At 42.3% G+C, this 144,179-nt stretch overlaps 1 protein-coding gene, 1 long non-coding RNA gene and 1 other non-coding gene across 6 annotated transcripts; 2 read left to right on the top strand and 1 right to left on the bottom strand.

The window, feature by feature from the left end:
• The first annotated feature begins 27,398 nt into the window (after nt 1–27,398).
• Nucleotides 27,399–111,046, top strand: ADAMTS20 (ADAM metallopeptidase with thrombospondin type 1 motif 20). Of its 4 annotated transcripts, none has more exons than XM_077934660.1 (39): nt 27,399–27,988; nt 29,707–30,053; nt 44,442–44,607; nt 49,084–49,343; nt 50,944–51,027; nt 51,622–51,746; nt 52,260–52,300; nt 52,555–52,660; nt 54,439–54,585; nt 55,034–55,175; nt 56,980–57,084; nt 59,635–59,780; nt 61,619–61,800; nt 61,897–62,033; nt 62,895–63,012; nt 63,734–63,829; nt 64,140–64,306; nt 64,415–64,544; nt 66,495–66,621; nt 66,944–67,154; nt 67,444–67,608; nt 68,203–68,367; nt 68,816–68,938; nt 69,051–69,158; nt 73,326–73,490; nt 73,742–74,032; nt 75,097–75,258; nt 76,135–76,311; nt 97,204–97,371; nt 100,734–100,907; nt 101,721–101,891; nt 102,733–102,933; nt 103,043–103,172; nt 103,261–103,355; nt 103,440–103,534; nt 104,222–104,355; nt 105,204–105,295; nt 107,485–107,589; nt 108,020–111,046. In XM_077934660.1, the coding sequence occupies exons 1-39, from the start codon at nt 27,898–27,900 to the stop codon at nt 108,107–108,109; spliced, it is 5,739 nt and encodes a 1,912-aa protein (XP_077790786.1). In that variant the 5' UTR covers nt 27,399–27,897; the 3' UTR covers nt 108,110–111,046. The 4 variants fall into 4 exon arrangements, with proteins under 4 accessions (XP_077790786.1, XP_077790787.1, XP_077790788.1 ...); XM_077934662.1 differs by lacking the exon at nt 27,399–27,988 and adding an exon at nt 35,194–35,298 and having other exon boundaries at nt 29,916–30,053; XM_077934661.1 differs by lacking the exon at nt 105,204–105,295.
• Nucleotides 58,254–58,328, top strand: LOC144329144 (small nucleolar RNA SNORD34). Its single transcript, XR_013394573.1, has one exon. It is a non-coding gene; the product is annotated as a small nucleolar RNA SNORD34 (small nucleolar RNA).
• On the bottom strand, nt 92,439–94,768 carry LOC144328959 (uncharacterized). Its single transcript, XR_013394332.1, has 2 exons — nt 94,453–94,768; nt 92,439–94,318 (listed from the first exon to the last, which is right to left on the bottom strand). It is a non-coding gene; the product is annotated as an uncharacterized LOC144328959 (long non-coding RNA).
• Nucleotides 111,047–144,179: the final 33,133 nt, after the last annotated feature.

Genomic DNA, 144,179 nt, shown 5'->3' with positions numbered 1-144,179 from the left:
GAAACGCCGTTTACCTTCCCGCTGGAGTGGTACCTATTTATCTACTTGCACTTTGACGTGTTTTCGAACTGCTAGGTTGGCAGGAGCAGGGACCAAGCAATGGGAGCTCACCCCATCACGGGGATTCGAACCACTGACCTTCTGATTGGCAAGTCCTAGGCTCTGTGGTTTAACCCACAGCGCCACCCGCGTCCCTTTATCAAGCACTAGACTAGGCCAAGTGGGCCCCCAGCTTCTTTATTTGTCCCTTGGGACTCTCCCCAGGCCATAGAAACTAACTCCTAGGGACCAAGGTCACTTCGGCCCCCTAATAAAATATTTGAGGGCCCCCCCAGTTGATGGGCATTGCCATTCAAATGGTGTATGTGCACTGCATCTTGTGATCGATTATGCAGGCTGGGTCTTACCTGGACCCCCTCAATATTTTGTTCAAATTGGCACCCCTGTCCCACGCCACACAGCCCTCGAGTGTATTTGCTTGGCTGGACCTGTGATCATGACTGCTGGTTGCCTGGAAAGAGGATGGAGAGACGTGGTGTATACAAACCTCTGACTTTTGCATGACTGGAATGAAATCTGTGGTACAAAAGTCACCATTTGCTCCTCCTCTGCCCACTGTTGCATCGGGCCCTGTCCACCTCAGCAGGCCGTCTCAACCATGAGACAGAGTGAGGCAGCCGCCTCAGGCGGCAGGATCTCAATCCTCACTTTCCTTTCATGAAAGGAACAGCACTACTTCTTCATGTTTATGGAGCAGAAGTGGTATGCAGTCAGTGGACCAGGGAAACTAGACTAGTTCCCTAAATGTTCCTGGCAAATTAGAGAAAGTATTAAATAATAATAATAATCATAATAATAGCAATAATAATTTATTTATACCCAGTCCATCTGGCTGGGTTTCTCCAGCCACTCTGGGTGACTCCCAACAGATTATTAAAAACACAATAAAACACCAAACACTAAAAACCTCCTTAAACAGGGATGTCTTCCAAAAGTCAGATAGTTGTTTATTTCCTTGATATCTGATGGGAGGGCGTTCCACAGGGTGAACACCACCACCGAGAAGGCCCTCTGCCTGGTTCCCTGTAACCTCACTTCTCACAGTGAGGGAACTGCCCAAAGGCCCTCAAAGCTGGACCTCAGTGTCCGGGCTGAACAATAAGGGTGGAGACGCTCCTGACAATTCCCTTATGAAAAAATTCACCACACTGCAGAGCAGGCTTTCCTGTACGTACTCCATTACCTCTGCAGCTCCTTTGGGAACTATGAAGGATATAGTGCTATGGGTACAGTGCTACACAGGCAATCACCTAGGTAGGCAAGCAGAGGTGCAACTTCAGTTTTTAGCCATTGTGTCCATTCATGTGGGTGATGGTAATGTCTGGAGTGCTGAATATTTTTATAGGGTAGATGAGCTTCAGCAAGACAGTGTATAACAGTCAGAAGGACCCTCTTCTTTCAATTGCATCTAAATTTTTGCACTCAACAGTAATCAAATAAGGAACGCTGAACAGAAGCTTGTTCACATTACAGAGCAGACGGACTCCAGATCTTCCCCATCAGCCCTTTTTTCCTCCCACTAATCTCAGAGAGTTAATTATAGTTACCAAAGGGCTGTGGAATGAAGTTTATCTCACCATGAAAACAGAGGAGTAGCGGAAGTCCTGGAGGGATTATGAATGTGTAACTGTCAGATGCCAGAGTTTGTGAACAAATACTGAGGGCAACTTGGAGAAAGGGGGCTCTCCGACCCAAAATAAGAGAAGTGGACTTTATTTTTAGTTTAAATTTGACATACAGCAGAGGAGAATTCCAGCCAATTAACCCCCTTTTGACCCCCACCCCCAATGATTGCTTGTGCATAAAATACTAAGGACTAGACTCATGACTGGAGTACTCTGCATAGCTATGTATCCCAATATGCTTGTTTATAAAATTTCTGTTCCACTTTCTAGCCCATCCTATGCCCCTCTGCAGCAGTATATAAGCCAATAAAAATGTATCAACCACAATGCACTTCAATGTAATAGAAAAATGTTATACATTTAAAGCTGTGTTTCCCAAACTTAGGTCTCCAGCTGTTCTTGAACTACAGTTCCCATCGTCTCTGACCACTGGTCATGCTAGCTCGGAATGATGGGAGTTGTAGTCCCATAACAGCTGGAAATCCAAGTTTGGGGAACACTTATTTAAAGCAACCAGGCAAGCATAGCTACTCAAGAGATAAAACAATCTGTGTTTTGATAGAATACCACCCACCAGCAGTTATTGCTGAAAAAGCTTACCTAAACTTGTTGACATTTATTGCTGCCACAAAGGCATTCAATATCTTTTTTCAGTTCAGAACTGTCTGCCTCCCAGTGGCGTAGCGTGGGGGTGCAGGGGGGCCCGGCCGCACCGGGCGCAACATCTGGGGGTTAGGGTTAGGGGGCGCAAATCCACGGGTTAGGGGGCGCAAATTACTTGCCTTGCCCCGGGTGCTGACAACCCACGCTACGCCACTGCTGCCTCCCACTTTAGAATACGATGGAGAAATCTTGAGACAGCATGCATCAGTGTGATGATACTAGGTCATTTTAGTTGTTCTTTAAAAGGCAGAATCCTGTAAGTCACTTGGGGACAGAGCCATAGCTAGATGATCTTGCGCCCCTGGCAGAACCGTCCAGGTTGCACCCCTTAGTCACAGACAAATTACCGTATTTTTCGCTCTATAAGACGCACCAGACCACAAGACGCACCTAGTTTTTGGAGGAGGAAAACAATAAAAAAAAATTCTGAATCTCAGAAGCCAGAACAGCAAGAGGGGTCGCTGCGCAGTGAAAGCAGCAATCCCTCTTGCTGTTCTGGCTTCTGGGATAGCTGTGCAGCCTACATTCGCTCCATAAGACGCACACACATTTCCCGTTACTTTTTAGGAGGGAAAAAGTGAGTCTTATAGAGCAAAAAATATGGTAACTTTTCTTTCCACCTCTCCTCCACCTCTACCCCCTCCATCTATTCAATCCACCCTCTATTTAAAACCATTTCTTATGAGGCAATAATTAATATTTATATTTATGGACATATATTTTAGCCAATTTTGCACCCCCCAGTCGCCTGCGCCCCTAGCTACGGCCCTGCTTGGAGAGCTGCAAATGTGGTGGCGGTGTGAGGAAATGTCCTCATAAATGCTTCTGTATCGTGCAAAGAAAACCAGCACATTTTAAAAAGTCTGGGAATAATTATTTCCAAAGGCTCCAGTGCAAGATGTATAGATGCTTGACTGGCAATGCTAATGCTGACTCTTGTTTTTGGACCTTGTGGTACAACGGTTTTTCAGGATATGGAAATGCCACATTCTCTGATCGATGCTGTTAGACAAAAGCTTGCCATTGTGTGCCTGCTGCCGTCCCCCCGTTCTAAATGCTCTGATTATTAAACCATTCTTAGAATAAGCTGTTTCATGCTATTTGTACTATGCTAGACTACATCCCTGGTGATTAGCTGCCTCTTGCCTTTGAAGATTTAAGTGCAAGGAAACTATACTTCTCTGACCTTTTCATTTATTTTCTGAACTCTCAGAAGATTATTGTTTGGCACAATAGCAGCAACACACACGCTGGCTGGTAAGAATGCAATAGTTTTCTCAAATAGAAGATGCATGGAGGAAAACAGAGCATTTCTCCCCATCGCCAAACTCGCTACCACAATGAAATCTATTTCTGAGACATACAATTTGCCCCTGCATATTTCTTGATTTGAAACGACACTTTTAGTGAAAACCTGGAGTCTTATGGTCGAAGTATTAATTGGGGTTTGCCAGCTGTGTCTTACCGTGAAGTCTTGGCCTTCTCTCCTGAACAGTTCATCAAACATAATGTGGATCTCTTGTGTATTGAGAAGAATAGACTATTGGTGCCAGGTCTCTGCAGTGTCCCTATTTTTGAGATGTGGTCTATCAAGCCCATATCCTTGAGTTTTAATTTAATTCTTTGTCATGTGCCTGTTAAGTTAATTGTTCACACTTCACCCACAGTAATTACTATATTGTTCCATGATTGTAACTCTATCTGCACTATTTCATCACTGTTTAACCTACTCGTATATCAGTATGGAGGTCCAAAATAATCAGACAAATAAGCAGAAATCATGTAAAATGTTCTCTCTCTCATATATATATATATCTCATATATATATATATGGCCTGACTTTAATTAACTAAACTCTAGAATAGTTAGGGAGTGAGGGACAAAGAAGAAACCCAGAATTACCATAGCAAATTATTGTGAGTATTCAGAAGGGAGGTTCAAAACCCATCTTCCTGACAGTACTATACACAGTTTTGCTTTTCCACTCTTCAGGACTCCTTCCAAACTGGACAAAAGTGGTCATGCATGGACTCTTAACCCTTGTCTTTTTTATTAATATGGAGAAAATAATTTGATCTTTAGCACTATGAGCTCTATGCTTTTCTCTAGCAATTAAACGCTTCCTTTTTTTAAAAAAAGTATTTTCTTGTTGGGGGTCCATTAATTGGATGTTGAAAAATGAAGAGGAACTTGGCAGGCCTCTTATCATCGTGTGACTCTTCTCCCCCATCTCTCGGTTCAGTGTTTTGCAGATGGCTTTGCCAGTTTCACAATCCATGCACCCCACTTTGGGCATAAATTGAGTCATGTTTGAATCAATGCTACAAAATAGCAGCTGGCTGTTAGACACAACAAGGGCACAGAAACTCTCTGGTTGTATTAGACTAAGAGCCTGTGGGAGAGTTTATTTAGCAGCAAAGTGAAGTAAACAGTACAGGTGTATGGAATGCTATCAATATTTCATTAAGGGGTTTATGAAATAGAATGTGTCTTCAGGATTAGGACTCACTGGAAATCAGTTCTGGCACCTCTCAGATGGGTTCCAGCACCTCCCAGAAAATTTATGGAGGGGTGTTCAGTGTAGAAGAGCCTGAGCCATTGCAAACAGGAACTGAGCAGGAAGACCAAACCGTCCCTTATGTATCAATAAATCAGCCAATTAAATTTGTATACCACCCTTCACCTGAAGATCACAGGGCGGCTGACAATCTAAAAATACAAAATGAAAACATGAAATAGCTAATAAAACAGAAACAACATAAAGGAGAAGTAGAGCTGTGTGTCATCAGCATATTGCTGTCAGTGTGCACCAAATCTCTGGATAACCCCATTCAGTGGTTTCTTGTAGATGTTAAATGGCATAAGGGATAAAATCAAACCCTGAGGAACCCCACATTGAAGGCTCCATGGGGCTGAAGAATACTCCCCAAGCAACACCCTCTGGAAACATCCATCCAAGTAGGACCAGAACCACCACAAAGTGGGGCTGCCCATGCCCCAACTCGGACATCCGCTCCAGAAGGATATCATGGTTGATGGTATCAAAAGCCACTGAGAGATTGAGGAGAATTAACAGGGACACATTTTCCCTGTCTCTCTCCTGACAGAGCTTGTCATACAGGGCTACCAAAGTAGTGGCTTTTTGAGGGTATATTTATTGAGCTCTTTCATGGGCAATATAGGATGGACTTGTGAATGCACTGGTGTCCAAGGTGACCCCAATGTAAGTTGTTAACATTTAGTTGAGAGCAAGAGACATTATTTAAGTGTTTGTGGCTTACATCTTAAATTGGCCCAATTCAGTCTCTTCAGAAACCTTTCTACTTGCTAATCTAATGTCTACATTCCAATTCCACTGGGGCAATTTTAAGGTGTGTGTTTTTTTAACATGCCAACCTTTTGGGTAGAGCTGTTTTTTAAAGAAAATTATATTGTACCGCATTCGCTTGTACAGCAACCTACTTAATACATTACAACGATTTATTACTTGCAAGAAGGCTCTGTATTGATTGTTTGTTTGAGATGTGTATCCGAGAAGGTTATTAGGAAGATTGAATTTCAAAGAAACCACTTCAAAACACATTGAGGGTAAGATGAGTATGTTATATATGTAGAGATTGATCATTTGATCCATTCACAGGTAAAAATGTGCTGGGTTTTTACCCTGACTGTAGCACAGAATGCTAGGCTCAAACAGCAAGCTTAATTAAAGGAAGCAAGTGCATTCATCACCCAAAGGTTAGTATAATGAGGAAAAGTGTGGCTTGCTTAAAAAAAAAACTGTTTGAAACTAATGCAGTCTTAAGTCTGCAGGGCCTGATTGTAGGCCTAATTTGAACCAAACACAGACCAGTCACATTCTATTTGACAAAGGGCAAAACTTCAGAAACTGATTAACACCAAAACCATGAATTTCATACGCTATTTTTGCATTATCGGCTGACATTGCTTATCACTTCTATCAACTCACAGATTAAAGTTATAATTTGGCCATGTGCCAAGCAACAGAAGTAATGGGAAGAATTAGGTTAAAAACCGAATGATTTGTGCTAATGTCTGTTCATCTTTCACTCGAAGGTAATCCCTACACTTTCAAAAGTAGTTTGCCATGCTGCATGTGCAAGGCTTAGGCTACTGTTTCGGAGGCATAAACCTAAAATGCTATCGAGCACAGAAAATTAGTTGCATTGCCGGCTGGGCCATGGATTAAAACAGGGTGCTAAATATGAGCAAGTTTCCAAAATAGCATGCAGAAGAAATAGAAGATGCATCATTGATGCCTGACATGCATATTTTTGTGTGTGACTGCATTTCTTGTAATTGTTAAAAGCTGTTTTTAAGGATCTTAGGGTGAAGGGCAGGTGATAAATGGAAACCACCACTATTTTCTACATCATGATCTCCCACCTCTTTTAGTATTTAAGTTATCCCAGTTCCCCAGGTCTCTTTATTCCATAGCCTGTTTCATCATAGGAAACTGAAATAGTGGCGTTGCAATTCACAAAGGCTATCCTGAAAGAGGACAGGTGAGAGAGAACCTTGTCTAGCACCAACGAAAAACAAACACACTTCCCAGTTACTTTAGGCCACTCTGCGAAGAGGTGGCACAACAAAAGGTTTCTGTGGAAAGGCCGGCAGGGAAACAAGACCTAATTTCCCACCCAGCAAATACAAATTGTTAGGGTCACAGTACACATACAACTGAGATTTAAACTGAGTTTCAGTTTTAATCAATTGGTTCTGGTTTTATTGTACTGTATTTTAATGGTTTAGGCTGAAATCCTAATCCCTCTCATCCCACCCTCTTACCCCCCCTAAACCCGGCAGGGTTTTGCAGAGCCATCAGTGTAACCATAGATTGGCTGCTCAAGGCAGAAAATGAAGAGTGCATGATGATTTTGTCCCAGTCCCTGTACCAGCCCTGGGTTGCTGCAGAGCTCAAGTCCAGATGAGATCCAGTGCTAGCTGGCAATGATTGTTAAACCATATTGGGATCCAGTGGGTCCTGAGCTGGCTCAACCCCTTCCTACTTTTGGAATGGTCCATTTTGCATCTTCCCCATTTGCTTCCTTTGTGTATGTGTGTGTGTGTGTGTGTGTGTGTGGTTTTACAAATTCATTCATACAACTAACATTCTTGCAAAAAAATTAAGAATAAAACAAGAATCTTCCGAATCTTAGGATGTCCCTCCTCCCCTTCATGGCTTCTTAAAATACCTTTGTCAACTGCATATTAAAAATTCAGCCAAATTTCTATCTTCCATAGTATTCAAAGTCTTTGTCACATTGCAAGAGTTATTTAAAGCATGCCAAAGAGTTCAAGTATTTACAGTGTTCATTTAAATATAATCTCTGTTTGTCCCATTCTCTATTGAAGGTTTGATCCTCCTGATTTTTTTATTTTCCTGGTCAGTCTTGCCATTTCAGCATAATCCAGTATTGCCTGCATGTTTAGGGTCAGCTGGGAAATGTGTGTGTGTGTGTTTTCTTGTTCCAACCCTCCCACAACCCTCAAACACACACACACACAGAGAGAGAGAGAGAGAGAGAGAGAGAGAGAGAGAGAGAGAGAGAGAGACTGGTGTAAGGAGAGTTTGAATTGCTCTGCTACTGTGTTTCATAGAATCATAGAACTGTAGAGTTGGAAGGGACTGCAAGCATGAGTAGACCCATTAAAGTGAATGGACTAATTACTGATCCATCTACAGTGGTAACTTGGGTTAAGAACTTAAATCATTCTGGAGGTCCGTTCTTAACCTGAAACTGTTCTGAACCTGAGTTACCACTTTAGATAATGGGGCCTCCCGCTGCTGCCGCACGATTTCTGTTCTCATCCTGAAGCAAAGTTCTTAACCCGAGGTACTATTTCTGGGTTAGCGGAGTCTGTAACCTGAGGCATCTGTAACCTGAAGCGTCTGTACTCTGAGTACGATATAGTTGGAGATCCCGCCCCCCCAGTTTGCTTCAACCATTAGAATGAAGTGGACCTAAATGGCGAACAAAACCTTCTTCCTCAAAGGGAGATGGTTATTTCACCTTTGTTTCAGTAATTTAGCAGTCCCATCACACAGCCTATTAAAAATGCCCCAGAGAGTACAAATTGTGGCTAGACTCTTAATTTGCAACTTAAGTGGGGGAAAGCATGGGAAATGTTGCAAACATTTTTTATCTGCAGTGCTATTATGAACTAGCAGTTACTGTATACTTATTTTGTTCCAATAAGCTGCCATCTGAGTCCATCTGCTCACATGTGTTATCTAGTGTGTGTTTGATTTAATTGTACCAAACCTCCCATTTCCCTGGGATGTTATCAAATATCTCTTTCATGTCCCCGCACTCCAATGAAAGTTAGAGACTATGTCCGAAGATGTTTCAAATCTTGAAACTCAATTCATTTAGAACAGTGGAGGAGTGGATCTGGAACTGGTCAACCCTCCAGAAGCTACTTTGATAGATTGATGCTAATGAGGGAGATGCTCTCAGTATTGATGCAACCGACATGCATTTTGTAACTGAGCATCTATTCTGTTGAGCAAAATATATATGCTTTATGTGTGGCTATTAAGGGTAGGGTTGGAAAAGCACACAATATCATGAGTGGGGACTGCACCCTCCTGGATGTTACCCCCATGTATAGAAGAAACATGCACATAGCTTGCTTCCTATGACCATTTACACAAACTGTAAATGTGACAGTTGATGTGAAGCCCATCTTTATCAGTGTGTTATCATGGCTGTCATTTGGCAATACAGCAAGCCCTCACCTTCTGCATGGGTTACATTCTGGGGGTTCTACATAAAGCCAAATTGCATATAGTCAAAACACATTGGGTGCAATGGTGGATAGGATTGCCAGAGTCTTTTTCCCTGGATGCCCAGACCCTTTCCACACACACACACACACACACAGACAGATCCATACACGCGCGCGCACACACACACACACACACACACACATTGCCAAGTGTGTAAAGCTGAATGTACACAAGTTAAATTAACGTAAGTTGCGGGCTTACTGTATAGCATTGTTGGAGGAAATTATCTCTTGCATTAACTATCACCCCATTAGCTGCTTTTTGGGAGGAGAAAATGATGGAAAAACTTTCATTCTGAGGAAATCTATGGTTTTTTCTGTGCAAACTTTTTAAAATTCAGTGTGTGCTGCTCTGGACAATACACTGAATTATAAAAAGTGGGGTTGATTCGGTTTTGTCCATTTTGTTTTGTTTTGTTTTGTTTCGTGTTTAAAGCAATTGCATCTCCTTCATGCGTTCTCTTCACCTTTGTCTAAAGTGTTACCTCCAAGTTATGCAAGGTGTCACCGTGACACCCCTAAAACACCTTTCTCACCCAAGACAAAAGAATCAGTTAGAATGGAGCAGTTTAAACCTTCCACAGAGTTGCCCCACAATCTGTCTCCCTCCCATGCGAAGAGATGATGTCTTAGCATAAATGAAGGAAGGACTGGGTCTCCTGACTCACTCAGGCCTCGGCCTTTCTCAAGAGACTGCCAAAAAGTTGCCAATTAGTGCTAATTGTAGTGGATAAGTTTGATGCTGTGGAGTCCAGTACACTGGGAATTGGATTAAGACCATCAGACTCATTTCCTATCCTGCTGATATGTGGAAATTACTGGAGCTTTTATTCAGGTCACCACCACATTTATAGTCTTGCCCCTTTCCAAGGTATTGTCTGCTTGTAGAAAAGGCCAGAGTGGTCTTCCTGCATTTGAGTCCATTCATCCTAAAGCATTTGATGAATTCCAGGATTTTCTATTGGCTGATGATCTATTTTCTCTCTCTCGAGTGTGTGTTAGGGGACATAATATGTACCAAGACCTTTTATTCTTGTAAGTATACTTTAATGTGGAAGATTTCCATCTGTAGATGTCTAACCCTTTAAAGTTGTGTTTGGATCAAGTTCCCTTCGTTAGGCTCCATTATTATGCTCCCCTTTGATCTGGAAGATTCCTTGTCTGTGATCAAATATACAATGAGCTGAGAGTCATCCTCTTTCATCTCTTGTGATCAAGATGTGTGAACCACTTATTTAGCTCAACCCCGCTTTAAGGATGAGTATTGTCTTTTTCACTTCGCCCCGGTGGGGAGGTTTTTTTTTATGAAGAACTGATTCTTTTATACGGGTCTACAAAAGACATTGGCAAAATGTCACTTCACATTTGTCAAGAGCACGCTGGCCAATCTTTTCATCAAGTGACCATTTTACAATGGAAAGGAGGGGATGTTGGTAACTTCCATTAATTAGCCCGGCAGAAGGTGTATGCAATTAAGCTACTCAAATCTACTCTCAGATCATCTGAAGGTGCATATTAAGTTAAGCCTCCCATAGCAAGTATCAAAGAAGGCTGAAACTGCGGGAGATCTTCTTGTGCTAAGGTAGCTTTTGAGATGAAATATTCTACCCTCCCTGGTCTTGTTTAAGCTTAAAAGTTGTCTAAGCTTAAGCCCTAGTCAGTACTAACACTGTTGTTCTGTCTTACTGATCAGTTCTGAAGTCGAGCAGGGCAGAAATAAATGGGAAGCAGATAAACCCAGCAATAAATATGGGTAAGTTGGTTTAAAATCAGCCAAACGGCAGCCCAAGCCACTACTGGTCAAAAAGTAATGCTTGAATTGGAAGACTCTGGTCCTAGCTCAGACTTAATATTTGATAGGCTAAGATGGCATCTTACAGTCCTCTTTGCATCAAAAGGACACATGATAGTTTTTGAGATGAACATCTCTTAGTTTTTGCTATTGATCCTGTGGATACCATTACAGAGATGAAAAACAAACGGCAAAGCCTTAGCACAAAGGGGATCTGTGTATAGCTTTGTAGCACATACTGCATCAGACCCTTTTGAATTCCCAAATGTTAGAGTTCTTAGATAACAGTGTAGCGGCGAATATCAGGCATCAACTGTAGCATTCCAGTCCTCCACAAACATTTATGAGTGCCATTTTTACTTAAGAAATCATGATCTTTTTGGCACTTAGGCAGCTGTTCTGTTATGAGCCAAATGAATCTATGCCATATGGCTATATATCTATAGAGAAGCACGAGTTAAAGGACTGAGAAGGTACCTTTCTCCTAATCTTAATTCCTAGAAGGCTGAGTATTTCAGCCTTTGAGAAAGAGAGAGATATATAAAAATCAAAATAGAAATGAATTCTGCATTTTGATTACTAGCAAAAAAAGAGAACACACAAAGGCCTGTTTGCAGCTGTGGAAAAGACTGCTAATAGATTTGTTCTGCCAATAACTGCCCATTACAAAATTGCAGTGTGTTTCTGGGCATAATCACAGTTACATTACACCATACATAATATGGCCTGCTGAATGAACTTCATCTGAATTAGCAAGGGCTATGTAATTCCATTACATAAATTGGGACTGAAAGAACGATGATCTGGAAATACTGGAATTCTGTTCACAGCTTCTTGAAAAATGTTGTGAGCTCAGGCCTATAGTTTGGGCACTGGCATGGCTTGGATTACAAAGGAGGCCACTGTGGAAGCATCCATTAAGGAGAGACGGCAGAGCAGATTTGTGACAAACAATGGTATTGCTCAAAATGGGTCCGAGTGTGATAAGACGGAAGGGTGTCATGAACTGGCTGAATGCAGTGGCAGGAGGCACCAGCTAGGGAACAAGGCTCAGAGCCAGGGAACTGGTGGTGGGGTGATGCTGAGTGGTCAGAGGAAGAAGAAGGAGAGGAATGGGAGAAGGAGTCACTGGAAGTTGAAAAGGTAACAGTGTTTCGTGAGCAGGAAGAGGCTGTGGCAGAGAGTAGTCCAGAATCCGAGATGGAAAAGGAGGCTGGTGAGGAGAGGGGCTAAGACACAGAGTTGAGGCAGGCTGCTGTAGAAGCAGGGAGTCTCTCCCTCCTGTGGAAACCAGCTCTCCCTGGGTCTCCCAGAACAAGAGGAATGAAGAGGGTGGAACAAAGAGAGACAAGGTGAAGGAGCCTCTGGTCGCTGGGGAAGGACCTGTGGGATAAGGAGCCTTAGAGAGAAGTAGAAGGCAGGGACCTTCAGCCCTCACAACTGCCTCATTGGGGCAAAGACCTGCTGGGAAGCATTGCGGGGATCACTAGTTGTTTTGTTTCTGAGTTGTTTTGTTTCTTTGAACAAAGAGTTAACTTCACGGACACCTTGTGAGTTATTGGAACCCTATATACATTTATTCTATAAGAGGTTGAAACAGTTCTGGTTATAGAAGAGGGTTATTGCTTTAATACCCTACTTGTAGACTTCCCAGAGGCAGTGATGCAATGGGCAAGGGCTCTAGCTCAGTGGTCAAGCATTTGCTTTCGTTCCAAAGCTTCAATCCCTGCAGGTCAAGTCAAGTTGTTTTATTACAGTCAATGGCCAATATAAAGACAAAAACACTGATCACAAAATTTAAAAGCTCAGAACAAAATAAAATCATGTAAAATCACATGTCCATAGAAAAGCAGTTCTAGGTGGTCATTTATCTGTCAGAAAGAAAACCGTTCTGAACTAGGAATGTCCATGTTATGCTAATCCTGAGTGCCAGTCACTGTACAGTGGTACCTCGGGTTACATACGCTTCAGGTTACAGACTCTGCTAACTCAGAAATAGTACCTCAGTTTAAGAACTTTGCTTCAGGATGAGAACATAAATCGTGCTCCAGTGGTGCGGCGGCAGCAGGAGGCCCCATTAGCTAAAGTGGTGCTTCAGGTTGAGAACAAGTTAAGAACGGACCCAAGGTACCACTGTATGTCATATTTTAATTGCTGCTGAACAAAAATTGACCACCTTGTATGTTATATCAGGATTATTATTTAGGAGCAACAGAGTGGCAAGGAACTGTTCAGAACTTCCAGTAGATTTCTGGAGTATTGGTAGAATAAGGTCAGAACGTAAATCTCTATAAAACAAACACCGAGGGGTGGGGAACATGTGTTCTACAGTTTCAATTTGGCCAGAGTCACAGGGACAGCGTCTCTCCAAATATGAGGTTTTTCTATAGCGCCCTTCAAGGACAGCAGAGGCGAGGACACGGCATTGAGCCAGGGTCTCCCTCTGAGGGTTCAATCCGTGGTGTGTCAAGGTAGGCCCCAGCTTAATGCAGCTGACTTCAGTAGAACTAAATTCAAGTAACTTGGTAAAACTGCCTTCTGAACTGGGCTGTTCCTGATTCACACCTTTACCATGCTTCTGATCCAGATATTAATGTTTAAATCTTGTTTATAATTGATCAACTCATTCTGCAAAACATGTTTCCCTCTCTTTTTACATGTAGGGAAATATGTTCAGTGTCTCTTCTCAGTATATATGCTTGATCTCAGATATATTTACCACCGTGACCTTTCGCACTAGAAGCTGAATGATACAGTCCCACCAAATTAGTTCTGAATCAGTAAGTTAAAACAAAACAAACACCTCAGCTAGTGAAATCTGAGACAGGACTGGATTATGAGATGGTGGTTGTTTCTAAACCAAAGCCAGTGAACAGAATACAGAATATAGGAAACTTGGGTTCATGAGGCCACCACAGACTCGTCTAGTTAACTCTGTTTTTTTTGTTCCAAAGACCTCCTTGCACAAACAAGATTCGGAGACTGCCATTTCCAGGTTATAATCCTGTGGCAACATCCTCTGTTTAAGCAAGTAAATGCTTTTAATGTCTTTCAGTCATGCACCCTTGCTGGCTAAATTGGGTTATGCAGCTGTCATTGCATTCATATGAAGCTATGAACTCTGTTCAGCAGGCATAACCCAACAATTATTTACCTACAGCTCATTCTGAAATGAAAGAAGTGAGACAGAAGCCCCAGATCTTGCAGGAATGTTGGCTCCCGCTACCCCCACTAGTTAGAGATGAGGAGAAACTCAGTTTCCCTACCTAGTTCACACTTCTCGAAACAGTACGCAAAATGAAACATGGTCATCTTTCAAAATTCACGTTTCTCTGGATTTTGCAATGCAGTTCTCCAACAAAGTTATGTGTATCATAATGCATAGACTAGGGTAAAATATGAATAAAATTCATATATTGGTGAAGACAATATAAAAATGCACAATATTAGGCAAAATCACTTTGCAAAAATGTGTATATTAGGCAAGATTTTCATGCAAATATGTGCGTATTATGATAAATTTGCCAATGAATTTTGATGCAGCCTTCTTTTTTAAGCAAATTGATATGGAAATGCAATAAACTGAAGGTAAGATTGGGAAATGAGAAATTAAGAGAAAACAAATCTGACAGATCTCCTGATCCATGTTCCTAATCCTATTGCCATTATAAGAGAATTCAATAAAATTTACCTCAGGCTGTAGCTACAATCTTCAGCACATTGACTTGGAAGGTATCTCCCCTAAAATCAAGTATTTAGGACCTGGGATGCCAGACAGCAGGGAGGATGCCTGAGTGCCATGTCAAGTGTCATAAAAATATTTCAGGCTTATGCTGCCTGTTGTAAAAACACAGTAGGGAAGGGAAATGAAAGAAATGACTCACTGCTATCATTTTAGCGGAAGTATCACCACATAGAGAATTACAGCCATCCAAATCACTGTCTCAAATGTTGCCAAGGCATATTCTTGTCCATGTTGCAAGCCTGGCAGAGTTGTTGATGCATTTGAAGATGGGTAGAAGAATTTACTCTCAGACCAGTAGTTTACAACCAACGTAAACTCTAAGGAAATCTAACTTTCCACATCATTTCTGAGACCTATAATAAGTGTCACAACAATGAAGTGCTAATAATGGGTTTAAAGTGGACTGGGACTCATAGGAGAACCATTTAGCCACCATGCCAACTTCAAGAGACATGTGCCTAAATCAGGGTTGGAGAACTTGTGGACTTCCAGATGTTGTTGGACTCAAACTTCCCTTGGCCCCAGTCAGCATGGCCAATGGTCAGGAATGATGGAAGATGGAGTCTAGGAACATCTGGACACCAACAGGCCTAAATTTTTGAGAGTAGCATTTGCTTTCCAAAGCGCCATACTTAGGCTGCCATAAAGAGACGTATTTAGAGATGTTCACTATAGTAATAAGCTCTACACTGTTTCATTCAAACATCCATTCATGGCAGAGCAAAAGCATATTTCAAGCTTGTGTTTTCATATCAAACACTTTGCAGTAATTCGGGGTGTTTTTTTAAAAATAACATAACTATATTTATCGAAGGTCATATGAAAACAAACAGCTTGTAAATAGTTTTATGAATTGCGCCACACTTTATAAGCCTCCCTTGCTAGGCATCAATATTATATATAAACCTCAGTAATAAATAAAACTTGGTGATGTTTCTAATAACGTCTTTGGAGAGAGGTGGGGCAGGGGCCAGAGAGGGGAAAGAGAGAACCTGTCTAGTTATATACACTGACAACTTTTCCAGGGCATGTTTACTTCCTCTTGCCAACGGTTTATTCCACTGAAGTGTAAAAGAAACGATAGCTTATTGTGTTTCTAATGATGGTTTTATATCAAAAACTGACTCTGTGATCTTAAAGGCTTACAAATTGTCCCTAGGCACAAGTTTATACAAGTGCACGGCACCATCTGCATGTAATTTTAGCAAACAGATATCATGGAAACTTGCAGTCTCTCCCAGAATAGTTTAATTAGATGTGAAAAGTGGGCTATGCTCTTCCATTAACTTCAACAGTTATAAAAACAGTGTCAAGTGTTTTGCGATTGAGCTGGCTCCACTGTATGGCTCTTTGAAGGTGTGTCTAAGGATCTGGAAGGCACCCATTGCTTCAAACTGCCCAGTGTTAAGATCAAGCTTCTACTTTGCATTATTTCAGCAGGATTTCATAGGAGCGAAGGAAGCTGCCTTAAACTGAGTTCAGTCCATTGGTAGATCTAGCTCAGTATTGTTTCACTGACTGCCGGATTTCAGGCAGGGATCTCCCCCAGCCCCACCTGAACATGCCAGAGATTGAAACTTAGACTTTGGCCTCCAAAGCAGATGCTCTACCACTGAGCCACACACAGCCCTCTCCCATAACTGAAGATTTCAACTTGCCATGCCACAATCAGTGCCAAACACTCCCTTGACTCCATGGGATGCCAGATTGAGTTACTAGTTTTGTTTTGCTAGCAACCTGGACCATTTAAGTTCAGCGTTGAGTGATGCTGCTGTGAATATATATATGTATGATGACAGTTATGCTGGTGTTACTTGATCCTTTGGCAAATGACTAGGCAAATTCTAGTTCTAGTAATATATCTCTATTCTGGTGAGCCACTGATTCAAACAGAGCGGTGGGACATAAGTGATAGTTTTCCAGATAGAAGGGAACTTGAAGGAGGAAGGATGCAAACATTTAGCTCACTTGTGCCTCTAGCAAACAGATGTTGCATGCTTCTTATTTTTCAAAAAAACCTCCCAGCAAAAGAACACATGAAGCTGCCTCATATCATTGATTTTTGATAAGATCTGTTGGAACAGTCTCCCTCGGGAGGTTGTGGGCTCTCCTTCCTTGGAGGTTTGAAAGCAGAGATTGGATGGCTGAGATTCCTGCATTGCAGGGGGTTGGACTAGATCAGGCATGGCCAAACTTGGCCCTCCAGATGTTTTGGGACTACAATTCCCATCATCCCTGACCACTGGTCCTGTTAGCTAGGGATGATGGGAGTTGTAGTCCCAAAACATCTGGAGGGCCAAGTTTGGCCATGCCTGGACTAGATGATCCTTGGGCCCCTTCCAACTCTACGATTCTATGATTTGTCCATCTAGCCCATTAATGTCCACTCTAAGTGGTGGTGACTCTCTGGGGTCTCAGACAGAGATCCTTCCTATCATCTGATGGAGATGGCTAGGATTGAACCTGGGAGCTTCTGCATGAAAACCATGCACTCAAACCACTGAGCTATAGCCCATCCTCAGTGTGGTGTACACCCGTGTGGTGTAGTGGTTAAGAGCGGTAGTCTCGTAATCTGGTGAACCGGGTTCGCGTCTCCACTCCTCCACATGCAGCTGCTGGGTGACCTTGGGCCAGTCACACTTCTTTGAAGTCTCTCAACCCCACTCACCTCACAGAGTGTTTGTTGTGGGGGAGGAAGGCAAAGGAGATTGTTAGCCGCTTTGAGACTCTTTAGGGTAGTGATAAAGTGGGATATCAAATCCAAACTCTTCTTCTTCTTCTTCTTCTTCTTCTTCTTCTTCTTCTTCTTCTTCTTCTTCTTCTTCTTCTTCATGATGTGCATGCACTCTATGGAAAGTGACCATTCTCTCAGACCACTTTCAACTTCCAAAAAAATTATCGTCCAGTTCCGGTCTCCATAGATCTATATTACTGCTTGCTTTTGATGCTGCTTCTTATTGCTGCCTATAAAAATTAGAATCTGCATATTAAAATTAAAAAGCCACCCCATAAAGGTCTTTGTGGCAATATAGGACACTTCCAGATGACCTGCTTATTGATCATTCATCCTAATTTGTTTGCATGGAGATTAGATGGCGTTGGCTCACGATGTTGCAGCAAAGCAAAGGTTCTTCCACACTTCCCATTTCCTCATCCCTTTCCTTGTGGCAAAAAAGCCTGATCTTTTGGGATTTGTTGTGCAAGAGCTGAAAATCAGCATTAATTGTGCAACCTGAATTTTCTGGTATGCGAATGGATCTGACTCGAAAATAGTGACAGTCTGGAAGTGCCCATGGAGGAAAAATTTCGTTTTACACAAATATTCCACAGCCTGCCAACTCAGGGCATTTTGCATGGAGTTCGCTGGCTTCCACCCCTCCAGTCCAGCTTCAGTTGTGTCTGTATTCCTTCATCTGCTGTTTTGCTAATTCTACAAGAAAGGGAGCACATGCTGTTGCTCAGCAACAGTTGGATGGAAAACAGTCTTTTACCACTTCTGGAGTCTTTTTATGTTTCGATGATATCTTCATAAGCTGCCCTGGGAATTTATTTGAAGAGCAGGATAACAATTCTGTAAATCATATATATTAACAGTGATCTCACTTCTCCAAGTATTGGTACTTACGGTATGTAGCAGCGTCCACGCAATAGATATCGGTAAGCTTGGAGAACCCAAAAAATTGCAGAAGTATAATCTTTAGGTGGAAATTCCTAAACTGGGGAACCCCAAAATGCCATGATGAAATCTGAGTACGCACAGCGGCCATGGGATGCTGACTGATTATTGCGGGGCGGGGGATAGGAGAAGATGGGCAGAAAACTGGGCGGGAAGGAGTATGGAAGGCAGCATCCTGATCAGGAACACTCCACACTACAGCGTTATGCTGCAAGTCCGACTTTGCAACTGACTAATTCTATGATGGGAAGGGTCATAAGGGGAAGAAAGGCGAAGGGCATTTGACTGAAAAGGAGGAAGTGGGAGACTGGAGACGTGGGCCCCTGTCTAAGGCAAGGATCTCACAGAGGTTGCAAACTGTTTTGAAATAGCTTACGATCTTTCACTTTCTCCTGCCTGGTGGTAGCTAAGTTTCCTTCTAATATTGCTTCAGATTTCCAGAGAGGAGATAAAATGCACACTGAATTTAGTGAAGTGAATGCCAAAAATGGGGCTTGGGTTCTAGAGGAAGTGTCGGGGTTATGGCTCCCTCTGGTTTTAGTCAAATTGTGCCCCCCTCCTTGTGTTGTCTTCTAAGAACAGTAGCTAAGGGGAGGCTGAGCCAGTCTGCAACAAAAGGTGAGGTGGTTGATTCCTTCTGTCCTCCCTGTAATGTGAGCATTCTGCAAAACTCTTTGCAAAAATCTTTTTGCTGTACTCTTGCAGCTTTCAGAAGCACAGTAGATAGTAGCATAGCAGATAGGAGCATGTGCTTGGATTGTTGCCATCAGCACGAACTACCAAAAGTTCCTTGCCTCTTCCTCACCCCTGGCCTGCTGCCCTTTCACCTTATTTGGCACAGTTATCAGGTCAATGGGGTAAAGTGTAACAGAAGTTGTTGAATTCAGAATATCCTGATAGATGACTTTCCTGGCATGGACTTTCAGGAGAGGAGCCATGTGGTGCCCTTTGCATTTGGAAAAACAAAAAAGAAAGAAAGAAACACCCTCTCTCTGTATAAGATAGTTACTAACTCTGTCTGGAATTAGCATGCCGTACTTCGAAGGTGGACTGTAACTCATAACAGCACACTGTTTAGCTTTCTTGTAATTGTAGGTCATTTCTTGGTGTGTATGGCAGGCAACACTGGCTCTAGGATTTGAGGGCTCTCATGTTGTGGCAGCCTCAGTCGAGCCCCCTAACCTGGAAAAGTAAAGCCACGTGAACTGATAATTCCCTGAGGCTGCATCTGATCTCCTTTGTTATCCTTTGCAAAATAGAAATGGTATCACTTCTCGAATGATGGGGCATTGATAAATAGGGTAGCCATGTGTCCTCCTTTACGCAGGACGGTCCTCCTGTTTCAGTGATGGGACACCTTTTGTATCCCAAGTGCCATGTTCCCTTTTGGGAAACCTTCTGAGAGTTCCATGTGCCAGTGTTGGTTGGGGCCAGAGGCAAAGGTACATTTTTCTTTTCTACTGTAGGCTAGTTTCTACACACAAACCTTATGATGCATTTCCTCCTCCTTTTTTTGGGTAATAGATCACCCTACTGGCAAATGTCCACCCTGGCAACCTCTAGAGCAGCGATTCCCAGTTAGCCAAGAACTGCAGACTCCGTTTTTCAAAAGCCAAACCATGGCCCCCCACAATTTTGATATCTCTGTAGTAGTTTATTGTTACGTGAATGGTGCCATGGAACACAAGGGTGGGTTATGTGGACCCCTGGGGGTCTGTGGACCACCAATTGGGAACCAGAGCATGATGTAATGCCGTGGTCTTATGAACTTCTGTTCCAGACCTCTAACTTGGCCAGCCGCTCCTCCACTCCCTGCATGGAATAACTGGTTGTACCCAATTCACTACACCACACAGATAGAACAGGCCAAGGGAAGCAACAAAGTTCTCTTCTTATCTCTTGCACAATGTACTGTGGGACTTTTTGGTCTGAGTCCCAGAGCAGTAAGATTTACGGATCTAAATTTAGGTAGTGTGGCAGCTAAATTATTACAATGCCCTGCAGTAAAAACGAATACTGGAACACCAAGTGTCTAGACATAACTTTAAGGCTGAAGCTTTTTGGGGGGGCAGGGACAAAGTTTTTGAGCTATTTTTAGTTCCGCCATACATCCAATTTCCACCCGAACGCTGCTGCCGACTTCAGTACTGTATTCCGAATATGTCCGGGAAAATCTGGATGTATGGCAACCCTACATTACTACATTTCTTAAGACCCATTGACAGCCATGCTCACCTCCCCAGCATTTTTTGTTGATTCATTTGAAGTGTAGTAGAATCAGCAAGATGGAACCAATGGGTGCGGGTATCCAACTGTTGACTTTTAAGGGCCTCGTTGCTGGAAGGGAGAACCTGGGATCAACAGGCCGCTGGTCACTGTTAAAGCCACATGTAGCACAATCCTATGCATGTTTTCTCAGAAGTAATTGTGCATCTCTACTTTCCCCACACCCATAGTCACAAATGGCATCACCTCTGGGGCAGGACAGTATGGTTTGAGGGGAAGGGCCTCAGGTGTCGAAATGAATCCCTGGCTGCAGATTCCCCACCCCTAGTACAGATTGCTTTGTGTGGTTTTGCTAAAACAAATGCTTTGGGTAAAATAATGGTCTCTATAGTGGGTATATTGCATATTTTCATGTGTATCGCTGTTTCTCTTATTTAGCCTTGAATCCACCCGACAATCAGCACCGCCACTGCTTCTGCCTCGTTCATCCTTTCTGCTTTTCTGCCAGTGGTGCATCTGGTTAACTGGCTGTGCTATTTTGACTTAACTGGGGTGCGAATTCAGCTGCCCTTTATTTAAAAATTAGCTGCCCATTATTCAAATAAGTTTATGAAGGTGTGCTTTGAATTTCTCCCCCCTCCCCTCAATTGACATGAAATGTCACTTTTATTTTCTTTTGTGTGATATGCATGAGATGTATGAGACTCTATTTTGAGATGAAAGGCATAGCATAGCATTACCATATTTCTGATAGTATCTTTTTTTCTGTGGTTGGAATATCCCTGCAACCCACCACTGAACGACACAAAGGCAGATTGTTCCATACGGTCAACAATGCATCCTATGTGTCTCAGCTGAAAATTCCAGAAGTACAGTGAGTGTTGTTGGAGAAACTGTCATCTTTTTCATCACAGCATTGGGTCCAGAATTAAGAGCGTCCAGTTCTACAGCTCCCTGGAAACTGTATAAAATGTATGCACGTGGAAATGCTTCCACAATGGTAGTATGCTACACTCGTGTGACTTATAAAGAGAGTGCACAGAATTCATGTCGGCAGCATGCCGGGCTCAAGTGAAAGTTAACTTTCTGACTGTTATTAAAGCCACATTCACAGGGAGGATTTGAAGAGTCAGAGATGTACCAAAAGCACATGGAATTCCTGAAGAAACACACATAAACCAATTTGTTCAGAATAAAGCTAAGGGCCACAGAGTTAGAACCAGTTTCAGATGCATGCCATAGAGACAACTGTATGGGCCTTTGCCCACCTCACTTAGCTTGGTGCCACATCATCCTAGCATGGGGAACAATAAGCCAAGAGTCTGTGAGTGTTGGGTGATGATGGAAGCTGGAGAAACAGACATGTCTGCCCCACATAAGTCCAGCATCTGTTTTGGGGGGCTCTCCTGGAACCCTAATGGGGAAGCAAGATCCATTGGGGTGCTAATGCCTTGAACCCCTCTATCCTGTGATCAGGTGGCATATCTGCGTATATGAAAACATATAATAAACATATCACAGTCTCCAGTAACCTTCATTGCAAGGAATCTGAATCCTGGATAAGTGTGGGAATCCCTGGGGTCTCTTGAGACTGGGGTGCACAGAACAATCAAATTGGCAGGGACATAGTTGATCACCAAGCTCTTTTTTGAGGCAGGACCTTCTATGCACTGACTAAACTTTGACTAACCTTTAAACAAAGGACTCAAGAGGCAACTTGTTTTACTGGAGAACTTTATGTTGAATCTGTGGTTTAGCCAGTTTTGTTGTGCCTATTGCAACTCTCTGATTTTATTATGTCAATAAAATAAAATAAAGTAATTCATGGCCTATAGATTCGGGGGGTGGGGGTGGGAATTATGGAAAGTAAGATTATATAATACTAGTGTTATGAAACCACTGTGGAACTATCATGGCTGTTCCTAGAACATCATGAAGAAAATGGGATATGTCATTAGAAAAAACCTTTATGAGCCAGACTGAACTCTGTAGGAATACTGCTGATGTGAGTGGAGTTATACTAGGATGATTTTGATCTATTCCTTGTGAGAGCTATTTCTCATTCACCAAGATAACAGCTGCAGAATGCTCATGACAACTGTAATCTTTTTTCTTTCTTTTTTTTAAAGGATTAGAAGTAAAAGACTCTCCAGGACAGAATGACAGTCCAAACTTTCTAGCTGTGTAGTAATGGAGTGGAGTAAGCAGTATTTTTTCATGATTGTGTTTAGTGTGAAGCAAGTCTCAATTCTCGTGGAAATTCTTTGCTTTCTACACATGCACACTTAGATATATATGGATTCTGCACTGACCTGTATTTCCATCCCCTCCCCTGTGTGGCTGAAAATTCCCGCCGGCTGACATAACAGCTGTACAGTGCTGAAGGAGATCCAAAAAAAGGCTGAAGTGCCATTCTCTGGTTGCTGTTTCCAGCCCGACAGCATAAACGAAGTAACCATTTGCCAGCTTCTGATTCTCTGCTCTTGGTATCTGCTTACAGTACATGACGATTGCAGGGCATTGCACATCTCACACTGAAGCAGGATATCTGAGTATCGAGAAAACCTTATGTAAGATGTTAAGATGTTGTTACACTGCTGCAGGTACTATTGCAGGTATTAGTGTCTAATGTGCACTCAGAACACTAAGAATCTACATTTCATGGAGTAAATACTTTTTTCATATTTTTCTGTATTATTATTTCTTAATGAGGAACATGCACCTGTTTGTTAAACCAATTTCTTTTTGTGTCATTTGTGAACCTAAAAAAGGACAGTGCATTTTAATAGTCCTAATATCACTATAACAAACTGCCTATATTTGTTTTTTAAATTTTAATAAAAGGAGGCTGGCTTAAAAGGTTAACATCCCTAATAAACTGAAAGGGTGATAAAAAAAATTAGAATGTTAAAAGATTTCTTGAGTTTTTGTAGCATGGGTTGGCAACAGTTTTGCATCTATCATACTGAAATGCCAGACTCAACACCTATCTCTCTTTAGAATTTATAACCTGCCCCTTCATTCACATGGAATGTGAAGTCATATATTTTAAGACTTGCAAAGAAGAGTATGCACCTTTTTTTTAAAAAAAGGTGAGGTGTATGCACACTTTTTCTTTATCTGTTTTAGAGGTGCAACCTCTACTTGAATTGCTCCTATATCCTGTATTTTCGCACTGGTACCTCCTTCAAACTCAGTTGCAGTTTGACTTAATTACCAAACATCAAGCACTGGTTATTCTGACTGTAATTCAACTTGCAGCGTGGACAGAAGCAGGAAGCCGTTTTATTACTTCTCTGCTTGCACAGAGTGAGTTCTTCCCTACTTTCGTCTCTAATCATAGCAACACATTGTGGGCTAACTACGAACCAGTGTTTTCAAAAAGGGGGGGTATAAATCTGGAAGAAACTATGGTGGTATACTCCAAAAGGCCAGAGAAATGTTGACGGAGCCAAAGAAAAGTAGGTACTGCTTTTTATCAATCCAACAGTAGGAGTTTTCTCCTGGTAAAATGGTGAGTATGGGTAGATGTACCTACAATGTATCAGGCTGGGGATATTTTCCCCCCTTCAGAGAACTTTCCCCCCAAAGCTACTAGGGCTAATGGACTGAGTACTAGGATACAATGGTGTCTTTGTAAGATGCAGGGGAATTTTAAGTGGGAATCTCCAGGACATTCATTTCAGCATACATCACCACTGAAAAGGTCTAAAAATCACTGCAATTTTAACTGAAAGGAGAAAGTATGAATAAGCACAGATTTTGTTTTTTGATATACAGGCTTTTGAAGGAACTGGCATAGGCACATCATTCCATACATTTCTACTAGACAATGTAAGTGGATGGATTCATTTCACTGCCGTTGGAACTATTTTCTCAAAGGCAATTCTTTGTTAGCAACAACAATATGCATGCAGATTTGAAGAAACGGAAAACGTTTCCTCACCAGAAGTTATGGTTCCAGGATGTGTAACTTGGCCTATTTCTATTGATTTCATCAGACTAACTCTGTTTATAGTAACAATCAATTTCTACATAGTCAAAGCTATAAATATTTTTGTACTATACTTCTCGCTAGAATAATTACAGAGCAATGGATTTCTCATTCCCACTTACAATGAAAGAATGGGGAATGGGTTTTGTAAAAAAAAAAAAAAAAAGTATTTACGTTTTGATCTATGGAGAAAATTAGTACTGTAATAAGTCTAAATTCTCCTTCCCTTAACTGTGTTGCATATTCTCATCCCTACTGTTGAAGAATAAAGCTGGAAGACAGCCTGGCACTGTTGTAGAGCAGAGCCTCCTTGGTAGCTGCACCGCATCTGTAATTTTCCCTCCCTGGGAAGATCATTTAGTGGGAAAGACCTGGTATTAATCCCTAACACAACAAGGTGGGCAGGGAGGCCATGCGCTGGGAGAGGAATGAAACGTAAAGCTCCCTGCTCCTCAGCTGATTGGCGTGGATCCTTGAAGGTCCAATTTTAATCCCTATTGTGGTGCACTGGGGAAGTTTTACCCTTCCTGTTCAGTGTGCCACAATGGGGATAAACCATCATTCATCACTCATCAGATGATTCACGTAAATATGGGGGGGGGGTGTCTTCCCACTTGTTGTGTGTGAGGCATGGAGGTTAAAACTTCTCCATCCAGCATACCACGATGGAGATGAAAGTCAGACCACCCCTGCCCTTCAGCAGATCAACACTGTTGAAGTGGGTAGGCACAGATTTCATCCTTATCCCAGTCCATGGCAAATTCTGGGAAACAGATGGAGAGACCTAGCAACCAAACTAGGCCCACAGACCAAAGGGTCCTCCATCCCTGACCTAGGCCAATAGTCTGAACCATCTGACAAAAACTTTTTTGTTTCAAGTTTTCTGGAGCACTATAAGAAAAAAGTGTCAATGGTTTTAATGTTAAAGGTTTGAGACTATTAATCCACGTCGTGTGCATAGTTACTTGCCTTAGGTTAATTCTTGGTAAAAGGTGGGATATGCAAATCATGGGCAACCCAAAGATTATATTCTAACAGCTGTGCATCACTGAAGATAACACATTCATCAGATATCTTTTATTTTAGGGTATCAGTTAAAAACCGGTCCCTTCTACCTGGCAGCAAAGGGTTATAATAGAAAGCCCTCATTTCAGAACATTCTTCCATAAAACTCCACTGAACAAGCATCACTAAATGGCAATATATGATAGCCATCTTTGAATACTGAAAGGGCTGTCACATGGAAGATGGAGCAAGCTGTTTTCTCCTGCTCTGGAGGGTAGGACTCAATCCAATGGATTTAAGATACAAGAAAGGAGATTCTGACTAAACAGCAGGAAGAACTTTCTGACAGTGACAGCTGTTCAAGAGTGGAATGGACTCCCTTGCGAGGTGGTGGACTCTCCTTCCTAGGAGGTTTTTAAGCACAGGTTGGGTGGCCATCTTCATGGATGCTTTAGCTGAGATTCCTGCACTGCAGGGGGTTGGACTAGAGGACTCTCAGAGTCCCCGCCAACTCTACAATTTTACGATGATTTATTCTTAATTACAGTATTGGCAGGAAGCACTGTGTATTGTCAGCCTTAACTGGCACTGCTTTTAAATGAAGAAGTCATTGCAGTTGTTTATTTTCCTCCAAAGGTACAGTGGTACCTCGGGTTAAGTACTTAATTCGTTCCGGAGGCCTGTTCTTAACCTGAAACTGTTCTTAACCTGAAGCACCACTTTAGCTAATGGGGCCTCCTGCTTCCGCCGCAGCATGATTTCTGTTCTCATCCTGAAGCAAAGTTCTTAACCCGAGGTACTATTTCTGGGTTAGCGGAGTCTGCAACCTGAAGCGTATGTAACCTGAGGTACCGCTGTATACAAGCTTTGGTGGCATCACCACAGTGGTGATAATTTGGGGGGGGGGGAGAAAGAAAACCTGGATTCAGCCCAAAGTATCCTATCCCATCCCAAGATAATTGATGCCATACTTCCTCTTGGAGGTGTGCAATATTTTGAGGACTATCAGTTTGAGGCATTAAAAAGAAACGAGAGCCAATTAGATAAAAGGCAGAAGATGGCCCTGCATCCTCTTTGTGTGGGCTACACAACTGCTTCCCACAACTCTGCCTTGCAGACTCTTGGATGGATGGCTGTGGCTTCTGAGCCAATGCCACACAACTTGCAGATATCAGGACACCACTGAATCCAGGCCCCAGCAGACAAGCATCAACCTAGAGTGCAGCCCCCTCTCCCCTCTAAGCATCTTTGCCCAGTCCAGTGACACTTACTGCCTGACTTGGGGGGTTTGTTCTGGCTGCCTTCTATGGGTTTAGGACTGACACTACTGGGATTTCAAAGGCGGAATTGACATTGGGGGAGAATTTCCCAAAAGTGGTGCTTTGTCCTGGAGTTCAGAAAAGTCAATCGAAAAATCATGGTTCTTTTCCTCGCCTTTCCCTTTTAAAAAGCTCAACAATTTCCGTGGTTTCCTTAAAAAAAAAAAAAAAGCGTTCACAATTTGGGGGTCTTCCTAAAAACTTTCGGGGTGCCCTGTTTTTTTTTTGTTTTTTTTTACTTTTCGAAATATGGCAACGCTTGAACCCAAGTGGTATTGGATTTCTCGTGCTTTCTTTTCCAGAACTTTTTAGGTGGGTTTTTGCAACGGGTCCCCTTTCTATTGTCCTGAAGCAGGAATCAAGAACCGCACGCCGACTGCCCTTGCTTCCAGGGCCGGCTCCTTTCCGCGACCCGCCTCTGGCAAGCCAGCCGCGCAACCTCCAGCCTGCTCCGTGTGCGAGAGCGAGCCGAGCGCGAGCGAGTCGGTAGCGCCGCCGCCGCCGCGACTCCTCCAATCGCTGGTCAGGTCCCTGCCCCAAGGGGGCGGGCAGAGTCTTTGATGTCGGGGGTCCCGGGGTGGCCGGAGAGTCCGCGAAGCTGGCACCCTTCCCTCCTTGCGCGGCAGGAAAGAGCGAGGCGGCGGCGGCGGCAGCAGCAGCAGCTCTGGAGGGAGCGAACGTGGAGGGGAGGCGGCGGCGGCGGCAGCAAGAGGCAGCGGCAGCAGGGCGCGCCGAGCCGGCAGCGTTGCCTTTCGCGAAGAAGTCCCAGGCGAGCGGGGACGCCGGGGCGGAGAGGAAGAGGCGGCGGCGGAGGAAGAGGAGACGCAGCGGCGACGGGCACAGCGGGAACATGAGGGAGCCGCGCCGTCCGAGGTCGGCCCAGCCGGCGAGCGGCTGCAGCAGTTGCCGCGGCCGCCGCTGAGGCAACAAGGAGCGGCGCCCGAGGCGTTTCCCTCGAGAGGGAGAGGCCGGCGGAACCATGCGGGGTCCGGAGGGGTTGGCGCGGCTGCTGTACCTCGCCGCCCTGCTCGCCGCCAGGACGTGGGAAGCCCGCCTGCACCCCAAGCAAGGTAAAAGAGGCGGCCGGTTCGAAGAGCGCGCCAACCCGGGCTCGGGCACCCGCGCGAAAAGCCCCGGCCGCTCGCCTCACGCCCCTCTCCGCCAGCAAGCCGCTTTCTAGGAACCCGAGGCTTTGGCGCTGCGGTGGCGGAGGAGGAGGAGGAGGGACAGCGGCGTGAGGCGAGCGCGCGTGCGCGTGGGGAAGGAGCCTCGCACGTGCGGGAAGAGCGCGCGGCGCGCGCTGAGGCGAAGGCAGAGCCCGGCTGGGGCTGGGCGCTTGTCTCTTTCAGGTGCATTCCCGCCTGGAAGGCCTTTTTTCTCCCCGTCCTCGTACATGGTTACACTATGGCAGATAGGCCAGAGCAAAAAAACATTTCAGGCACCCATAAGAAAGACATTTGTCCTGGGTTGTGTTTGGAGCTCCTTATTCAGTGGGCAAAGAGGAGCAGTGCCTGTTCCCACTGGCCGCCTGTTATTATTGCATGGACGTTGGAATTAATTCATAAGCCCCTGAAGAAATAACATTTTCTCACTTTTATATCATAGGATGTGTTTTGGAATATGCCAGACTTTCAGTGTTAACTCAGCTAAGTTTTTACTCAGGGTCAGCCCACTGAATTAGCATGATTAACTTAGGCTCGTTAATTTTTAGTATGTGTACTCTGAGCAAATCAGTTAGCACCCAATGAATGCTAGAAAGAGCCCTGAGATTTTGGACTGGTTTTAGTCATCTGGTGACTTAACATCATCATCATTCAAGTTTTAAAATGGTGCGTAGGAGTGCAGCCAGAAAATAGCCTGTATTGTATTGTTAGGAAGGTCAGGTATGAGTGAAGCAAAAGCCATTGTTTTTGCCCTTTGTATATTGATGATGAAGGGACGCGGGTGGCGCTGTGGGTAAAAGCCTCAGCGCCTAGGGCTTGCCGATCGAAAGGTCGGCGGTTTGAATCCCCGCGGCGGGGTGCGCTCCCGTTGTTCGGTCCCAGCGCCTGCCAACCTAGCAGTTCGAAAGCACTCCCGGGTGCAAGTAGATAAATAGGGACCGCTTACTAGCGGGAAGGTTTCCGTGTGCGGCTCTGGCTCGCCAGATGCAGCTTTGTCACGCTGGCCACATGACCCGGAAGTGTCTGCGGACAGCGCTGGCCCCCGGCCTCTTGAGTGAGATGGGCGCACAACCCTAGAGTCTGTCAAGACTGGCCCGTACGGGCAGGGGTACCTTTACCTTTACCTTACTATATTGATGATGCATATATTGCGCCATTGTTAGTTTGTACATCTTTTTCAAACCATGATGACCGAAAGATTGAGTCAGAGAATTGGGCCGACTTAGCTTATTGCTGTCTGCACCAGGCATGGCCAAACTTGGCCCTCCAGCTGTTTTGGGACTACAACTACCATCATCCCTAGCTAACAGGACCAGTGGTCACGGATGATGGGAATTGTAGTCCCAAAACAGCTGGAGGGCCAAGTTTGGCCATGCCTGGTTTACACTGACCGGCAATGAATTGCCAGGGCTTTTGCCCCAATCCTATCTGGAGTTGGTGCATGTGCAGATTATTTGTGCAACCTCTCTGCTTTCAAAAGGGCAGATCGTATTGCACTGGTTTCCCCAAAGAATAGAAAGTCTAGCCTTGTCTCCTTTGGTAAGCAGTAGACTGTGATGGATCCCATGCCTGTATCAGGAATCTGCACCATATTCAAAGTGTGTACCTTTGCTGTTTTGTTGCAGAGACTTTGGTGAAACATCTGCCGTCCTATGAAATAGTGACACCCACGCGGGTGAATGAATTTGGAGAAACTTTTCCTCATACTCACCACTTCAAAAGGAGGAAAAGGAGCATGGAGACAGGTGTGGAACCCATCCCTTTCAGGACTCACTACCGCCTCAGTGCCTATGGACAGGTATTCCAGCTGAATCTGAGTGCTGACACCAGCTTCATCGCTCCTCGCTATATTGAAGTACATGTGGGGGCCACTGAAAGGCAGCCCCCCTCAGATTTGCGCCACTGCTTCTATCGTGGGCATGTTAATGCACAGGAAATGCACACAGCAATCTTCAGCATTTGTGGTGGCTTGGTAAGTACTGTGTTTCTTTCATTCAGGTTTGTTCTGTCTGAATGGGAGAGCTAACTTGTTGGAGAGCTGGCTGCTGAAGTGGAGGTTTTATGGGTTGCTGACCATAAAGGAAAGAGATTCTGAAGCGCTGTTGGCTTCAAATAGAGATGATATTCTTTGGGATACATATATGGCGTTTATATATAATATCTACATTTACCGTAATGGCATTCTGTCTGATATCATGAACTTTGTAAAATGCAACAAAACTGTGTAGCGGTTTGGGATTCTGGCAGTCTTTTCTCTGTCCAAAGTACAGTATGATGCTGGAATTCAGTAGAGTATACCTTTTCCAATGGCACTATATGGGATTGCCATATGGCCTCTTTAAACAGCGTCTGGGCGGAAATTGGTTAAATCTTGGAAATCGCATAAATGTAGGAAGTGTAGATTTTTGTTAATTTCATTAAAAATAGCTGAAAAACTCGTGTTTTGTTTTCTGAGATTTTGCAGACTCAGAAGGGGTTATAAAGAACCGTTGCAGCATACACAGTGTGTCACTTCAATTCAAGTTTCGTCTGTCCTACTCACTAGGGAAAGTGCTCCCCACCACTAGCAAATTGCAAGGCTTTCTTCACATTTTTTTTTTACAGATTGGAAATTAAGGCTGAGAAGTGATGTATCCAAAACCATGCAACAGCCTGTGCTAGGGCTTGGAAGCAGAACTCTCAGGTCCCATGTGCTATCTGCTTTCTAAAAAGTTACTGTGTCGCCTATGCGTGTGATATCTGAGCACTTTCTACAGCCAGCTAGCCCTTCTGAGCCTAGATTCGTGTAAAAAAAAGTGGATTCAGCATCTGCTGCTGAATAACTCAGGTCTTTTGAATTTCAGCCCGTGTTTCATATTTCCAGCTATGACTTAATTTATGTCCAGATCTACTTTTAGCAATGTCAACAGATTAACTAAAATTTTAAGTCCTTTTAAAGGAAGTTTATTTGAGATCTAAGCTATGGAAAACTGAAACTCTTTGAGTGCTGGAATCTTGAAAAGAATGGGGGAATCCAACTATTACACTTTTTGACATAAGGCTTTACTGGGACATGGATGAATGGAGTTAAATAGACTATATTTTGCAAGCCATTTAAACCTACAAAGGCATTTCCACTGTGAGTTCCAGCTGTGTTTTGCTGCGATGGTACTTAAGGCAAACAGAGGGTTATGGAAAGGTCCCTTCAGCATGTGTCCATTGAGGTCCATTGAGCATATGCCATTGAGCATGTGTAAATGTCCTGTGAGTGCAGTTTTTGGCCACAGGAGGGCTGCTGAGAGGGGATGGGTCAGTGGCAAGAAATCCCCATGCATGAAAAGTGATGGGGTAAATGGACTGTATCCTGTGTAATTTCTGTTGAAATGATTGGCTTTCTAGTGTTTTAACTGTTTCCTGAGAACCATTTGACTCTTTTATGGAAAGCTATTTATATTATTTCAGGGACGCGGGTGGCGCTGTGGTCCAAACCACAGAGCCTAGGGCTTGCTGATCGGAAGGTCGGCAGTTCAAATCCCCGCTACAGGGTGTGCTTCCGTTGTTCAGCCCCAGCTCCTGCCCACCTAGTAGTTCGAAAGCACGTCAAGTGCAAGTAGATAAATAGGTACTGCTCTGGCGGGAAGGTAAACGGCATTTCCGTGCATTGCTCTGGTTCGCCAGAAGTGGCTTAGTCATGCTGGCCACATGACCCAGAAGCTGTCTGCAGACGAACACCGGCTCCCTCGGCCTATAGAGCGAGATGAGCGCGCAGCCCCAGAGTCATCCGCAACAGGACCTAACGGTCAGGGGTACATTTACCTTTACCTTTGTTTATATTATTTCCAAAAAAATCCTTTATTTATTATTGGTATTAATCACATTAGGATTTCATTTTATTTACTATTATTTCCTAGGAAGTAGAATTGACGGTGCAATTGGTGCTTAATCTATACACACGTTTCAGTAGTTGTTCTAGTATCTCTTCCTGCCCTTTGCTGAAGTGCATTTATGGCTCAAAGTGTGTTGAGATTCATGATCTAGAGTTATGCGTACTTAAGACGTGAAAGTTTGTGGCTTGCCACTTTGGCTTGTTTCCTGAGAACTATCGCAGCCCCCATTTCTCAATTTTGTTTTGGCAAACCTCCATACTAAGAGATACATTATGAGCATACAGTAACTTCAAAATAGGATATTGCTGTTGTGGTTTCAGTTTGTCTTATTTGCTATAATTTAACAATGTTGTATCTTCTAGCTTCACTGTTGCCTCTTATCAGTAAACAAAAAGAGATTTCATAGAATCGTAGACTTAATAGAGTTGGAGGGGACTTGGAGAGTCATCTAGTCCAATCCTGTGCAGTGCAGGAATCTCAACTAAAGAATCCATTACTTCCAGCACATTTCTGAGCACAATCCAAAGTGTTGCTGCTGACCTTTAAAGCCCCAAAGGGCTTCGGCCCTGTATACCTGAAGGAGCATCCCCACCCCCCATCATTCAGCCTGGACACTGAGATCCAGCTCCGGGGGCTTTCTGGCAGTTTCCTCATTGTGAAAAGTGAGATTACAGGGAACCAGGCAGAGGACCTTCTCGGTAGTTTTGCCCACTCTGGAACACCCTCCTGTCAGATGTCAAGGAAATAAACAACTATCTGACTTCTAGAAAACATCTGAAAGCAGCCCTGTATAGGGAAGTTTTTAATGTTTGATGTTTTCTGTAGTTTTATAATTTGTTGTAAGCCTCCCAGAGTGGCTGGGACAACTCAGCCAGATGGGTGGCATATAAATAACATAATCATTACCATTATCATTACATTTTGGGTGAAGAGAGAGGCAGCTCCCCCTTCTCTCTGTCACCCAAAAGCATTTCTCCATCTTCTTCACTCAAGGGACCTATTGCTTGCTTGTTCTTCCTCTTGGTTTGAACGTAGCCAAAGAAACTCTTTTTATCTGACAAACCTGAGTCTGCTTCACAGAAAATCTGTAATTATCAACCCACTTGTAACCTGCCTTCCATGCTTCTTAATACAGAAGTTGAGAAATTGGGGTGGGAGAAATGCTAAAGGGCTGGTAATGGTCTCTACCCATGACAGACACCCCCTCCCCTCACCCTTGTTCTTCTTTTACAAGGCAGCAGAAAGCTTCTCAGCATACTTTCAAGCTGCAAGAAAAACCTAGGACACAGGTGTGGTCCTTGGCAGCCAGGACTCTAACTCTGGCTATGAGGAATCAAACTGTATCTTTATTGCCTATTCCCACCCCAGGGTTAGAGGTGATGTGAGTTGTAGTCTAGCCACACATTTCCCATATTTGCTCTAAAGGCCTCTCAGTCTACTGGTACCCTCCAGGCAAAGGTAGTCTTGAATAGGCTCAGCAATTAACACCCAATGTTTAGCGGAAATTGTCCAAGCTTTTGAAGGATCTTCTAACTTTGGGGCGGGGAATATGTATCTTTTTCTACCCTATCTCTCTTCCCATGAGTTCCCCGTGAGTACCCATGTTTATGCCTTTGTTACCTAATGAGTGTTCTGCATTCTGTTTTCATTCTACACCATATGAGGAAGTATTTCCAAACCAGACAAACCAGGATTGCAAGAGCGCCAAACCATAGTTTGATATTAAATCCAAACCAACCCATGTCTTCAGCATTTGTAAATCCTTCAAAATATCAGTAACCAAGTTGTGTCATTATCAAGTGGCATCATTTTTTTGGAGTTATGGGCATGCAATCTTATTTTGTAGAAGGCTAGTTATATTAATATCAATAATTATATAATTAGCAGTGTGAAAATGATTCCAGATGAAAAAATCTTTCCTCGTTTTGTGCCAAACCCTGATACATTAGAGAACAGTTCCTTTCATTATTGCAATTGAAGTATGAGAAGCTCCTTTGATTGATTTGATGACAATTATGTCACACACTTTCACATATTTGTGAGGAACTGCAATGGATCATTGCTGTAAATGTCAGAGGAAGAAAAAAAGCCTACAAGACATTTACAAGCTAAGATTTCAAACATATACTGAATGTGCATGCAAATTGCCTGAATATAATCAGATATATAGTTACTTGAGTAGAGTATATTATCAGAATTCTGCATTTGTCCAAGCCTGTTTAAATAATCAGAGTTTATAACAGTGGCAGGACTGAAGGTCTAGGCACCGTGACTGCAGTCCTTCACTCAAATATACGTACTCAACACTGAAATAAATGAGATACATTCATTACTGTTCACTGCGGGTTCCAGTGTGCAATATTACATGTACTTATCTGGGAATGAGCCCCTTTTAACAAAAAGTTATTTACTTCTGAGTAGTCATGTTTAGGGGTGTACTGTTAAGAGGGCAGTTCTACAAGCACTGCTTCAGGTATGACAAAATTCCTCTGTGGAAAGCACATCTAATGAAAATCTATGTGTAGTTTGCCAGGTGTAAACATACCGTAGTATATAACATTTTCTTCATAGAATTGTAGAGTTGCAAGGGACCCCAAGGGTCATCAAGTCCAACCCTCTGTATTGCAGGAGTCTCAGCTACAGCATCCATAGCAGATGGCCATCCTACCTTAAGGTTACCAGATGTCCCCGTTTCCCAGGGACAGTCCCCGGATTTACAAATCAGTCCCCATACAAAATCCATTGAAGTTGAAAAGTGTCCCCAGATTCATTGAAAAAATCTGGTAACATTATCCTACCTTTGCTTAAAGATCTCCAAGGAAGGAGAGTCCACAACCTCCTGAAGGAGACCATTCCACTGTCAAACAGTTTACATGGAAGTGTTTTTGCTGTGTGCACACATACACACAAACACACTGAAGGGGTCCTAAGCATATGACAAGTACTTCTTGAATAAATGCTGTGGGCTAACTAGAAACATTTCTTAAAGATGTGATTCAGTCATGCAATGTGCATACGTTCTGGCATGCAGATGTTAGAAGGGAATGACTGAGAAGGGAGCTAAGGGAAAAAATGGAAATATGTATCAGTGCTGTAACCAAAGGACACGGCAGTTATGTGCAATGGCACGAGTTTCTGATCATTTGCAGGCAGGCAGACATAATTTAGAATTCATTCTAGACGCCACAAGCTAACTACTTTTTTCTAAGTTCTATATTTTTCTTTTACTTTCACTTCATTGGTCAGTTTTAGCTTCCTACAGAAATGGGCAACCAGATCTGCTGAGGATTTCAGTGCCTGCAGGTGGATCAAAATGGCCTCTTAAACATAGTCCAGAGAGGAAACAAAGAGGTAAAATATATTAATTCTTATTAAACTTAGTTGTCACCAAAGTCTGTTAAGAAATGCAGGGTGAGATATACAATTGACCACAATGCAGTCTTTCTTCAATAGGACAGTCACTATTTAAAGGGGGGGGGGGGGGAAGAGTCCTTTCCTAATGTAAAAGGCCTGGCTTCTTGGAGAATCTGGTGTTACTCTTGGCAGACACAATAAATTTCGTGAATCATCTTACCTGCAATTAAACCAGTTTTATGGTCACATATTACCTCACTTTTCCATAGTTCCAGATGTTGTAGATCTAATTCTGCTATATGTGGTTAAGATATCTAAATGGTCCCAGGATATTGCTAGTTGCTTGAAAGATACAGGGCACAGACCCGTAGACACAAATCTGCATAATATCTGCATATGCCAAGTTATATCTGTGTATGCAAATGTATAATTTAAATGTTACAGAAGGCAAATTCAATAATTTTCGATCAGGATAACCCCTATAAATTCAGTTAATTCAGAGTAAGTTCATTTGCATCCCCCCCTAGATCACCTGAAATCCATTCAACTTTTAATTCATTTACCCAAAACTAATTTCTTCACAGGTCCTGCTCCAAATAACTCTTAATTCCATTTGACTAATGCTTCTCCATCACTCCCAAATCATCTAGGAAAAGCCATCTTAAATTTATTCTCCGCAATTTATATTCTCCAAAATTCATTATCCACCCAGAAACACTTGGTTCACTCAGAAAAATACATGGGCCTTATGCATTATGGGTCCACCCTTACTTGATCTGTATAGGTCTGGGTCTCAGTTGTGTCCTCATGATATACTCTGCGAACCTTAAGGAAGGGTTACTGCATGGCGAATGATCCATTTTGTTATATAGGGTCAAAATGACTGTAGTGCTGCTGCTACCACCGCTGCTGCTGCTAAATAATTATTTGATACTCATAGTCTGCTAGATGCCTGTGGTCTGTAAGATCATGTTCTAAGCATAGAAATGACTCAGCCCTACTGAAAATGCCTTCAGACAATCTAGTAGGTGGAAAATGTGGTATTAGAATCAGGTGGCATAGTATTTGTGGCGTGTCCGAGTCGAAAGTTGGATATTTCTCCTGCAGGAGCTGATATTCTGTCCAGTTTTGACAAAACAGTATGAGTTATTTCTTTATTTCTTTATTAAACAACCTTCATGAAAAGCAGTGAGCATACAATCTTCAGCATTGATGAGAGTCTGATGACTGAGTTACTTTACTACAAGAAAACACATTTCTAGTGATGTGGCTTCATAATTTAAAATCTAGGAGGTGCCACTTTAGTAAAAGATGCAATATTTATTGTTTGCGAGGTCTGCTAGGAGGTTTGGCTCTGTGGTGTCTTTGTAGTTCTCCATTACAGAAAATGTTAGGGCTCAAGATTTATGTCTAAATGGTGTTTGTGATACCATAGGTCAGGATCACATTGTTAGTAATCATTGCAATTTTTCGTTGAGTCCATAATTTTGAATTAGAAAATTTTCCTAAGTAAATTTGCATAAAGTAATTTGTATTGTATATTTTCAGTTTTCATTGGAAAAAGTTCTGAGACCCTAGAAGGTTATTTACTTCAGCATGTTTGTTTTATTTGTACTGTATTTCGTAAACAAAGCTAACTACTTTGTAACTAACCGTATTGCATAATATTTATTTGCAATTCGTACCCATTCATTGTTACTGAGGAACTTCAAAAATGGAGAATTTACCTTGGAAAAATAAAGCATTGGGAAATTTTCTGCTACACATGACTGGCTGCAACTGAGTGTTGTTCTCCCCCCTCCCCAAGTATTAGCAGTTATTTTATAAAATAATAAGCATAAAGGCACTGGTGAAGTTGCTTTCAACCTCACAACTTTCGTTGTTGAAGCTGTTAGCCGCAATAGTATTAGAAAATGCACACCATAACGTAACAAGCTACATATTTTCACTTTATACAGTAGAATTAGTGTTAGAGTTATGTGAGACTTCATTAAAGTAGTAGTAGTTGTAGACAGAAAGCTGTTGTAACAAACTAGTTGATGTAAGAATTTTACATGAATATATGTGGGTAACAACTTGCTTGTGATTTAGTATTTGAGTTAGTGATTGCGCCTAACTGGTGCTTACATATAGAACCAATTACAGTGGTACCTCTGTACAGTGGTACACTTCAGGTTACATACGCTTCAGGTTACAGACTCTGCTAACCCAGAAATAGTGCTTCAGGTTAAGAACTTTGCTTCAGGATGAGAACAGAAATCGTGCTCCGGCGGCACGGCAGCAGCAAGAGGCCCCATTAGCTAAAGTGGTGCTTCAGGTTAAGAACAGTTTCAGGTTAAGAACGGACCTCTGGAATTAATTAATTAATTACTTAACCCGAGGTACCACTGTATATAGTAATAGTTTAGGGATATACTCAGTAAATAGTGTAATTATATGTCCCTAGGTGGCACTGAACTTTGCAGTATCTGAGCGGACTCAGGAATTTCCTGTTGCTGTTTTGATATTGTTGAGGAGATATGATACATTTCTTATGTAGCTTATTGACTGGATTAAGCCTTCCATGACATGCATTGCAAGGCAGTAAGAATACCAGTATTACTGGGCATACTGGGAACTAGTTTAACCAGTGAAGCTCTTGGCAATAAGTTGTGAAGTGTCTGGGGATGGGGCTTCTCTGTGTGACCTGGCAATATATGCAAGGCGTGATATGTACCATTTGACTGATGTGAGTATATGTCATCAAGAAAGCAAGAAGTGGAAGAAAGACTTATCGAATAAATTTAGTAATTTATTTAAGAGTTTTGTGTACCACCCTTTGGCAGTAGCCCCAGTGCGGTAAATGGTGTCAAAAGTCACCAAGATGTCAAAGAGGATCAACATTTTTATTTCCTGTTCCTCTCCCAGCACAGGTCACCAAGCAGTTTGAGTACCCCAAACCAGACTTGAAACCAGATTGAAAATCATTTTTGTCCAAGCTGAAGCTGCCCCATCATCATCTTTTGGGTGTAGGTGAAAGTGGCTTTGGGAAAATGACCTCATGGGTCTATAAGGGTCCCATGCCCAGCTACATTTGGCTCATAGACAAGAAGTTCGCCACCCATTCCCTAGGCAAACAAGTAAAACTGTCCTGAAATGTGACATACTTCTTCCAAGGGGTGTTGTTCTGCCATTTTGTATTCTCCTGTTTTAAGTCTTGTTTATTTAAGATAGCCTTCAGCAACTGTTCCTCTTTTGGTAATATTTAAAGAGCTCACATTCATTCCAAAGGATCTATTCAGTCTTTTCATTCATAGAATTTTGAACTGATTATATTAACAGATAGTAAAGTTAGAAGGGTAAAAGTTCTATTGCACATTGCATACATGAGTTCACGCACAAAAGTTCACACTCATTTCGCAAAGGCATAATGGCTTGGCACCAGAAAGTCCTGCACTCGTGTATATATGTGTTAATCCTATTATGTGACCCGGTTAGTAAAACTGGCTTTGCTGTCCAATGCTAAATGTTTCTTAACCCAAATTTTAGGCTAGTGGCTAGGTTCAAAACATGATCCAGGCTAAAATCTACACATTGTTCTTTTTGTGCTTGACAGGTTTCAGTTGATTACCTCCATGTTTCCTTTAATATTGTTTTTGTTAAGCGTGAGCACAGGTTATTGTTTTCAGAGTCAGCACACCTTATTGCCAAACTGTAAAATGTTGTCAACACATCATTTTTCTATCTCTTTAACTTGGAGACTGAGAAGATCCTTCCAGCATGCATTCTATCATTTAGTATGCACAAATGAAAGGGCTTTTGTCCTCTTCATGCATGTACAATTCCTATTGAAGTAAAAGAGGTTTAAACTTGTAGATGGAAAGGCAGAATTTGACCTCATGGCTATGTAGTGGGCTTTAAAGCAGCCTTTGATAGAGTTGTGGTCTGTTGCTCTACAAAGGAGTATTTGACTTGATTCAACTGATGATTTATCCTGGAGTGCTAAGCTTGTTTGTTATGTGCTTTTGTTTACAGCACACTGCACTCACCGTTTTATCACATAGTGCAGTGATATTAAAATTCTACTTGAAGTGAATGCATTTAGAAACACAGCCTCCCTGCCCCATCATGTATAATTCTTTATAAACAGCAGGGGTAAGAAACCCTTGGTCCTCTCTCAATAGGCAAATTGAGACCTTCGCTCACTTGCCATGTGGGTTCTTGCAAGGTCACCATAGCCTTTATTAATCTGATCCTGCCTTTTCTCTCTCCGCTGATTCCCATGCATGTCCTGGTAGGCTGTGTCAGTCAGGAATGGGAGTTTCTGGGGGACATGAACAAAGCTTGGTTTATTAATGTTTTCTGATGAGAGAACCTGGCTGCATAAGCAGCTGTGTGGGCCAGAGTGTATTGAGTCATAATTCACCAAAATCCAGAACCTATTTAAAAGAGTTGCTGCTAAAAACAGATAGAAAAAAGATATCTCTTGCTTGTATGGGGAAGAGGAATGCAGGAGTCTTTGTTTTGCCTCATTCTGGGAAGAAAAAGAGGCAACTTGTCTATTTTGTCCATTCTTAAATTATGACTTACAGATTGATCAGTCAGTAAAGTAGGCATCTCCACCTTGCCTTTGTGCATACCTGGGATATTTATTTTGAAAATAGCAAGATAGTTTGTGCAAGTGTATATTTATTTGTGTGTGTGCTAGGGCAGAAGTGTGTAACCATATTTCTACAAGTGGTCTTTAGCCATTTGAAGATGTTTTTCCTGTCTTCATATAATCCATAATACTGTAAAGCCATTTCAAAATTAGTGTCAGGTTTTTTTGGTCATTATGTCTGAATTGGGATGTCATAGTTCCCCTGCTGCAGACTTGCCAGTTGTGTGTCTGTGTGTGTGTATGCCATCTTGAGCAAATGCTCTTTGCCTGTGTAGATGACGACAAAACACTTATCTGAAATAGCTGTTCATGTCTTCATCATGTTTAGAGTTACATGGCCTTGGAACTTGTTTATGTTCATTGGTAATAATAATAATAATAATAATAATAATAATAATAATAATAATAATTTATTTATTTGTACCCCGCTCATCTGGCTGGGTTTCCCCAGCCACTCTGGGCGGCTTCCAACAAAGATGAAAAATACACAAAAATATCACATATTAAAAACTTCCCTGAACAGGGCTGCCTTCAGATGTCTTCTGAATGTCAGGTAGTTGTTTATCTCTCTGACATCTGATGGGAGGGCGTTCCACAGGGCGGGCGCCACTACCGAGAAGGCCCTCTGCCTGGTTCCCTACAATGTTTTAATTGTAGAAATGTCATGCTGAAGATACTGGATGGCCAAAACTAACGTATTATTTATTGCAAGCATTTATAGTCTGTTCTTCACCCAATGTTTCCAGGGCGGAAAATACAAATACAATAATACAACAACAAGATAAACAAAAATCAACATCATCAAGAAACAATTGATAGTAAACATCTGCGATAAAACCGCAGCAACAAAATCAGAAATCAGGACAGTGCGATAGAAGGTGCTATCGGTACCTAATGCACTTCATCCCTCCTGAAAGGCCTGAATGAGTAGGTGTATTTTCACCTGTCAGCAAAAGTCAGAGCATGATGCACCTCAGAGGGGTGACCTCATTCTATCAGCACCGAACCATCATCTCAGACTCAGCTACATTAGTTGAAAAACAGCATTTCAAATGTGTTATAAGCATGCAACACCAGTTGACACTGTAGAGCACAAAACTTTTCTATGTAATTTTACATAGTGGGTTTTTTTCTTTTGTTATAACGATTTAAATTATAGCTCATTTATAGTGGTTTCCGCCCCTGTGTATAGATCCATCTCTCATTGAAGTACATATTTTTAAAGGAAAACCTTTACCCATAAGTTCATACAATTGGATTTATAACCTTCAAAAATGCTTCCTGATTCTCTGAATGCATTAATTTTCCAGTTCTTGGTTCCAGAATAATATTTCATTTACTGGACAACCCTTTATTCAGCTTTATATTTTTGTTCAATAATCCTGATCAGAGACCACCAGACTCTCTAACATCCTCTTCAAGCTTGCTCTGGCTGAAGATTTGTTATTGTTAATCAGCCCCATCTTCCTCTCACCTGGGGCTCATTATACAGTGACTGACAATTCCCCAAGAGCCATCTTTCAATTACTTGCAGCTGTCCTTGGAGGCCCAAGTCTACCAAAACCCATGGCAGCCTGCCATAGCTACTTTTCTGAGTTTTGTTTCACATAAATCTCACAGTATTACAAAATGAGCAGCCAGCAATTGCTGTTACATAAACTGCAGTTTTCCAAGTTCTTGGAAGAATTAAGGCTGAAGAATTGGACTCAGTGGGATATCCTCTTGCTTGGGAAAATAACAGGCAAGTCAAAAAGTGGAAGCAGCAAGAAGGCAAGAGAAGAAGCCTTGCTGGATATAAGCAAAGAAGTAAACAGGATGCTTCCATACCATCAACTGAAATAGTTTTCTCTGCTGATGAAAATAAAAGAACAAATACCTGATGCCCAAGATGGAAATGATGGAAGTTATGAATTGACTTTAGGAAAACCAAGTAAACCTTCCACTTCTAATAAAAAGGCAGAGTACAACATCATTAGAAATACATAATGTTGCTATGCAGAGCATCGGATAGGGTGTTAGCCTGCGTGCCACAGCTGCTATCACCACAACCCCCTTTATGGATGCTGGCTTGGTCATTGAGAGGACAAGAGACTTGGAGTTCATCACAATAAAGTCAAGGAACCCCAATAAGAAGTTATGTAGTCTCTGGATCAGGAATTGGATCATCTTTGTCAGAAGGGTGAAACTGACTGCATCTCCTCTAATGGTCATGAAGATACTACTAAAGTGATGCTGAAAGCAGACGGTTCACATCAGCAGTTCCCCAGTTCCCCAGCATCAGAACAGCATTATTCTGTGTGCAGTGAGCCAGGTGAAATATATGTCTACTACTTCACTCTGGAAAAAGGCTCAAAGAGAGAAAAAACAGCTGACATTACTGCGAATGATCTTGTAGATGTCATGAAGACAAAGGGCATTAGTTAGACCCTTCAGGCCATTGAAAGTGATTATACAAATGCTAACTGGCTGGGAGCATGTTACCATGTAGTGGGGTACAGGTCAAGATTGGTCGTAAGCTTGATCTGGTTGGTTTGTGCTCTCCACACCAATGACTTACCCTTAAGACACTTGATCACAGCACTTGATGGGAAGACCTTATCTAACAACAAGTGGACAGGTAACATTGGCAAGATACTAGACACTTCTGCATAACTTGAAATTCGCCAAACTCTCAATTGGAGAGCCTCTTACTTCACTGATTGACAATGTTGTAAAGGATCTGTCTACTGATCAAGCATCAGATCACACATGCAATAAGGATAGGAAAACTTCCCACAGATCTGGCCCTTCTTGAAATTGGTTGAGTGAGCCATTCAAGGTGGTTAACAAGAGCAAACAAGCTTTCTTGCATATGAGTTTCAAAACAAGGCCTTAAAGGCAAAACCCTCAACAACTTAAGACTGATAGGGGAATACGTGGTTTGTGTGTACTATCCTTGCTGGTTCAACATCAAAGTAAAATATTATTGGGTGGAAGGCCCACACCACGTTGTGTTTCAGCTGCTGCAATTTAGGCTGCAAAAGCAGGCTATAGTGGATGCTGTTTTGCCAACCATCCAGAGCTCAGCATTGTGTGCATTCAGTATAATAATAAATCAGACACTCTTGTGCTCAGATGACATGAATTCTCACTGACCACAGTTTCTAGAGAAAATGAAAAGGTCCATAAAACTAAACTATAATACCGTAATACACATTTCAGTGCTGTTATAAAACAAGAATGTAGACCTGTAATTGTACTACTACAGATTTCTAGGCAGGAATAAATTGTGCAACTGTTTCTAGAATTTCATGCTTGGTACATCAGAAACATTTTGTTCAGTTCCAAAAAATGCTATAAATGAGAGCGATTAATTTAATATACATTTGTAGTATACAATAATTAATTTTAAAAGTTAGCTATGACACTCAGATAAAGGCTCTTGTAGATGACTGATGTAACTATCTGCAGTACAGTCACTTGTATATTAGTAGAATTTGCAACTCACTTATTCTGATGATAATTTAACTTGTTAATTGATTTGTTTAACCCAGATTCCACTAAATATGCAATACTTTTTCTAGAAATAATTTCATTAGAATTGTAAGCTTTGGTTTCTAATCTACATTTATCCTTTGCTTTCTTGAAACGACATACAAGTATAATAATGAAATCCTGGGCATGTCTTCTGCCTGCCATGTATTTGGAAGTTCCTGGACATAGATGGGATTCGTCCATCAAAGAGATTTCCACCCCCCCCCCCAAAAAAAGCTCAACAACTACTTTGCAAGCAAAAAGAAAAGAAAAAGCGTTCGACAACTTTTGTGTCTGGATTTTCACTTTTTGAAATACAACAGTCCTATAATATGTTTGTTGGCATGTATTAGCTCTAGAATTACTACAGTTATCCAAGGAACGGTGGGAGTGAACAAAGGAACCATAACTGATTACCTGTGGTCACCATGGTAGGCACAGAAAGTACCATCAAAAGTTGATAGGGCAAACATTTTAATGTGTTGCCACCGCCACAGTGTGTGTGTGTGTGTGTGTGTGTGTGTGTGTGTGTGTGTGTGAGAGAGAGAGAGAGAGAGAGAGAGAGATTGACCCAATGTTATCTGGAATCATCAAAGCAGCTGGGCAAGCCAGGGTTGATTTTGGTCTGATAAATGCACATATCCCTGGAGCTCAGCATGAATTTTCCCCAAAATAGCTCAAAAACACCTCCTTTTTTATTTAGATTTTGCCCCCCCCCCCGCCTTTTGTGTCCAGCTTTTCACTTTTTGAAATACGGCAACCCTATATTGTTCATTCCAACATACTCCCAGGTAAGTGCATATAGGATTGCAACATCAGTGTTTCAGCATCATCAAAAAGCTTGAAATCCCAGTTTTGCCTGTAAGGTTTAAGGACTATTAATTCATATAATAAATAATGCAACTGTGATTACTTTTAAAAAGGCATTAACCTGCTCACATTTGGGTTGCTGCAGCTTCTCCAGTGACACCTTCTTTTTCGTTTTCAGATGGGCACATTTAAGTCCCATGACGGTGAATACTTTTTGGAACCTTTGATGACAGCAGCTGAAGATGAACAAGAAGATGACCATAATAAACCACATCTAATATATAAACATGAAGAATTTAAGAAAGATTCTTATCAGAATTCCTATAAACCTTGTGAAACTTCAGGTACAACTAAATCTTAAACAGTGATGGACAATATATTTATTATCTTGTTAGAATCACCAGTGGTTTGTTGATATTATCCCATGGTGATATTAGTCTTCATCAGGATATGCTTGTGTTTCTCTATCATGTTGGTGGTGTTGGGTAAGATGCTGTAAGTCAGGTGTGGGGAACCTTTAGCCCTCAGATGCTGGTCATTGGTCATGCTTACAGGGGCTGATGGGAGTTGTAGTTCAGCAACAACTGGAGCGTCCCTATACCTGCTGTACATGATTGTTGAAGATGAAGGGTGTATCTAAGCAATGAATTCACATTTAACAGACTTGTTACCACATAGAATTCTGGGAATTGGTGTCAGACTGAGAATTATGTTAGAGAGCCTCAGCTTTTTTCACAAAACTGCATTTCCCATTTCCTGTGGGCAGGGAAAGACTGTTAAACTAGTTGAAGTCTGCAGTGTAGCTGTCCCCTCAGTATCTGTGCTGAAGTGACATGATCTGCTACTGCTGGCATCTAAGAAAGGTTGGCAGGTTAGTAAAATACGGATGCCCTGATCTGTACTCAAGAGACCTGGCCAGCATTTTCTTCCATGTTCTTTATTAGATGCTCCATCTTAAAGGCTGCAGTGTCCTTTGGTATGATTGGACTAGAGCTGTTTTTTAAAATTGTGTTGTGTATTTTAGTTCCAGAGGAGAATGACGCTTGTATGGAGAATACCAAGCAGGGTTTAATTGCAGAATCAGGTTGGATAAAGTTCTTGTTTAGCTTTAGAAATTTAATTGGAAGATGTGAACAGGCCATTTTCTTCCTTCATTTAGTCTTACATGGCTTCCTTTCATTAAAAGGCTTTGCAGTCTGGAGGTGTGTCGTGACACTTGGCTGATCAGGCATCAGATAATGCCAAAATACTCTCAAACCTCCCCCCCACCCCCGCCATGTTTGGTTGGCTACTGAACAGTGTCCATTCCTTTTCCAGGAATTGGACATAGCATTTCCAGTAATTCCTGTGTAGTGGAAATTTGTATGATTTTCAATTAGATAACCTGGGACTGTTATTAAAAATGGATAAGCGTGCGTTTGCTTTTTGAAGGAAAAGGCTTATGTTTATAAGTTTGGAAACAGCAAAAATGGTAGATACGTGCTGTTGTTTTAACATATGCTCTCTGAACAGCATTTCTCTTAACTAGATCACATGCGTTTTTGAGAGTTGGCACCATTGCCAAGCGCTCAGCCTAGGGCTTGCATACAGATTAAGAATATTCTGACAATTGTGAATAATGCAGAATGCCCCTTAAACAGTATTTTGTGAAGTAGGGCGGTAGAGAGAAATGAAGGCAGCATGCCTTAGGATATACTTTAGCCTTTCAATTCTGGTTTGATGAAGCAAGATTGGCAATTTTCTGCCAATTCCTCATGTGCGGAATTGTTTCTTAATTTGATACATAGGAAATAATTGTGAGGATCTTGCTGTTCAGTGCATTTTGTTTAAAAAGGCATTTCTTGTATACCGCGATTCCTCTTATGGTTAGGGAAAGAGGCAGCACTGTACAGGGAGTGGTTTCTGTGTCTAACATAACTATACGCCAACGCTACCTTCCAACATCACCTGCGAACCAGACTTTTCCATTGCTTCCTCAAATTACTTCTGCATTTTTTACTCACCCTGCTGCTAGAAAATTGGAAAAATACAAATCCCACAAAATCACAACTATTGAGTTCAAAATAAAGCATAATAAATTCTGGGCATTTATGCAGACCTAAGCCTAAGATTTGGCTTAATGTTGCATCTTAATTCATGGTCTTGGTTTATCTCTCTCCAGACAAAGCAGGAGTCGTACAAGGGCTTAGGAGGGTTTACAAGGGCTGTGCATTATGTAGCCTATTGAGATTTTTGGTGGTTATGTCATATTTGTGACTAATCAAACTTAGATTGCATTAAAATAAATCTATGGCACCCCCTTCTATTTGTGGTGTCACTCTTCTCCACCTGCATCAAAGCAACATCTGCTTCTCTATCCTTTACATTTGTCACCCCCTGGTGTCCACCCTGCAGTATAGCTGTTTAAAAAATGATGGCTGCAATCCGATACACATTTACGGTAACTGGAAATCTGTTCCTTTGAACTTTGTGGGATTTAGACAGTGCGAGTAGAAATCTATTGGAATTTTTATTGTGTATATAATGGTATCATAGGTGGTCAAGACATATAATACCAGTTTTGCAAAGTGAGTCTTCAGATTTAACGTGTTCATTCATGGAAAACTAGGTGGGGAAATGTATGTTTAGCAAGAAGATTGTGTCCCCTTAGGAAGGTCTGTGTGGTGCAATCCCATGTGTATTTTTTGAAGTATTTATGTGTGGATTAGGCAGTGTTGTTAGTTCTTCACTGTTTCATATGAGAGCAACTGTTTCTTCTTATAAGAGTAATTATTTATTCTTGTGGAGTTTTTTCAACATCTTAATTTCCAAGCCATGTTCATCACTGTGCATTACTGCCATTTCTTTACAAAAGTCTCTCCCCTCCATATAGTTAGGTAGGAAGGCAGTTTTATAAGTACGTAATACTTGTAGTTTATGACTTTATAATTCACAGTTTATCAATCTGCCATTTTTGTGTCTCATTCCTGTATTTTAAATTTTGTGTATCTTTAATTTCACTGGCCAGTTATTTTTATATCACTGCATCTCAACCATTTTTTTTTGTTCCCTAATGCTGTGATTGATAACTCCACATTGTGTATAAATGGGTTGTATCTTCTCAACCTCTTGTTCTGTGAAAAGAAACCTTTTTGCTAAGCCATTGAACTAAGCAGAAAAAGATTCACAGTACATAAAACATTGGTAGCGGGTACAATAGCACCAAGAGGGGTACTCTTGTTAAAGTTTGTTTTGAGGGAAATTGAAACTTGGGAAAAAGAAAGGTGGTAGACAATATTCCATAAGCATTACACACTTGAAGAAGCACACTATGTACTGGATAACAGCCAGCAGTGAAGAGGCCTCTTTAAGGGTTGCTGTCTCCACGCACAGGTGTTGCCATATGGTGTCTGGATTTCTAACCAATGGGTTTTGGAATAACACTTTTGTTCTTATTGTGCATGTGTTATATAGCAAATGCCAAGTTTCAGAGTTGCTTTATCCACCGAGAACAACAGAAGTAGAGTGTTATAGGAAAGCCTTCAGGCAAACTAGCAAGTTTAGGACATCTTTTCTTTTGGTATTCAGCATCCCCATCTTTGTTTGGAATGGGATGAAGAATATGAGCAAGACTGATTCAGGCTTCTTTTTCAGTGCTGGGGATTGTTGGACTTGTTCCCATGAGTCCTGGGTCTTTATAAGGTGCCTGTAGGCAATTATTGACTGGCAGAGAAAGAGCTTGTGTTGCCCAAATAGCCCAAGCAGAAATTTTAGCTATTGAATGTAGTAATGACATTGAATGTAAACGAATTTCTATGCTAGCCTGACTCTGCTTATTGGCAAGTGAGCATAGATTAGTTTCTGTTCTCTTTTGGGCAGATTGGTAGCATTCCAATCTTCTTTTCTATCTGTTCCCTTGTTTGTACAATGGTGCCCAAAGCAAGAAAAGCAAAAAGGGCAGAATTGAGTTCCTGTGGGTGCAAAGAGTCCTCTTAAGTATGCAAGCAAATCCCATTGCTGGTATATATATATATATATATGCAGGTTTTGGTGTCCTCGGGTGTATATATATATGCTTTCGTAGATTTTCACGGGTACAGGAATGCAGGTTTTGGTGTCCTCGGGTGTCTTCCCGTGTAAAAGTTGGGGTGTCTAGGCGACGTTTCGACGAGGTCTCACTCGTCATCTTCAGGCTGGTGCTTTCGGCTTCTTGTTACTGGAACAGAGCAGGATCTCAGTGTTTGAGTTCCTATAAATACTGTTGAAGGTGTGGTGTATAGCCTCTCTGCCCAAAACATTGGAGGCTATACACCACACCTTCAACAGTATTTATAGGAACTCAAACACTGAGATCCTGCTCTGTTCCAGTAACAAGAAGCCGAAAGCACCAGCCTGAAGATGACGAGTGAGACCTCGTCGAAACGTCGCCTAGACACCCCAACTTTTACACGGGAAGACACCCGAGGACACCAAAACCTGCATATATATATATATATATATATATATAAACTATCTTCCCAAATGACCTGAAAGAGGTCATAGGGACTGAGAAGTGTGCATGTGAACCAACAAAGAACTCAGGTGTGAGCCCGCACATGCCAGAATTCGGAGTTAACACCTAAACAAAGCAAGTAACTTGTTTCTTCAGCCTAGCATAAAGGGCAGAGGGAGGAATTGAAATCCAAACAGACAAAAACTTATGTTCATTCTTCAAGCCAATTCCCCCACTTTCTGTGTGATCCTTTAAGCTGCAAGGGGACTGCAAGAAAAATATGTTTAGCATTAGGGTGTTAGCCTTGCAAATTGTATGTGCAATAGTAATTGTTCGTTTTGTTTTGCAGAAGAGCCAAAGAAAAGCACTTTACTATTTCCATATGAGAGCAGCTTAATGAAAGACATAAATGTACTTCAGGAGCACACTGTTGTAGAATATGCTTCTAAAAACCTTTCTGTAGAGAGTGATAGAAACAACCCACATTCCCGGAGGAAACGTTTCCTTTCCTATCCAAGATACGTAGAGGTGATGGTTACGGCTGATGCCAGAATGGTTCAGCACCATGGACGGAACTTGCAGCATTATGTATTAACGCTAATGTCAATAGTAAGTAAGCCTATATTATTAAAGATGTATTCCAACAGGTACTTGAGGAGAATTAATGTTGTATCCCTGTCAGCCTGGAGGGACCACAGTAGAGCCCAGACAACTGTTCCTGGCTTCCCTGTCATTGTTTTAAGCAACGTACCATTTAGACTGCAACCTCCAGAATTGTGATCAAAGGCTTTTTGTGTCCCCCCCCCCCATGGCAACCTTTCCCTACCTGATGACATGTTGCGGTGTTTCCATGAGCCGATGAGTGCAATTTCCCTGGTCTTCCTCCAGGCCAGAAGGAGAGTTGGAGAATTAGCCAAACATGCTCCCCGGCTTGAACAGCCTTGTGAGATAGGGGATTTCACAGTTACAGAGCAGAAGATTTGCACCTGCACTCCAGCCTCTTGCTGCCAGGATTCCATAATGCAAATATTTTTAATTTGGAGAAAAAATGACTCTCTTTTGCAGGAAGGGGTTATAGAAAGGAAAGAAGTAGGCTTCTGTATACCTCAGGGTTCCTCTGTGTATGCAGAAAATACCTTGTTTGTGAATGTCCAGTTTTGCTTCCAAGCTGATTGGCATAGGGTCACTCATTTTGCTTTTAGAAGGAATGATACGGCTATTCAAGGGGGGGAAGAACATTAATTTGGGCTAGCATAGTAACCTGGCACAAACCCAGGCAGCTCTTTGGATCCAGGCCCATATTACTTGGTTGGCTGTATCCAGTGACAAATTCTTTTTGACAGTAAATTTGGTTTTAAAAATGATGTCAGGGGAATGTTGAGCCCCAGATATCCACAAATAATGCCGTGAATACATATAATGCCAGATTTGCTTCTACTAATCTGTTATGTACAGTTCAGACCAGTATGGATTAAAATAAACCTATTTCATTTCATTTAAATTAAAGAACTTTGGCTTAACTGGGTTGTGGATGAGGTTTAAATCTAAGACAGCTATGGAACTTGTGTGTGGTGTGTGTGTGTGTGTGTGTGTGTGTGTCGTGTGTGTGTGTGTGTGTATAAGCATATATATTGTCTCATAAGAATTATCATTGCCTTTATTAAATAGAAAAATAGGAACTTAACCCAGTGTACAGGCTTATTAAAATACTTGTTGCACCTAGAAAATAACTAGAATTTTTGGAAGGGGAGAGATTTGAATACCATGCCAGAAGTTTGCCATAATACATGACCTTTTCCTGGTATGGCAAGAATGTACCAGTAGTTTCTCAAGTTTGATGGGTTTGTCCCATTGATGACAACAGGACAATTAGCTAATTTTCATATTACATTTGCCCTAAATAACTGTTTTGCTGATTCTGACTGGGAATTGGCATTCAAGTGGCATTTGTTAGTTTCTCTGCTTGTGTATATATTGCAGTTAGAGAAAATGTAACATGAAAATTGGTTCAGACAGTGCAATCCTATGCTTCATTATTCCTAAGTAAGATCCACAGTATTCAGTGGGGTTTGCTGCCTGGAAAATATGGATAGGATTGCATGCTAAATCAAATAGGGCAGAGGAGTTGAATGAATGCTCAATGCAATGTTGGATTCCACTGAATGTACAGTACCATAGAATTTTAACACTCTGGCTTTTATTTATCTAGGTTGCTACAATCTACAAAGATCCAAGTATAGGAAATCAAATAAATATTATGATTGTAAAATTAATTGTAGTTCACAATGAACAGGTAAGAAAATGCATTCATTTCACGATTCAGAGTAACTTGCTGCAATTTTCAGTTTTAACGTATACTTGCAGAAGTTAATGCTTTTAAAAGTATTGAAATGAAATGCTTGAAATGAGATTTGCTAGCTGCTCTTCCAAGTATTTTGTACATACATACATTGCAGGCAGACAGGCTGGTGCAAATGTTTAGAATTGGGATCAAGCTATTAATACTGATTAACATGGCCAGGCTTATTATTTATCGGGGAGGGGGGGGGGCTATTGGGTTGTTGATTTTATTTTGATTATATATTTTGTGGTTTTATATTTTGATGTTATTCTGTGAACCGCCCTGAGACCTCCAGGTATAGGGTGGTATATTAATAATAATAATAATAATAATAATAATAATAATAATAATAATATGGTAATATTTTAATGCTGACCAGGTTCAGCCTTGACCCTGCCAACTAGTCTTTCTGGTCATCTACTTGCTCAAAATTCATACAGATATGTACCATTGAGATATCTTTTCCAGAGCTGGTCTTACATTATGATATAACTGCAATGGATTTAAACTTGCCATCCTTGTTTTGTCTTGGCAACTTATGTACAGGAAGGACCAGCTATCAGTTTTAACGCAGCTACCACCCTTCGCAACTTCTGTTTATGGCAGCAAACACAAAACATTATGGATGATGCTCATCCTTCTCACCACGATACTGCAGTTCTTATCACTAGGTACAGTATCTGAGAAAACTCATTTTTCGTTACTATCCCTGTTCCATAAAATTACTGCATAGAAGTACCATTGGGCCTTCTTAAGCTTTGTGTGAACAATCAGGATTAAGAAGAGGAGGAGGAGGAATTTGCAAATAAGAGGGAAGGGATATTGAGAAGGAATGCATAAACCCCTGATCTGCTTCCAGTCTTAGTCTAGTTGAGGATTGGCTGATATTACACCTGTAACCATGTGGGGCATGTTCTTTTGGAATTTAGTGCCATTGATCTTAATAAAAAATATGTATGCTTAGGGTCACAACTAGGCCCCTTGATCCCAAGGTGCTGCTTTACTGCAAGTACATCTTTGAGAACCAGTCAAATGGGGCACTTGCTCATTAAAACCATTGGAATTTTAATGAAAGAATTCCAATTGGGAGGGGGATTCAGAAAAGTATGTATAGGTATCTGCAATATGTTTTCCCTGTTGTTTTTAAGACCGAAATTTTCATAGAAAACCTTTGTTTCTTTAAGGGAAGATATCTGCAGAGCTAGAGAAAAATGTGACACCTTAGGTAAGTTAAAGCAAAAAGATGATCATGCCATTTTTCTGCAAATAAGAAAAATTGTTGTCTTAAATTGTAAATGAGTATTTAATGTAATTTATCTTGTTTTGTAAACTTTTTGAACATATTTTGAACTTTTGTAAGCATATGGTTACATGATGATAAATATTTGGATCAGAGTCCTAGGCCTGCATTTATCTGTGAAGACAACACTGCTGCTATATAACCTGTTTCGCATTCAGGTAACAAATTCCATTTTATAGGTTTAGCTGAACTGGGTACAATGTGTGACCCACTGCGTAGCTGTTCCATCAGTGAGGAAAATGGATTAAGTGCTGCGTTCACAATAGCGCATGAACTTGGACATGTGTAAGTCTGTCTTTTCTACCAAGTAAATCTTGCATTTGCCTTACATAGGGGACACGGTATTTGTATTCTGCAGGGAAGCCTCTGCATGATTGGCTGAAAAAGCATGAGCTTGCAAGGAAGTGCTGTATTTACATACTAATACTTAGCATCCATATAGCAGTTTAGACTCTAAAGTTGGGGAGTGTTCATAGTGGTTCATATGCAGTACATTATCTTACTGATTTCCAACAAGAACACTGTAAGATATCTCAGTGCCGTTACAAGTGGGGTTGCTGAGAATAGCTTGAATCTTGGCCTTCTGATGCAACTCAGTATCATATCTTGGCTGCTGTGCTACTCCAGGTTAACATCGAAACCTGGCATACAGTGGTACCTCGGGTTACATACGCTTCAGGTTACATACGCTTCAGGTTACAGACTCCGCTAACCCAGAAATAGTGCTTCAGGTTAAGAACTTTGCTTCAGGATGAGAACAGAAATCATGCTCCGGCAGCGCAGTGGCAGCAGGAGGCCCCGTTAGCTAAAGTGGTGCTTCAGGTTAATAACAGTTTCAGGTTAAGTACGGACCTCCGGAACGAATTAAGTACTTAACCTGAGGTACCACTGTATTTTGAAATGAATTTAAGTAGCAGACAGCAGTGAGAGATTTTACTTTCTTGGGCTCCATGATCACTGCAGATGGTGACAGCAGCCACGAAATTAAAAGACGCCTGCTTCTTGGGAGAAGGGCAGTGACAGGCCTAGACAGCATCTTGAGAAGTAGAGACGTCACCTTGCCAACAAAGGTCCATATAGTTAAAGCCATGGTTTTCCCAGTAGTGATGTATGGAAGTGAGAGCTGGACCATAAAGAAGGCTGATCGCCGAAGAATTGATGCTTTTGAATTATGGTGCTGGAGAAGACTCTTGAGAGTCCCATGGACTGCAAGAAGATCAAACGCATCCATTCTTAAGGAAATCAGCCCTGAGTGCTCACTGGAAGGACAGATCGTGAAGCTGAGGCTCCAGTACTTTGGCCACCTCATGAGAAGAGAAGACTCCTTGGAGAAGACACTGATGCTGGGAAAGATTGAGGGCACAAGGAGAAGGGGGCGACAGAGAACGAGATGGTTGGATAGTGTTTGCGAGGTTACCAGCATGAGTTTGACCAAACTGCGGGAGGTAGTGGAGGACAGAGGTGCCTGGCGTGCTCTGGTCCATGGGGTCACGAAGAGTCGGACACGACTAAACGACTAAACAACAACAGCAGACAGCAGTGCTCATCTGACCATTGGTTGCATTGCTGCTGCTTACCAGGAAGTAGGGTGGGAGGGGCAAGGCTAGTGAGATGTAAAAGCACTGGTGGGAGCAGTAGAGTGGCTCTGCCAGTGTGTTTGTACTATGCCAATCTTACCATTGCCTCCTCCCCACTTTTACCTCCTGATAAGCAGCAGCAATGTGACTGGCCAGAGGTCAGGTGAGCTCTGCTGCCCCACCATGCTAGGAATTTGCCAGAATATTATTGTGTTGAGACTCGCCTGTGTCTTTTCACTTTCTGCCCCCAAATATGCACAGCTCTTACTCCGCAATATCTTAATTCCCAGTTTCTAAAAACATTGCTGAGATTCAAATTATATATTTCCATAGGTGAGTTGTTAGAAAGGCAAATAACCCCTAAAACACCGTTATATTATTCAAGTGCTGTCATAATCAATGAGGCAATGCATCGGTTTAATGTTTGCTTGTATCGTTATTGAAAAGTAAGAGGCTCTTTCTTAATTTGTTTTGTATTTGTATTAGGTTTAATGTGCCCCATGATGATAGCTTTAAATGTAAAGAAGTTGGGATTAAACATCAATATCATGTAATGGCCCCGACTTTAAACTACCATTCAAACCCGTGGACTTGGTCAAAATGCAGTGAGAAGTACATTACTGAATTTCTTGAGTAAGTATGGTTCCAGTCCATCCACCTTCTGCATATGTTTAGCACATGGACGCTGTAGTGGTGGGCATTTTTGTGATTTCTCTGTCATGCAGAATTTCAACCTTTAACTTTATTAAAATAGGTGTTAAATGAGGGGCAGGGAGAGAAAGAGAAAAGCTTCAAATAAATTAACATTTTGGGGTTTCCTTACAAAAGGTAAAAACAATTCATCATAGTTTAGAACACAACTATATTACATTTGAACATGTGCTTATTTTGTGTCAGAAAATAGGTTATGCATCAATGCACAAACCCAGAGTTGATTTCTTGTAATAGCACTGCATTAAGTTGAATTCTTTAATAGCAGTGTGCCATAGCAAATCAACCCCAGTCCTAAAATTTATTTACAAAGTATGTTTGAGTCAAAAGCAATGGGTCGTTTAAGAGAAGTTCTGTTTGTTTATTATAGCACTGGTTATGGGGAATGCCTTCTTGACAAACCAAATGGAAGAATCTATGACTTTCAGTCTCAGTTGCCTGGTTCCCTGTATGATGTGAACAAGCAGTGTGAGCTTATGTTTGGACCTGGGTCACAAGTATGTCCTTACATGGTAAGTTACGTAATGCAAAACACAATTTATAATACTTGCATAACACTTTAATATTTTGCTGAAATTATCTTGAAATCATGAGAAGATGGTTGAAAATGTTTTTGGCACCCCCCTTTAATTTGTAATTCCTTGTTGCCTTTGCTATCCTTGGAAACACATGTATCCTGCATTTAGTGCCATACCACAGGATTTCTATTAGCTTTTAATTGTTTCTTTTGTTAGTGACCCAGGTAATGGAGGAGCTAGAAATAAATATTTAACAACATTTAATGAATACTTTTAATGGAAACATAATACATCAACTCTGTTAACTCAGTAATCAGTAATAAAGGAAGGTTAGCAGGAAGATAAAAGAATGAAAAAATAAATAAAATGATAAAGTAGCATCTTTTAAAAAATGTTGCCAAGGTAGAGGTGTTCATTCCTCTGCTATGGGCAATATTCAGAAGAAGTAAGATATTGCTTGAAATGCAGTATCGAAATAGAGTTTGATAGTAAAGGGGCAGCAAAGCCACAAAAGCTAATCTAAACATAATCAAAATGTATTTTGTGAATACTTCTTAATCACTCTGAGCTAAGAAAGAGACGTATTATCAGATACATAGATTTGTCCCTTCCTTCCTCTTCCCCCTCTTTTGATTCCAAAATGAAATTTAAAGTTTACCTAGTGTAGTTCTTTGGATCTTAGCTCAAGACCAAACATTTATAATGTAAACTTAATTAATGACAGACCAATCCTACCAGATTGGGGGACTGAGTGGTTACTGTCATATCCAAATTCTTTTTTTTTTTTTTTTAAAAGGACTCACTTTGCCTGACAGAATGTAGAAGGAGCGTATTTCATCCCCTGCTTCTTCTGTTGAAACTCCTGCTGGTCCCACTGGGGAAGGGAAATAAGTATCCCAATCCCAAAGTGGAGTACTTCATTATTTGAGGGCATGTTAGAAATGGGAGGGCTTTGGATTAAATCCATTTACTCTCAGCACATCCCTGATATGCCCATTCTCCCTCCAACCACCATTGGAACAGAGACAGCTGTTGTGGTTTCTGCAGCTGCAACAAACAGGCTTCTGCAGCTGAACCACCTGCTTTGGCCATGGAGAGGAAGATTCCCCCAAACTCCTATGCACTTTAGGATAGCCATAGGATTGTACCTTTCGTGGGCAGAGTACCTTCTAACATGACCATTTAGAGATTTCTTAGCCTCACTCACCACAAGATTGTATTTGGCATGCAGATATCTAAGTACAAAATACATGTGGATCATGTTCAAGATAAATGGTCCATGTTTCAAACAGGGCTTTTCGCTTTAAAATGTAAACAGGACCACAATCTTTTCCTGGTTGCTCCTTGAAAGTATTTGAAGACACATTTAAGAATGCATGCACGCTTTGTTTTTAATTCAGTATATTAGAATATTGGTGTTCGAACTCAGGACACGTGGGTGGTATCTAATGATATAGTTTTGCTAGTGCAAGGACTTCTGGCTGTGGAATGGTTCTGGCTCCAATCCCTTCTCTCCCACAACTGTTCTGAGAGTTCTCACAACCCTCCAGAGCAAATTTTGGGGACAGCGCCATGTGCTAAGGGATCTACTTTGTTGCATACCACCCAATATCCTCTAAAACATCCTTCTCCTTAGGTTGCATTCTTCCTGACACCCCTGGGGTTGTTCCCAGTTGACAACTAGGCCTGCCCTGTAGCTTAAAACCAAAACATAGTTTAAGTTGGGGGTGTTGCATCTATAGATTGATGAGAAATAAGTGTTACTCATGTAACAAAGTAAATCCTGTTTGTTTGGTAGAAACAATGCAAACGTTTGTGGTGTACAAGTGCAGAAGGCATTCATAAGGGTTGCCGTACGCAGCACATGCCTTTGGCCGATGGAACAGAATGTGGCCATGGAATGGTAAGATTTCTTTTCCACATCTACCATTTCCCTTTCCTTAAATCACTGGCTTTCTGTCCACATCTAGATCTATCCTTATCTTCAAATGTCTTCATGCCCTCCCTTATCTCTCTGCTGTTACATCCATATATATATCAATATCAATAATACTGAAAGAAATCAATCTTGATTTTTCATTAGTGGAGTGCATTGCTGGAGGTCTCCTCTGAATGAAAACTGTGATGTAGAAGGCAATTCTGAATTAACACTTCAGAACGTATCTGTGCTTCCACTGGAGGGAAACAGTATCTTCTTTCCTGCTGTAATCCATTTTTCCACTAGAAGGCAGCCATTAAACCCATCAGCGGTTTAGATGTAGTGCAAAGTAATCTGGTCTAGTGTTTCCCTGTACCCAGTCCAGACAATGGCAGAGACATGAGACATAAGAGTCCTTACACTGGGTAATCAGACAAAGACCTATTTCGTCCACCATCTTCTTTCTCACAGTGGCCTACCAGGTGCCAATGGGAAGCCCACAATAGCCCTCTCATTCTTTTGTTGTCCCAGTGAATGAATGCCGTGTCTCTGAACACCAGTGAACTTTGGTATTTGGTGGCATCAACTAGATTTCAGAGACATCCTATTCCTATAGCATCCTGAAGGTAGTCTACAGCCCTCACGAGTGGCAGTCATTAGCAGCGTTATATTCCAGGGACAAGTACAGGGGTTACTCTCCAGCTGATCTCCTCAGCAACAAAAATGGTTGGAGTGACTGGAAATATTTTTTCTAAGCTCAGGCTGTCCCTATAGCTTGCTGTGTTCGGAGGTGCATGGCTAGAATAGAGGGATGGTTTCTCTAAGGAGTTGCAGCAGTTGGCAGAGCGGGAAAGCAATTGCTGTGTTAAAGCCACTGACCTAATCGCCAAGGGGGGGAAATCCCATTGCCCTTTCCTTGTTTCCAGAACAGACAGCAGCTGATTTATGACTGGAATTTACTGTGGGAAGTGCATAGTTGTTCTCACAGTAGTTAACATTTCATAAAGTATTTTCCTGTGAAATACACTGAACAAACCTAAAATCGGGGTTCTTACCACAGTAATACCCTGTGGCAAAAGGCCTTACTATCACAGCTTTAATTATCAGTGGAGATGGCTCTTCTTACCCTTTAATTTGGACTCCTATCTTTGCATTTGTGCTCATGGATTACAAGTCTTGCGTGCATTGCTTGATATATAAATAATAAAATAAGTATATCTGAAGCACAAGCACTGCTAGGCTGAAGAAAAACTGCATGACACGAACATCTGGGATAGGTCTGGTGTGTAATTTTTCTACTGTGACTTCATCTTGTTTCTTCTGTAGAGATGCTGCACAGCATAAAAAACTGATACATCTTTATCGAATAAGCTATTAAATCCCAGATGTTAACATGGGCTTATTCCAGTTCTATGGAAGTGGCCATATTAGTAAAATATTTCTAGGTATAACTTCAAACATTCCAGAATCGTCTTTCCAGGCAAATATAAAACTAACTCCACTTTTATTTCATGTGCTACACAGTTCTCTCTCAGGTATCATGCCATATTATCCTGTCCACATTCTTAAGATCAGAAGGTGAGGCCCCTCTCTGTGTCCTATTGGTTTCTACAGCCACAGCAGGCGCTGTAACTTTCTAAAGGTTTGACTTTACCCCCAATAGCACACTCTTGCATTGCCTCTCAAGACAACTTGATGCCAACAACCAAGAGTTGAAACAAGTTTGTCTGGAGTAAGGGGGGAATAGTCTCAGTGGCTGCAGCTAGACTATTAGTTGGGGCCATACCAGTTGTAGTCCAGCTATAGCTGGAGGTCACCATGTTGGCACCCCTGATTAAAGGTACCTTATTTTCCCTCTGCCTGGACTGGCATGGTTGCATAAGGCCTCCATCGTCTACTTACATGCTGTGGTTAGATTGTGTGGCTGCACACCATACTGAAAATAAACCCCTTGATTTGAAATGAAAGCAGGAAATCTATCCTGTCTGAGTGGAAAATGAAAAAGTTTCTACAAGTGCTATGAAAACAGCTGGTTTTCTTATTGTCCCATGTTTCATAGGAACAAATCCATTGTGCATAAACACTAGTTTTACACACATAAACTCCTTTAGTCTGTTGCATATTGGAGGCCCATCTTATTGCACATGTTTTAGGTTTGCTTTCTATTCTGATCAGCATAAATTGGGGTTCATGCTTATTTCATTGCACAGTGTATGTGTAAAAATATCAGCTGCCAGATTTTCTGATGTTCTGAATGAAAGATACTAGGAGCAGATTGCTTTTGAATTGCTAGACATCTCATTTAAATGCATAAATGAAAGCTTAGGTGCTGAACTTTCCAGATTCCTGAATTGTTAATAGTATTTTGAAAGTAAAGTTCGTTAAATAGTGTTTAAATGACACAGTAATCTTCTAACACCAATTCAATTTTCTTTGATATCAATTCCTGTTCTCCTATTTGCTTATCAGAGTCTGTGCACACGGAATTGGTTTTTTCTAATTTTGATGATTTTGTTATGTTTGTTAATTGATCAGCATTGCCGGCATGGGATTTGTGTAAGCAAAGAAAAGGAAAAGCTCCCTGTAGATGGAGAATGGGGATCCTGGGGACCCTACAGCTCATGTACCAGAACATGTGGAGGTGGCATCAAAAGCACAACCAGACTGTGTAATCGGCCAGAGTATGTGTTTTGTTCTTCATTTTAAATATATGTCCATTGAGACTATGTTTACTCTGCCTAGTCCTCTGAAAGCAATAATAAATTAATAGCAGGTTTCCATAGCGGATCAGATAATGACATACTGTTTAGCCTTTCCATTATTACTTACTTAAAACCACCTACTTTACCTGGAAGGAATTGCTACTTGCCCCATGTGAACAGTTGAGTGGTGGACCACAAAGCTTGTTTTCAACCCCTTAGGGCTTAGGCCACACAACAGATGCTATTAATCTGGAACCCAATTTTATTGTTCTGTTTAGTCAGATGCAGGCAGGCATGGCTGTTTGCCTCTGAGTTCTTAAAAACACATGACTATACTTTGGTAAAAGGTAAAGGTGACTATGGGATGAGGCGCTCATCTCACTTTGGCGGAGGGGGCCAGCATTTGTTCGCAGACAGCTTTTCAGGTCATGTGACCAGCATGCCTAAGCCGCTTCTGGCACAGCGGGACACCGTGACGAGTGCCAGAGCGTACGAAAACGCTGTTTACCTTCCCACCACAGCGGTACCTGTTTATCTACTCGCACTGGTATGCTTTCGAACTGCTATACTTTGAATGATCTATCAAGAGTAGCATGCCTGTTCAAGTTCTTAAAGACACATTACCATACTTGGATCATAATTTCAATGTATCTTTTGAAATTTAAAGGCAGAAATTATGAATAGTGCATTATTCAAAGCCAAATGAAACATAAGCTATCTTTATTGTATATATTGTCATAGTTGGTTTGTTTAATCCTGGCATTTTGGCAGTGGATAGTGAAGCCTTAGAATAATGTGGTGGGGTTTGTAAAAATGCATGCTTATGCAATGATGACGCTTATGCAATGATGACGCGGGTGGCGCTGTGGGTAAAAGCCTCAGCGCCTAGGGCTTGCCAATCGAAAGGTTGGCGGTTCGAATCCCCGCTGCAGGGTGCGCTCCCGTTGCTCGGTCCCAGCGCCTGCCAACCTAGCAGTTCGAAAGCACCCCCGGGTGCAAGTAGATAAATAGGGACCGCTTACTAGCGGGAAGGTAAACGGCGTTTCCATGTGTGGCTCTGGCTCGCCAGATGCAGCTTTGTCATGCTGGCCACGTGACCCGGAAGTGTCTCCGGACAGCGCTGGCCCCCGGCCTCTTGAGTGAGATGGGCGCACAACCCTGGAGTCTGTCAAGACTGGCCCGTACGGGCAGGGGTACCTTTATGCAATGATGACATTTTATATTTAATTCCCATTCACTTTGCAATTGTATTCCCACCATGATGCACATTACAGCTGTTAAATTGTGTTAAATATTCATGCTTGCAATGTGTTTTATTAGCTATTGAAAGCTGCTCTGGAAATTTTTAATTGAAAGGCTGTGTGTGTGTATATTCAAATAAACGAAAACCACACCAGTGTAGTTTAGTTCTGAAAATATTGTTTATAGTGTTGTGATAGAAGTCTGTTAAAGCTATGCAGTGGTGGCCATCACCTTAAGAACTTAAGAAGATCCTGCTGAGTCAGGCCAATGGCCCATCTGGTCCAGCATCCTGCTCTCACAGTGGCCAACCAGATGCCTGTAGGAAACACACAAGGAGGACCTGAGCACAAGAGCACTCTTCCTTCCTGTCATTTCAAGCAACTGGTATTCAGATCATTACTACCTCTGCAGGCAAAGCCTAGCCATTGATAGCCTTTTCCTTCATGATTTTTTCCAATCGTCTTTTAAAGCCATCCATGTTATTTAGATTAAATCAGTAAGATCTCTTTGGAAAGTTTGTTTTGAATATGACTGTCTGTCTCTGCTTAACATGCTTGCAATGCAATTTTCATTAGGCCAAAACATGGAGGACAATACTGCGTTGGCCGCAGGATGAAATTTCGATCCTGTAATACTGATTCATGTCCCAAAGGCAGAAAAGATTTTCGGGAGCAGCAGTGCTCCGAGTTTGATGGTAAACATTTCAACATCAACGGGCTAACATCTACCGTGCGCTGGCTTCCAAAATACAGTGGCAGTAAGTAATGAGAAACTTCCTCTTTAAACTAAATATTCATTTGCGTATAATTTCTCAAGTGACAAAAAACATACTTGGCTTTTTTTGTCCCAACAGTTTCTACAAAGGATCGCTGTAAGCTTTTTTGCCGTGTTTCTGGCACAACGTCCTACTATCAGCTGAAAGACAGGGTCATTGATGGTACTCCATGTGGAACGGACACCCATGATATATGTGTGCAAGGCTTATGCAGGGTAATTGAGTTCACTAAAACAACACAAATCTTTTTGGAAACTGTTTGAGAGCAGCAAAGGGTTTTGTGGTGCCTTAAAGTCCTAACATATTTCTTATGGCATAAGCTTTCATGAACTACAGCAGATGTCATATGCATGCATTGTTGGGAGGTAGAATTGTAAACAGCGAAAGGTCAGAGGGACATAAAAGATAGAGAAGTACAAATACCGGTAGTGCTAAAAACAGTGGTCATTAGAAAACAAACACCCAACCTAGTTGGAGTTGATAAAACTGACATCCTGGAATTGGTATTAAGTGAACCATCGCCCACCAAATCAAGTTCATAGGGAGCTTCCAATCACACACACAAACATACATGTACAGCAATGTCCATATGATGTTGTCATCATAAAAATGCCAGTCCACACACTTGAATTTTCCCTGAGCATGGAAAATCTAATTAATAAACAAAAAACCATTTGCAGACAGATGATGTGTGTGATGACACGTTGGTGGGTGTTTTTTATTGCCACACCCCCTTTTCTGATTGTTCCTCCCCTGAGCACAACCTCTCCATTTGTTTCGAACATGCTCCTAGACACAATCCAGTACACCTATGCTTTTGATATTTTGTTGTCATAACACACTTGAATTAGAAGTATGGTTTTGGTGTGCTCGTTCATTTGGAAATTTCTTTTATAGACTAGTAAAGCTAATCATTGTTGCAACACAGCACCAAATGCATTATTGATTATGAGAATTGTTGAATGAATTATTACTTGCAAGGTGTGAGGAATGAGAGGTTAAAATGAGCAATTTGAATTACCTGTAAATTGAATGCTGTTGCATGTACTTAAAAACATTTTGACATGTTTCCATAGCAAGCAGGCTGTGATCATGTGTTAAACTCTAAGGCAAGGCGAGATAAATGTGGAATCTGTGGTGGTGATGATTCTTCATGTAGAACTCTTGCAGGAACTTTCAATAGCGCTCATTATGGTATGTTTCTTGATATCCATCTATCTATTTACATATTTAATTGCATATGACACTGGCTTTCATATGCCAAACAGATTCTCAAGTTTGATTTTGTGTGTGTGCAGTCAGCTGTGTTTTTCTAGTAGCGAATTCGAACAATTCAAAATTAAAATAATAAATATTGGCATTAAATCGTTTTTTTCTACATTCCACAATGCTGTCCAGTATGCCAGACACATTTTCCTTTCAAAAAAGGCTGTATTTTCAAACCCCTATATTATAATCTTATTTATTTCTAACATCATTTTCATTTCATTCCCAAACCCGGCTACAGAAAGGAAAGCTGTTGGAGTGTTATGAGCAAGTTTAGTATAGTGCCACATATTTTAATGGTTTAAATCAGTAGTTCTAAACTTTTTTCAGACCTGGGGCCCACCTTTAACCCAATGTTGTATTTTTACTTGGGAGATACATAATTTTCATTTTCTTATTTTGTCTTTGTTGTTATGGCCTGTGATTAAGAGAATTAATAAACAAAGCAATATTATATCGGGAATAAATTGTTTTCGTTGCTCCTTGGAAGTGATTATCTAGCGGTAACTTGTTATTCTGGCAGGGGACAAAAACAAACAAACCAAAAAGCTGCTTTAATTTCTCTTCAGGTTTATCACTTCTCTTGGGAAGTTTATTGTTTGCAAGCATAATCTTTCATAGGATTAATTTAAGTTTAATTATATTCTAGGCTATAACATTGTAGTAAAAATTCCCATAGGAGCAACAAACCTTGACATACATCAGCACAGCTATTCAGGGAAGCCAGAAGACGACAACTATCTTGGTAAGTGTTTCAGATAATCCCTTACTGGCTTTATTCCCTATGAGAAATCCAACAGCCCCAAGACGCTCTTGAACACCTTTGCATAATATCACTAAATGAGCTGACTCAGAGGTATTTTACCATATTCAGTGGTATTTTACCACTGCGGGGTTGAGATTAATTCTTACAATTAATTGAACCTTGGAATTTATTTTAATGTTCCATATCGTAATTCCCTAGCAATAATTAAATCATTACAAATGTGCAAGATGCATGTAAGTATGAAGTAAAGATGCACTAATGGTGATTGTTTCTGTTAATGTTGTTATAGCATTATCCAACACTCAGGGGCATTTTTTCCTGAATGGAAATTTTGTTGTGAGCTTGTCTAAAAAAGAAATCAGTATGTACGGAACTAATTTTGAGTACAGTGGGTCAAACAACACAGTGGAGCGAATAAACAGCACTGGCCGGCTTGAAGAGGAGATTCTTTTGCAGGTGAATCTTTAATATGTTAATTAACAGTATGCATTTGCATTTTTTTATACACCAGGAGTGAGGAAAAATTCATTGAAAAACAGTTTTTTTAAAAAAATCTTTGTTTAGGTGTTGTGCGTAGGGAATTTATACAACCCCGACATTCGCTATTCATTCAATGTTCCTGTAGAAGAAGGCCAGGATCTGTTTATATGGGACCCCTATGGGCTTTGGCAGGACTGCAGCAAAATGTGTCAAGGTATTGTCGTTTCCTTGGTTGATGTGATTTTAAAGATATTTCAAAATTTCTTGTCGTAACCTGCTGTCAATTATATTTATTTCTCTTTCACCTTGCTGTGGTTTGATTATGGAAATGTGTGCGAAACATAGTTTTGTGTAGGTCGCAACTTGGTAGACCATCTTCATAATTTTCATAAGATTAAGATAAGATAAGATAAGATAAAGGTTTTAACCTTTAAAGCCCTATACAGCTTAGGACCCTCGTACCTACGGGACCGCCTCTCCTGGTATGTCCCACAGAGGAACTTACAGTCTTCAAATAAAAACATCCTGAAGGTCCCAGGCCACAGAGAGGTTAGGCTGGCCTCAACTAGAGCCAGGGCTTTTTCGGCTGCAGCTCCAATCTGGTGGAACGTTCTGTCACAAGAGACTAGGGCCCTGCGGGACTTGACATCTTTCCGCAGGGCCTGCAAGACAGAGCTGTTCCACCAGGCCTTTGGCCAGGGCGCAACCTGACTCCCTCCTTTGGCAATCTTCACAGAACTTTAGCTTAATGGTTGCCATCAATTTGATTTTAATTAATTTTTATAATGAAATGTTTTTAGAATGTTGCACTATTTTATTGTTGTTAGCCGCCCTGAGACCGGCTTCGGCTGGGGAGGGCGGGATATAAATAAAATTTATTATTATTATTATTCACTGTTTAAAAGCAAGGTAATTCTGACTTTAAAAACTTTGGAACAATGAAAACATGATCGGAAATGATGCTTCTACTAGAATGGGGACAAGTAAAAGAGGATGCCTTCACCCTTGCGTGGCTTCCCTTTATTACATATACAAGACAGCAACACAACCCCCCTGACAGCATGCAGACTGATATGGCTAAATTGACCCAATACCCACCACCCCCTCTCATACACAAACAAAACTCTTTGTGATCCACTGAATGCAACCAACTGTGCTCTGGGTTTCCCAACCTCTCCACCACCAACCAAAACTAACAAACAGACAGACAGACAGACAGACAGACAGACAGACAAATAAAAGAACCTCCAGACACAAAAGATTGAAATAACATTATCCCCCCCCCTTCTTTCTCCTCCTCTCACTCACTGATTCTTTCCTCCCAACCTCACAATGCTTAACACAACAATGTCTCACCCCAAATGTAACTCGCTTGTTGAAAAGATCTTATGAATTGAAAACAGAGATGTTGTATGTACCCTTGTTATCATGAGAATCTTTCAATAAAAACAAATTTAAAATAAAAATGACGTTTCTAGTTCAGTATACCAAGAAGCTTAGGGAAAAGTTCCCATCTTTATGAAATGTCCATGCAAGAGAAATCTCTTGGGAAATTTGCATTTTGTGAATGTTGTCCTGCTCATAACTAAGTTGCAAATTATATATACGATGCCTGTGTTTTGATGTTGTGCTAAACTACTAGTGTGGCAGGAATAGACCCAAGTTGAGCCTCTCACTTTCACACTTCTCCCTTCCTCCTCAAGGCAAGACTGCAAAGCGATGGGCAGCTTTCACTGGTTTTAATTAACTGCAGTTTAGTAAGTAATTCAGTCCTAAAATGTGGTTGATGTTAACCAATATTTGTTTAAACACAACAGCTTCATAACTCACAGGTTGGTGTCTGTTTCAAACAAAGCATAGGTAAGATTAGCCACATATTGGGTTCAAATAATATAACAGGCTGTGTTTAATTCAAATGGAGGTGAAAGCTACTGAATCGAACTCCTCATGGCGACCTCAATTTTACCGGTGTTGAGTCTCCTCCCTGATGTTGGAGACTGTCAGCTCTCTGAAGTGAACAAGGAAGGTAGATGGGGAGGGGAACTGAAACGTTTATTGCAAATTTTGCTGAGAGTAAGCTTTGATGAGATTAAAGCCTGAAATAAAATCTCCTTTCATCCTGTTTAAATCTCATCTTTAACTTTTTCTAAACCTTTTATTTAAGGTCTTCACAGGAGGAAGGTTACATGCATACGAAGGAGTGATCACTTGGTGGTCTCTGACCAAAGATGTGAGCATATAACCCGTCCCACAGCCGTAACAGAACAGTGTAATACAGAATGTGAATTAAGGTATAAACATTTATCAAATTGTATGACTAGATTAACGTTTACTCAAACTGTTACATATTCTGGACTTCCTTTTGTAATTTTGAAGTGTGTGTTCCACACTCATTTAATTCACTGTGTTTGGATTTTTTTTTATATATGATTTCCTTAAGTGGTATAAAAATTCCTTGAGTTGGTGTTTCTTGCATTGAACGATTATAAATAATAAAAAAGTAAGCTTAATGTTTGTTTGTTTGCTCCCCATTCTATTTGAACACCTTCATAATTTAGGTTACCTTTACACACTAAAACATATTTAGTTTTATATAATAGTTTATACTTATAGGTGGCATAACACTGGCAAAAGTGAGTGTTCAACTCGGTGTGGCCCGGGGTTTCGATCTTTAGACATCCACTGTATGAAGTACTCTGTTTCAAAGGGACTGAGTGTTCCAGTGGATGATAAATACTGTGCTGATCAACAGAAACCACCAATCCGAGAACCCTGTCATGGAGACTGTCTTCTAACAAGCTGGCATTACACAGATTGGTCCGAGGTACAGATCTAGAACCTTCCTATGATTTGTTTTTGCATTAACAAGTGTGCTGTAGCCTTACTGTATTTTCTGATAAGCAACAGAAAGCTCTGTTCGTGTGTAAACCACTGGCCGTTTTCAAGCATAATAAATTTTTTAAGCATTCAACAATTTATAACAACCACAGAACAAGATGCTAAATCCCTTTCAGCCCAAAGCATGCATTGATGCACATCTGTGCTTCTATTCCTTAACACGCACTTGTTTATTTTATAATGATACATTTCTTGTCTTTTCTCGATTAAACCAGTGTTCGAGGAGTTGTGGACGAGGTGCGAGAACCAGAGAAGCTTTTTGTATGAACAACTTTGGCCGCCGGCTGGCAGATAGAGAGTGCCACGAACTTCCAAAGATTATTACGGAGAGCTGCAATGAGTTCTTGTGCCCCAGCTGGACCACTAGTGATTGGAGTGAGGTAATGTGTGCAGATTGATTTCACTGTTGTGAAGCCATTAAGCCCTTTCCATCTGGTGCTAAGGATCCTCAGAATGCCAAGGGGTCTCTTCTCACCAGAGATTCCTGGTTCTTATCATCCTAGGATCCCTTCTTAACTTAAATTCCTTTTGCCCAATCTCATTACTTAGCCCTGCTCCCACTCTTCACTTAAAATCAATATATTCCATAATTCTGTGGGCTGGACAGTACATTTTGGGCCGCCATGGATGGGAGCAAAGCTTGACTCCCATTTAAAAGTGGTAGTGGCAGGCACCCACCTCTAAAACAGCTGCCAGATACCTGGCAGGGAGTGGCATCACAGAGGTGTTGCTTTGAGACCACAGGTTTGCTGATTTTTGTGCTTTTAACATAGGTTTAACATGCTGTTAGTGTGAGGAACTTATAGCGGGTGATAAAAAAAGTCAGGATTTTTATTTTTACTTATGCAGATTTTATTACTTGATTTGTATACTTCTAAGAGCCTTGTTGGAGGAGGAGCTGTAATATAAAAGCTGCATGACTCAATCAACAAATAACACTCAAATCCTTTTACCATCTCTGATACTCTGCGTAGTGTCCTGTGACTTGTGGGAAGGGAATGAGGCATCGACAAGTATGGTGTCAACTGAATGACGAACAACTGGAAAACGTTTTCTGCAATCCAAACTCTATGCCAAATTCAATGACAGCATGTGAACTTAATGAATGTGCAGCTTGGCAAGTGGGACCCTGGGGAGCAGTGAGTACATAGAAGTCCTTACATAATATTATTTTCAAGCATTTCACCACTAAAAAGCCTCTTCTTAAACCATTTCTGTGAAGACAGGGGGGACAGGTACACTGAGGTTAACAATGCTCCCAAAAATCTTTGTTACGGCCTAAGAAGTCTTTGTACAAGGCCTAAGAATACTTGATGAAAGACTTTGAGGATTAGGTGGAGAACTTGACAAACAGGCAATGGAGAAACTTATGGGAAAAGAGAATATATATATATAGCCAGGAGATAGAGAGCTCTAAAGGCAAGAACTAGAACCTTCAAATTCATTCAAAGGAGGATAGGAATCCATTGTAGAAATCTAAGAAGAGGAATACATGGTTAACAACAGTTGGAACTGAAGAATTTTCCATTTATCTCTGTGTATCCTAAGTCTAATCTGTTCTATCTTTACGGAATTGTTTGTGTTTAGTGCTCTGTTACATGTGGGCATGGATATCAAGTGCGTGCAGTCAAATGTGTTGCTGGCATTTATGGAACTATTTTGGACGATAACAGAGAGTGCAGCGCTGCAACTCGTCCAAGGGACAGCCAAGTAAGCAAAACAAGTATTTAGAGAAAGTGCTGTGAAAAAATAACAATTAAGTGAGTTTTATTCTACCCTTCCAGCCATCTCATGTTTCCAAAATGTACTTTGTCACCTTTAGGAATGTGAAATGGCTTCTTGTCCAGAGACCATCAAGCTGTGGCCAACATCACTTCCTGTGATCCAGACTGATAAAGCAGCTCAGTGGAGATACGGATCATGGACTCCAGTGAGTGATATTGCAATGGTGCAATCAAACATGCATTTTCCTTCTTTATTTCACAATTACTTAAACTTCTCCATTTCAAAATGTTATTCTAGAAGTAAACTGGGATAAGGATAAGATCTTAAGAATTGTCTTCTCTTGATATGAAAAAGAGATAAAAAAACTCCTGCATCGCTTTTCGGCAAATTAATTTAGCCCATTTGTTTTGCAATGTTTATAGTACAACATTATGCATTTGTTCGCTGCTCTTATCTCTTGTTTCAAATTGTGCACCATGCATAGGACGCCTTGTCCCCAGGAGCAGAATAATGAGTAGGCAGACCAGTTGTGGGTTAAAAAAAATAATAATAACAGGCTGCAATTTACAGGAAGAACATGGGGTTGACTTGGCATGGGGCAAGTTTCAGTACAACAACAACAACAAATGTTTATTCGGCTATTACGCCCATCATGAAGCACAACACAACAAAACAAATCAAATAAAACAGCGGACTCATACAAACCACAAGTAGTATAACACAGTTCACACTCACAAGGACGGATATTAGCCATTCATAAAAAAGTTTAAGATTAAGATTAAAAAATTTGGCACTACACTAAAAACAATATCTGATGTCATTATAGAAAATTCTTGTGACTATCAATAACATTCTTGTGCGAGAGGACGGCTGTTAGGAATTTAGCAACCTGTAGGGTAATATAAGGATCCACATCTTGAAGTACCCAGGCAAGCTGTAAGTCTACTGGTTTGTCAGCCATAGGCTGGATTATGGGGTTTAGAATACTAGCACGGGCTGAACTGTACAAAGGGCAGATAAACATAACATGATGTAGAGATTCAGATGTTTTCATTTCACAAGCACACATTGAAGGGACTTGGCCCTTAGTGAATCTATGTCTCAGCACGTTTGTTGGAAAAACATTGAACCTAGCTCTAATGAAGGCATAACGGTGAGACACAGCCATAAGCGATGTTAAGTAGGACGGAGCGCGGTAGATAGGGGTTATGCCGAAATTTAACGGCGAGCAGGCTCCACCACCAGCTACGAAATTTTGGTATAGCTCCACATCATCCAGCCTTTGATTTATACACCTTTTTGCCACATTTAGATCCAGTTTGAGCAATTCAGTGGGCGAGATCTCATAGGACAGCAATTTGGCATGGATTTTTCCTGACCACAAATTTGTGAAGTCATCCCGCCACATGCATTGAATTAGATAGTGGTTCGGGAGTTTATGCCATAGGGATATCCAATAGATCAAAACTCTCCTCCATATGACTAACTCCACTGAGGGGATCTTCATTTCTAAGCGAATGGCCGCATTACTTACGCATGTTGGTAGTTTTAAAAGTCGGCGTAAGAATTGGCTTTGAAGTGTCTCTAAAGGTGAGAGGTTTGCAAAGGCAGCCCATAAAGGTGCAGCATAGGCCATTGTGGCCATCACTTTGATGCTATACACTTTCAAGGCCGCAGGGATGAATAAGGCCCCCTCAGAGTAGAAAAAACGGAGGAGGGAGTGTGATAGGGCTTTTGTCTTGTTTTGAAGATATTCAATGTGCGCTTTCCACCCTAAATTATATTGAAAATAAATTCCTAAGTATTTAAATTTATGTACTTGTTCGATTTTCGTGCCCTCCAGCTTCCAAGAATAAAGTTTTCGACTCCTTGAAAATATCAGTACTTTAGACTTGGTGTGGTTGATAGACAGATGATTAGAAAGGCAATATGTCGCAAAAATCTTTAATGCCCTCCTTAAACCCACTCTAGAGTAAGAGAGTAGTACCGCATCATCTGCGTAGAGAAGTAAAGGACAACGGTAATCAGCTATGCGAGGGGTGTGGATAATTTTTTGTGCGACGGCTAATGGGTTCCTCATATCACTGATAAATAAGTTAAAAAGAAGCGGCGCTAAAATACAACCCTGGCGTACACCCTTATTTACTGGCACTGGGTTAGTCAGGTCTCCAGCAGGGGATAATCTCACCCTGGCCACGGACCCGGCATGAAGTTGGGAGATAAGCCACAGGAGCCTTCTATCTATTCCCCAGCAGGCAAGTTTATCCCATAGCAATTTCCTCGGAATACTATCAAATGCAGCTTTCAAATCTATGAAAGCTGCGCAAAGTTGGCCCCGTCGAGGTGTCGAGTATTTCCGGGCTAAGTGATAAAGAATAATTGCCTGGTCTGTTGTGGATCGGTTTGATCTAAATCCAGCTTGCTCATGTCCAATCAGGTCAGCCTCAACTGACCACTTCATCAGCCTTTTCAGCAAGAAACGGGCATATATTTTCCCAATGGACGATAGCAGACTGATATTCTGATAATTCCCTGGGTCACCGGGAGGGCCTTTTTTGTAGATAGGAATTATAATGGCCTCCTTCCACGTTCCTGGTATTAAGCCCGTGGCATTTATTGCGTCAAACGTTTTAGCTAAGATCCCTGCCCACCATGCAGAATGAAGCTTTATGGCCTCAACTGGGACCAAATCTGGCCCAGGGGCCTTACCAGTTTTCAGCTCAGCTATCAATTCTAGGATTTCAGCAGGGTCGGTATTGGGCCAGACGGGAAGGGGATTAGAAGGTCTCCAATGAGTGGCCGGAGCTTCTGCCACTGAGAAATATTTTCTCAGGAACTGCTCCCATGTTGGGGCCGGGATCACCGTTAAGGGATATTTCGTGTTTCTTCCCTTTATTAAGGACCAAAATTTCCGGGAGTTATGAGATTTCGAGGCAGAAATTATAGTCTGCCAACGATTTGAATGCCATTCCCGTTTGGCCGATTTCTGGGCCTGTTTGTATGCTTTTTTAGCCAGGGAATAAGATGGAGGTAAAGCTGGAGCACCGGAAAGTTTATAGTCATTGTATATTGTGTGAAGATGGAGTCTGGCTAGTTTGCAAGCCGAGTTGAACCAAGGGGCGCCAAATTTAAAATAGTCTTTTTTAAGTCCATAGGTAGGAGAAGTAAAAAAGCGAGTTAAAACTTCTATCAGGCAAGAAAAAGAGTTCAAACAGGTAATAGGATCACGTGGGACTATTCCTACGTCCGGCTGATCACCAGAAAACTTTTCTCTGATAAAATCCATATATCTATGAGCGAGGGCAGGGGACCATCTAGTCCCCTTTACTTTAGTGGATGACTCCACAGTCACCGGGATTGGGTGGAAGCGGTCGAGCAACTGCCAGTCAACACATAACTTGGTTGTCAGGGGAAGATGGTCACTAAATTGGGCATTATCAATTTTAAAGGAGGTGACATTCAAAAATAGATCCCGGGAAACCAAAACATAGTCGAGAACACTGTTGGATTTTAACCCCAGGTGGGTGAACTCTCCTGGTATGTCTGGAGGACACCTGCCGTTTAATATTATTAAATTGAGGCGTAGAGTCATCTGATAAAGCATCACTCCCGCCTTGTTGACTTTTACATCCTTTGATATTCTAGTGGGGGTGTATGCTAGATCGTAAGTTTGAGCGCCAGGGTCAGTCCACCACTTAGACTTTTTAAGAGCCTCCCAATTTGAGGCTATCCGAGCGTTAAAATCGCCTCCAGTAATGGAGGGGACATTGGGATATTTAAGAAAGCAAGAAAGTAAAAAATCCTCTAGGGATTCCCATCTAGAAGTAAGATCCGCTGCTAACCCTCCCGGAGGGAAATAGACATTTGTAACCAATAAAGAGAAGTTACCACCAGAGATCAGTCCGGTAATAGCATAAGGCGGAAATGCATGCACTAGTGAAAGTTTAGCCCGAAGTTTAAGGAAGTTTCAGTAATAGAACAGCCCACCTGCAGTCCGATTAAGATGGGTCGTCCTGGTCAGGGTCCTTTGTTCCGGTTGGGGTTCAAGCAAGGCCAGTATAAGAAGTCTTGTTGTGCAGGATGACTTACCTTGACAGCTGCAGGGCTAGGGAGTCAAGTGCTAACAAATAGCACCATAATGAAAAGAATCTAGGTAAACTGCTAATTACACAGTGGCATTCTTGACTTCATTGAATATTTGGCAGTGTTTGTCCATAGGCACCCTAGCTGACTAGCATGCCATCCCTAACCAAGGAACATACCCTAGCTACACTTAATATCTTAGGAAAGGAGAGGTTTCTTGACTCTGGGTCCTGAGTATGTGACTGTTTGGTTAGAATAGTACAATTCTGGTTTTGGTCTGTCTTTGCAGTGTTCCGCATCTTGTGGGAAGGGGAACCGCGCTCGTTACGTAAGCTGCCGGGATGGTCACGGCAGAGTAGCAGAAGAATCATTTTGTGCGCATTTGCCACGACCCGAAGAACTTTCAAGCTGCTTTAGTCCCTGTGGTGTTTGGCAATCTGGAAGCTGGTCACCTGTAAATATTACTCTTTTTTCCATTTTGTTTTTTATTTTCCTATTTTATATTAGAACGCCAGTGTACACCTAGGTAGAAAGACTTCCTATGTTTAATTTATGATGCGGCATGCGTAGAGCTGCTTTGGCCCTTGTTCCACAAATGTAGATAATTTTTAATTGCATTTTTTTTAAAAAATAATTGTTAATCATTGGTTATCACTTTTTCCTGTTACGTTGTGTCACATAAATGTTGGGTTAATTTTTGGTCAGTGCACAGTTACATGTGGTAATGGAATAGTAACAAGGCAAGTTGTCTGTGTCAACCACCATCAACAAATTGATGAGAATTACTGTGATCCCGAAGGCCACCCTGCAAAAGAACAAGAATGTAACATGCCACCCTGCCAGCCAGTTTATCACCACAATCCGGATACACGTGAGCATCCAAACCACCAGGATTATCCTCCAATACACAAGGTCCATCATTCACATGACAATGTAAACTCAAGGAATCACCACTCTCCTCAAGGAAACCAGTGGAGAACAGGACCATGGGGAGCAGTAAGTAAATCATTGTGTGTACATCTTTCTGCAAACATTTGTATGATGATGATGATGATGATGTTTACCCCACCCATCTGGCTGGGTTTCCCCAGCCACTCTGGGCGGCTCCCAACAGAATAAAAAAGTGATAAAATATCAAACATTAAAAACTTCCCTAAACAGGGCTGCCTTCATATATCTTCTAACAGTCAGATAGTTGTTTATTTCCTTGACATCTGATGGGAGGGTGTTCCACAGGGCGGGCACCACTACCAAGAAGGCCCTCTGCCTGGTTCCCTGTAACCTCACTTCTTACAGTGAGGAAACCGCAAGAAGGCCCACGGAGCTGGACCTCAGTGTCCAGGCTGAATGATGGGGGTGAAGACGCTATTTCAGCTATACTGGGCCAAGGCCATTTAGGGCTTTAAAGGTGAACAGATCTTGCTGCTATTCACTTCTTCCATACTGTAGGTCCCTGATCCAGAGGTGTCCATATGCAAACTGTCAACACATATACTTTAATCTCCCTTACATGTTTCTCTACTCTCACTGAACACCACAACTATATATAACCCTGATGTTATATTTTAGGCGCAAACAAGGTTCTCCTTCCTTGCTCTAAACTGAAGGATGGTGTAGTGTGAAAATACAGTCTTCCAGAGAGGAGATTGCAGCCACTTTGCTCCTCCTCTAGACCTGCTGCTGTGGTGCAGCTGTGAGCTAAGCCATGGTTTTACTTTGTGTGCTGTTTGAACCCAAGCTTTTACTCATGCCTGAATTCAGGTGGCACACTAAGCCAATAATAATAATAATAATAATAATAATAATAATAATAATAATAATAATAATAATAAATTTTTATTTGTATCCCGCCCTCCCCTGCCGGAGCTGGGCTCAAAGCAGCTCACAGCCACCACAGCAGATGCAGGACCAAAGATGGAGCAAAGGGACTGTGAGCTCCTCTCCTCGACCCAACACATCTCTGTGTATGCACTGAGTTTTGTGCTAAGTGTGAACTGGATCATTGTATTCTTTTGGTATTCATACAACTAGGGCAGCATGTTGTGTTTATTGCCTCCTAGTGCTCAAGTACTTGTGCTGGTGGATTTCACCGCCGGGTCGTGGTGTGCCAAGATGAGGAAGGAAGAAGTGCCAGCTTCTGTGACGAAGCACTGAAACCACCTGACTCCAGCCATTGCGATTCTGGTCCCTGTCCAAGATGGAACTATGGGGACTGGGGAGAAGTAAGATGATTAGACTCCATTTGGTTAAAAAAAGAGTATTTATTTCTATTAATGCTTTCTAACTTACAGTTTCATGTTAGACAAATTCCACGCAGCATTATGAACCCAGCAATATAACATTTGTTACCAATTTAGTCCGTTTTCTAGACAAACCCAGCCCTGGTTCACAAGTAGAGAATGAGGCTGACTTGCAGATGTTTTAGCATAGTAAAGAAACTTTAATTTCACTGCTGTCTGTTGTATTTTTAACAGTGGATATTCCACCTCATTTTTAAGAATCCACCCCCCCTAATCTTCTTCTGTTTTCACCTATCATTTTGTGTCATGCTTCTCAAATATCTATGTCTTCTTTACTGTAAGCCTTTTCTATAGGTATATAAAACAGGCTGCAACCCACTACACTTGCTGGGAATAAACCCATTAGACCCATATAGGTTTCCTCTTTTAGCTAGTTCTTCTTTGAAAAAGCATTCTATGGTAATAATAGTAGTAGTTGTTGTTCTTAGACTGTTGGGCTAGGACCTGGGGAACCAGGGTTTACATTTCCACTCATCCGTAAAGTGACCTTGGATCAATCACCTTGTATCAGCTGAACCAACGTAAATATATAAGAACAACACTAATATATCTGTTTTCCTTACAAAAAAAAACACCAGTTCTAGATAACCAGACAGTATACATACTTATGTAAAAGAAATGGCTACACCAGTTTTGTTTTCCTCATATGGAAAGGATAAGCCCAATGAATGCCACACACAGCTGATTGGAATAAGGAATACAGATGTCTTTGATAATTAAAATTATGAGCAATAAACGACGGGCTCTTCTTGATAACAGTACCATTCATGGAAATGCTGATCTGTATTTAACTTGCAGTGTACTCAGACATGTGGCGATGGAATAAAGACACGACTGGTGATCTGTCAGCTTGCAAATGGCCAAGCGCTGAATGATCAAAACTGTGAACTGCTAGAGAAACCGCCTGAAAGAGCACAGTGCGATATACATGCATGTCCTGTTGAAGTTTCATGGCATCGCGGACCATGGAAATCGGTACGGTAGTATTCACTATCATATCTATTTTACTTGCTTCCTTTCTCCTTTGCCTTTTTGTTTATTAAGTAGAAGTTTTGTTTAAATACAAGAAAAACAGTGCATTCAGTATGCATTTTGTATATGCAGTTTGCTACTTGGTGTTGTATCCTAACCCCTGTAACTGCTGCATTGCTTCAAGCCTTGGAAGTGGCTAGTCAATGGCGGCAATTTCAGTGACTCTAATAGAAGTCAAATTGATGCTTTGTACACTCTAGGGTGAGGGAACAAACATGTAGGTTTCTGATCATCGAGAGTGACTAAGCTTTTTGTTACTAACTGGTTTTGAAGACAACGAAAAGGGGGACTTGTTTAAAAGTCAGCGTAAAAGTCTATAATGTTTTCTACATATTTATTTTTGTACATAGAAAATAATGAACACTCTAAAGTCTCTTCGTTGTGTATATAGCTGGCTTGCCTTATATTCAGTAATGTATACCATGCCATCCATACAGTGTGTGATAAAGACTCATATTTGCTGGCTACAGAAATATGTATAATACTGCATTGTGTATAAAATACAACAGTTTTCATTTTATGGTTCAGATAGATTTTGATTTGAAGTTATAAGCACTGGCCTGCACATGTCTAGGGATTGTGTGTTCCCCCCGTCTCATTGGTGTGTGAGTAAGGATATTTAAAGTATCTATTATTGGTTTGTACAGACTGCAGTTGCCTGAGTTCAGATGAAAGGGGGGGGGGAGGTTTAGAACAAACCAAGGATATTTAAGTCTCCTCCCTTCACACACAAAGGGGAGAGCAACAAGTCATGTTTTATTGTTGTGTTTGAACAAGATCACACCTTGGTTATACCAAAAACATCTTGTTCAAACACAACAATAAAACATGACTTGTTGCTCTCCCCTTTGTGTGTGAAGGGAGGAGACTTAAATATCCTTGGTTTGACTTAAATATCACACCTTGGTTATACCAAAAACATAGCTATTGCCATTGATGCTTTCACAAGTGCAATCCCCCCCCCCAAAAAAATGTGAATTATCTAGCCAAAGTTAAGCAGTTTATGGGCATATAGCGCAAGTGCTATTTTCCCTCAGGAAAATCCAGTCTTTACCACTGAATTGGAGCAAACAGCAATTCAGGTTTTCTGCAGAATGCCATTTGCTCCGATTCAATGGTAAAGAGCTGGTTTTCATGGAGAAAGTACTGGGGCAAGAAACAGAAGCGCTCAGACACAGACTTGGAAAGTTCAGACCTGTGCGGAGCTAAGGTAAACATGAATGAGCCCTAAATGTGTTGTAGTTAAAGATGCTTGAGTCATGTTCTTAGTATAATCACAGTATTATTATTTTGGCAGTAGAATTGGATAGTGGGAGTTACTGGATAACAGAATAACACTGATTAGCCTAGCTAAGCAGATCATGCTGGAAAACTCACTGCATTTATTAGAAGCCTCTGGTTTTATTAAGAATGATTTTGCAAGCAAAATTGTTCAGCGTTCTCCTTAACTATGTCACTATCTATCAGGTTAATACTATAATATCCATTTGCAGTGATTTTTCTTCCGCTGTTTTGAAGTCAATTTTATAATCAAACGTTTTATATGCCGAAAAATATTTAAGTAATTCTTAAAACCTTTTCATGCTGCAAATAGAACTTTCAATCTAGAGCATACTGAACATTCAGAACCAGAATATTTTGTGAAGCATTTCCATGCTTAAATTGCACTCATTACAATGGTAAAATTGTAAAATTAAACTCTGGCTGAATTCTCTCCATTTGAATTCAGTGGTGCTAAAGAAGTGTCTGGATCATACCTCATAATATTTATTTTCCTTAATGACTCTCTGAAATGATAAACACTAATGATGTTGGAACTAATTCATTAATATGCCAGTCACCCAATTAGTGAGGCATGGATTCTAGAACATAAATGAAAATAAGATCAAGACATGGCAAAGCTGCCAGTACTGGAAAGAATAATAGTTTTACTCAGTTAAAAGTGTGGGAATACTTGGGAATGCAATAGAAAATGATTTAGGCTCTAAGTTTATTAGAATATGTGAAGCTACTTTTGTCTTCATTTGTAGCTCCAATACCCTCTCATGTGAATGGAAGTAACCAACCAACTTGGTGAAGCTGTGAAATTCTATATTTACTCCTAGATGGGTTTCTGTTCTCTCTCATAAAGCTTTATAAGTGAACTGACATCTTTATCCTAAATGCATTAATTCAGCAGTACATTGGGCTGGATCCAGAGCAAGTTCATTGCACTTGGGCTCCATTGAAATCAGTGGGAAGTTAGTCATGATTGCTGAGAGCCAGTGAGGTGTAGTGGTTAAGAGCAGTAGTCTCTTAATCTGGTGAACCGGGTTCGCTTCCCCGCTCCTCCACATGCAGCAGCTGAGTGACCTTAGGCCAGTTACACTTCTCTGAAGTCTCTCAGCCTCACTCACCTCACAGAGTGTTTGTTGTGGGGAAGAAAGGGAAAGGAGGATGTTAGCCGCTTTGAGACTCCCTAGGGTAGTGATAAAGCGGGATATCAAATCCAAACTCCTCCTCCTCCTGATATTTCTCATTGTTGTCAGTGGGGTCCAAGTGCAACTAACTTGCTCAGGATGCAACTAATTCTGTTTATTGAAATTATGTACAAATATGATATGCAGTAGATATTATCAATCCTCTTCTGTGTTTATATATTTCAACCTCTTTCACCATTAAGTCATTGGCCACCATCTGTTCTTGGCTTCAGTAGTCCTTGGAGTCAGATGAAGTATATATAAGTAAAAGAGTATTTATTTGACCCGTGTTAATGTAAAGTTGTAATTGTCATAAAAGTGCCTCCACTCACTTATTATAGTGCCTGAAAGTATTTATATTTTTAATAGTCTTTTATATTAAAAGGGAAGTCAGGATCTTGCTTTCAAAACCAACAACATACTTCTTCCTCTGCTGCTGAATATTGTCAAGCGTCAGAATACCTCATTACTGATATTTGTCCAATGCTTTGTTTACTAACTTCAGTCTTACTATATGCTGATTTTTTTTTTAATGCTTTGGGAGAAAAGAATGATCTGCCAATGTCTGACATAATTCATACAATGAAATCAAAAGACTCTAAACACTTGACACTCCATCCAGCGCATAATTGTGTTGAAAAAGGAGAACAAAATAGACATTTCTAAAATTCTCAAACAAGTTTAATGTGTTGATTGTATTGTTGTTGTTGTTATTGTTTTAAAAAGTCCATGTTAATGTTCTATTACCTTGTAGTTAACAGAATAAAATAATAAATAATAATTTATGTCTGATAATTTAATTTAATTATATGGATACTACTTGGTGTCTATGCAAAATAATAATTGCTTTTTGATTTAATTGTTGTGTCATCTGTCTTTTGTGGCTTCATAATTGTTAATAATTAAATGTGCTTTTATTAATTCATCCTTTGTTTTTGGATTGTGTTTGGAATTAACCATTGATGTGGAAGTGTTTTATATGACAATAAATGTGCTATTCTTCAGTGCCAATGCTTTCATAGGGGAATAATTTTTACAACACCCTTAAATAATTAAAGATTGAACTACTGCAGAGTTTGTCATGGCCTTTATGTGTGGATTTATATTATCTATTATCAAAAATATTCTGAACCAGGAAGACACTTAGTGGCACATTCCTTTCCGTGTCAGAAAGAAAAATACCTCAGGTAGGAGGAAATCATTCCATAACTACTAAAGTTTCATGGCAGTTTGAATCCTTTAACCAATGTGATCTAGAACAAATACTATTTCAATATGACTGTGACACCATCAGGGCTGGTTCTACCATTAGGTGGAGTACAGTAGACGCAGGTGGCGCTGTGGTCTAAACCACTGAGCCTCTTGGGCTTGCTGATCGGAAGGTTGGCGGTTCAAATCCTCGCAACGGAGTGAGCTCCCGTTGCTCTGTCCCAGCTCCTGCCAACCTAGTAGTTCAAAAGCACACCAGCGCAAGTAGATAAACAGGTACCGCTGTGGCGGGAAGGTAAACAGCGTTTCCGTGTGCTCTGGTTTCCGTCGCGGTCTTCCATTGTGCCAGAAGCGGTTAAGTCATGCTGGCCACATGACCCAGAAAGCTGTCTGTGGACAAATGCCGGCTCCCTTGGCCTAAAGCAAGATGAGCGCCGCACCCCATAGTCACCTTTGACTGGACTTAAACATCCAGGGGTCCTTTACCGTTTAACATTTCAAGTAGTAGATTTTGGGTGTCATGAAACAGAAAAAAAACAGTTAGCTATTTAATATGCAATTAATGTCATTGACCACAAGGGAAGAGGAAAGGTGGTATTTTTCTGCCTCAGGCACCAAAGTAACTATATTAACAGCTAATACGGATTAAATATGCACACTAATTGTGGTGTCCTTTGGCCACATTCTTATGTCACAAGTAACCAGGGGTGCTGGTGTACCATTGTTTATTGTGTGCAGACACACTATTTGCTTATTCCAGCTTCATTCCTCCTCTGACACAATCGGGAGAAACAAACTAGGAAGCCACAATCAAGCTTGGCTTCTTGTTATAACCAAACCCAGGGTTGTGCAAGCCATGATTGCTAGTCAGCCTTAAACCATGGTTTGTCCCTGGCTTACAAATCCTGGCTTGTTAGAGTGCAATGTGCTTTGATCTTAGGTTTGGATGTAATGGGAGGTTGAGCACAACCATGTCTTACTTTGTTTCTCTACTCATTCCTGGGAAGGAATGAAGCAGGAATGATAAACCAGGAAGCTGCTTATTCGCAACAATCCACCATAAGCCAGCAGTCCTGGCTTATTGTTACCCGTGAACTCTGTTTTGTAGAGATGGGTGTGTGTACATCTATTTATTTATTTAAAGCACTTGTTCCCTGGTCTTCAGCCAAAAGAGGCTTCCAGAGCAGGTTACATGAAATCAAAGCAAGACATTCCCTACCTGCAGGCTTACATTCAAATAAATAACTTAAAATACAACACAGAAAGGAAAGGGAACAAGGAGGAAAGAGGAAAATAAAACTTGAAACTCAGGCACCAGTTTGTAGATAATTGTTCCAGCAGGCACAGTTGAGAGGCAGGAGGTCCCTGGTGGAGCTGGGACTCCAGAAAAGTGGATGCAATGAACCCTGCTTCCTATCTTTCCCACTGAGGCAGCCTGATGAAATGGCTTCGCCCAGATGACAGCTGAAGGGAGAGGAGGCCTGATGGAGCTGGCCTGTCGTAGCAGAGCTGGTGGAGTGAGCTCTGCTTCTTCAGTTTTGTTTGGTGCCTGCAGATCTTCCTGGATCCTGAGGTTTTTTCCACCAAGTGGTACCTCGGGTTACATACGCTTCAGGTTACATACGCTTCAGGTTACAGACTCCTCTAACCCAGAAATAGTGCTTCAGGTTAAGAACTTTGCTTCAGGATGAGAACAGAAATTGTGCTCCGGCGGCACGGCAGCAGCAGGAGGCCCCATTAGCTAAAGTGGTGCTTGAGGTTAAGAATAGTTTCAGCTTAAAAACAGACCTCCAGAACGAATTAAGTACTTAACCCGAGGTACCACTGTACAGGCGTTGGGGGATCTGTGAAACAACGTGGTTTGAGTTGTAGCTCATTCTTTTGCAGCATCCCAAACCATATTATACCCTGTTTGGGGAAGAACGAAGAGCTAACCTGAAGAGGTATGTACAAAATGAGCTGCTTTTAAGTTGTTTAGCTATAATAAGTTGTTAAGCCGTTTTCCCTACAACAATTTTTTAAATACATTTTGCTAGATCGTTCAACGGTTGCAAATATGAGCTGCCTTAGTTTGGAAAGTACTTCTGTTCATGCAGAACAATCACTATACTTCCCGCAGTAGGCATTTGTGACCCCCAAACTGTGTGTATGGTACTCTTATGTACATCAATGACATGAAACCAAAGGAGTTGAACAGATTCATGGGGAATATGTCTATCAGTGGCTACCTGCATGTTCAGAGGATGAATGCTTTTGACTACCAATTTCTGGGAGGAAGCAGCAGGGGTGGGCTTTTCCCCTCTTGTCTCGCTTGTGGTTTTGCAAAAATGTGCCTTTCCTAAGATCAGGCAGGGCTATTTTTGTGTTCTTAAATCCTAAATTTCATCTGCCTTAATTGGATATTCCTCAGTGAAAACAGAATGTCTCAATCTATTTTGTTGTTGTTGTTCCTGAAACACATGGATCAGTCAAATCAAACTCTACGTTTTCCAATCCGCTCCTGTAAAAGTTGCATCAGTTGTGCATGGAAACTCATTGAAATCCACTTTTTTCTGCCACACACAGCTATTTGTTCTCGAGCAGGATTCTTGTCAAGCAAGAGGTGATTCAAACCTATCCTCTTCGACCATTTTATTGATGTTTTTTGCTTCAATATTAAGGTTTCATTGTTATCATCAAATATATGTAATTACATTAAGTAATATAATGCGGTTAGAGAATATCATTAATTCTCTTAATAAGCTCCTAAAGATATATTAAATAATATGATGTAATTTACTAATGTCATCAGACCTATTCATCATTTTACCTACTGTATTTTTCGCTCTATAAGACGCACCAGACCACAAGACGCACCTAGTTTTTGGAGGAGGAAAACAAAAAAAAAAAATATTCTGAATCTCAGAAGCCAGAACAGCAAGAGGGATCGCTGTGCAGTGAAAGCAGCAATCCCTCTTGCTATTCTGGCTTCTGTGATAGCTGCACAGCCTGCATTTGCTCCATAAGACGCACATACATTTCCCCTTACTTTTTTTGGGGGGGGGCTGCTGAAGCGGAGGAAAAGGGGCGAGCCCGGGCTGCCCTGACCTTAAGTGCCCTCTGATAGGCCCTCCACCAGCGCCCGCCCATTGGCTGGCGCTGCCGGACATGAATAATAATGAGATCTCTAAATCCCGCGGAGCTGGTGCCAGCCTCGCGAGAATGGGGATGGGGGCGTGAGCCCGCAACCCCCCCCTCCTTAGTTCGGGAGTGGCTTTGCGAAGCAGCTCAAAAACGGAAAACCCTTTCGTCTAGCGGGTTTTCCGTCTTGCGAGGCATTCGTCTTGCGGGGCACCACTGTAGTTTTCTTACATTTGAAGAGGAACGTGCTAAAATATTCTTTGGTTCTTCTGTGATCTTTTAGCAAATTATTTGTACTTTCATCTTTGTGTGTGAATTCTTTTGTTGCTGTTGACAGAATCATTCCAGCCATCATCTTTGTCAGTGTTCTTTCCCTAATGTGACTTTCATCTTGTGATAAATGCATGCATTCCTCATTTCTGAAGCAGGTGGGTGGAGAGATTGATAGTTACAGCTAAACATTTTTGATGGCGTTTTAGGGTGGTTCAAGATGTTCCCTGAAAATCTCATTCTCTCATGCCAGTTTAGTGTGCCTACATAGCCTGATCAACTTTTTTCTTTCTAAAAGAGAAGTAGCTTAGGTATCTTGTTAGTAATAATGGCATCACCGCATGTCAGTCAGGTGTTGCTACATAGAAACACCAGTGAAACCAAATGAAATCAGTTCAGAGTGAAGGCTATGCTTCCTGAACATTACTCCAAATTAGCTTGTTGGTTCTCAGTGATAATCTCATGTGACCAAATCTGGTTATGCGGGAAGTCACTTGTTTCTATGGGAAAATAACTAGTTTAAAGAGAAATAGTGCTGCAGAAATAGATGAACAGATCTCCAAAGATACACCAGACCATCCAACTCTACACCATCCAACTGACAGGTAATGCGGAATGAAACCTAAAGGGAAATAGTACAGCTATGCAGCCATGCTAAAAACACTTTGCCCTTCCAGAAGGATGTTGGAAAGGGGTCCTCATTTTTGTAGGGCTGCAAAGTCATTGTTTTGGTTTAGCCTCAATAGATACCCAATTATTATAATCATTACTTCATAAGGTGCACTTCAGTATACTGGCAAAGGGTATATCCAGTAAAGGATTATATCTGAACAGCGATATAATGCATAGATGGGATGCGGGTGGCGCTGTGGTCTAAACCACTGAGCCTCTTGAGCTTGCCAATCAGAAGGTTGGTGGTTCAAATTCCCGTGACGGGGTGAGCTCCCATTGCTCTTTCCCAGCTCCTGCCAACCTAGCAGTTTGAAAGCAGGTCAGTGCAATTAGATAAATAGGTACCGCTGTGCTGACATTTCCATGCGCTCTGCTTTCCATCACGGTATTCCGTTGCACCAGAAGCGGTTCAGTCATGCTGGCCGCATGACCCGGAAAGCTATCTGTGGACAAACGCCGGCTCCCTCGGCCTGAAAGCGAGATGAGCGCCGCAACCCCATAGGCGCCTTTGACTGGACTTAACCATCCAGGGGTCCTTTACCTTTTTACCTTTCTTATAATGCACACTTGTGTATAGTGTATATGGGAAGACATTTGTGATTATGCATGCAGTAACCATATGACTGATATATCAAGCTGTTTTAAAACTTTGCCATTTTACCAGCTGGTGATAATATTTTAATGGCACCTGTACTTGAAATAATGACTGGCCTTCAAATTGTGAAGTAGGGAGGAAATTTATTGACAGCTGATCCCACCACATGAGTAAATGAAAAATTAAGTGTGTGTGTGTGTGTGTGTGAGAGAGAGAGAGAGAGAGAGAGAGAGAGAGAGATTTTCTGATTATCGGATGGTAATCAGATGCCACAGCAAAGACCCCTGTTAAGACAAAAGCAAAAATAATAGTTCCTTCTGTTGTAACGGGTTTTTGTGTATGTCTTTTTTATTATTTTAAAAAAGCATATTAAACTGCATGAAATGTTGATATATCTGTGCAGATGGGGAAAAGCGTGTATTGATAGTAAATATTGAATAAGTAATTTTAAACTTTTATGCAGTGTGAAAATCAGTTTATATAGAGACACGCTTACATATTGTTCAATAATAATTGAATCCTAGAAGCATTATAATGTTTCCTTTTTCCAATATGTAGTTTAATCCTGGGGGGGGGGGGGACATAGCTGAGAAGAGTAGACCAACATGACCTCCTGAAATGCTCCTGCACAATATACTATTGAATTATCTTTATAGTTTGAAATCTGATGTTCATTTTAAAATCAATGTATTTATTTATAAGCATCCTATACATACAAAAATGTGGGACGCGGGTGGCGCTGTGGGTAAAAGCTTCAGCGCCTAGGGCTTGCCGATCGAAAGGTCGGCGGTTCGAATCCCCGCGGCGGGGTGCGCTCCCGTTGCTCGGTCCCAGCGCCTGCCAACCTAGCAGTTCGAAAGCACCCTCGGGTGCAAGTAGATAAATAGGGACCGCTTACTGGCGGGAAGGTAAACGGCGTTTCCGTGTGCTGCGCTGGCTCACCAGATGCAGCTTTGTCACGCTGGCCACGTGACCCGGAAGTGTCTCCGGACAGCGCTGGCCCCTGGCCTCTTAAGTGAGATGGGCGCACAACCCCAGAGTCTGTCAAGACTGGCCCGTGCGGGCACGGGGTACCTTTACCTTTACCTTTACATACAAAAATATCTATATAAACAATCAGGCAATTTAAGAGCTGCAGACAATCTATACTAATGTCATTGTTATTCCTGGTATAAACAATGAGCAATACAATAAAGATTTTCTCTTAATATTCCACAATAATCAAATTGTTGTGATATTCAGTAATTACAAAAAAACAACAACCCTATACTTCATAAATAGTCGAGAACACATTCTATTGAATTGAATTGAATTCACATTCTGTTCTTTACAAAGCTAATTTTTTAAGCACAAAGGTGCAAATCTATCCATGATCGCTGCTGTATGATGCAGACAGATAGTTATTTTCAGTTTTAAAATATGGGTGTGCTCCTTGCTTGGTGGCAATTGATCCTGCAGTCCATTTGAATTTAGCACACCTAGTCAGAATCATGATTCTGAAATTGTTGTTGCTGCTGTTATATCTTACCCTCCCGTCACTTAAAACTCTCAGGGTGGGTTGCAACAATTTCAAATACAACATTAAAAACAGTTTTTAAAAAAGTTACAGTCTCAAAATAAGGTCTTAAAAATATGTGTCTCAGGTATCAAAGGTCACTTAGCATTTGCTGAAAGCCATTAAGTGACATTTCCAGATGTGTCTGTGTTTTGAAACAGAGATCTAAATGGAACCCATTATCTGGCACTTCACTTTCAAGCAGTTGACATTTCTGAGTCATCTTCAAAGCCAGTCGCATGTAGAGCGCATTGCAGTAGTCCAATCTGGTAGTGTCCAGAGCATGGAGTACAGTGTCCAAGTCATTTCTGTCCAAAAGGGGCCAGAGCTTGGCAAACCAGTGAGAGTGGGGGGAAAGCACTCCTAGCCACTGAGGCCACCTGAGCCTCTGGCGACAGTGCTGAATTCAGGAGTCACCCCTGGACCTGCGCCTTGCAGGGGAGTGCAACCCCATCCAGAATGAGCTGTCTCCCCACTTCCCAGGCATGAGAACTTGCGGCACACAACATCTTTGTCTTTTCATAGATTCAGCTTTGAGGTATTGGCTCCCCTCCACCTAATATCCCAATAACTGTCCCGATAATTAGATGGAAGTGCTTCGTTGTGCCTGAAGACAGTTGATTGATGGGATGATAATATATTTAAGCACTTCTTTGTGGAGGGTTGCAAGAGGGTGGTGTTTCGAGGAGAGAGGGTTAAAATCGGGATGTGGAAAATATGAAAACAACGAGGAGAGGCAGGATTTGGAGATATGCTTCAGAGGTCCAGACTATGGGGAACCCCGAAAAATCAATAATTACAATTTGGATTATAATTTGGTCTTTTTTATTTTAGTTTTTTGTTTAATTGGATTATGATTGGATATGTTGATTGGATGTTTTTTATTGGAAAATCAATAAAAATGATTAAAAAAAAAGAGGAGAGAGAGAATGTGCTGCTGTTGCCAGAGAAACTGGTTTGATACTTCTCATCTTGATCCAATCGGACACAGTTGCAGCCAAATGAGGCTGAAGATGTGTCTTTGGGTGCACAGCCAAACGCTGATGTCACTAATTCACAACACGTTGCTTTTTCCCCATCTGAATATTTAACTTCATCCACATTCCACCACACTTAGCCACACACAGCAACGTGTCACTAGAGTTGGACTGGGGACAAAGCCTGGTTGTGCAGGGCTAAATAGGCAATGTAACCTCCTGCACAGCACAGGAAGGCGAGAATATTAGAAGCGCATCTCCACTGTTCAAAGGGATGGTTTCACTATCCGTTAGTGATGTAGCCTAATCTCATTGGCTGCAGTCATGGAATCATAGAATTGTTGAGTTGGAAGGGACCCTAAGAGGTTCTCTGTGTAATCCCTATCTGGTTGGGATCATTCAGTGAAGAAGAATTACTGCAGATGGATCTGAAGCAACAATATTATTGGGGCTAGGAAAACCTGAAAGGCTACTGTGATGAGTGTGGGGTTTTTTTGGAAGGTTTTTCAAGCTCAAGCTTGAGTGTAAAAATTCCTCACTAAGGCAAAGGAAAGAGGGGAGAAAGATGGTGCAAAAAGGAAGAGGAGGAACTATAGCTGGGGAATCAGGGTAGGGTAAGAAATGCTGAATGGCTCCATGAAATTTCACAGGCCTTGTCACCTCAATCTCTTCCAGTACAGTTTATTGCGGAACATTCCAACTATTCAAGATTCTGCAATCAACTGTGTCTTGAGGTGTCTGAATGTGAATATTACACCTGTATCATATGAATTCATTTGTATTCCAGCGGCTGCATTTGATTGATCTCCCTTGAATGTTATTATTTAAAGGAAAAGGGGATTTAGCAGACAAAGCCCAGTTACCAGAGAAGCATACAGACTTTGAACAATACTAATCAAATCCAGCTTTTGCCCTTTGATGTGTTAATATTTTTAAAAGAATCTGCCATACAGCAGATGTTACTTTAGTCCAAGTTGAGATAAGTAATAGAATCTTAGCATGAATAAGAGATCGTTCAGCTTCAATTTAGTCGGTATATTTGATTCTTCAAATTATGTCGAATGGTTTCTGCGTGCTACTTCCAATGCAAGTATTTTGTATAAATCATCAAATGAATAAGGTTTAAGACTGAAATCTCGTACTCCCTTACCTGGCAGTAAGTCCCATTGACAATGATAAGACTTATGTTGGAGTGATGATGTAGAGGTTTGTGCTGCATATTTTCCAACAGTATAATTTCAAAAATGTTCAAAGAGAAATAAAATGATTAGAAAAAACAGGGCAGGGGGGGGGCACTTTTGTAGACAGTGTGTGCATCTGCCCATAAGGGACTATACTATTTTTCTGAGCTTTAGCTAGGTTTATCCTTTTTAGAGTAAACCCATTGAAATCAATGGAATTTTAGTTAGCCCCATTGGTTTCAATGGGCCTTCCCTTAAGTCTAGAGCCAAGTATTTATTTTGTCTGTGTGAGATGCAGCAAGCAATCGATTACTTTGCCAAAAACTACTTATGCAATAAAGTGCCAATGGGTGTGATAGGATGTCAGGCTTCAGGGAATTGCCTTCCTTCCTCCCCCTTTGGCAGTAGATAAGCAAAACAAAGATAAAAGAGTCTCTTACCAGTTAGAAACTTTAATTATCACAGCGAGAACAAAGAATCCATTCCTAGGAATGACGGTGCTCTCAATTGAGGGTCCCACCCACTTCCTCCCTCGTCACCCACGTCACTACCGTGTCTTGTAACATGATCTCGCAACCACTGTGCTTTCTCTGCTGCCACCTTATCTGCTCTTCTTGACTTTGGACTGAGCAGATGAACACTTTCAAGCGACACTGAGTCTGTTAACTCTCTCCCAGTTCTCCTCCTCCTAGCTGCTCCCCATCCAGTACTTCCCAGCTTCTGCCTTCTGAACTATGCCCCTCTGCAAACCACTGTTCCAAATCTATACTGTCCTGGGAAAATTCAGGATCCTGATCAGGAGCAGGGGGAGGCTCCCTCCATTCCTCCTCAGTGCAGCCCTCCTCAGCACAGTCCCTGACATACAATCATTTTTTAAAGGAGTCAGACAGCAGGTACCTTCCCTGGAAAAGGCGCTGAACTAGCACAAAACAGAACTTGTTAAATCCTCCAAGTGTCAGCAGTGATAACTCTATTGTGTTTATTAAGTTGGAAGGACAGTGTTCTACTCCATTGACGTTAACTGGCCGCTATATTATTGCTCACTAAATACCCATCATTTTGATGGACAGTTTGCTTGTGGAGAAAGAGTTCGTATATTGCAAGGACTCCCGAGGGAAGGGGAAACAATTATGCAGTGACTTTTGGCATAGCCTACACGATCCCATTATTACAGAGAAGGGTCGGTTTTGCCCTAAATTGTCCCCAAACTGCATCACTCTCCTTCAACCCACCACCCCTTAGCAACCAATAACTTAGATAGGGAAAATCAGAGAGGTGAAAAACCCTAAAGTCATGGTTAACCTGGCCTGTCTGCACAACCCACCCATTTGGATAACCTAGGCCTGTGATCTTAGACACAATCCAATGGATGGAACCTGCAGAATTGACTTGGTGTATCTCCGTGTTTCTACACATATGATACTATGCACTCTATATACTGTATCTAGAGACATGTGGCCAGCTGTTTCTTGGGCATTGGAGTTTCTTGCATAGCTGTTGTAAGCCCTGAAACAAGCAGAAATGCAGTTAGAAGCAGATATCTCAAGCAATCTTATTCCTTTCTCGTAGCTATAAAATAGTTTGCTTTTATTTGTTTCCAAATAGCCGCACAGTATTTTTTTTAAAAGGTAATGTTTTCCACCACTGAAGAGGCAGGATTGATCTAAATTGCAGTCCAAATGATGGAGGCCCCTTGGTGGCACATATGTGGGGTGTTTCTTGAAAGGAAAGATATAAAAGCTATATGAAGAGTTCCTGTCTGTACGGTTTCCTGAAAAGCGACCCTTTAAAGCGCAAGCAAAGAAGCTTTTGAACACAAACCTGAACAGACTTCTCGGTTTAGTTTTACAGATGGAATTAAGTGGCAGCAGTGAAAAAACTTTTCACTTTGCAATAAAATTCACACGATCCAGCCAAAGTTAAGCACTTTTAAGTCCTATTAATTTCAGTGGGAGATTTAAGCACATGCATAAATCTCTCCTGTTGAAACCTGTGGGAGTTTAAAGTGCTTAGGCTAGTGGGGGAAATGCATTTATTAATCTATTATAGAGATTAATGCCTAGGGCAATTTGCAGGAAACTACCTTTGTAACAAGGGATTATTTACTGAACCTTTAATTGCTGATCCTTGTGTTTGTTTCTACACTTAGATATGGACAGCTGAATGCAAAATACACCTTGTTGAACACATGAATTGATAGTTTTCTTGGTATACTACATGCTAGTGGGGGATCTTACTGCTTCTACTCAGGTAGAAAGTGATGCAAATCTCAGAGTTCGGGACTTCCTTCATGAAATTTATGTGCCCACAAGCTGAGACACCCACAGACCCTTCCAAGTGTCCCTATTTTCCAGGGACAGTCCCAGATTTACAGAAGCCTTCCCGGTTTCTGATTTGATCCTGAAATTTCCCACTTTTCCTTAGGATGTCCCTATTTTCATCAGAGAAATGTTGGAAGGTATGGAGTTAAGCCACCCCTGAGCCAAGGAGATAAATACCGTGTTTTTCGCCCCATAAGACGCACTTTCCCCCCTCCAAAAATGAAGGGGAAATCTGGGTGCGTCCTATGGGGCAAATGCAGGCTTTCGCTGAAGCTTGGAGAGCAAGAGGGTTCGGTGTGCACCGACCCCTCTCGCTCTCCAGGCTTCAGGAAGACATCAGCAGCCTAGGCAGCCCTGCAGGAGTTCCCGCAGGGCTGTCTAGGCTGCGGATAGCAGTCTGCTTCCCGGAGCGCGGGGCGCGCTGAAAGCAGAGCGCCCAGTGCTTCGGGAAGACATCCACAGCCTAGGCAGCCCTGCGGGAGTTCCCACAGGGCTGTCTAGGCTGCGGATAGCAACCTGCTTCCCGGAGTGCAGGGCGCGCTGAAAGCAGAGTGCCCGGCGCTTCGGGAACACATCCACAGCCTAGGCAGCCCTGCGGGAGTTCCCGCAGGGCTCCCCAGGCTGTGGATAGCAGCCTGCTGCCCGGCGCGCGGGGCGCCCTGAAGCAGAGTGCCCCTCGCGCCGGGCAGACATCGGCCAGCCCCACAAGCTCGGGGGACAGCGGGGAGGCGCAGCGCGGCCATCCCGCTGTTCCCCGACCTGGTTTTGGGGGAGAAATAAAGGAAAACATTTTTTCCTTTATTTCCCCCCCAAAAAACTAGGTGTGTCCTATGGGACGGAGTGTCCTATGGGACGAAAAATACGGTAACTATACAACCTTTAGAAGACATCTGAAGGCAGCCCTGTTTAGGGAAGTTTCTAAATGTTTAATGTTTTACTATGTTTTTATAGAGTGGAAGCTGCCCAGAGTGGCTGGGGCAACCCAGCCAAGTGGGCAGGGTATAAATAATAATAAAATTATGATGGCGATAATGATGATGATGGAATAGGTAGGACATCCCTATTTTCATTGGAGAAATGTTGGAAGGAACGCATCCATGTTTCAAGGGGTAGTAGTAGCTCAACCACAAAACATGATCCCTGAATTTTTCTTCAGTTCAGATTTTGATCTGAGCTAGAGAAGAATTCCTTATACTCATTGTGTCCCAAGCCCTCTCCATTCAGCTGATTCCCTCAGGCTCCTCTACCCTACCCTACTCTCCCACACCACTAACTGGACTACAGTGAAGACCACAGTATGGCTGTAGCAGCAAGTTGCACTGTGTGCAGGCTACTGGGAAAGGTGACAGAGAGCGGCCTCCCATCTCCATGGGGTGTAGCAATATGCCAGCCCAGCCAAAGTGGGCCCTGGAAAATGTGCTGCACCTAGGCCACGGCTACACAGAGATGCAGACTACATCCCCAAAGGCTCCTTTTGGTTGGTCTGGTACCGTGCTACATATCACACAAAAGTCTCAAGAGCAGAGCAATAGGGAGGAAAGGCATCCCTTCTGTCAGGCTCCCTACAGCTTAATGTGGTACATTCTGGCGGTTCCCTCGCTGCAAGAAGCCAAGTTACAGGGAACCAGGCAGAGGGCCTTCTCAGTAGTGGCGCCCGCCCTGTGGAACGCCCTCCCACCAGATATCAAAGAGAAAAACAACTACCAGGCACCCTGTTTAGGGAAGCTTTTAATGTTTAATAGACTATTGTATTTTAATATTTTGTTGGAAGCCGCCCAGAGAGGCTGGGGAAACAAAGCCAGATGGACAGGAAATAAATACTGCCACCTGAAAACTGCGGCCTGATAAGTGGGTGGGGGTGATTTTGAGGTACCAGCGGAAGATAAGTTTGAGTGACTAGGAGGTTGGGAGTGGACCCTATCTGGGAGGAGATAACTCAGTTTCTTTCCAAGCCAATCTGAAGTGAACCGAGCCAAAGGTGGCTCACCCATCACTGTTGTTGTTGTTGTTTAGTCATTTAGTAGTGTCCGACTCTTCGTGACCCCATGGACCAGAGCATGCCAGGCATCTCTGTCCTCCACTACCTCCCGCAGTTTGGTCAAACTCATGCTGGTAACCTCGAAAACACTATCCAACCATCTCGTCCTCTGTCGCCCCCTTCTCGTTGTGCCCTCCATCTTTCCCAGCATCAGTGTCTTCTCCAGGGAGTCTTCTCTTCTCATGAGGTGGCCAAAGTACTGGAGCATCACTAGTTCAAAGTTAATAATAGAGAGGCACAGTCGGGCACAGTTATGTGTAAGGAACAAATCCCATAGATTTTAGTAAAATTCAGTAGAGAACAACACTGGAGTATGAGTCTTTGGCCTTTAGCTTTTTCATCAAATAAGTATCTTAACACTTAAGGGCTCTTTATATATGTAAAAACCATGAGCAGTATCCAGTGAAGTCGTTCCGCTGGCACAAAGATTTCTGTCTACACATCAGAACTTTCCTCCCTCTCCTCTCCTCACACCCCATGCCTCCCCCAAATCTGCTCTGGAGTTCTTGTGCTGACAGAACAACTCTGATGGATCCTGCCCTCTGGCACCATCTGTGTAGTAGACAAAGAGATAATTTTAATTCCCAATATGTTTCAGGCATCAGCTTGTCGCAATAGACCAGTTGCTTTATGCAAGGCAGATGAATCCACTTGCCCATTCAGGAGAGTACAATACTCTCTTGAATGTATTATTTTGAAACTTTTATTAAGCAGTGAAGCTATTGTCACATTATCAAACTAAGCCAAGAAAGATTTTTTTTAAAATCATACATTTGGTACTTTCCCCACTCCTAATGTTTTTTCCACAGCTGCTGCGCTTCTTGTTGCTTTCCTTCCATTACTAGTTTTATAGTTCCTATGTGAATGTACAGCTAATGTTTTTCCTTTTATCCTTTCTGAATTACTAACTTCCACTCTATACATTGTCTGTTTTGTCATTATTTTATTGTACATTAATTGACACTTCATTGACCATTATCAAGAAATCCTCTTAAGAAGCTAAACCTACTACAGTGACTTCATAAAACACACTTGCACAAACACCATCTTCTATAGTATATATTGTCTGCGTCCTGTTCTGTGTTATTCTATACGAGCACAACTTAAAATGAACATTTTGCAAACAACAAAATATTCCCCATATTCCTTGCAAGCAATACTGGTGGCCATTTGATCAAAGACAGCATTGGTTTTATTTTGCATGCTGTCGTTATACATTTGAGGGATTCAGCAGGTCACAATTAAAGCATTTATATCTTTACATTTCAAACAATACATTTATAACAAGCAGCTGTATGAATTACTAATGAGCAGCCGTCTGCCTTTTTATATTGGCACTGTAAGCATTATCCTTCTAATGCAAATCCTGTTGATTTCAAATGGTAAGAGTTCAGCATTGGCTTAATTATTCCATTGAAACTGATGATGCTTTTAAAGCAGTGTTGTTTTTCTGGAAAAAGAGGTGCCAGAACTCACCATGAACGCCCCCTTGCTCTCTTATAATGCCAATGGTGCTCACCTGAGAGGTGCTGGAACTGACTTCTGGAAAGTTCCTGCTGAAAAAAAGGACTTGCTTAAAAGTGCTTAGCTGTGGCTGCATTGCACCCTTAATTTTTGATTACTAATCACTGAGTAGACCAGGCATGTTGCCTTGCTACGAAAGTAAAGTACAGAACAACATTCTTACCTTAACACTGTTGCCTTCGGTGAATATTGTTTGGAAACCGCAGACCTCGGAAACAGGGGTAAAATGGAAGTAAAGTGTCTGGTGAGGAATAGCTCATATTGGGGAAATGGGAACCGCTGAGGGAGGACATCCTAATACACTGACACTGGATCTGTTTTCATGTTGGTACTTCAGATAAAGAAATTAAATGATTAGATCTGCCTTACAGTATAAGTGAACCTTTTTTTTAAAAAAAAAAAGATGAGCCTTCTGAGAAAATAGAAAATATGTTGTGTCTCTTTCAAACACCTGCCTTACTTAAGTGCCACCATTTATCAAGTTCTGTTTACAGTGTAAAGACTTTAATGTGGAGCTTATCACTGGGGTCCTTTGATACTTAATCCTTCCAGAACTGGCTCTTTGAAATGCCTTTATAATGATAAGGTTTGCAAAAGTGGCAGGTTCTCTGTCGCCTCATGCTCAAGGGCTCGGATAAGAGAAAAGAATACCTTGCAGGAAATATCAAATATCCTTTGCATGGGTCGTTTCCCCTCATCAGAATACCCTCAAAGTGTAACAGAATACAAAGCCTTTAGTGTCAAAAGTTTAGCATAAGAAAACAAATACACTGACATCCCTAGTCCTAACTGTATTTACAGCAAAGTAAATCCTACTTTTCGGTAAAACTATAGGCAAGTTCCACCATACAGTCTATATGTAAGTTCCATAGAAATATATGAGGCACACTGCTAGATACAGTGATATAAAATGCAAGTCTCAGTTAGTAGCCTTAGAAATGTTTCCATTTGCTGAAAATAAGAACTGTATTAATTTTTGCTTTGGGGAAAGTAAGGCTGCTGAAGGTAAATCTTAAACACAACTACAAATGATCAGACAAAGCATTACCTGCCGACTTATTTTAGCTGGCCTGAGTATTTGGGTCTAGCTGCTATTTTAAGTTCCCATTATGGCCCACCATGTAGTAGTGTCACTCTGCCAATGTGGGAAATTTAAATGTCTGCCAAGCCCAGGGCAGATCATGACAACAGAAAACAGGAAGATAATTGTTAGTGATAGGGTGCTCTGGTACTGACCAACTCTGGTATTAACCCCACCTGACTTTCCAGTAAGATATCCTCTCACCACTATAAGACTGGTGACAACCAGAGTAACGAAGCATACAGAGATGGATGGTCACACAGAGGATAGATACATCAACATGCTATTAAGCACGTAAGCAAAATGGAATGTTTGGGTGCCAGGCCATGGGAACAAAGAACAGGACGTGGTCACTGTCAACATCAGTGGTAGTGCCACGTCAGGACTTGAGGGTAGAATCAGAGGAGGACCCACTTAGCAGAGTGAGCAGGGGGACCACCAAACACTGCAGGGCTGACTTCAAAGTAAGGAAAGCAAGACACAGAGATGCTCTGTAAGACTGTTAAGTCTGGACTCCAAAATTGTGTAACTGCATCACTGGCCAACATGTCCTGTTTGAGAACTTCAAGACTCACATGGCTGACCACACAGTAGAACCCTATGAATGTTTGTTCACGAGTACCGTATTTTTCGCTCTATAACACGCACCTGACCATAACACGCACATCGTTTTTAGAGGAGGAAAACAAGGGGAAAAACATTCTGAATGAAACAGTGGATGTATCATTTTTGTGCTTCATGCTGTGGCCACAGACATGTGATCTGATGGTGAATTTGGGGTGACCCAATGCAAAGATCCTGAGGATCCATGTGGATCTATGCTTTGTAACCACGTTTTTGCACCATTGCAGCCCCAGGCAACAGTGGGTGTGTGATTTTTGGGGGGCAGGCTGTAGCCATGGACATGCTATGTGATCTGATGGTGAATTTGGGGTGACCCAATGCAAAGATCCTGAGGATCCATGTGGATCCATGCTTTTTAACCACGTTTTTGGACATGCTATGTGATCTGATGGTGAATTTGGGGTGACCCTATGCAAAGATCCTGAGGATCCATGTGGATCTATGCTTTGTAACCACATTTTAAGTGGGGAGGGAAGGAAAAACAAAGAAGGGAAAAGGAGCATGAGAGGGGTGTGCAGAGAAGCAGCTGGCTAAGAATGCAGGAGAGGGATTTAACGGGAGGGAGGAAAGAAAGGCAAAAGTTTTCCCCCACCCAAGCACCCAAACCAGCCAGCTCTCTCTCTCTCTCTCTCTCTCTCTCTCTCTCTCTCTCTCTCTCTCCCACCTGCATGTTGCCTGCTAGTCCCTAGACGCAGCACCGGAGCACAGAGAGGAATTAGAAGGAACGACTCTGCTTTCCCCTCTTCTTGCCTGGAGGGGAGGGGCTTTCCCTGCTCTTTGTTCCGTTTGAGCAAACACAGCAACGAAACAGAGGAGGGTGGGCAGTAAGACCCTGAGGCAGAATGCAGGAAAGCAACCACTTCCTCTTTTCAGGTTTCCCTTCTCCGTGAAGCGTGATTTGATTTTTGTCTGATTTTTTTGCTCCAGGGACCACACATTCACTCCATAACACGCACAGACATTTCCCCTTCCTTTTTAGGAGAAAAAATCTGCGTGTTATAGAGGGAAAAATACGGTAAGTGCCACTATCTTCAATAGGGCCCTCTCCCTTAAGTGGGTGTATGATTGTGGCCCAAATGGACCTGATTCAGCATAGCAGCATTTCTTTGCTATGCAATATTTGCACCAATAATTGGCCATGCTTCTGCTATGAAAATGTCATTCTAAAGTCAAACAGCTGAGAATGTTTGATTCTTCTTTCTTTTACAGTGCTCTGTATCCTGTGGGAAGGGTGTAAAGGATCGCGACATATATTGCGTTAACAACTTCCAAATTAAACTAGGGGATAATATGTGCCAGCATTTAAAGAAGCCTCGAACCCACAAAGTTTGCAGAGCTGCCCGATGTCCTGGATGGAAGGCCAACAAGTGGAATGAGGTATTTTTCAGTCTTGCAGCCAAGTCACGATACAGTTCTGCAGCAGAGAGAAGGTCATACCTTCTGCAATGAAATATAGTACCTAACTTTTTTGTACTGTGGTCCACCCAGTAGAGTTTGGCTCGTATGGTCCAATCTACTGTCTAATGACTTTATTTATTTATTTATTTATTTATTTATTTATTTATTTAATCAGTTTATGGACCAATTAATATATTAAAAAGCTCTTAGAGTTTTACAAGGTAAAACAACAGCAGCATAAAATAGAATACAAATTAACTGAAAATACAAACTGTCAATGAAACTCAAGGAACAAAATACAAAAAAACCACGAAGCAGTGCAGTCTAAAAAAATAACACTTGGGAAATGTCCGGGGACAGACGGACAACAAATACATTTTTAATAAGAATTTAAGACACTTCCAAGTTGGGGTACCAATCCAGTTTTGCTACAGCATTTAATTTTCTTAGACCATTATTTGGACACAATAGTCACATGGAAATAAGCCCCATTGAAGAATCCTGAGTAAACACAGGATTTGACTGGATTTTAACTCTCCCACTGAAATCAATGAAGTTTTTAAGTGCTTAACCTTCACTAGGCAGTATTCTCTTGTATTGTGTGGTGCCGGTTATTCAGAAATATTTCACAAAAGTGGCAAATCTGTGATACTAGGGGAGCCACAGGTTCATTCTGAACACATTGGAACACCGTTGCTATAATTCAGAAATGCACAATTTGCACACCACTGGGCTGAACACAGTGAGCCAACAATAGACAGTAACTTACCAGCCGCTCAATAAGGCCTCTTGAATTTGGGGGTCTGCCTGGGCTGGCATGGGTTGTCAGACACCGAGCAGGCCACAATATTTGTGTAGCCTTATTAGACTTTACCAACTGGTGGGGTCTGCGTTGCTCCCGGGAGGGAGGAAGGAGGTCAAATGACACCGAGGTTGATTCAGAGAAAGAGTTTATTCTGCTCTCCGGATAGCAGAAGGCATTTGCATGGTCAGTCCACAGCAAGTCCAAAGAAATGAGAAATTTCATGCAGTATATATATCCTCCAGGCACCCTCTCCCCCCTTCCCCAGGAATCCAACCACGTCAGCTCATACACGCAAGTTGACATACATGACCATAAACAAATATTCCTGTTCCGGTACTCTTGACCATAAAAGGTTGTTCCTGTTCCTATACTCTTATCTTGGGGCAGGAGGTCACCAACTCTAAGAACACTCCTGGCACCGTTCCCAGGTCTCTTGTCAGACCTGACAAGGTCGGTGCGTCTTTTTGTGGTCAGGATGTAAGATAAGACCCTGACATGCCATCCCTGCTCCACGGAACTGGCAAGGCCATCCATTGCCGTTACGGACTGATAAAGGAGAGGGCTTTGAGCACTTACTTATACAGCTAGCTTTCTGTTTATACATTGACTCAAGAGTTAATGCATTTTAGAAATGCTCCCTTGGAGGAGGAAAAATGAGGGTTTTGGGTCCCGTTTCAGACTGACTGCACAGAACCCATTCCTTCTCCCTTCATTTGGCCCAAGAGCTGTTGTCAGTTTGAGAGGCCATAAGCTGTGCAAGCCTGCTACAATCATCCACTTCCATCCATCTCATTTTAGTCTCTCTTAACATGTGGTGAAAGCATAATAGGACCTTAGGAAGCTACATTATACTGAATCATCACCAGGATAGTCTCAGGTCTCTCTCAGTCCTACCTTGGATATGCCAGAGATAGAAACTGGGACCTTTTGCATGGGAAGAAGATGTTCTACTACTGATCTACAGCCCTTCTTTTATGATTAGGACAATGCGGTCATATATGTGTCCTAAATTATTACACATCATTTTTCATTGCGCCGCATTGTGTCAATGCAGTTCTGAAGTTAATTAACATTCTGTGGAGGGATGTGCCTTGCGTCAGCGAATGCAATTGATGGAGATGACTACAAAGCAAAACACGTATAGAGGATCTGCTCTCCTTTCATGCTTACATACAGATCACCATAAAGTTAATAGTTACGGTACAAATGAGTCTGGAGAATAGAAACTCCAGCTCCCCATCTGCGATTTTCAAATAAAGTTAATGGAAACAAGTTGTGGTATGTGCTTTTTTCACTCACGTACAAGAAGGCTATATATTCTGCCTTTTCAAGAGGCACACATTTTAGGAAATGTGCCATGGAGAATTAACATTAAAAGGCTGCAGAGGAGGGTATGACTTAAAAAAATATGAAACAAATATGCAATGAAAGGGTGGAGGCAACAATATGATTCAGTCATTTTTGAAGTCTGGAAAACATTGGCAATGGTAAGATGAAGCTGCTTGAAAGCATGTGGGCTTTGATTTCTGTGTGTGAGAGAGAAGGCAAGTGACATCAGCATGTGAATAAATTCCCTCTTTACCAGTTACATGAATGCCATATACGAGGGGTAGGAAATAAAGAGAACATTTGCTCAGTTGCTTTCCAGCCCCCCTTATAAGCCTGCACAGCTCGTGACCGACAATACATGCTAACAACCATATATTGTGGTTTTCCAATGCCGGAACTCTCCACTTTTGCCTACACAACAAGGGATGGGAGATAATTTTGATTCAGCCTGTGTTTAAAGGTGAACTTAATCCACATTTCCCAAAATGATCTGCAAACTGAGGTTCGGCCATCCTTCACAATTCACATTTCCCTGAATTTTGCAATGCAGTTTTTTGGCCAAGTAATGTGTACAAAGATGCACAAACTAGGGTAAAATGTGCATATAGGCACATATATTGTACTGAAAATAACATAAAATGCATTATACTAGGGAAAGCTGCTTTGCAAAAAATGTAGATATTGGGCAAAATTGCACATGAAAAGGTGGATTCTAGGAAAAACCATGAACTGATGTGGAAATCTAAATTTAAAATCGGAAAAATGGGAAACAGAGAAAATGACATTGACATATTTCCCCATATATGGCTTGTGGGTGCAATGGCTCACAACTGACAATTGTCTTCCACTAATAGAGCAAGATTTCCTGTGCTGTTTTACAGCAAAGATCTATACTTGCCTACTCATAAGTGTCATTCTGAGTTTAACAGGACTTACTCTGAGGTAAGTAGGTAGGCTGCAGTCTTGTCTCCAACGTACCTGGGTGTAAGCCCCATTGATTTATTTTAGAGTACGTATACCCTAGCAGAGTTAGTGACTATTAAAAAGTATGAATGTTGTATTCCTAACAATACATACTTGGGTTAAGCAGCCTTGAGCTCATCAGGGCTTTCCTCTGTGCAGATATGGTTTGGATTGGCCTGTTATGTCTCATTCACCCATTTCCCCGGTTTTTCTATGTCTGTGTGTGCACATTTATTTATTTCAGTGTTCCGTGACCTGTGGAGAAGGAGTTCAGCACCGGGATGTTTACTGTAGGTTGAGAGGCAGCGGTAGAGTTGATGAAGTGCTGTGTAATTATCTGATGCAACCACCTAATAAGAGGCCTTGTTGGCTGCCTGCTTGTGTACAGTATCACTGGCTGACTGATGAATGGCAAGATGTAAGTATGGCCGAGATATAAGCTTCTTGCTCGAGATTATTTAAACCAGTTACAGATGTCTGCAGGTTTGGCTGCAGTTACCCTACTTGTTAAAAAATATTTGCAGTGGGAAGACCGTCATAGTTTTCAACGGTGACATGCAACACCGTTCCCATATGTGTATTATTTGTGCATTCTGCTGTTTGCCCACATATTTCCAGTTTGTCTACTTCAGTCCCTGCCAATGAAGATGCCCGTAAAGTGCAGTGGGTGGTAACGCTACTGACACACATGTTTTAAGGATCAAAGGCGATCTGTTGAAGAAAGATCTGAAGGTTGCTTTATGATGTATGACTCTATGGCTGCATTAATAGGGTGCCCCAATAGTGTAAATGGGGCAAATTGAAACAGTGATACATTTCGCTGCTCTGGGTTTTCCTTTACAACTCTGAGTGGCTTTGAATGTCACAATGACACACAGGGAACAAGAAGTGATTTTGATGTGAACTTCCTTATTCCGTTGACTCTCGGTCTTCTGTGAAATAGACATATTTCACCCAGTGTGGAAAATCCAAATACGTGATTGAGGAACAACTTCAACAGCTCTCCACTAGGGCGACATGAAACATGTAGCTTCCGTGAGATGCCCACCCTGAAATGTTACTCTTAGCACCAACCACTTAATATCATATATAAAGCTTTAATATAAACGAGTAGCTACAGAATTCCACTTGCTTTCAGAGTGGCCACATTTGGGGACGGGCTTCTCTGGGGGGAAAAACTCGGCTTCAGAAATGTAGTCTATCTTACAGGATTTGTTCTTGTCATCTTCAGTGTTCCTCCTCGTGTCAAAAAAGGGAAACATACCGCAAGGTGAGGTGTGTGGATGAAAACGGGATCCAAGTAAACGAAATCCTCTGTGATTCTGGTGTGAAACCTCCATCCAGCAAGAAATGCAAACTGGCTTCCTGTAAATATATTGTCATTACAGTTGACTCCTCACAGGTATGTATATGTGCATTTGTGACCAGGTGTCTGATTTTATACCTGAAAACAGCAGGTGCATTTTTAAAAAAGCATGGGAGTACAAAGGGTCTCTCCTACCAACAGTTCAAAAACATTCCTTGAATTCTCTCAGCTTCCACCAATTCAGTTTGCTTTTATTATGGTGTACAGGCCTTGGAGCTGCTTTTCCCAACATGAACATCTCTTTCTGTTGAAAAAGTTTTGTATTTTGTGGCCTAAAGATTTTAGGGGCTGCCACACAAAAAATGTCTTCTGCAGAGCAGCTGCCTCCCTGAATTTCTGAGGGAGGTGGAACTACCAAGAGATAAAATCCTATGCCTACTTTCTTGGGAGTAAGCCCATTGAAATGCGGACTTCCTTCTAGGAAACATGCATAGAACAAGGTTGCAATAAAGCCTCTCCTCCTTCCAGAGGGGAGGAGTTGTGAACGGAAGCTGTTTCCCATGTTGGCAGGGGGTGTTCTGGCCCCTTCGTCTGCTGTCCCAGCTGCCACACCACACCCCCTGGCAACCAACCAATCAGGCGGAAGCTGAGGGGGTGGGGTTTAGCTGCTCAAATGCGGCAGCGGCAGCATTGCCCTCTCATTGCGCTGCTGGGTTTCGTCAGATCACCCACCCTCCCTTTAGTTCATTTCCATGTTTTTGACCTTGCTATGGACCTGTGGTTGGTCGCCTTGGTTGTCCAAGGGGCCTGGTAGGAATTTTTATATACTTTGTCCTTGTGTCTTTCTTATCCTCAAGTGGGTGGCGGGTCCTCGACTCACAAGTATAATAACAATTAACTTCATGTGCCTTTTGTGACAGTAATTGTATTATTTTAGTGTCCAGCTGGTTGTTATCTTGAGAACCAGCAGAAGACCTCATACTGTGTGGAAGCCCACAATGCCTGGAGCAGCCATACCAACAGCCTTCGGAAAATAGCATACAGAAATTGCCCACTGACTCAGTCACCACTGATGAATAAATGTAATGTTGTGGCGTGTCCACTTGCCGCATCATGGAATGTGGGGAAATGGAGTCAGGTGAGTATTGACTCAGCAAAGTTAAGATGCCTCAGTCCAGGAAGGAATTGTGGCCTCCACTTTGACTTGTTTGTTGTTGTCTAAATTATTTCTATGATCTCTGTTTAAGTGTTCAGCACCTTGTGGAAAGGGGACGGCAGGAAGAAGAGTAGAATGCATGACCCAAAGTGGTTCACCCAGTGACTTGTGTCTGTCACATTTGAAACCTGCAGCTAGAAGGATTTGCCATGTGAAAGACTGTAAGTAATTCAGATATGTGCAATGGATACAATGGAATGCTTCATTCACACACACACACACAAAATGACCCGACACGTCTATTTTTAGGTGAGATGATAACCAGCTGCAAAGAAATCCAGATCAGAAAAAAGATTAGAAAGGATGGGGAATATTTGCTAAACATTAAAGGAAGAAAGATAAAGGTATTGTTACTCCTTTTATCTGAGAGGGGAGATATGTGGAGGAAATCCATCTTTTTATAAAGGAATTCTATGTTTCTGTTGTAGATTTTTTGTTCAGACATGTGGCTAGAGGATCCCAAAGAATATTTAACACTGGCTAAAGGGGAAGCAGATAACTTTTCAGAAGTATATGGATATAGGTACTGTGATTTTAAATTTTTTAACCTTTCTTTATTTGTAGATATACTGTATTCATATGTAAGTTTCAGAATTATATGTCTGTTCCTTGTTATGTTCTGAATTAATGTTGAAGAACCTAGGAAATGCTATTCCTAGGTTCTTCAACATTCATTCAGAACATAAAAAGGCAACTCTGCACTCGTGCACATTCGAGATGCAGGCTCCCTGGGCATGTTGGACAGCCATCTAAAATGGTCATGCTCCCTGCATGCTCCAAACTAAGCATGTGTAAATAGTTTCAGAATTCATCTGGAGCAGACTCCAACCCCCATAATCCATGCTATTATTTGGCCAGAGCTGTACCAAAACTCACAACCAGAGCGTGGCTTATTTCTAAGCATTGCATCTGCAGTGGCTCCGTATGCTGGGCATGATCCAGCCAAAGTTAAGAATTTCTAAATCCTATTTATTTTTAATGTGAGAGTTAAGGACATGCTTACACCTCTCTCCATAATATCAACAGGACTTAAAAGATGTTTAGCGTTCCTGGATTGTTTTCACAGCTTTCAGCTGCAAATATGTAGGCTTTTATACAACCCTCCGTGTTGCATAATGTAACCTCATTAGTTCTCACCCTCTTCAGGCTTTTAATATGGAATAGCACTTTGCTGTGATGAAAGCAAAAACTAAAGAATGCTTATTTGTAGGCTGCAAAATCCATACGAGTGTCCTTTTAATGGAAGCAGACGGCAAGACTGCATGTGCAGAAATGACTACCCTGCAGCTGGCTACACCATTTTTAGGAAAATAAGAATTGACCTCAGTTCTTTGGAGATTAAAAGTGAGTCTTTGTGTAATAATACTGTGCTTTGCAATGACTGAGTGACTGTTGGAAACACAAATTGTATTCCCAGTAGTGCCCTTTTGAAAGAAAAAGTCTACCCCCCGCCCGTCTTTCATTACACAATGATATATTGGAGGTGATGTGAGATTCTATGAAATATCTTCTTGGTGGGGTTTGATTTGTGATAGGGTTTTCACATGCGCGCATCATTATGGTGTGATGCTCCTATCAAGAGGTGAGCTTGTATGTGTAGCCTCTCCCCAAAGCAGCCAGCCATATTGTTCTCTCTTCTCATTCTGTGCAAAGGCGATGCTAGAGATTTGTCATCCGATCTCTGCTCTCTCTCGACTTTTGCAAATAGCAACCACAATCCAGATCAAGGCAGAAATGAGGCTTCCATGGTTTTCCTAATGGCACTAATGTCAACATCAGAAGGGGAATGACAGTGGAAAGAGCTCTCCCTTGTTGCCACCCTCCCAACCTCCCTCAGAGGGGGCAGTGGGCCTCACATGAAGACTGCAGGATCCAAATAGGTTCATGTCAGGAGAGGCACTCCAAATATATATTGGGATGGACAGAGCTTTATAGGTCAAAACCAGCCCTTTGTATTGGATCTGCAGAGGCAACCAGTACAGCTTTCCCAAACAGTCTGCAAAGGCAGTCCCACATAAAGCTCCTTGTAGCAATTAAACACAGTACTGAGCTTCCCAGGCAATAGATTACTGCAGCCAAGGCTACCCCTGCCCTGATAGGTTCTTTACCTTACCTTCCATGGCGCAGGCATGAATCAAGATTAATTAAACTAGTTTTGCTGGCCATAACAAGCTTTCACTTTTGCTTGCTAGCCACCGACTTCCGGTTTGCTCACACCATACTTGGGAAGCCCGTTCCTTTTGCCACAGCTGGAGACTGTTACAGCGCTGCTAGATGCCCACAGGTACGTGTCAGGGATAGAGATGGGACTCAGTTTTCCTTTGTCATGCATTTCCCCCCAATCCATTAAGTATTAGCAGCCTCATACCCAGTGTTGCTCAGGAACTCTAAGAAATCAAAATAATAGTGCAGTTTGAAATCAGTGCAGTTTTGAAAGGCTCGGTCTGCCATCTTGAGTCAAAATGGCGTCCAGCTGTATCCAAACATAGACGACAACCTTCCCCCTTGATCTCAGGAGCCATCATGCCATATTTGGTTAATATCACGGAAGGTTTGAAAAGTCAATTCTGCCAACTTGTTTGAAAATTGTGTCCAACTGGTCTCAGAACCAAATGTGATTCCAGTATCTCCAGAAGTGTCCAAACAAGGAGTGAACAAACAACTTTCCAAGATATATAGTTGATTTTGTTGAAATCTTTAAATACCCAAATATCCCTCTTTTCTTGCTTGCTCCCTTTTTATTTCATTTCGGCCTCTTCTGCAGCTGGTTTCTCACATTTTATCTGTTTCAAATGCTCAGTGACTCCAATGATCAGAAGGACTGTAGAATTTGGCTTGCCATTCATTGCATTTGATGGGGCACATTCCCAAGCAAGTGTGAGGGATTTTCAGCCATTGGCAAGCACTGTAGAGATGTGAGAATTTTCCTAGTGTCTGGCAGAAATCAGTACCCAAATCCCATGAGGTATTCTGTTCCTGTTTCTTTCTCTTTTTTTACCCTGTCCCCTCTTTTCTTGAAATCCCCTCTTTCTGTTCACCTGCTCTTTCATTCTTCCTTTGTCTTGCCACTTCTTGCAGACCCCCCTCCCTCCTGACCCACTGCAGCTGGAGTTTGCAATGCAACACTGCCCTCTTGTGATCTCACAACTTCTCTTCAGCAATTCTGCTTTAGGTTGGAGTCAAGGCAGTCTTTTTCAGAGTTGTACGACAGAGGCATTGACCTAATCCAGAACTTTTCAACCTTTTTGCGTCCATGGCTCCTTTGACCAACTACATTCTTTCTGTGGCTCCCCAGTAGGGATATGTGCTCCAAACCTCAGAAGTCCCTTGTCTGCAGAGCTGGCAGCCCCTTTTTGAACATCCTCCTCTCCTCTCCCCAGACCAGCCCCAGAGGCACCATTTGCCTGCTGAGCTTGTAGCCAGGGCTGCTGCAACAAACAGCTGAGCAAGCCTTTGGGAGGCAGAGACTTGAGGAGGCATCAGAGGGAGGGAGGGAAGGAAGGACAGTGGCTGGTGTTTCCCACAGCACCCCTGACCATTATTCAAGGCACCCCAGGGTGCCATGGCACACTGGTTGAAAAACACTGCCCTAATCCATGGCAGGTTCCCCAACTTTAGGGTGTATTTAGGATGCAACTTTTAGAAGGCAACCCTGTATAGGGAAGCTTTTTAATGTGTAATGTTTTATTATGGTTTTTTATATGCTTGAAGCAACACAGAGTGCCTAGGATAACCCACTCAGGTGGGTGGGGTACATATTATTATTATTATTATTATTATTATTATTTCAAATATCTAACGTGGTAGTGACTGGTGCCTGTTGAAGATGGGCTGGGGGCATTGCACATTGCAAAAATGTGGACAGATGAGCACTCATGCACACACACCCCTTGACACACTTAACAAAAGCACACACACATACCTGACAATGTTTCTGCCCACCTGACACTCGCACATACAACTGACTCTCTCACTCACTCACACACACACACACACACAGAGAGAGAGAGAGAGAGAGAGAGAGAGAGAGAGAGAAATTAAAGGAAGGAAGAAAGAAATATTAAGGGCCTTATACACACAGTCTCGAAATCTGCCTTCTAAGTTGCTTGTTTCTTCATTTTTGGGGTAGGAACCGTGTGACATTGCTCCTCACTGGGTGATACGACCACTTTTCTGGAGCTAAAATGTGCTTTTCAACCAATTGGTAGTTAGAGCAGAAAGATTTTCTAAATCGATTACACATCGCTGTGCTGTTTGCTACATCACATCGTCCCCCCTTATCCCCCTTTCTTAACTCCTCTTTTGTAATGCTGCCCCATACCCTCTCCACTCCACCTCAGCCCTCCTTGTCTCATCTTTCTTTTATTGACGCTTCTGCTGTTCATTTCTGGGCGCACCTGCACAAATATTTGCAATATTACTAGCCACGCTCTAAAGCCGATCTGTGTGTTTTTTCTCTCTCCACTTGAAAAGGGGCAGTTTGGCATCAATTTGGCAGGCACCGGGCTGAGGCTATCCCCTACGGCAAAGTGGATCGCTCAGGGAAATTATGTTACAGTTCAGATACACAAATCTCAAGTAAGTCTGTTTGCACCCATGATTATTTGCAGGGATGGGGCGTTTGCTCCAGTTGCTTCAATTAGCAGCAAAGGAACCTTGAGTCAGGTACTAAGGAGTTGGAAAGCGTCAGGCATTAAAAAAGAAGAAGAAGAGGCTGTAAAGACTTAATCTCAGACAACTTCCTAATCAAGAGAACAAGGAAAGTGGCAGCAGACATCTGGAAGAAGCAGGTCCTGTTTTAAGGCAGGGCGGCTGGGGCGGGGGGAGTGATTTGGAGTTGCCTGCCACATGGCACAGAAAGAGAGGACATGCAGGTCATTGCTTCATCTCCTTCCCATGTTTCCTGGTTCTCAGACAACTTGCGCATCGCTGCAGCGAGGGGGTGCTGTTGCTTCCAAGGCAGCTATGAGTGCATTCTTCTCATGAAGTGATTTTCTGTCCTTTTCAGGATGATACTAAGATATACGGAAGATGTGGAGGATTTTGTGGGAAATGCATTCCTAATGGAAACACTGGTCTCCAACTTCAAATAAACTAGAGAGAAAAAGAGAGAGGAGGAGGAGGAGGAGGAGGAGAAGAAGAAGAAGAAGAAGAAGAAGAAGTCCTTAAGAATTATATTGAAGGTGCTGTTATTTCCTCAATCCTTTCAACTTTGCAGTGTTTGTTTACTCTGAATTCCTTCTCCTCCTTCTATGTTAATCGGCAACTCTGCTTCTTGCCACACCCACAACCTCCTATGAGGCTGCCACAGGTTGCCAGGCACATTCTTAAAGCCATTTTGCCCATTTAAAAGGAAAAAGGACCCCTTGGTGTTATATGTGCACACATAAAACTGCAACGAGTGACATGAACATGGCAAATGTGGTTACAAATGCACATAGCATATAAATACATTTCTCTGAGATCCGGGGTTTCTTGGAGCTCCCTAGCAGTCTGAACACACTGGCTGAATGTATAGTGAATGGGCATGTTTATTTAACAGTCTGTATCCTGTTCTGCTGGGGCTTGGGACCTGCAGAGAAAATGGTAACAAATAGCAGAGTCTCAGCAAGGCCACTGCAGAACTTTTTTGGGGGGGATTGGCCCTTTCATTGCAAATTTAGGGGGGCCCAGCCCCCACTACTTGGCGCTGATGGAAGAGCCACAACTTCAGGCCAAACAGTGTACAGAGGACTTCCCTTATGTGTGACACTGGAGTATCATCTGAATCAGAGTCCTCCTTGGGGCAACACTGGGACTCCGAAGCAAGGTCCTATATGCAAACCAACCCTGCAAAAAAGTGAAGTCCCAAACTGCAGGTTCGGGCCCTCTCTGCACAGTCTGTATGCACATAGAAACCAAATAGATATGCACATTGCTGCATGGAGGCCAAGGGGGTAGGGCTTGCTACTACGATTCCATTAGAATCATAGAATCGTAGAGTTCGAAGGGACCCTGAGGATCATCTAGTCCAACTAGATTGCAAGAATACGCAGCTGTCCCATATGGGGATTAAACCTGCAACCTTGGTGTTATCGGCACCACGCGCTCACCAACCGAGCTACTGTACATGTGATCGCCCTGTGAAAGCGCTCCCCTCGTGCACATTTCACTTGCACTAGAGCATTCTCACCCGATCCCCTGGCAAAAAGAAGAAGAGAACTTGAACTGGCTTTTTGTAAAGTTGTTTATTAAATGAATAACTTAAGATCCTTTGGACTAACTCCTGACCCTTAGGTCCAGTCGTGGCCGACTCTGGGGTTGCGGCGCTCATCTCGCTTTATTGGCCGAGGGAGCCGGCGTACAGCTTCTGGGTCATGTGGCCAGCATGACTAAGCCTCTTCTGGCAAACCAGAGCAGTGCATGGAAACACTGTTTACCTTCCCGCTGGAGCGGTACCTATTTATCTACTTGCACTTTGATGTGCTTTCGAACTGCTAGGTTGACAGGAGCAGGGACCGAGCAATGGGAGCTCACCCTGTTGCAGGGATTCGAACCACTGACCTTCTGATCGGCAAGCCCTAGGCTCTGTGGTTTAACCCACAGCACTACCTGCGTCCCTTAAGATCCTTATTACTTTACAAATCAAAGAGTTCACATTTGCTAAGCTGGCTAGATCAGTTACAGTAGAAAGCACGGAAGGTGTTGAAATATACAATGCCTAGCATAATCCTAAATATATTTAATCATATTTAAATCCCTCGAGGTTCACTGGGACTTACTCTCTAGTAAGTTGGTTTAGGATGGCAACTGATCAACTTTGCAAAACCCTGCCAGGGATTATATTTGTCCCCAGATCTATCTCAGATAGGTGCATATCAATATACTTTCTGCTGATACTGTTCCTGTAGCTTTCTTCATTGTGCCCCGCCCTCTTTTCACATCACATTTTTGGTACTTACACAGACATAGCAGCTCAGCTTCAGAAATCTCCTTGGCCCGTGCTTAGCAAAGTTAACATCTATTGTGGCTAAAAGCAAGTAATCACATAAAGAAAACCAGCATAGTTCTGAACCTAATGTTAGCGATCCTACCTCTCATCTATGTACTATGAAAACAAATTAATTTTGTATATTATAGGGGTGTTTTTTTAATTCAGTTGTGTGTGTACACACACACACACACACGGAAGTATACAACCATTGCCCAAATACTTCAAAATGAATGCCCATACTATATGTTAAAGGAAACCTCTGTTGCATCACTGAAACTCTCATGCAAGAAGCTATGTAGGAAGGAGAGCTCATTAACTTTAGGGAGATCTAGTTTAGATTTCTAGTGCTCCTAGTGGTCCTCGTTCAAGTGTCCTGCTTTTTCCACATCAGGAAGTCATTGCTCTGTGCCACATTTTCTCCACATAGGTGGATAGTTTTGTCTTTAAGAAGTGTTCTGGTTGTTGGACTTGCCAGAAACCCCAAATATTAATATTACATTGAATTACATACACTATTTCATAACAAGTTCTCAGGTATTCGGAATGTATAGCATATAGTACGATTCTATTTTCTTTGTGATACCTACTGTTGAAGCCAAATACCAGCTAAAGGTACAATCCTCATTCCATTCAAGTCTGTGACAAATGCCCCATTCATCTTAATGGATCAGCATTGCAACCTAGACAATTAAACCAAATACCGTCAACTGCCAGTAAAGCATTGGTAGAGGGAAAAATGGCAGCTATACTAATATCACCCACAAAGATATTTAAAATAAGGGCTAAGTCATACCACGGGATTTTGAGCAGTTAACTGCCTTTGAGCTAACACATATAGATAACTATTTTGTGACCTCTGTATCAGAAAAGTATTTTTTTGCACTATGTGCCTTATTCTACTTGTAAACATGACAACTGTAACATTATTTTCCTAGAAATGTTTACATTTACAATACCTATGTTATAAATTATAAAAAAAAACTTTATGTAATAAATATGCCATGTGATCACTGCTTAAATACACTGCTTAAATACATTGCTGGTGTGTCAGCAAATCACTTATGGGATGGTTTGTGCAAATCATTTAGCGTCTCTTCAACCTTTGACATTTTTCTCTACATCGGGAAGAAAGAGCCTGTGCAACTTAATTTATTAAGACTGCAGTCCTCTGTACAGTGGTACCTCAGTGGTACTTAATCAGTTCTGGAAGTCCGTTCTTAAATCGAAACCGTTCTTAAACTGAGGCGTACTTTCCCTACTGAGGCCTCTCACCATCCGTGCCCTTCCACCTTTCGGCTTCCGTTTGGCTTCCAGGACAAAGTTCGCTAACCAGAACGCCTACTTCCAGTTTTGAGTTTGTTGACTGAATTGTTCATGAACAGGGCTGTTAGTAGACCGAGGTACCACTGTATACCTACCTGAGAGTAGCGATGTCAGATAATTCCGATGAACACATAAATGGGAGCAAAAATTGCTGAGTTCACTTATTCCTCCCACATCTGAAATGGAAATCCATCAAGGGAATATGATCAACATTCACTGTTTTCGTTACTGTCGGTCTGCAAATGACGCACAACTGGAAAAGAAAGCCCTGGTCTTAGAGCATTACAGTGGTACCTCAGGTTACAAACAGTTTGGGTTACAAACTCCGCTAACCCGGAAGTAGTACCTCAGGTTGAGAACTTTGACCCAGGATGAGAATGGAAATCACGCGGCGGCAGCGGTAGGCCCCATTAGCTAAAGCACGCCTCAGGTTAAGAATGGTTTCGAGTTAAGAACGGACCTCTAGAACAAACTACAGTAACCCAAATGGAAGGGTACCAGAACGTGAGTCACAGAAGCCTGGTAACCTGGAGCCTGATAGCAGCATCGCTGGGATACCAGCCTATGCTGGAGGAAGGTAGTGCATGTCATTGAGGAGACTAGCGCCTCCAATGTAGGCAATGGATCAAAGAGCACCTGCAAACAGAGGCCTCCCTAGGCTCCCTTGTGCCCTTGGCAAGGAGACATTGGCTACCCAGGAGTCAGCTGCATGTTTAAAAACAGTGTTTTAAATACAGTGGTACCTCAGGTTAAGTACTTAATTCGTTCCGGAGGTCCCTACTGAACCTGAAACTGTTCTTAACCTGAAGCACCACTTTAGCTAATGAGGCCTCCTGCTGCCGCTGTGCCACCGGAGCCCGATTTCTGTTCTCATCCTGAAGCAAAGTTCTTAACCTGAAGCACTATTTCTGGCAGAGTCTGTAACCTGAAGCGTCTGTAACCTGAAGCGTATGTAACCTGAGGTACCACTGTATGTTATGAACATGCAACACCAGATGGCGCTGTAGAACACAAAACTTTACTATGCAATTTTACAGAGGCTTTTAAAATTTTGTTATAACAAATTTAATTTATGACTTATTTATGGCAGGTTTTTTCCACCCCAGAGCAGTGGAGGAGCAGCCCAGGGAGCATGTGCATGGGTGGGCAGGCTCCTAGCCACTCTGAGCTAGAGCCCAGAGGCATGATTTTCATGACCACCTCACCAGGCCTGAGCCCTTGGCGGAGGCCAACTTGGCCAACCCCTAGGTGTGCCCCTGTTGCCCAAGCTACAAGGCCGAACACGTTGAACACCAATCATCCAGACAGGGGTGACCATCTACTTGACAGCATCTCTGTCTTGTCTGGCTCTGAGCTCTCCTGTAGCTCATTATCACAGCCAGACATCATATCCATGTCATCGTGTTCCTTCGAGATTTCCTTGAAAGTTATTGGAAGCCGCATCCAAATTCACAGCTTTCACTCCGTCTTGCTGGCGCATTGCTATGTTTAAAAAGATGCTGATGGAATCCAGTTAAGTCTATATTGTGAAGAAATGCTTACAGTCTGGGATCTACGTTGGCTCCCAGTACGTTTCCATGCACAATTCAAAGTGTTGGTGCTGACCTTTAAAGCCCTGTAAACGGCCTCGGTCCTGTATACCAGAAGGAGCGTCTCTACCCCCATCGTTCTACCCAGACACTGAGGTCCAGTTCCGAGGGCCTTCTGGCGGTTCCCTCACTGCAAGATGTGAGGTTACAGGGAACCAGGCAGAGGGCCTTCTCGGTAGTGGCGCCCGCCCTGTGGAACGCCCTCCCATCAGATGTCAAGGAAATAAACAACTAGCTGGCTTTCTGAAGACATCTGAAGGCAGCCCTGTTTAGGGAATTTTTTAATGGCTGATGTTTTAATGTATTTTTAATCTTTTGTTGGAAGCTGCCCAGAGTGGCTGGGGAAACCCAGCCAGATGGGCGGGGTAGAAATAAATTACAGTGGTACCTCAGGTTAAGAACTTAATTTGTTCTGGAGGTCTGTTCTTAACCTGAAACTGTTCTTAACCTGAAGTACCACTTTAGCTAATGGGGCCTCCTGCTGCTACCATGCTGCCGGAGCCTGATTTCTGTTCTCATCCTGAAGCAAAGTTCTTAACCTGATGTAATATTTCTGGGTTAGCGGAGTCTGTAACCTGAAGCGTATGTAACCTGAAGCATATGTAACCCAAGGTACCATTATTATTATTATTATTATTATTATTATTATTATTATTAGTGTGGCTCAGCTCACCTCAGTTTTGTTGTTCACCGCAGAAAAGATCTGAGGCATTGGCAAATGACTTTCTTTGTACTTGAAAAGTCGCAATGACATCTGCATGGAAGATGGGAAAGTGTGGGGAGGGATGTGGAGCCCAGCTCCTTTGCCAAGGTAAACCAGTGAAAATGGAAACATGCTTATCCAACCTTGGTAGGGCTCAGGCTCAGGGGATTTATATTTTAGTGCATGTATAATATTCCGCTAGACAATTTCTTCTTCAGACTGAGATGTTAAGGTAATCAGCATTAGTTCACAGGGTGCTCCTACAAAGGGAGGCATTGTTCAGCTTGTAGTCTATGTCCTGAGAAAAAAGTCAGAAATTTTCAGATGAATTTCTGAGTTCACAACTACAGAAGGAAAGATGGAGTTTGAACAAAGCAAGAAATGAATGCCAAGTTTTTCGCCTAGATCTTTAATTTTCAGTACTTTCAAGGGAGTATGTTTCACTGTTGTGACCTACCGGTACTTCAGGACATCCTAAGCTTTAGGATTCAAAATGGGAAGGAGAAAGTCATCACTTTTTATATTTTATTAAAAAAAATAGTCAGGAGTGGCCAGCTTCTGAAGTCTGGCAAGACCATATGTCTATAACATCTATATCAAATCTGACAATCTGATATGATTGAACATACTTGCTGCTGGGTTAAAATGTGGAATATTGAAACGAAAGCTTCAGTGATATCATGTTCATGTTGAATTTCCATTCCATTACTTAAGTGAAATGACAGAAAACTTATAGAGCACTCTTTATTTTATTCTTATTTCTTTTTTGTGTGTGTGTGTAGAATAAGGTGCACAGCCCCATCTAGTGGCTTTGCTTAACATTGTTATAAACTACACTGATTCAAAATAACCATCCTTACCATTTAATGCACGGATGTTAAGCCCAGTGACCTATAAACAAGCATAAAACGCTTTGCTGGAAGAGTGCAGTTTTGAGGCAGTTGTTGGCATTTGTCTGTCTCGGGAGATGATGGAAGAGTGTGCCTTTGGGGGTAAAGTCAAGGAAAGTTACCACGCCTGCTGTGGCTTGTAGAGACCAAAACAGAAGAGACATGTTTTATTGCAGGTGAGGCAGATGAAGGCGTCCATTTTTGCTGCTACAGGTGTACCATGGTGATTCTTCTCTCTGCTTTCCTCTGGTCGCTGTGGATACACAACCTGATCGTCTCCAGGCACTGCGATCGTCTCCAAGGGATTCCCATGTGGTGGGGTTAATGTTGCTGGCCTTCTGTATCATGTTGAGCGATAGGCCAAGCTTTTCATAAGCTTCTGAGAAGATATTTAGGATGACTTGGAGGTCATCCTCTGAGTGTGCACACCCTACATTCTCATCAGCATATTGAAGCTCTGTGATGGAAGTTATGGTAACCTTACTCTTTGCTTTCAGCCTACTCAAGTTAAAGAGCTTTTCATCTGTTCGATACATGATCTCTACCCCAGTGGGGAGTTTCCCTTTGACAACATGTAGAATCATGGCAGTGAAAATACGTAATAAATAGAGTTGGGGCAATAAGGCAACCCTGTTTTACACCTGATCCCACTGTGAATGGTTCATTTGAGAGTCATTGTTATCTGCGATTGTTGCTGTCATGTTATCATGGAGGAGCCAAAGGATGTCCACAAATTTATCTGGGCAGCCAGTTTACAGAAGGACAGTCCACAGGGCATTACGATTTACAGTGCTGAAAGCCTTAGTCAGGTCAATAAATGATGTATACAGGGGTTGGTATTGCTCTCTGCATTTTTACTGAGGCTGTCGAGCAGAGAAAATCATGTCCACTGTCTGCCTAGAAGGTCGAAAACTATTTTGGGATTCAGGAAGGGTAGCCTTGGATATAGTTAGGAGGCGGTTTGCTCAGATCCTTTCAAGAATTTTGCCAGCCACAGTTGGTTACCTCAGCCACTCTGGGCGACTTCCATCAAATTAATGACGAGGTGCACAGATCACCTTGCTGCAGTCTTTCCTCCTATAGCAAGATACATTGTGTTCCTGTTTACATTAAAGTCATTTGCAAGTAGGAACATTTTAACACAGATCTGTGCGCTCTTTTGTCCTTTTCCCCTTAGAAGAAGAGTTAGTTCTTCTACGTTATTCAGATTAAGCAATGCAATCATTCCTGGTTGGCTGGAGATCAATGTGTTCGACACTAGATGTGGTTTTCACAAAATCGAATGTGATAGGGTGTGCCACCATTTGAGGCTGATACTAATGGATACTGCTAGGTAGAAGTTAGGGAGGACAACAGTAGGGGTCGCTAGAGCAAATGGCCGATGGCGCTAGAGCCAGTGGTAGGTGGAGACAACTGCTCCATTTTTATAAGGGCAACACTGGGACTAAGGATGAGCAGGCGGACAGCTGGTGTCCCCCTATGGCAGGTGGGACTGACTGAGCATGGAGTGGATTTTGTGGCCCATTGCCTCACTTGCCCTAATGAACTAGCTTCCACTGTGTGTACCATCCTAAGCGAGTGTGCTATCCTAAGCAAGAAGAATTGAGCTTTCTGACTGCTTCGTAAAGTCTCCCTTGTTCTTACATAGCCTACAGTTTAACACAAATATTAGGATTTTCTTTTCGGGGGGGGGGGAGATGGCAATAATTTTGAGAATAGCAAGTACATAATCTCCGCATCCTTGGGCCTTTTTTATACTTAAGCCCATAGAGGATTGGCTTGTTTGGCTTCAGATCCCTTTTTAACACATAAAGGTTTTCTTTTACAGTTTGTGGCGGTTCGTTTTACAAGGCCTCAGCTTCATAGGTACTGGGTGTGTTTATTCTGGCTGTAGGAAAAGATTCTGTGCTCTGTTTTCTGATAAGTTTCCCCTCGAGTTCAGTTATGACAGATCTCCCTTTGAATATGCTTTGCTGAAGAAAAATACCATCGCACAAGACAGGCATCTCTGGCTATATTATATTTATGTCTGTAGTCTGTCCTTAAACATCAACAGCTGTGCACACATTGATCTGGCGCACAGCCGATTCTCCACTACATCCAAGAAACCCTTTTCGAAAAAGTTTCTTGGGGATTATGTCTACATTATTGCAATATGATTTCCTAGCCTACACATATTTTTCCAATATTATCTGTATTTTTATTTATTTTGTCAAGATGGATCAAGATACCAGGTTGTATCCAATGTTAACCGTACTCTTTGAAATTAAGGGAAATGTCTAACTTAGGTTCATTCATTTCAATGGGTCAACTCTGAGTAAAACCTGGTAAAACCCAAAGGCTGTAATAGGAAACATAGACAATTGTTATACATTTGTAGCTGTGATATTTGCTGACAGTTTGGGAGCAGATATTTCTGACTTTTTGTTTTTAAATGTGCTTCTTCTCTGAATGGGGAGAGGCAGGAAAGTTTTCCCCATCTTGTAGTTGGTGTTCCATTCCTTTGTGGTGTTTCTGTTGTGTCAAACTTATACATGGGGTTTGCAACAGAGGAATTAGACCTTGACGTACACAGGTTCATTTAGGAGGTGGGCTGCATCCTGTACACTCTCATTTACCCTTTGAATGTTCAAAATGAGCTCCTGAAGAGGACTATGCAGAAATTATATGCCAGTTGTCCTCATTGCATGGTAACTTTTATGGCCACCTCAAGTAGAATCCTCAATGGAAGGAGGTTGTCTGAAAATGTCTGTTCCACAATGACCTTCATGACAACCATTCTTTAGGCAAGCAAATGGCCAAAAGAACAGTTCCTGCACAGTTTATCGCATTACGTATCCCCTTACAAGTTCCTCATATAGGTCTCCCCTCTTCCAATTTAATGCAGATGGCCTTGTGCAGCAGGAGAAATGCTAATCTGAAGTCATTCCAATCTGAAAAGGAACATCAATTTTGATACAGGAGCAAAACAAGTTTAATTCACGGGACATTCCATAGGCCAAGAGGGATCTAATGCTTTTTATACAGTTAATTAATTCAAGCTGTAATTATACGACATACAATTGGCATGTGCACTTATTAAGTAAATAAAAAAGCTCTCTCTTTAGGATCTTGAAAACTTGGAACAGGAAAGGATAGGGATTTGATGATAGAGCTAAGAGCTTTAAAAATAGTTAAAAGGAGTTTGGGAGAAAAACACAAAAATGCAAATGGTTTTAACTTGGCCCATCAGTTGGTATATCTCCAGCTTATCTGAAACTTGAAGGCCGTGACTTGTGAAGAAAATAATAAATTAGCAATGCAATCATATACACGTCTATCCAAAAATAAGTTCCATTGAGTTTGTTCCTGTGGTTTTCCATCCCGGACACTTCTGGACTATATCTCCCATCATCCATTTTCTGTCAGCCTTGCTCATTGGGGCTGATGGAAGTTGGAGCTGAACACCACCTGCAGGGTCACAAGATCTGCACCCTGCCTTAGGCTGTCTTACTCTAATCAGTATTTCTCAAACATGGGTCTCCAACTGTTGTTGGACTACAACTCCTATCATCCCTGACCACTGGTCCTGCTAGCTAAGGATGATGGGAGTTGTAGCCCGACAACAGCTGGAGACCCAAGTTTGAGAAACACTGCATAGCCTCTGCTCCCACTCCCAAATAGGACTTTATAGATCAGCAGGAGATGATAGAGACATAGATGATAGATAGTTGATAGATAGATAGATGATAGATATTGACGAGTGTTGGCCTCATAGTGCCACATTTGTAAAGCTAAGCAGAGTCCGGTATGGTTTCAAATTGGATGGGCGACCTCATGTTGAGATTTCTGCACTGCGGGCAGGGGTTTGTCCTAGATGACCCTCGCGGTCCCTTAGAAGTCTACAGCTCTATGAGTCTATGTTCGCTTCCAGGCCCAATGTGGATTTATCTTGTGCTTGCTTATGGAAGTCGGCTTCTGCACATTAGGCATGGCACAGCTGAACATTTCATTTTCTCTCAGTAGGCAAATTTGTATTTCAGTTCTCTGAGAAGAGTGTAAGAAGATAAGCCAGTGTGGAAGTGATCATGTGCCTACTTTATTGGCTGTAGGATCCAATAACATCAATAGGAGTAATTTCCAAATAAATGCGATTAGGGGTTTACAACATGAAGTAGTATATGGTGGTAGCTGTGGTGGTACTAAGTAATACTGTTGCATGCAATACCTTAGTCTAGCCACTCCGGGTCAGTATTCCTACATCTGAAAGGCCATTGCCAAATGGCCAAAGAGGTTTGAAGACCCGCCAAGGAAGAATAATGCTGCTGCCTTTCCATCAGGAGACTAGAATAAATCACTCTCTTGCACACATCAATCCAGACATTTCACTTGGAAGACAGCAGTTGCAAATCAGGGAATGGAATATATATGAATATGAAGGGAGCAACAGAATAGGAAATTCTGCAAATAATAAACTGAGAGCTTACATTTTAGATTGTAAGCATCTTTTATAAAAAAAGATTACTAACTTCTTAGGTCAGGGGTCTTTCTTACTTATATCTCTGCTGTAGTTCCTAATAGGTTTGGGATACTCTATAAATCCCACACATCTATAAATCTAAAACCAACAGGAATAATTATTCAGTTAGGCCAGGGGTCTGCAACCTTTAAGACAAAAAGAGCCACTTGGACCCGTTTCCGAAGGAAAAAAAACCTGGGAGCCGCAAAACCGGGAAGGTGACGTCAGGGCCGGTGTGTGACTAATGCATGCACCGCCCCCATGCAACGTCACAGCCAGTACAGCGCCCGCCACAGTGGGGAGTGTCGGGGCGCACAATGCGCCTCCTCCCCTCGCTAGTATCCGCCCCGGAGCCGCGGCAAAGGTGTAAAAGAGCCACATGCGGCTCCGGAGCCGTGGGTTGCAGACCCCTGAGTTAGGCAAAGGACTGGCTCTTTTCTCTTTTTTAAAAACATAATACAGCAAAGAAAGTCACTGGCAAATTGGCAGCAATGCCACTAACAGACCTACTAGCTGTTCTAGGGAAGAAAACGTCAAATTGACCTCAACTAAATACCAAACAACAGTCCTGATCATGCTCATTCAGAAGGAAGTCCTACTGAATCAGCGAGACTTAGTGCATCGTATCAAACTGGTTATAAAGGATATTCCATATTTTTTGCCCCATAGGGCGCACCGCCCCATAGGGCACACCACCCCATAGGGCGCACCTAGGTTTTTTTTGGGGGGGGGGAATAAAGGAAAACATTTTTATTTCCCCCCCAGGCACGGGGCTGGGGCGGCGGAAGCCCGAGCTTCCCCCGACCCCAGCTCCCAGAACAGGCTGTTATCTGCAAGCCTAGGGAGCCTGGCTGGAAGTCACGCCGGGCTCCCCCGGCTTGCGGAGAGCTGCCCGAAGCCTGGGGCGCGCTATTCAGTGCACCTCAGGCTTCGGGATGCAGGCAGCTCTCCGCAAGCCTTGGGAGACTGGCTCCCAAGGCTTGCGGACAGCTTCCTGAAGCCTGGAGAGCGAGAGGGGTCGGTGCGCACCGACCCCTCTCGCTCTCCAGGCTTCAGTGAAAGCCTGCATTCGCCCCATAGGACGCACACACATTTCCCCTTCATTTTTAGAGGGGGAAAAGTGCGTCCTAAAGGGCGAAAAATACGGTAGTTCAATTACACCGGGCAGGATTGGGGGCTGGGTGTGGAGAATGAACACCCCCCCCCAGCCCAGCTCTCGCTGCTGCTGCTGGATGGGCACGGGACAAAGAGGGTTCAGGGGCCCGCAAATCAGTCTCTTAAGCTTAAGCCAAGAGAAAGTATTCACTATAAGATTGAATAGCAATATAAGTATCAAGACTTTGAGATTAGACCACGGAAGAAGCCCAGAAAACTATCTTGGGAGTGTGCTACCTGCAAGCCACAGTTAAAGGGCCCCATCGGGGGCGAACAGCGGCCTTTTGATTACTTGGACTGCCAGGGCAAAACAGGTGCAAAACGCCGGCACCCTGTCGTCTACAACTTCATTGTCTACAACTTTTTTAACATCTATCTACAATTCTACTAGCACCTCTCGGTATTGTGAATATCACCGAACTTATCTTTTGTTGGTATCTTCATGAACTTATCCAAAAGACTGAGCTAAGCATTTGAAAAATCTATTGAAACCAGTCATTATAAGTTCATTTTAGGCTGGGTAGTTCGCAAGTCTTTGTGGCTTTGTTTAATGTTTTGTATTTTTCTCAGAAGGTTGATAAAGTATGTATAATTATTGTTCTGTGTACAGTGGTACCTCGGGTTGCATACACTTCAGGTTACAGACTCCGCTAACCCAGAATAGTGCTTCAGGTTAAGAACTTTGCTTCAGGATGAGAACAGAAATCAGGCTCTGGCGGCGCAGTAGCAGCAGGAGGCCCCATTAGCTAAAGTGGTGCTTCAGGTTAAGAACAGTTTCAGGTTAAGTATAGACCCCCGGAATGAATTAAGTACTTAACCTGAGGTACCACTGTATATTAATCGCCAGGGCTGGCTGGGCAGCCCTTCAGTGAGGGGGCCACGGGTGCATCAGCAAGGCAAGACTGGGCTCCAGGGCCCAGAGACCCCTGGCAGCAGGCAGGGCAGGACAAGGATCTCTGCATGGGGGCACCTGGTTCATTCTCCCCAAATTGTGCTCTCAGGGCTACTGCCTACCCATGCGATGCCCCTGGGTGAGCCACTTATGATCAGAGGGAGAGGCAGGCGAAGATGTAGGTTGAGACAGTGAAGAGGAGAACCAGGTCTAGGAAAACTTGTCCATCTATGGATACCAGTCTTGCATCTGAAGGCCTTTCCCAAAACATGTAAATAACATATGGGTGGGTACCAACTCCCAGTAAAGTATATGCACTCTGGTGGATATAAAAAACTCGGGAACATCCATGTTCGATTTAGTTTGTTTTGAGTTTTGAAGATGCCGTGTTTCTGCCAGATGTACTACTTCTAGTTGCAGTTTTCCGAAGGATGTAGTATCTCTGGCAGAATTTTAAAGCAGAGGAAATTTGTGGCTTTGCATGACTTCAACTGGCGCCCACTCTTTTCTGCGTTAATTCCAAGAGATGTTTTATTAACAGAGACAGAAACTCGCCTTGCAGTCCAAATGTGTACAGCCCACAACTTTCTTGTCTGGATCCAAGGCAAGATGTTTCTGCCAAGCATTCATAAACAGAAATGATGAACAGAGACCCTCGTGCAGACGTCGAAGGCTGTGGAGATTTGGCAGAAAGCACACGGAAGAGGGCTTCCTTCACCCCCAATCAGTCTGACTGCCCCAAGGATCCTAGGATGCCTTTTAAATGACACATTTAAGGATCTGGGAGTCTGTGGCCTCTTTCGGATATTTTGATGCAGCACACACATACATATCCTTGCTTCTTTAACCGTTCAGGGTGGCTTCCGAGACGTTAAAACACACAGCTGAGAAAACTCAAGCATATAGCTGAGGTTCCTGAAATGCCAATGTAATAAGAATTGTAAATGAGTGCAAATAAATGAACATTTAGAACTTAAAAAGAGAGTGAGGAGAGATTGAATTATCCCTAATGGCCTAATACATTAAGTTGCAAATCTGGTTCCTTTTAATTTAATGGGAATTTAGCCACTGGAGTCCAAGCCACCCTAGATCCTAAAGAGAAAATCCAGAGTTCTTTTTTTGCTGCTTGGCTATTTTTGGCTGGCAATGGTTTGTTTGTGTTAAAAAAGGTTACAGGGGCCTAGGAAAGGCCATATCCTTTGGTCTAATCTGCATGACTCTACGTAATAATAATAATAATAATAATAATAATAATAATAATAATAATAATTTATTATTTATACCCCGCCCATCTGGCTGAGTTTCCCCAGCCACTCTGGGCGGCTCCCAATCAGTGTTAAAACAGTACAGCGTTACATATTAAAAACTTCCCTGAACAGGGCTGCCTTAAGATGTCTTCTGAATATCAGGTAATTATTTATCTCTTTGACATCTAATGGCCAGAATTTCCAGTTCCAGGCTGCTTGAAGCAAGCACAGTGTTATTTTTGTAGGGGAGCAGCATTGCAGAACCACAGTGGTTGCTTGAAGCAGCGCCCAGGTGCCAGTGTTGGGCACCCACAACCATCTTCACTATACATTTAAAGTACTACTATACCACTTTAAATAGTATTCAGCCACTTTAAATTCTGAGAGCTTTCGTTTGTTTAGGGTACGGAGAGTTGTTAGGAGATCTCTGTTCCCCTCACAGATCTACAGTTCCCAGTGCATAGCTGTCAATGTTTCCCTTTTTTAAAGGGAAATTTCCTTATTCCGAATAGGATTCCTCACAAGAAAAGGGAAAAGTTGACATCTTTGTCCCAGAGTTACTTGGGAAAAGGAATTGACTGTTAAACCACTCTGAGAATTGTAGCGCTTACCCCCTGTGTCCCTATCCGGCCACTTTGATCTACAGAAACGGGCACTTTTACAAGTTCCACATAATGTTTGTTTTGCACTTGCAAGAAATCAGACTTTCCGTGTGGCAGCATGTGAGGGGAATGGGGTGGGTAGAGGTCTCCTAAAAACTCTCTTTTTAAAAAAAAAATAAATAATTTTTATTAATTTTCCAAACATGTAATGAAAACAAACAATAAAACACAACAAAACATACCAACAAATAAACATGTATAATTTCATAAATTCATTTTTCTTCACCTTATTTCCCGGACCTCCCCATACCTCCCTTTTTCTGCATCCTTATTTTTCCCTTTTAACAGCAACCCTCGATTTAATTAATTAACTCATCTTCATTGTAATTCCCTTAAATTTATGATATACAGCTACAATTCTCTGTTTCTTAACACCATAGCATCTCAGCACTCCTCAATGTTACAACAGTTTTTAAGGTATATTTTAAATTTCTTCCAGTCTTCTTCCACTGTCTCACTCCCCTGGTCACGGATTCTGCCGGTCATCTCTGCCATTCCCATGTAGTCGATCACCTTCGCTTGCCATTCTTCCAGAGTGGGTAGCTGCTGCATCTTCCAATACTTTGCGAGAAGAATTCTTGCTGCTGTGGTTGCATACATAAAGAAAGTTCTATCCTTCCTTGGCACCAATTGGCCCACCATGCCCAGGAGAAAAGCCTCTGGTTTTTTAGAAAATGTCCATTTAAGGACCTTTTTAATTTCATTATAGATCATTTCCCAATAGGCTTTAATCCTCGTGCAGGTCCACCAAAGGTGATAGAAAGTACCTTCAGTCTCATTACATTTCCAACATTTATTATTGGGCAAGTGATAAATTTTTGCAAGTTTGACTGGGGTCATATACCATCTGTAAATCATTTTCATTATGTTTTCTCTTAAAGCATTACAAGCCGTAAATCTAACACCAGTGTTCCATAACCTTTCCCAGTCCTCAAACATAATGTCATGACCTATGTCTTGTGCCCATTTGATCATAGCTGATTTTACTGTTTCATCTTGTGTATTCCATTTCAGCAGCAAATTGTACATTCTTGACAAGTTCTTAGTATTGGGTTCTAACAATTCTGTTTCTAATTTTGACCTCTCCTTCTGGAAACCTACTTTCCTGTCCTGTTTAAATACCTCATTGATCTGAAGGTAGTGCAACCAATCTCGTACTTTAAACTTTAATTTGTCATAACTCTGTAATTTGACCCTTTCACCATCTTGCTCTAATATTTCACAATATTTTGGCCATTTGGACTCCATATTAAGTTTTTTTGTCTCTTTAGCCTCCATTGGTGATAGCCACCTGGGAGTTTTACTTTCCAATAGATCTTTATATCTTATCCAAACATTGTATAGTGCTTTCCTAACAATATGGTTTTTAAAACCTTTATGCATTTTTACCTTGTCATACCATAAATATGCATGCCAACCAAATCTGTTATCGTACCCTTCCAGATCCAAAATGTCTGCGTTCTCAAGAAGCAGCCATTGTTTCAGCCAGCAAAACGCTGCTGATTCATAATAAAGTCTCAGGTCCGGCAGGGCAAACCCCCCTCTGTCTTTTGCATCAGTTAGGATCTTAAAGTTTATTCTGGGCTTTTTGCCCTGCCAGACAAATTTTGATATGTCTTTTTGCCACCTCTTGAAACAGTCCATTTTTTCCAGGATCTGGAGTGTCTGAAATAAGAACAACATTCTAGGCAATACATTCATCTTGATGACAGCGATTCGGCCTAACAAGGAAAGTCTCAACCTTGACCATATTTCTAGATCTTTCTTCACCTCTGTCCAACATTTGTCATAGTTGTCTTTAAAAAGATTCACATTTTTAGAAGTCAGATTCACACCCAGGTACTTCACCTTTTTTGTTATTACTAAACCTGTTTCACTCTGAAACTTCTCTTTTTCTGCCATTGTTAAATTTTTCTCCAACACTTTAGTTTTTTGCTTGTTCAATTTAAATCCTGCTACTTGACCAAATATCTCAATTAGTTCTAACACTCTTTTAGTACTAGTATCTGGCTGTTGTAAAGTCAATACAAGGTCATCTGCAAATGCCCTTAATTTGTAGTTTCTGGCTCCGACCTGAATCCCTTTAACCAATTGGTCCCCTCTAATCATGTTTAGCAAGACCTCCAGGACTGTTATAAAAAGTAAGGGAGATATTGGGCACCCCTGTCGCGTACCTTTTTCTATAGGTATTTCTTCCGTAACCACATTGTTCACAATCAGCTTTGCTTTTTGCTTAGAGTATATGGCACCTATACCGTTTTCAAAGCCTTGGCCTACCCCCATACCTTGGAGATTCTTCTTCATAAAGGTCCAACAAATATTATCAAAGGCTTTCTCCGCGTCCACAAAAATCAATACCGCCTTTCTGTTAATGTTCACTTCCAGCAGTTCCAAAATGTCTATAATGTTCCTCACATTGTCCGACATATGTCTCCCTGGGAGAAAGCCCGTTTGGTCCTTGTGAATCTCCCCAATCAGCACTCTTTTCAATCTTTTTGCTAAAATGTCTGCAAACACTTTATAATCCACATTAAGTAATGATATAGGGCGGTAGTTTTTGACCTGGTTCTTTTCAGTCTCTGTTTTCGGTATAAGTGAGATAAAAGCTTCTTTCCACGATTCAGGTGCCTTTTTCCCTTCCAGAATTTCATTACAAACCTCCTTCAGTGGTTGTATTATCCATTCCTTCAATGCCTTGTAGTATCTAGCCGTTAAACCATCTGGTCCTGGAGATTTTCCCAACTGCATATTCTGAATGGCGCCCTCTATTTCTTGTCCTGATATTTTCTCATTCAAAATCATTTTGCTTTGATCTGAAATCTTTGGTAATCCATACTTCTTAATAAATTCTTCTATTTCTTGCTCATCAACTGGCCCCTGTGTATATAGTTTCCTGAAGAAACTTTGGAAACAGTTGCTTATCTCATTTGGTTTGTGAATGATTTTTCCATCCATTTCCAAACTTGTCACGGTGTTCAGTTTTTGTCTCTTTTTCAGTTGCCATGACAGAAGTTTCCCACATTTATCTGCCGATTCAAATGTTATTTGTCTCATTTGCTTTATTTTCCATTCTATCTCTTGATTCATCAGTTCCATATATTGCGTCTGGTAATACTTTATTTCTCTCAAAATCTCATGAGACTTTGGTTTAGACCTCAATTTCTTTTCACCTTCTTTTATCTTTTCCAAAAGTTTTTCTTTCCTCTCATTCTGCTTTTTCCTCTTTATGGAATTTTGTTGTATTAGGAAACCTCGCATCACGGCCTTACTTGCGTCCCATATTATTCTTTTCTCCACATCTGTTCTCAAATTTATCTCGAAATAGTCTTTCAAAGTTTTTTGGGCCTTCTTATAGATCTCTTCATCTCTGAATAGGGCGTCATTCGAGGTCTCCTAAAAACTCTCAGCAGCCTTAACAAACTGCAGTTCCCAATATTCTCCGGGGAAATCATAACAGTTTAAAGTGATCTCATAATGCTTCAGGGGTGCCCAAACTTTTTTCAAAGAGGGCCGGATTTGATGAAGTGAACACGAGTGAGGGCCAACCAAAGTTGCTCACCTTTTTTTTTTTTTAGGATTGAAGTTATAGAGCTTTTTGGGGGGAGATTTTAACTGCCACAGGAACCGGATTAAATCGACCAGAGGGCCAGGTTAGGCCCCCAAAATGGACTTTGGAGATGCCTGCTAGATGTACAGTGCAGATGGGACCTAGATTTCACTTGAAGGCCAATAACCTTCACCCTGAACCAATCAGAGACCTTCCAGATGTTGTGGACTGAAACCCCCACCATCCCTGTCCATTGTCTGTGTTGACTGGTGCTCATGGGATCTGTAGTCCACAGCATTATTATTTTTTATGGGGGTGGTATCATGTTGGCTAACCCTGTATCCTATTTGATTGGTGCTAATTCAAAACATACTTGCTGGATCAGAACGAGGAAGTGGCCTCAGGGATGATATCTCTAATTCCGCAGGGGGAAAAGATGTAAAGAAAGTCAAATAAAAATAGTTTGAAAGGTAGTGCCAGTTAAAACAAGCCAGGGGAGGGTGCAGCTTGCAGTCTGGATCCTGACTCCTTCCCCCTTGTGGATCATTTTGACAGGTGGGCATGGCTAGCCACTTGTCAGTCACCTGACAAGCACTATCCCTTGCCTGAAATCAAGCTACACGGGCAAAGAAACAGGTCTTTGCAAGTGCTGGCAACCAGCAGGGGTTGCCAGCTTCTGCAAGCACCAATGAGCTGTCTTAAGGACTCACCTCTTTGCTTGGTGGTGGGCATGGCTTGTGGAAAACCACTTCCCAGGCCAAACTAGGAGACCACAGACCAGAGGGTCCCTGCTGCTGACTCAGAGGCAGACCAATTCTCATTAAAGCAAGAATATTATCATGGGGTGAACCCATGCGCATGTTCCCAGTGAAATAAATTCAGGAGATGACTATGAACGCTGCTCTTATTTCATCCTGGTAGGGCTGGAATCAAGCATCTCTCCAGGAAATGTAAGTTGCAGTGGGAATGCCCTTCGATTTGTCTGGGGTGAGTGTGTGTGCGCTTCGAAGTATATTGATAACAATGGAAAGACAAGCTAGCTATTGGCCTTAGAGTTTAGTCCCCAAAGTACCTGCAAGGAGACCTTTCATCGCTGGTAGAACTCAGTTGTCATTTTTACACTAAACACAGCCTCTTATAAACACAGCACATGCCTATGATACTGACAAGCTGTGCATCGGACAGCTGCTGCCTAGCAGCTATTCTAAAGGAAGCGAGGAAAATGTATCCCATTCCTAGACACACGGGCTCCTTGCCAAGGCTGCTCAAATGCACCACATGGCCAGTGAGTAAACCTCCGCTGCACCATTTCTGCAGATTTACTTTAGTTTTTAACATGCTTTCTTGGCCTTGGGTTGAACAAAGGTGCAATATTGGCTAGGAAATCGTTTCCCACATGTTTCAAGTCACCTATAGCTCCTTGCTCTCCAGCGCCCTCCACAAAACACCAAAGAGTTCAGAAACTGGTCTCTGTGGGTTGATCTTACCTTATTTGCAGCAGAGGGATTGGACTTCCAGGTTTGCTTTGTTCATTTCATTCTTTTCACGGTATTATAGACAGTAACCTTTTTTTCTCTGAGAGAAAAATGCTGAATCTGTAGCTGGGAAATTAGGAGGAAAGCCATGCAGAAGAAGAAGAGGAGGAGTTTGGATTTGATATCCCACCTTATCACTACCCTAAGGAGTCTCAAAGCGGCTAACATTCTCCTTTCCCTTCCTCCCCCACAACAAAGACTCTGTGAGGTGAGTGGGGCTGAGAGACTTCAGAGAAGTGTGACTGGCCCAAGGTCACCCAACAGCTGCATGTGGAGGAGTGGGGAAGCAAACCCGGTTCACCAGATTACAAGTCAACTGCTCTTAACCATTACACCACAAGAACACAAGAACAGTCTGCTGAATTGGGTCAATGGCCCACCTAGGCCAGCATCCTGGCCAACCAGATGCCTAAGGGAAGCCTGAAAGCAGCGCACTAGGGCATCAGCACTCTGCCCACCTGCATTTCTCAGCAACTCATATTCCAAGGCACACGGCCTTATGTGCTAGGTGAGAACATCTGATCTGATTAGATCAGTCCTTGTAAACTTGAGGATATCGAAAATCGTCTGCTGTTTTTCCCCCTTTTCATTTTACGATGGTGACAACGGATTTACAATCCTTTTCTTTTAGTCCCTAATCTCCAATTAAAAAAACAAGATGAAATCACTAATGAAGTCAACTGGAATATATAGAAACTGCTTTCCCCCCTAAAACAAATGTTTAGGGGCAGTGCCGGATTTACGTATAAGCTAAACAAGCGGGACGCGGGTGGCGCTGTGGGTAAAACCTCAGCGCCTAGGACTTGCTGATCGTATGGTCGGCGGGGTGAGCTCCCATCATTCGGTCCCAGCTCCTGCCCACCTAGCAGTTCGAAAGCATTCTTAAGTGCAAGTAGATAAATAGGTACCGCTTTATAGCGGGAAGGTAAAAGGCGTTTCCGTGTGCTGCGCTGGTGCCGGCTTGCCAGAGCAGCTTCGTCATGCTGGCCACGTGACCCGGAAGTGTCTCCGGACAGCACTGGCTCCCGGCCTCTTAAGTGAGATGGGTGCACAACCCTAGAGTCGGACACGACTGGCCCGTACGGGCAGGGGTACCATTACCTTTACCTTTAAACAAGCTATAGCTTAGGGCCCCACTCTCTTGGGGCTCCCCCAAAAAAATACGGGGGGGGGGACTGGATGTACATTTCCAAAATATAAGATAAAAAAACAAATAAAATAAAACCTACATACAGCAACAGTGTGCAAATGGCTTTAGATACCTATTAGGTCCATAAATTACCATATATCATATATTCAAGACAAAAAAGTGACAATTTGTTGGCAAAGGACAGCTGGAGATATAAAGGGCCCCATTACGTCAGTTGCTTAGGGCCTCAACAAACCTAAATCTGGCCCTGTTTAGGGGTACTCTCATTTTGACTCAAGAAAATCACCATTTTATAGTTCAAATCGGGAAAAATAAATACAGTAAATGGACAAAAGTACGAAGTACGAAGAGCATGCATTGCCTCATATTACATAGCTCAGTGTTTCCCAACCGGTGTTCCGCGGCACACTAGTGTGCCGCGGAACGTTGCCTTGTGTTCCGTGGGAGGGAGGCGGGCGACTCGGGCGGCGAGAGGCGGGGCGGCGGCGGCGAGCACACGCGGGGCGGCGAGCGAGCTCCCTCCCACATCCCATCGCCGCTCACTTCGGCCGGCCTACTGGAGGAAGGCGCGAAAACCTCGCGCATGCGCAGGCCTTCCGCCTGCGACAGCCCAGTAGGCCGGCCGAAGCGAGCGGCGATGGGATGTGGGAGCTCGCTCGCTCGCCGCCCCGTGTGTGCTCGCCGCCCGACTCGCCCGCCTCCCTCCCACGGCACACCAGCCTACCTCCGTGTGCCTTTGCCCAAAAAAGGTTGGGAAACACTGACATAGCTGACAGCTCACAGTAACTTCCACACTGGCATGAGGTTAATAATTTTCCTACTCATATTGAAATACTGCTCCTCAACGAGGCCAAACTTTCATCCGTTAAACACCACACATCCACATTGCTTCACACATTAAACGCTCACTTCCATCTGAGACTCAGGAAACTCTATGACAGAAAATGAGGCTGCCATCGGGGGAAGCAACGGAACTGACGATTCACTGTGCTAGAGAAGAAACTTTTTTTTTTTTTTTTAGTTTCTTCTCCCGTTAGATTCACAAAATATTTAGGGGGTATGCGTACCCCTGCGTACCCCCTGGAAAAAAAGGCACACAGTCTCCCTTCGGAGCATTAGGCCCTGCAATTAGCAATGAGGTGCTCAAATAGTGATACAATTCAGGGACGTCTCTAGCCATAAACAAAGAATTATAGCCACAATCATTGTCATACATGTACTCTCCTCCTCTTTGCCCAGGGATGGCGAAACCCTTTCAGACTGTGAGGGAAGCATTACCTCACAGGAACCTTCCAAGGCCAGAGGCCAGTGGCAAAAGGGGGCTGGATCAGCATGCATGGCTCTTACAAAGCCAGTGGTTTCTATGTACACCAACCCCACATCTATCTCTCCATTCTCCATCCAGGCCAGCAAAAGACATTATTGTAGTTCAAAGACACATTCCACCCAGGCAAAAACACATGAGGAGGGCATGGAGCAGGGCTGTTGAGGTGCATAACTTGAGGAAAGAGGCCTGGAAGTCTGCATTTGCCAACACCCCACCCTAGGCTTGAGATTCTCCCCCTTGCCCTAAACTCCCCAAGGCTTCAAATGTTAAGTAGTCTTTCAATCTAAATGTAGTTTTTAAAATAAGAACATAAGGAGAGCCTGCTGCATCAGGTCAGTGGCCCATTGGTCAGTATCGTGTCTTGAGGTAGCAATGGACGCCATATGTCCTGTGAGTCCTTCTCCAGTGTTCCAACTGTCTCGATGGTTTCTAATTTTCTCCTCTCAGTTTCTCATTTTCCCAATTCAGTTCTTCACATTTTTGCGTCTATCTGCATTTCCCCCCCTCAAAAAACAAATCCTTATGCAAATTCATCAGCAATTTTACTGTGTTTCTCCAAATAAACACATTTTTATGCAGTTTTGACTGATCTACACATTTTGTGAGCAATTTCCTCTAATATAATGCATGTTTATATGCTATTCTCACTAATGATATGCATTTATAGGCACACTTTACCCAAATATATTCATTTTTGTACACATTATTTGGCAGATCAACTGGATCGCAAAATTCAAAAAAATGTGAATTTCAATGGATGGATGTGATTTGGTTCACGTATTGTTTCAGAAGGTGCAAATTTAGTAGGCTTGCTTTGAAATGCAAACTGGGTCAAATTTCTGCTCCATCCATACACTCTAGAATTGGCATTAGTCATCCAACAGCCCTTCCTCATTTTCACAAAATGGCGGCCCTCCCACTTTCAAAAGGTGCTTGCACAAAAATCGCAAGACAGGAAAAACGGTTTATTGTCGCATGACTAAACCCAGTAGTCGGCTCAGTCGGGAAATGTGTTGAGAAGTTGTCAAGATCAACTCTATATATATATATGCAGGTTTTGGTGTCCTCGGGTGTCTTCCCGTGTAAAAGTTGGGGTGTCTAGGCGACGTTTCGACGAGGTCTCACTCGTCATCTTCAGGCTGGTGCTTTCGGCTTCTTGTTACTGGAACAGAGCAGGATCTCAGTGTTTGAGTTCCTATAAATACTGTTGAGGAGGTGTGGTGTATAGCCTCCAATGTTCTGGGCAGAGAGGAAGTTCCCAGGCTAGTGTGCCTTTTCTTCTTTTGTTCCTTAATTGCTTGAGGGATATCTTGAGTGATTTCTTGAGTGATATCCTGAGTACCACTTAGGTGGGTCATTAGGTGTGGATTAGTTGCTAAAGCCTTTTTGTCTTGACCTCTTGAACTTTGTGCAGAGTTTTTCTGAGAAGATGGCTGTACTGCACTTAGTTGTGCTCTGGCTTGGCTTCGTGTATAGGGGCAAGCTGTGGTTTTGTGGCCTGTGCCAGCCAGATCTGTGTAGGGATTGCAGGGGGGTGCAGCATCCGGAGGTGCCACCATGGTTTGGCTACTGGATGGTATCTGTAATTTATCTGTGGAGAGGGTCTGGGTTTGGGTTTGGTGTGGTTGATTGGTGATGGCGTTCTGTGTGCCTCTGGATCTGGTGTCAGTTTTTGTGGGGAGGGCTAATTTCCAGATGTCTGGCAAGCGGGATGTGTCGTCACGCTTGTTCATGTTGTGAGGGTGTTTCTCTATCTCGATGGCTTCCATGATTATTCTCTTGTGGTGATGTTCCATGTTAGAGAGCAATTTGGAATCTGCAAAATTAATTTCGTGTCCTGTTTCTTTCATGTGTTGGAAAAGAGAGGAAGTTTTTTCTTCTTTTTTGACGGCATTCTTGTGTTCTGCGATACGTGCATTTATTCGTCTGTTTGTTTGTCCAATGTACGTGGCTGGGCAGACTTTGCAGGGTATTTCATAGACCCCTTGGTTTTCCAACTGGATTTTATCCTTGGGGTTTCTGAGGATATTGGCTATCTTTTGGTTGGCGCAAAAGGCTGTTTTGATATTGTGTTTATGGAGGATTTTGCTAATTTTATCTGTAGTGCCCTTGATATAAGGAAGGAGGGCCATGCCATTGTTTTCTTCTGTGTCTTGGTTTTTGGGGGGTGTTTCTTTTTGGATTAGCTTCGTAACCCTGTTTTGCTGGTATCCATTGGCAATTAACACATTTGAGAGATTCTGTAACTCAGTTGTCAAGTGGTCTTTGTCAGCCAGGCGTTTGGTTCTGGAGATGAGAGTCTTGGCCACGGAGTTTATTTGTGCAGGGTGGTGGTGTGATTGTGCATGTAAGTAGCGGTTGGTGTGTGTTTTTTTCCGGTAGATAGTGTGTCCTAGGGAGCCATCAGGTTTTTTGTAGATTAGGACGTCAAGGAAGGGAAGTTGGTTGTTGGCTTCTATTTCCATAGTGAATTGTATTTTGGGGTGTAGGCTGTTGAGATGTGTGAGGAAGCTGTCCAGTTTTTCCTTCCCGTGTGGCCAAATTACAAAGGTGTCGTCAACATATCTGAGCCAAAGTTTGGGTTTGTGTTCTGACTTGTCTAAAGCATTGGTTTCAAAGTGTTCCATGTACAGGTTTGCGATGACCGGTGAGAGGGGTGATCCCATAGGTGCTCCTTCTATCTGTTTGTATCTTTGTCCATTGTGGATGAAGTACGTGTTGGTTAGGCAGTGGTTGGTCAGGTCCAAGATGTATTCGGGGGGATTGTATTTGTTTTGAATGGCTGTCAAGGCTTCATTAATGGGCACTTGTGTGAAGAGAGATACAACATCGAAGCTCACAAGTAGGTCATTGGGATGTAGGTTTTGCTTCTTTATTGTTTCTATGAACTGGAAGGAGTTTGGAACGTGTGAAGAGATGGATTCTGCATAGGGCTGAAGTTGCTTGGCGAGAAATTTAGCGAGATTTTGTAGAGGTGAGCCTATGGAGCTGACTATTGGTCTGAGTGGTGTTCCCTCTTTGTGTATCTTGGGGAGGCCGTAGAGTTTGGGGCATCTGGATGATTTTTCTCTGGGGATGATTCTTAGCTGGATTTCTTCACTGATAGGAGAGGCTTTTATTTTGGATTTGGTGGTTTTTTCCAGATATGTGGTGGGATCTGTTTTTATAGGTTGGTAGGTAGGGTCTTGGAGTAGATTTGATAGTTTTGCTTGGTAGTCCGATGTGTTCATCACAACAGTGGCATTACCTTTGTCTGCTGGGAGAATGATTATGTTGTTGTCTTTCCTCAGGTTGGTGAGTGCTTTCTGTTCTTCTTTGTGTAAATTGCTTCTGGGTGGTTTGCTGGAGCAGAGGATGTTGGTGACTTCAAGTCTGATTTTATTGGCTTCATCTGGGTTGATTTTGGTTAGGCTAGCTTCGACTCCGCATATGATGTTTTCCGTGGGGATGCGTCTCGGGGCGACTGCAAAGTTGAAACCTTTGGAGAGTACTTTGGTTTCAGTTGAGGTGAGGATCCTGTCTGATATGTTATGTACTGTTTGTTTCATGGGTTGTTGTGGAGGGTGGCTGGGCTTCTGGCGTTTCTCTAGTTTGTGGAGTTTGTTGGTGTGTGTGTCTGTCTTATGTGAGGTCTCCGTTTCAGCTCTCCAGACGGCTAGTTGTTTGCATTTGTCCCAGAGTGCAGGGTGGATTTTGTTACAGAGTTTGAGGTGAAGAGTGAGCAGATCTTTGTTGGTTTGGTTTAGTAGGTATCTTTTCTTGTGTAGTTCGTTTCTGATTAGGGATAGTTCAGTTCGTTTCAGGATCCTTTCGGTAGCTGGGGTTTTAGAGTGGAATTTAAGTTGGAAGCATGTGGGAATTAAGTTGTTGTCTCGGCAGTTGCGTAGGAACAAGAGATCACATAAGATGGTGGCTCTTCGGATTTCTAGTTTCTCGTAGGTTCTTGTCAGCTGGAAGGTTTCCTCCCCGTAGAGGTGAGATATTTGCTTTCGTAGATTTTCACGGGTACAGGAATGCAGGTTTTGGTGTCCTCGGGTGTCTTCCCGTGTAAAAGTTGGGGTGTCTAGGCGACGTTTCGACGAGGTCTCACTCGTCATCTTCAGGCTGGTGCTTTCGGCTTCTTGTTACTGGAACAGAGCAGGATCTCAGTGTTTGAGTTCCTATAAATACTGTTGAGGAGGTGTGGTGTATAGCCTCCAATGTTCTGGGCAGAGAGGAAGTTCCCAGGCTAGTGTGCCTTTTCTTCTTTTGTTCCTTAATTGCTTGAGGGATATCTTGAGTGATTTCTTGAGTGATATCCTGAGTACCACTTAGGTGGGTCATTAGGTGTGGATTAGTTGCTAAAGCCTTTTTGTCTTGACCTCTTGAACTTTGTGCAGAGTTTTTCTGAGAAGATGGCTGTACTGCACTTAGTTGTGCTCTGGCTTGGCTTCGTGTATAGGGGCGAGCTGTGGTTTTGTGGCCTGTGCCAGCCAGATCTGTGTAGGGATTGCAGGGGGGTGCAGCATCCGGAGGTGCCACCATGGTTTGGCTACTGGATGGTATCTGTAATTTATCTGTGGAGAGGGTCTGGGTTTGGGTTTGGTGTGGTTGATTGGTGATGGCGTTCTGTGTGCCTCTGGATCTGGTGTCAGTTTTTGTGGGGAGGGCTAATTTCCAGATGTCTGGCAAGCGGGATGTGTCGTCACGCTTGTTCATGTTGTGAGGGTGTTTCTCTATCTCGATGGCTTCCATGATTATTCTCTTGTGGTGATGTTCCATGTTAGAGAGCAATTTGGAATCTGCAAAATTAATTTCGTGTCCTGTTTCTTTCATGTGTTGGAAAAGAGAGGAAGTTTTTTCTTCTTTTTTGACGGCATTCTTGTGTTCTGCGATACGTGCATTTATTCGTCTGTTTGTTTGTCCAATGTACGTGGCTGGGCAGACTTTGCAGGGTATTTCATAGACCCCTTGGTTTTCCAACTGGATTTTATCCTTGGGGTTTCTGAGGATATTGGCTATCTTTTGGTTGGCGCAAAAGGCTGTTTTGATATTGTGTTTATGGAGGATTTTGCTAATTTTATCTGTAGTGCCCTCTCACCGGTCATCGCAAACCTGTACATGGAACAGACGAATAAATGCACGTATCGCAGAACACAAGAATGCCGTCAAAAAAGAAGAAAAAACTTCCTCTCTTTTCCAACACATGAAAGAAACAGGACACGAAATTAATTTTGCAGATTCCAAATTGCTCTCTAACATGGAACATCACCACAAGAGAATAATCATGGAAGCCATCGAGATAGAGAAACACCCTCACAACATGAACAAGCGTGACGACACATCCCGCTTGCCAGACATCTGGAAATTAGCCCTCCCCACAAAAACTGACACCAGATCCAGAGGCACACAGAACGCCATCACCAATCAACCACACCAAACCCAAACCCAGACCCTCTCCACAGATAAATTACAGATACCATCCAGTAGCCAAACCATGGTGGCACCTCCGGATGCTGCACCCCCCTGCAATCCCTACACAGATCTGGCTGGCACAGGCCACAAAACCACAGCTCGCCCCTATACACGAAGCCAAGCCAGAGCACAACTAAGTGCAGTACAGCCATCTTCTCAGAAAAACTCTGCACAAAGTTCAAGAGGTCAAGACAAAAAGGCTTTAGCAACTAATCCACACCTAATGACCCACCTAAGTGGTACTCAGGATATCACTCAAGAAATCACTCAAGATATCCCTCAAGCAATTAAGGAACAAAAGAAGAAAAGGCACACTAGCCTGGGAACTTCCTCTCTGCCCAGAACATTGGAGGCTATACACCACACCTCCTCAACAGTATTTATAGGAACTCAAACACTGAGATCCTGCTCTGTTCCAGTAACAAGAAGCCGAAAGCACCAGCCTGAAGATGACGAGTGAGACCTCGTCGAAACGTCGCCTAGACACCCCAACTTTTACACGGGAAGACACCCGAGGACACCAAAACCTGCATTCCTGTACCCGTGAAAATCTACGAAAGCATATATATATATATATATGCTTTCGTAGATTTTCACGGGTACAGGAATTAAGGAACAAAAGAAGAAAAGGCACACTAGCCTAGGAACTTCCTCTCTGCCCAAAACATTGGAGGCCACACCTCCTCAACAGTATTTATAGGAACTCAAACACTGAGATCCTGCTCTGTTCCAGTAACAAGAAGCCGAAAGCACCTGCCTGAAGATGACGAGTGAGACCTCGTCGAAACGTCGCCTAGACACCCCAACTTTTACACGGGAAGATACCCGAGGACACCAAAACCTGCATATATATATATATATATATATATATGTATATGTATATGTATATATGTGTGTACACACACACACACACACACACACACACACACACACACACACACACATATATATACACTGTGATTCTCCTGAGACGTTCTCTCATAAGTCTGCCTTCAATTTCTTTATTACTCATGTGTCAGTAAAGTGATTAGCAGTCTTCCATTAAAACTGCAAACCTTTCAGTCTGAATTTATTAGACAATAATAGCTGAATCACTAACGCAAGCTCTTGGATGGGTTCCAGTGCTCTTTATATGGAATGACAATGCTCTTCGGGAATCCATTGGTTTCACAATCCAGTGATGGATGAACATACATCCATCACTGGATTGTGATTATATATTGCATTTTTCTGGGGGGACAAAGGGGGACGCATACCCGTAAACATTTTGTCAGTCTAAGTTTGGCCTCATTGAGGGGCAGTATTTCAATATGAGTAGGAAAATGGGAGTACCCCTAAACATTTTTTAAATAAAAAACCCCCACAGTGATATATATATATATATTCCAACTGGAACAGTGAAGAGCTATGGAGTGTCTAACCAAAGCACAGCACTTCATCAGAAAGCTCTACTGCTTACATTTAACGCCAAGCGTTGATCAATAATAAATAGCGGTAATCAATGAAATAAATAATAAATAAGAATCTTCTATCAAAGTGGCCCATTGCTCAGTCACGACACAAAAGCTATTTTGTTATGCTAGGCTACATATTTGAATCTTTGTGTCAGAAATGATAGAAGTGAAGCACCCACCAAACTCATTTTATGTCTCACTCTATGACCTTTTGGTTACCTAAAAGCGTTCAGTTGAAAGCAATTAGTTTCTTAGTTTGCTTGTCAGGGACTGGTTGGGCGCATATGAATGGTGGGACAATGACAAGTGGTCAGAGGGAGAAGACTGGGTGCCAGAAGCAGAAGGAGTAACAGGGCTAAATGAGTGGGGAGAGTCTGTGGCAGAGAGAAGTCTAGAAGCAGAGGCAGAAGCTGAAGCAGGAGAGGAAGGAGGCCAAGAGGCAGAGATGAGGCAGGCAATACAGTGGTACCTCAGGTTAAAAACTTAATTCGTTCTGGAAGTTCATTTTTAACCTGAAACTGTTCTTAACTTGAGGTACCACTTTAGCTAATGGGGCCTCCTGCTGCCGCCGCACAGCTGTGGCGCAATTTCTGTTCTCATCCTGAAGCAAAGTTCTTAACCCGAGGTACTACTACTGGGTTAGTGAAGTCTGTAACCTGAAGCGTCTGTAACCCAAGGTACCACTGTAACAACAACAACAATTTCCCCAGCCAACAGAATAATTTCCAACAGAATATTAAAAGCACAATAAAACATCAAACATTAAAAACTTCCCTAAACAGGGCTGCCTTCAGATGTCTTCTAAAAGTCAGATAGTTGTTTATTTCTTTGACATCCGATGGGAGGGCGTTCCACAGGGCGGGCGCCACCACCGAGAAGGCCCTCTGCCTGGTTCCCTGTAACTTCGTTTCTCGCAGAGAGGGAACCGCTAGAAGGCCCTCAGAGCTGGACCTCAGTGTCCGGGCTGAATAGGGGTGGAGATTCTCCTTCAGGTATACTGGACCGAGACCAAATAGGGCTTTAAAGGTCAGCACCAACACCAAGTCAGGGTAGTGAAGAGTCATAGGTATCTCTTGCTCATGCTGCAACAAGCTCCCCTCCCCACTGGTTCGCCAGAACCAGAAGAGGCATGAAGAGCAAAGACAGGCATGCAGATGCAGTCTCAGATTGCTTGGGGAAAACCCTGAAGAGGCAGCTGTGGGAAGGCAGGGACCTTCAGTCTCGGCAACTGCTTCATGAGGGCAAGACCTACAGGAGATCAGTTGCTATGCTCATTAGGCCTCACACTCCTCTGCACGTTTTGCTAATAAAGAGTTAACTCTACTTGCTCGGTGTGATTCACTGCTGGCTCATTACTGGCAAAGTGAGGGAGAAGAGCAGCAGGACTGGAAGAGCTTGCCCAAGTAATTGTATACAGGGCTCACCCTTCCATTGTCCCTCAGGGCTGAAGGACCCTTTTCAGTCTGATGGCCACATTCCATTCTGGGCAACCTTCTTGAGGGGATGCCAAGATTGGGAGGGGCCAGAGGCAAAAGTGGGCAATGAATATAAATTTTACCGTTCTACAGTAGACTAGTTTCTACACATACACCTCTCTGTCCTCGAACCAGGCAAGCGAGAGTTATTATCCGGGTCCAAGGATACCTGTCAACCAAGCAAGAACATTCAAGGAGGGAGATCGCTGAGAGGTGTAGCCTGCAGAAAGGGTGGTTGGGAAGAAGAAGAAGAAGAGGAAGAGTTTGGATTTGATATCCCGCTTTATCACTACCCGAAGGAGTCTCAAAGCGGCTAACATTCTCCTTTCCATTCCTCCCCCACAACAAACACTCTGTGAGGTGAGTGGGGCTGAGAGACTTCAGAGAAGTATGACTGGCCCAAGGTCACCCAGCAGCTGCATGTGGAGGAGCGGAGACGCAAACCCGGTTCACCAGATTACGATTCTACCACTCTTAAACACTACACCACACTGGGAAGGGGATGTAGCCTGGGAAGAGTCCCAAGGAGCGGCTGAAGGAGTCTGAGGGGGACACATTTGGCCTGTAGCCCTGAGGGTCTCTCCCTCTGCATTAGGCAAAATGAGCCAGGTATTTCAAGCAGCTGGTTTTAAGTGTCACAAAAGGCAGTGACTTGTTAATTATTCAGTCTGCTGTTGTTGTATCCCCCCCCCCACTGCCATGAAGGGGAAGAAGTATTTTGTGGGGTTTCCTGCCTCAGGTGTCAAAATGGTTCTACACCTCGTCCAGTTTGCAGTGGACAGGGAAGCTCACTTGCTGTTCTGCCTCACGCAGAGAACTGTCTCCTGAAATCGGCTCTGGAACTAAATCCTTTTGGGCCTTGTTTCACTATTGCACTACAGTGGTACCTCAGGTTACATACGCTACAGGTTAAAGACTCCACTAACCCAGAAATAGTGCTTCAGGTTAAGAACTTTGCTTCAGGATGTGAACAGAAATCGGGCTCCAGCGGTACGGCAGCAGCAGGAGGCCCCATTAGCTAAAGTGGTGCTTCAGGTTAAGAACAGTTTCAGGTTAAGTACAGACCTCCAGAACGAATTAAGTACTTAACCTGAGGTACCACTGTATTTGCAGCCCAAACTTTGTTTCCCCATTACAATATTTATTATGCAAGGCTGTGTCGTGAAGCTGTACTGGTGTAGGGATTCGTCCAACACTTCTAGCAAAATTTGCAAATCTTCTGGAGGAGAAGGTATTCGGAAAAGGCACCAGCTGTCAGGAGACACAAGTGAGGAGAGTGCTGTTGAATCTGGTTGGCTAGGGTGAGAACAGGAAAATGGACCAGATGGGCTTCTCGCCTGATCTAGCAGGGCTTTTCTTACATTCTTGAGGATGCCAACTTTTGAAATACTAGCTGGAGTTTGGCAATAGGCTTTATTTCACTATTTCCTTTTATATCTCGGTAATATTCTATTTCTAGAAGTCTTCCCCAGAATCATGGAGAACTTAAAACTCCAAGCTTTGCAATTTCATACTGGTTGTTTGTTCTCCCTGTTTATGAGAACAATAAAATAAAAGATTCATTTAAAATAATGAGGAAGGCATAACAGCCCAGAAATAAAATTGGGGGGGGGGGGAGCAGAGCAATTCTTGTGAGTTGTTGTTGTTGTTTGTGAATATCATGAACTGTACTGTGGAAACTTTCTTTTGCCGTCAGTCTGACGGATATTAGAAACATGGCGACTGCGTTAAAAATAAAGTGTTGGGCTGTCTTTTGCAGAAAGTTAATAAAAAGAAGGAAGTGAAAGGCTGCTCATTATTTTTAATGACTTTGCTTTCCAGCAGAGTGCTTGTATCTCCCTCCCCTTCCATTCTGCTTTATTTTAGTTCATTATGGTACATTAAACTGCTCAGAAGAATGATGGCTTTGTTCTAAATCACTGCATTTATCAAGAAGCCCACCATTCTGGCTGTTAATAAGGGCTTCTTTGCCAAAGCGATGATTTGGGAAGAGCCGGAGACATTGTCCACCAAACAGCAAGTGAATAGCTGAGCAGCCGAGCAGCTCTATCACTCCAAAGAACTGAAGTGTGAATGAAAATAGCCCAACACCATGGACAAAACCAAACTTTGCCTGACAAAGTGGCACAAATCATTTCATACCTTCTTAGAACAAGTGTCACTGCTTACAGTCAGCTGAGGAACATATCGCTTCCTGTCAAGCCATCCGTGTAACAAGACTTTTAATGAGTTGAAGCTTTACCAGAGATGGTATTAATTATTGTTTTTTTACAATTGTTTTTACAATTTTAGCACTCGGGAAAAGAGGCTTGATCTGCCAAGTTATTGAGGCAGGATCCTGTAGTCAGCTAATGTTTACTCAGAGTAAACCTATTGAAAGTAATAACAATGTCTAATGTTGATGATAATGATGATGATTATTAATTAAATTTATTGGTTGCTTTTTCTTGCCCAAGGCAACCCAAAGCAACAAACAAACATCAAACAAACAAACAAAACCACCACACAGATACATTTAAACCGGGGGTGGGATGGGGTGGAATTCATTGAAAACATCCCACTCACCTCTAAGAGGCCACATATAGTTAAAGGCCAAAGGTATAGATATAGAAGAAAGATTTGCCTGGCACCTAAAGATATATAATGATGGTGCCAGGTGAGCCTTCCTGGGGAGAGCATTCCACAAGCGGGGAGCCACCACCAGAAAGGTCCTCAGATGACAACTGCAGAGGTCAAGGCAGTTCATCTGGGGAGAGGCAGTCCTTGAGGTATTGCAGTCCTGAGCGGTTTAAGGCTTTATAAGTCAAAGCCAACACTTTGAATTGGGCCCAGAAACTAATTGGCAGCCAGTGCAGTTGCCCTAGGATTGGTGTAATATGCTCAAACAGTCTTGCCCTAGTGAGCAGCCTAGACGCCTTCATCTGCCCCAGTTGCAAGAACACATGTCTCTCCTGTATCAATTTCCTATGGTTTGACTCCCCACTAAAGGCACATTGTCTTCTGAGACAAATGGATGCCAACCAACACAAGTTATGAGCTTTTTTAAAAAAGAGAAACTTCCATTTACCTCAGTGCTGTTCAGTGAGACCATGCCTGAGAAGAAAAAAGATGAAATATTCTTCCCTGTGTGCTGTGATCTTAATTGGCCCCTCCTGCTTTATTCCTGCTGCTTTTTTATTATTTAAAAAAGCTAAATGTTTCTAATGACATATTTAACATCACATCAAATTTGGCTATTTGGCTATTTTTAGAATTTGAAAAAAGTCAACAATGGATTTGTGTGCAGTAAGAATGAAAGCTTGGGCAAAAAAATTAAAAGGTTACATTTGAAATCCAAACAGCTTGTACCCTTGACCAAAGTTCTTAATTTCTCCATCTAATTTTTAATAATTGGATTCCACAGGTTTATCTATATTATCTCTAACTATAGCCCAAACTGACATCTTAATTGCAGAACTCCATGCAAAGCAAAAGTACTTCAATTTGTTCCACTTAGCAAGATCTATTTGATGCCTTTCTCATCAAGAGACATAATTATATCATTGAGAAGCTAGTTAGCAGACATTGTGGGTTTCAAAGTTTATCCCAAGAGTTTATCCCAACTGTACAGAAACTTACCATTTCATATTCTTAACAATCAATATAGTTGGCCATTCTGCTTTGTCCTTATTTGAAATATCCCGAGATTTGACCACAGAATTTCTGTACCCCTAAAACAAGGAACAGTCCCCATTTATTACACCTCTTTCTGCTACGCCAGCTCTCTCCTTTGGGGCTGTGTGGCCAAATGTTTGCTCCCGAGTTGCATAAAGGCTTTATTCAGTTGCAAACCAATATGTTTCAGTTGGTATAGCAACCGGGTACTAAGCATGCTTGTTCAGGAAATAAGTAAATTTCAAAATTTGAAATATATGGCTTTGAATTAGTATTTTTTCCTTAACAATTTAAGCTGAAAACAATCCACCCTGATGTACTATCAGTAGTATACCTTATGCCTATAAGGGGGTGGGGGAATTAAAGGATTCTGAAGTTAAAATTGCTTACTAACCCCAGCTGCTCCACTCAAGCTCTCAGCCTTATAATTTCAGTGAGATGTGTTCCCTCTTTTAACAGAGACTTCATATCACCATATTCTATTGTCAGAGGAGAGCAAGGCAGCAAGCTAGGAGATTCAGTAGTCAAGGAGAGGATCGGGTGTGTAAGCCCATCCTTATTTTCTTGAGCACCATTTCGGACTCTCCTGTCATAGTTTAGGAACAATCCAGAGATGGGCTACATAGGAAGCGCTTGATAAAGTGTCTACCAGAAGACCAACTGAGGGAAGAAGGAACTTCTTGGACTGCCAGAAAACTATTGAAACAAACAAAAGGAAGGGGGAAGCAACCGTTCAGGGCTACCACCAGCTGGGCTCAGAGAAAGACAGGGTTTCTAGTTTCAGCCCCCAGAGGACTATTGTGACTCTATTTTGCCTTTGAAGAGGAAAACTGGTCATGGCCCATGCAGCAGTGACGTAGCGTGAGTTGCCAGCGCCCAGGGCCACATGAAGGGTGGGTGGGAGGGCGGGTAACAGATGAAGTATGCATGCATAATGGCATCTGCATCACCCAGGAGATCACAACCACAGAGATGAGAAAAGAAGAATTGTTCCATTGTCTGGAGAGGTCACTTCCTGGTTCTCATGGAGAAGCTGTTTTTAACAGAGCCCAGCGACAGAAACACGCAACTGTATTGAGGCAGCGCCAGGTGTTGAAATTTTGCACCCCTAACAATTTTGCGCCTGGGGCAACCACCCTGGTGGGGTCCCCCATGCAACACCACTGTATCAGCTGGTAAAAAGGTAAAAAAAAGATGGCTGGAGGAACAGGCCAGGCAATCAGAGGAGGAAGAGACCCTCCTTTGCTATCGCTGAGCATGTCACAGTAGTAGTCTTCTTAATACCTTGGAGGAGAAGGAGAATTCTTGAAAGAGAAGCACATATAATATGCTTTTGTAATTCACCAAAAGTTAAATTTGTAATTCTGGCTCAAGAATGGATAAAGAAATGGGGGGAAAGATCAGGGAGGAGCTTCCACTTTCTACTTCAAGAGCTATTTGTTAGGAGGAACCGCAAAAGAGGATGCGTGACTTTGCTGAAGCAGGCCTGCCTGCTATGGATGGGAAATGAACTAGAGGTAGACAATCTGTTCTATAGTGGTAAGAACAACATTGCTGCACTCAGCCAAGAGCCCTCACATACATAAAACATTGGTGTCTGTGTTCAGTTTTACTTATTTTTTCATTCCACTGACTTTTGT

This window comes from Podarcis muralis, chromosome 10 (genome assembly GCF_964188315.1).
Source record: "Podarcis muralis chromosome 10, rPodMur119.hap1.1, whole genome shotgun sequence".
Lineage (NCBI taxonomy): Eukaryota > Metazoa > Chordata > Lepidosauria > Squamata > Lacertidae > Podarcis > Podarcis muralis.
This window is presented reverse-complemented; position numbering and strand designations above follow the sequence as displayed.

What these genes read in the sequence shown, in the direction of transcription:
- ADAMTS20 (XM_077934660.1), top strand. Translation starts at nt 27,898, where the DNA reads ATGCGGGGTCCGGAGGGGTTGGCGCGGCTGCTGTACCTCGCCGCCCTG. An exon ending in AGACTGTGTAATCGGCCAGA is followed by an intron (nt 59,781 to 61,618) that starts GTATGTGTTTTG and finishes AATTTTCATTAG; the next exon opens with GCCAAAACATGGAGGACAAT. An exon ending in ATTACACAGATTGGTCCGAG is followed by an intron (nt 67,155 to 67,443) that starts GTACAGATCTAG and finishes CGATTAAACCAG; the next exon opens with TGTTCGAGGAGTTGTGGACG.